Source organism: Populus alba, chromosome 10 (assembly GCF_005239225.2).
Source record: "Populus alba chromosome 10, ASM523922v2, whole genome shotgun sequence".
In the NCBI taxonomy this organism is placed as follows: Eukaryota; Viridiplantae; Streptophyta; class Magnoliopsida; order Malpighiales; family Salicaceae; genus Populus; species Populus alba.
In genome coordinates, this window is record NC_133293.1 from 12,921,010 (window position 1) to 13,063,097 (window position 142,088).

General features: G+C 33.5%; 13 protein-coding genes and 3 pseudogenes across 26 annotated transcripts; 8 read left to right on the forward strand and 8 right to left on the reverse strand.

Moving 5' to 3' along the window:
* The first annotated feature begins 8,676 nt into the window (after positions 1–8,676).
* Positions 8,677–10,745, forward strand: LOC118057882 (cytochrome P450 714C2). Its single transcript, XM_073411922.1, has 5 exons — positions 8,677–8,806; positions 9,100–9,320; positions 9,392–9,642; positions 9,741–10,095; positions 10,173–10,745. Exons 1-5 carry the CDS (start codon positions 8,677–8,679, stop codon positions 10,596–10,598), a joined length of 1,383 nt encoding a protein of 460 aa, XP_073268023.1. The 3' UTR covers positions 10,599–10,745.
* Positions 10,746–19,263: 8,518 nt separating this feature from the next.
* Positions 19,264–25,419, reverse strand: LOC118057883 (vacuolar-sorting protein BRO1). The gene is made up of 8 exons (XM_035070611.2): positions 24,505–25,419; positions 23,152–24,102; positions 22,727–22,816; positions 21,853–21,921; positions 21,493–21,633; positions 20,873–20,921; positions 20,309–20,412; positions 19,264–20,048 (listed from the first exon to the last, which is right to left on the reverse strand). The coding sequence occupies exons 1-8, from the start codon at positions 25,141–25,143 to the stop codon at positions 19,512–19,514; spliced, it is 2,580 nt and encodes an 859-aa protein (XP_034926502.1). The 5' UTR covers positions 25,144–25,419; the 3' UTR covers positions 19,264–19,511.
* Positions 25,420–26,959: 1,540 nt separating this feature from the next.
* LOC118057884 (fruit protein pKIWI502) lies at positions 26,960–30,314 on the reverse strand. The gene is made up of 5 exons (XM_035070612.2): positions 29,642–30,314; positions 29,052–29,151; positions 28,858–28,953; positions 28,692–28,772; positions 26,960–27,347 (listed from the first exon to the last, which is right to left on the reverse strand). Exons 1-5 carry the CDS (start codon positions 30,211–30,213, stop codon positions 27,285–27,287), a joined length of 912 nt encoding a protein of 303 aa, XP_034926503.1. The 5' UTR covers positions 30,214–30,314; the 3' UTR covers positions 26,960–27,284.
* Positions 30,315–31,792: 1,478 nt separating this feature from the next.
* LOC118057885 (ATP synthase subunit beta, mitochondrial) lies at positions 31,793–35,398 on the reverse strand. The gene is made up of 9 exons (XM_035070613.2): positions 34,806–35,398; positions 34,051–34,126; positions 33,872–33,960; positions 33,583–33,700; positions 33,390–33,493; positions 33,139–33,297; positions 32,812–33,036; positions 32,412–32,723; positions 31,793–32,209 (listed from the first exon to the last, which is right to left on the reverse strand). The coding sequence occupies exons 1-9, from the start codon at positions 35,283–35,285 to the stop codon at positions 32,093–32,095; spliced, it is 1,680 nt and encodes a 559-aa protein (XP_034926504.1). The 5' UTR covers positions 35,286–35,398; the 3' UTR covers positions 31,793–32,092.
* Positions 35,399–37,430: 2,032 nt separating this feature from the next.
* Positions 37,431–40,827, reverse strand: LOC118057887 (protein DETOXIFICATION 16). The gene is made up of 8 exons (XM_073411923.1): positions 40,445–40,827; positions 39,115–39,659; positions 38,932–39,018; positions 38,780–38,836; positions 38,379–38,617; positions 38,097–38,215; positions 37,872–37,981; positions 37,431–37,548 (listed from the first exon to the last, which is right to left on the reverse strand). The coding sequence occupies exons 1-8, from the start codon at positions 40,745–40,747 to the stop codon at positions 37,431–37,433; spliced, it is 1,578 nt and encodes a 525-aa protein (XP_073268024.1). The 5' UTR covers positions 40,748–40,827.
* Positions 40,828–44,255: 3,428 nt separating this feature from the next.
* LOC118057888 (protein DETOXIFICATION 12) lies at positions 44,256–53,449 on the forward strand. Of its 4 annotated transcripts, XR_004689048.2 has the most exons (10): positions 44,256–44,814; positions 48,829–49,135; positions 50,669–51,213; positions 51,301–51,387; positions 51,523–51,579; positions 51,671–51,909; positions 51,995–52,200; positions 52,444–52,575; positions 53,056–53,138; positions 53,228–53,449. XR_004689048.2 is itself a non-coding variant. In XM_035070616.2 (7 exons), the coding sequence occupies exons 1-7, from the start codon at positions 48,875–48,877 to the stop codon at positions 52,495–52,497; spliced, it is 1,449 nt and encodes a 482-aa protein (XP_034926507.1). In that variant the 5' UTR covers positions 48,502–48,874; the 3' UTR covers positions 52,498–52,701. The 4 variants fall into 4 exon arrangements, 1 of the variants encoding a protein (XP_034926507.1); XR_004689047.2 differs by lacking the exon at positions 44,256–44,814 and having other exon boundaries at positions 48,502–49,135; XR_004689049.2 differs by lacking the exons at positions 44,256–44,814; positions 53,056–53,138 and having other exon boundaries at positions 48,501–49,135.
* Positions 53,450–55,240: 1,791 nt separating this feature from the next.
* LOC118057914 (protein DETOXIFICATION 12) lies at positions 55,241–58,069 on the forward strand. 4 transcript variants are annotated; one of them, XM_073411633.1, is made up of 7 exons: positions 55,241–55,639; positions 55,840–56,379; positions 56,490–56,576; positions 56,674–56,730; positions 57,024–57,213; positions 57,342–57,509; positions 57,669–58,069. In XM_073411633.1, the coding sequence occupies exons 2-6, from the start codon at positions 55,841–55,843 to the stop codon at positions 57,348–57,350; spliced, it is 882 nt and encodes a 293-aa protein (XP_073267734.1). In that variant the 5' UTR covers positions 55,241–55,639; position 55,840; the 3' UTR covers positions 57,351–57,509; positions 57,669–58,069. The 4 variants fall into 4 exon arrangements, with proteins under 4 accessions (XP_073267734.1, XP_073267736.1, XP_073267733.1 ...); XM_073411635.1 differs by having other exon boundaries at positions 57,024–57,183; XM_073411632.1 differs by having other exon boundaries at positions 57,024–57,509; positions 57,669–58,068.
* Positions 58,070–58,148: 79 nt separating this feature from the next.
* LOC118057915 (uncharacterized) lies at positions 58,149–60,622 on the forward strand (annotated as a pseudogene).
* Positions 60,623–62,279: 1,657 nt separating this feature from the next.
* On the reverse strand, positions 62,280–66,062 carry LOC118057889 (sec-independent protein translocase protein TATC, chloroplastic). The gene is made up of 4 exons (XM_035070618.2): positions 65,678–66,062; positions 64,973–65,274; positions 63,220–63,510; positions 62,280–62,752 (listed from the first exon to the last, which is right to left on the reverse strand). Exons 1-4 carry the CDS (start codon positions 65,949–65,951, stop codon positions 62,543–62,545), a joined length of 1,077 nt encoding a protein of 358 aa, XP_034926509.1. The 5' UTR covers positions 65,952–66,062; the 3' UTR covers positions 62,280–62,542.
* A 695-nt stretch (positions 66,063–66,757) lies between these two features.
* Positions 66,758–71,143, forward strand: LOC118057916 (origin of replication complex subunit 4-like; annotated as a pseudogene).
* Positions 71,144–71,909: 766 nt separating this feature from the next.
* Positions 71,910–81,600, reverse strand: LOC118057890 (CDP-diacylglycerol--serine O-phosphatidyltransferase 1). 2 transcript variants are annotated; one of them, XM_035070620.2, is made up of 14 exons: positions 81,209–81,599; positions 78,938–79,131; positions 77,819–77,884; positions 77,647–77,706; positions 77,179–77,269; positions 76,181–76,235; positions 75,929–76,008; positions 75,728–75,844; positions 75,519–75,603; positions 74,190–74,281; positions 73,271–73,524; positions 73,067–73,155; positions 72,815–72,946; positions 71,910–72,375 (listed from the first exon to the last, which is right to left on the reverse strand). In XM_035070620.2, exons 2-13 carry the CDS (start codon positions 79,096–79,098, stop codon positions 72,828–72,830), a joined length of 1,269 nt encoding a protein of 422 aa, XP_034926511.1. In that variant the 5' UTR covers positions 79,099–79,131; positions 81,209–81,599; the 3' UTR covers positions 71,910–72,375; positions 72,815–72,827. The 2 variants fall into 2 exon arrangements, with proteins under 2 accessions (XP_034926511.1, XP_034926512.1); XM_035070621.2 differs by lacking the exon at positions 71,910–72,375 and adding an exon at positions 72,479–72,627 and having other exon boundaries at positions 81,209–81,600.
* A 16,391-nt stretch (positions 81,601–97,991) lies between these two features.
* Positions 97,992–109,921, reverse strand: LOC118057891 (DExH-box ATP-dependent RNA helicase DExH5, mitochondrial). 2 transcript variants are annotated; one of them, XM_035070623.1, is made up of 19 exons: positions 109,336–109,921; positions 109,088–109,242; positions 108,921–109,008; positions 108,315–108,554; positions 106,720–106,815; positions 105,963–106,151; positions 105,687–105,846; positions 105,481–105,611; positions 104,400–104,567; positions 104,038–104,310; positions 103,585–103,659; positions 101,825–102,028; positions 101,597–101,666; positions 101,327–101,475; positions 100,035–100,340; positions 99,772–99,831; positions 99,515–99,667; positions 99,295–99,405; positions 97,992–99,138 (listed from the first exon to the last, which is right to left on the reverse strand). In XM_035070623.1, the coding sequence occupies exons 1-19, from the start codon at positions 109,756–109,758 to the stop codon at positions 98,677–98,679; spliced, it is 3,513 nt and encodes a 1,170-aa protein (XP_034926514.1). In that variant the 5' UTR covers positions 109,759–109,921; the 3' UTR covers positions 97,992–98,676. The 2 variants fall into 2 exon arrangements, with proteins under 2 accessions (XP_034926514.1, XP_034926513.1); XM_035070622.2 differs by having other exon boundaries at positions 103,585–103,779.
* A 393-nt stretch (positions 109,922–110,314) lies between these two features.
* Positions 110,315–113,050, reverse strand: LOC118057892 (fructose-bisphosphate aldolase 3, chloroplastic). The gene is made up of 6 exons (XM_035070624.2): positions 112,710–113,050; positions 111,981–112,250; positions 111,762–111,871; positions 111,547–111,637; positions 110,934–111,203; positions 110,315–110,851 (listed from the first exon to the last, which is right to left on the reverse strand). The coding sequence occupies exons 1-6, from the start codon at positions 112,863–112,865 to the stop codon at positions 110,573–110,575; spliced, it is 1,176 nt and encodes a 391-aa protein (XP_034926515.1). The 5' UTR covers positions 112,866–113,050; the 3' UTR covers positions 110,315–110,572.
* A 5,663-nt stretch (positions 113,051–118,713) lies between these two features.
* Positions 118,714–124,312, forward strand: LOC118057912 (2-oxoglutarate and iron-dependent oxygenase domain-containing protein ICU11). 6 transcript variants are annotated; one of them, XM_035070653.2, is made up of 4 exons: positions 118,714–120,381; positions 121,487–121,606; positions 121,943–122,061; positions 122,894–124,312. In XM_035070653.2, the coding sequence occupies exons 1-4, from the start codon at positions 120,362–120,364 to the stop codon at positions 123,019–123,021; spliced, it is 387 nt and encodes a 128-aa protein (XP_034926544.1). In that variant the 5' UTR covers positions 118,714–120,361; the 3' UTR covers positions 123,022–124,312. The 6 variants fall into 6 exon arrangements, 2 of the variants coding, with proteins under 2 accessions (XP_034926544.1, XP_034926545.1); XM_035070654.2 differs by having other exon boundaries at positions 122,138–124,306; XR_012170928.1 differs by having other exon boundaries at positions 118,714–121,606; positions 121,969–122,061; positions 122,138–124,311.
* An 8,061-nt stretch (positions 124,313–132,373) lies between these two features.
* On the forward strand, positions 132,374–133,407 carry LOC118057893 (E3 ubiquitin-protein ligase RHA2A). Its single transcript, XM_035070625.2, has one exon. The coding sequence runs from the start codon at positions 132,561–132,563 to the stop codon at positions 133,068–133,070; it is 510 nt and encodes a 169-aa protein (XP_034926516.1). The 5' UTR covers positions 132,374–132,560; the 3' UTR covers positions 133,071–133,407.
* A 6,502-nt stretch (positions 133,408–139,909) lies between these two features.
* The window catches only part of LOC118057918 (alpha-galactosidase 2-like), a 3,052-nt pseudogene continuing 873 nt past the window's right edge, over positions 139,910–142,088 (forward strand).

Below are 142,088 nucleotides of genomic sequence, written 5' to 3' on the forward strand. Positions count from 1 at the left end.
CATAATATATTCATCACTTTAATGTCGTTGGTCTTTATACCTATCAAAATATAAACATACAAAGTATATAAGAAACATTAGTTAAAGCGAAGCATTATTTATGTTCGATAAACTTTGAAATAAAACAAAAAATAATAAAGAATGATTCTCACTAATCAACGCGGGTTCTTTGTAAACTGAAGCGCATTGGAGTTGCTCAACCATAACTTTAACATTACACATTAGAGTTGGTTCATTAGGCTGCAAGTTATCAATATGTATATATTTTTTAAATCAAATTCTTTTGATTTTTTTCATGGTTCAACCTAAAATTCTAAAAACTTATATCATGAGAAAAAATTCATAATTTTGGGGGGCTCTGCTAAAAACAAAACATTAAAAAAAATCCAAGTATAATCAAATATAACCAATAAAATATATCTAATTAATTAGAAAAAAAAAAAAGCACTATAACAAGAATTCAAAAACAATAGGTAAAAACTAGCAGATTTGAGAAAAAAATAAGGCAAAAATGATAAAATTATATATAAAAAAACCCTCATTAATTATTAACAAACATCTCAAAAACAAAACAAAAATAGATTTTAAATTTAAGTTACCTTATTTTGTTTTGATGAAAAATAAATTTAATTGGATGGCTCTGCTTCAATCTTTTCGTTAAAAAAATAAAATTTTACTTTGTGATTTATATTTTATATTTTAATTTTTGACCGGTTGCAAGATTTATTGTGCAAAGTAATGATTTTAATTTACAGGATTATAATTTGTCTGGGCTGCGTAAAATAATTCAAAGAAAATTAAATTGAAAAATCACACTTAATTATTGTAAGAAAACTCACCCTTTTTAGAATAAAAAACCTCCTCCAAGCACTTAATTACCCCAATAATAACCTATATATATATATATAATATCATATATATATATAATATATCCTTTTAGGGGTCCCGGGCCCCTGCTTGCCCCCTTTCTTTCCGCCCCTGACAGTATTAGTGGTGATTTAAAGGTTTTTCTTTAAAAATATATTAAAAATATAATATATTTTTTTTATTTTAAAAATTATTTTTTGACATCAGCATATTAAAGCGATTTAAAAATTAAATTTTTTTATTTTTTATACATAATTTTTTAATTTATTTTTAAGGAAAACACCAATTTAAACTGCGCTTCAGCATATTTATATGTTTGATTTTCTAGTTGTTTGTTTTCTTTGAAGTGCTTTATTGCATGATTTTCCAAGTATAAAATTAAATATTTTAATGTATTGATAGCTAAGAGATTCAATTAACCTCTTCTATTTTCGAAGTGATTGGTGTGTCCTTGATTCATGTTACCCTTTTCTTTTTTGTTTTTCTTCCTCTGTCATTAAGGCTCTAACATATAATATCATGGGATATTTGACACAGCTTTCTCCTTTTTTTTTTTTTTTTTTTTTTTTCCTTTTCCTGTATATGAAATATCAAAACTATCCATTTCTTGTAGAAGGCAAGAAAAAGCAAATTACAGGCAAACAAAAATGATGAGGTCTAAAGTGAAAAAAAAAAAAATCCCTAAATTCGTCATAGGCTAAAATGTTCAATCATGGAGCAAAAAATTTCAGAAAACACATTAGGCTAGTGATTATCCGAATCTAAAAATAACAAATTTAATAACTTACCAAAATCATATATACATGAGCTAATAAATGATTAAGTTTAGTGCTCAACTAAATTCAAGAATAGAATCTAGCATATTACAGTGAACTCAGTGTTTAACTTAGTACAAAAAATAATATTTTTCATTGTTTTGAAAGTGTGGGTTACAGTTATTTTTTCAAAGTATTTTTTTACTTGAAATGTATTACAATAATATTTTTTTTTTATTTTTTAAAAATTATTTTAAAATTAGCGTATTAAAATAATCTAAAAATACTAAAAAAATATATTAATTTAAAGTAAAGAAAAAAAATAAAATAAATTTAAATTTTTTAAAAAATATTAAAAATGTAAAAAATAAATGGATATAATTTTTTCTTTTATAAAAAAGAGGAGGCTATAAGCAAAACATGATGATGCATAAAAAAAAAACATTATTTTATTTCCCCCACACACCAAGAAAAAAAAAAATCCTTCTTCTCTCCTCGCCTTGAATGATTGTTAAATCTGTACTTTTTGACCATCAAGTAAACATCATAGTCATCTGATTAAAAGCTCGGTTCGGAAAAAGAAATCTGATGAAGAAAAAGGAGCTTTGCCCCACCATCAAGAATACCGGGCCACCACGGATCGTTTCGAATCTTGTCGGCAAGAGCGGAGCAGGAATTTTTCCTGCTGGGGCTGTCAAGCAAATATATATAAATTATTTTTCAAGATTAATTATTAATTTATATATATAAATTTTTAAAGTTAATAATAAATTTTAATTCAAATTTAAAGTATATAAAATTAAAAAATAAAATAAAAATAAATTACACAATCAAAGTTGCACCTTGTCATATTTTATGGAAGAAAATTAATAGATAATCAAATTTGAATCAATATTTCAGCAAGCTCTCATTCAATATAAATTATCATAAAATATGCTAAAAACTCATATTTTATTTTATTGTGAAACATAGTTTAAAACATGTTTTATTGTTGAAAAATGCTCGTTTTTATGATTGCAATGAAAATAAACAAAGTCAAAAATAAGACAAATCAACTTGTCAATCAAATAATAGTGCCGTGATTTATTTATTTTAACTAATCATCGATATAATTCAAAAATGGTAGACATATTCTAAAAGTTCTTCTGATAAATCATATCAATCTAATAATACTCTATCCGATATCTCAAATTATACATCTCATGTTTATTGAAATCTTCATAATTAAATTCCATAGCAAGCTTGCAAATAGCATCAACTTTAAATGATTTAAAGTTGTTCTTAGATTCTAAAGCAGAACTAAGTACAACGAGAGTACAATTAGTTTCACTATCCCATCACAGAATCTAGAAATTAATTATTCCAACTAAAAATTTATTATTGAGTTAAATATATCATAATGATAATTGTTGGTAAATTGTCACTAGTTTTTGTTATTGACATAATGACCTGTAGTTTTTTTATACGAAGCATTTATATGTGACATGTCAATTTCATATTGTGTGCAAACAGATTGCACACATGCAAGGAGAAAATCAAATCCAACATCTTTTAAATTCAAAACAATGCTTTATTAGTTGCTAAAAATAAGATATAATTAAATCAATTTTCAAGTTCACAAGTAGGAGTTCTCCATCTTTCCAAGAAGACAATTTTTTTTTTTATCTAATAAAAGATAGACTATTCATATCTAAACTTAATGAAAAATATTCAACTTTCTTGATTAGGATTTCACTAGTATCTTATTTAGGTTATTTGCTAATAATAATTTTATCTTCCCAATTAATATTTATCTCTCCTATTTTGTAAGAAAATTTATTGTAAAAGCTCATAAATTTACGGTATAAAATAATTAAATTTTAATAAATGTATCAACAAGATTTTGTTAAGGGATGTCACGAAGAAACTAGTCAGTGTTTTAAATTTTAACCGAACCAAGATTAAATATTTAATAACATCTTGCTTTTAATACCATAATATATATCGACTAAAATCTTTTAGTCTATATAGGTGAAATCCAAAATAAATTTATATTTTTTAAAATATTAAAGAGAAAGGAAAAAATATAATTTAATTATTTTTTTATGAAGATATTTTTATCAATTTGTTGGATAAAGTATAAATTATTTATATAAAAACTTAATAAAAAAAATTCAATATTTCAATTAGGTTTTTACTAAATTATGCGTTTTGGTTGTTTGCTAAGAATCATTTTACAATCCTAAAATAATATTAGATGGGAATCTTAATGCTAAATCGGGGTTTTTTTTTTTAATGAGAATACATTTAGGAAAATTTAATTTAGACCCGTTAGAGCACTATTTTTTTTTTTTTTCAGAACTCATTAATTGCTGCATTTGTGTGTAAATTAGAGTTTTGGACACTTAAAGTTAGGATTTATTTTTTTACCTGGGCTACAACCCACCTCAGCCTTCTACACCACTCCTCCGCCTATGCTTGTCGGGTCGTTTTCTTTTCTTCTTTTTATGAAGTAGACGTAGAGTGGGAACTTGCAAGGCTAATAATTCAAACGCGCGGTGGTTATGGATTCTTCTTGTTGCTATGTGACCCGATTGGCATGCTTGCTGATTCTCACTACTGAGTTTCTGGTTTCTTGCCGTTAGCTTTTCAATTCCAAAAGTGAAAAACCCTATCAGACTGTTATTATACATGTCTGAGTGAAAAAGAGGCTTTTAGGTGTGGGTTTTGAAACTGTGTCACCTGATTGGGCTGATTTTAGTTGAATGCATAGGTTAGGTGGGGTTGCAGTGTTGGGTGTTGTTAGCTGTTGTCTCCAAGGTGTTTCTTTTCCCTGCACGATTAATCCACGAAGCTTCCTTCCTTTGAATTTTGTTTTTTCCATATGTTGCATTCAATTTTTCTTTTTTTCCAATACACGAGAATGAGATTGAATTCATTTTATTTTTGTTTAAGGAACACAATGTGTGTAGATGTTGAAGAACTTCTGATATTCCTTCACAACAACTGGTAAGTGATTTCTTTGATTTTCTGGACATTTTACTCTTTTTGAGTGTCCTGGGTCCATTTTGCATAAATAGGCCATCTGTTAATCTTTTTGCACTCTCGTTGTGCGTGTCCGGGAACAGATACCCATGCTGAACCCCGCAGATGGAAATGAGTAAAATTTCTTTGCGACTGAAGAGAATGAGAAAACATTCCATCTTTTGTCTGTATATAATTGGAAAAGCTCATTACGAACTTCAATCTTTAAACAATACAATTCAGGTTATTGTTAATCAAATATTGTTAAGGATGTTTATGATGGATCCCCCCCCCTCCTGATGGCACTATATTTAGGCGTTGACAAGTGGGTTTTTGGTTTCGGAGGATCAAGGAATGGTTGCTCCAGGTGATCCCTTGTAGTTCTAATTACCTATTAATTATAATCAACCTAAAACAAAAGTGTGTAAGCACACAGGTTGTCTTCCTAGCCTATCATTTGTTTGGTATTGTTCTTTGAACAGACCTACGCTCTGAGGTTATTTTTATGCAAAGATAGCTTCATGGTTATAAAGAAATTTCTTTCATACCCTTATTGATGGCTTACATGCACTATTCAAGATTGAAAAAATGGTCGATTTTCTTGTCAAAATCTCAGCCTTTATGTTTAACATTAACTTATGTCCTGCCAGATTGTTTAGACAGACATTGCTGCTGAATTTACCATTGTCGATACACGCTGTTAATGTCTATTTATGTTGTCTTGCGTACTAGAAAATAGTTTTTTGCCAAGCTTTGGATTATCCATTGTGTAGACTCATCATCAATCTCTACTATCGATTCTATCTACACTGCTGATTTCGATACTGTCCTGCAAATTATCACTGCCCACTATGTTGTTTCAGTATTGTTTTTGTCAGTATACCCCCGACGAATTTAACGCCATTACAATACCCATGACACTAAATTGAAAAGGGGATTAAATATATACAATGATATATGATCATAAATGTTCTAACCACTGTCATTAATCAAATAATCGCATGAATATGTTTAATTCCTTCACTAATCAAATAATCATACGCATTTGTTTAATTGCCCCTCTATTATCCTCTGAGACACCATGACAACTTTTATTCAGAGGCATTACTGATAACTTTACATCGTTTTTTCGTTATTATTCACTCTTAACTAGATGCATGACTTCCTCTGTTTTACTCCACGTGACCTTTGATTTAGACATTCAACTACATTAAAATATTGCTTTGAATCTCTGCTTCGCCGACAAAATTCAACCTTTGATTTAGACATACAACTACATTAAAATATTGCTTTGAATCTCTGCTTCACCGACAAAATTCAAGTCGACGACACTATTAAAGCTTTTGTCACAACTTTTGTTTTTTTTAGCTGCAACATCTCTTTTTGCTTGGCAGATCCTATCACGTTCATATGCTAACATCTATTTTTGTACAAGTTTATAAATATTTTTGCATATATGTTTTTCTTTCAATTCATTTTCTTTTGCATCAGCTTATAAATATTATTTACAATCTACACTACTTGCAAATAACATCAAACATACTTTCATAATACACTTAAATAGTTAACATAATACACTAATAAAACACCGTATTTGTATTAATATACAATAATATTTAATATTGGTTGGGAAGCACGGACACCAAAAACTAATACAGACACACGTATGCATGTCAATCTTTGTTATCGTCTAACAATTTAAATACTTTTACTGAGAAAGTGCAACAAATACAACAATTTATCTTTTATTAGGAGAATTGATATTTTTTTTAATTTAATTTTTACTCATTTTAATAAAAAACCTATCTTTTTTTATTTGTAACATTTTGTTTTGAATACAAATAATAAAGACTATTATAAACATTAATAACAATTTCAATCATTTGAATTAAGGAAAGAAAAACGCATATCTTCAATGACAACTTCATTTCCTTGTTCATTTATTATTATTTTGTTTTGAAAAAATTATGTTTTTTTTTATGATAATTATTGCTCTTTAAAAAGAAACTTATCATGATTTAAAAACCAAGTTCAATAATAATAAAAAAATTCATAACTCGATCATTGACTAAAATCCCTTTAAAAATATTTAATTTTGGTATTTTGAGCTGACAGTTTTGAGAGTTTTTATACGTGCGGATAAAAAATAAAATCTAATTTAAAATCAAAATTTTGGAGGTCAAGAAGGATTTTTTTATTTTTATTTTTTCTTAAACATTGAATATATATCAACAAAAATAAAAAATAACTTGGAACTATCCCAAGTTTTTTTGGGGCCCTAAAAATTATATAATTTATCTACCTAACCTTAGTATGATTCTTAAAATATTTACATGGCTGAAATGCATAACACCTAACCAAGCTTAAAAAATGTTAATTTTAGATTCACGTATACAAAGATTTTTGATAACTATACTGACCTTCTTAGGGATTTCAAAATTATGTTTTTGAGATAATTTCAATTTAAATCTGTATTTTCTAGAAAATAAAAATTATTTTCCAACTTCAAAATATTTGAAGATTATTTGTGAAAGTAACATTTATAAAAGAAATTTAGTTAAAAACATAAAAATATAAATGTCACAGAAACACATTCAGATCATTTTTCCCATTTTCTTTTCACTGTTAAAGGAAACAAGGTTGATTTCATAAGGGAAAATTAAGGAAAGGTAACACAACCACCGCCCAACAATACCGTCGAAAATTAGAGTTTAGAAAGAAGATACAAATTAACCAATCTCTGCTTCAAGGCCCCTCATATATAGCATCTTCACTAGCGTCCAGAGACATTATTGGCCTTGCTAAAATTGGAAGTGCAGATCCTATCTGATAAGAGTAAAATGGAAATGAGATCATGACCAAGTCTTTCAACACAAGAAAAATCAAGAAAGACGACAAGCAATGAATGATTTTAGATGCAAATGGCTCAATGATTTGATCTCCCATCACATCAAGTGCATGAATGCAACTATTTGCATACATAACAACAGGCACAATATTGATGCCCATGAAACCCTAGGATATATCTGAAAAACGACGAAAAATAACGGGAGCTAAGTTGACATGCATGGCCGGTTGGCTGGATGGCATTGTGGGTCAGCTTAATAAATTTGCAGGGAGCTACATTATCTCTTATATATAACATAGTATTTGTACGAATGACTGATATAAATTGTGCTGGGCAAAGTCTAAATTTGCTTAGGGTTCCCCATACAGTGTGAACCAATCAGCTACCCAGAAAAGAAAAACAAGTGCAGTTCTGACTTGTGAAAATAATGTGCAGTTTTGTAAATTTTAGGGCGATCTCCAGAGGAATATTTAATACTGTTTTTTTCAATTAACGTCAGAATATATATATATATATATATATATATATAGACATTCACGAATACATCATCTGTTTCAGGGTATGGATTTGTATTTTAATTTTGAAATCAACAATAAAATAAATGTACGTAATATATATATTATATATCAGAATATAGATTTGATATGTGTGTGTTGTAATTTTGAAACCAATTACAAAATTAATAAACTTAATATGCTTTTTTTTTTTCTTTGCAATCAGAAAACAAATTTAATTACGTGTGTGTGTGAAAAATTTATAAACAGATGCATGCATGTGAAATCTATAATCTACTCTCCAAATCTTATCAAACTTCAATTATTCTTTGTAGTAGCTAGATTTTTTAAGTATTCATCATAATATTTTCTATCATTTATCAATGTCATGTCCTTATATTGGTAGATCGATGGACTAAAATCATCAGATTTGACAATTAATTTTGTAATTAGTTTCAAAATTACAACACACACATATCAAATCTATATTCTGATATATAATATATTACGTACATTTATTTTATTGTTGATTTCAAAATTAAAATACTAATCCATACCCTGAAACAGATGATGTATTCGTGAATGTCTATATATATTCTGAGGTTAATAGAAAAAAAAACATTATTAAATATTCCTCTGGAAATCGCCCTAGAATTTACAAAACTTGCATCCAAGCTCCTTTGGTTTATACGATCTGTAAGAGTTAGCAATGGAAGGGTTCCCCATCTCCTACAATTTCACTTGTCTTGTTTTGCTTCTGACATGGAGCTTGATCGTTTATCTCTACTACTCTTTCTGGTGGAGGCCCGAGCTAAGGCTTAGAAAGCAAGGAATCAGAGGTCCCCCCGCCTAATTTTCTACTGGGAAACATTCCAGAAATTAAGCAAGCTATAGTTCAGAATAGAAGTGAAAGTACTCCAAGCATAGAAAGCGACGGTTTTTTCAGGTTTCCCAAGTTTCAGGCAGTGGTGCAGGAAATATGGTATTTTCTTGCATAATTATACAATTCTTTTGCTGTGTCACATTTCTTTTCATCTGGTGTGCATGGGTGCTCCTTTTATCATAAAATTATTTAGGGATATTAATTATTTCAACGTTATGGTGTGGTTAATTACTTTTCAAAAAATGACAGGTAACACGTACATGTTTAAACTTGGGACGTTGCACTTCTTGTATGCCACCAATCCGTCTATGGTGAAGGAAATAAAACTCTTTAGATCGTTGAACCTGGGGAAACCTACTTATCTACAGAAGGACAGGGGAGTTCTGTTAGGCAAAGGCATTATTACAACAAATGGACCGGCTTGGTCTCACCAGAGAAAGATTTTAAGCCCCCAGCTCTATGTGGACAAGGTCGGCTTAAATTGAATTTACAGCAGCTTAATTAATTCTCAGTTTATGATGTGGGACCTTGTGTTATGCAGGATACTTTGAACATAATTGTTGAATCTGGTAGCGCTGTGATTAAATCATGGGAAAGAATATTAATGGAATCCAAGGATGGATTAGATGCAGATATCATGGTGGATAGCCACATGAGAAGCTTCACCTCCTGCATAATCTCAAAGCTTGTGTTCGGGCATGATCATTGTAGAGGAATGAACGTAAGTGCAAGGTGTCACACTCTTTTTAAGGCAATGGGAACACCAACGACAATTGGGATTCCATTCTTGAGGCAAGTCCTCTCCCCTCCTCGATCTCCTTGTATATACATATATGTAATGAAGCAATGGTGGGTTGTCAATTGCACTCATTTTTTTGTCCTTGAATCAGATATCTTCCTACTAAAGCAAATAGAAATGCTTGGACATTGGCAAAGGAGATCCATTCGATGATTTTGGACATAGCCAAGGACCGCTGTGGATCTAGCACAACCAAGGACATATTGCAAGTGATCTTGGAAGGTTCCGAAAATGGTGGGCCTCGTCCATCAAGTGCTCATGAGTTCATAGTTGATAACAGCAAGAACATGTTGCTCGCTGCCTCTGAGGGGACTGCTATTGCTGCAATGTGGGGTTTAATGCTATTAGCTTCAAATCCTGAATGGCAAGCTCGTGCCCGGTCCGAAGTTAAGCAAGTCTGTGGTGGTCATCTCCCGAATTTCAATATGCTTCGCAAGATGAAAGTGGTAGGTAGCTGATTGGTCCATTAAAAAGCACAGATAACTAGTCATTTTAACTTCAATATACCCTTAATTAACTGCAGTTAAAGATGGTGATATTAGAGGTGCTCAGGCTTTACCCGTCAGTGGCGTTGGTATCAAGGCGAGCCCTGCAAGATGTGAAGCTTGGTGATATGCAGGTTCCAAAAGGTGTACACATTTGGATATGGGCACCAGCATTGCACCGCGACCCTGACCTTTGGGGGCCTGACGCAGACAAGTTCAATCCTGAAAGGTTCATTGACGGAGTTTCAGGTGCATGCAAGTCTTCACATGCCTATATACCTTTCGGAGTTGGGGCTCGGATGTGTCCCGGCAATAAATTAGGGATGATGCAATTGAAAGTCTTGCTTGCTATGATCTTATCCAGTTTCAATCTTAGCATCTCCCCAAACTATCGTCACTCCCCTACCTTCGGTTTGCTTTTGGAGCCCGAGCACGGTGTTAATCTTGTCATTCAGAAGATATGAGTCCTGAGGGTGGACAGCTCAAGGATGCTTAGAATAAAATAGTAAATTAAAATGAATAAACTGGTGGCCTGAACTTGTAAAGCTTTGCCAACTAAGGCAAACAGACAAATTAATAGCTAGAGATGTGTTCTGGTAAACACAATTAATCACCTACTACCACCTACCATCCACCTAATATCAACTACTATCACGTGCTGCCACCTACTATTACCTACTATTAAACATCACCACCTACTACCTCTCAATTTATGTATAAATAAGATGTTAAGTTTGTGTTATAATGTGTGGGAAAGAAAAGAGAGAAAGAGAGGGTGTGTATTAAGAGTTTGTATTCTGTAAGCTTTTGTTTTTGTAATAAAACCGTGTGTTTTATCCCCTCTAAGTGTTCCAAAGCCACCACCAGTGGTTTCTCCCACCAACAATTGGTATCAGAGCCCCGTTCGTCAGAAAACAGAAGTGTTTTGGGATATACTTGAATTTTCAAAGTTTTCGAAAACAAGTTTTAATCATTCCACATTGTAGATCTCATCAATACGAACTCACTGGTGCAAGAATCAGCTTCATCGGAGACGGAGGTATCCCACACGCGCCTCCTGAATATTCTGCATTGTTCTCCCACGCGCATCCCACGCGCCCAAAGGTAGACGATGAGTGTCGTCCACTCGCGCCATATATTGAGCTGAGTCGAGCCTTGTAAGTTGCGTCCTAGCCGAGCCACAGACCGAGCCTTCCTTCGCGCCGCGCCGAGCCGAAAGAATATTCCCGTTTAAACCTCAGCGAACCGCCCGCCGTGCAAAATCGGTTTTTGGACCGGTTCACCTTATTTTTGACCCATTTTCAACATAGTCAGACCGGTTCCCTACTATTTTGAGCATTTTGGATCGATCTACAGTGTCCGTTTTGTCAAATTCAGCTCCCAGAAGGTGATATAGTCATTCAAAGAGCAAAATGACTACAGAAAGTACACAAACACTCATTCCGAAGCTGACCAAAGACAACTATGATAGTTGGTGCATCAGATTGAAGGCATTCCTTGGTTCACAAGAGTGTATAGATATTGTGCAATATGGTTATGACGAACCAGAGTCCAAGGAAGCAGAAGATGCTCTACAAGAGGCACATAAGCAAGCCCTAAAAGTCAACAAAAAAAGACAACAAAGCAAAGACCATCATCTATCAAGGTCTTGATGAAGACACATTTGAGATCATTGCTTCCGCAGAAACATCAAAAGAAATATGGGAGGCTCTCCAACAAGAATACAAAGGTGCTGACAGAATCAAGAAGATTCGTCTTCAATCTTTGCGAGGTGAATTTGAATTATTGCAGATGAAGTCCTCAGAATCTATTTCTGACTATCACACAAGAATTATGGTGATAGTCAATCAGATGAGAAGAAATGGAGAAGCCATCACAGATTCTTGAATTACTGAGAAAATTTTGAGATCCCTAGATCCAAAATTTGATTTTGTTGTTGTCGCTATTGAAGAGTCCAAAGAAGTGGACAAATTGACAGTGGATAAGGCAATTGAGATAAGTTCTTTGCAAGCTCATGAGCAAAAGATTGTGAAAAGAAATGGAGATAAGGCAATTGAGCATGCCTTACAATCAAAGTTGTCTCTCAAGGAGGGCAGGAAGACTTCAACAAGTGGATATACCACTCAAGGAAGGAGTCAACAAAGACGAGGAGGATTTCAGCAATTTCAAGGAAGAGGATCTTGGAATACAAGCTTTAGAGGAAGAGGTGGTAGAAACACCACTAGAGGAGGTCGAGGACAACAAGAATTCACTCCTAGAGGAAGAGGAGGCGGTTACAATAACCGTGACAAGAGAAATATCCAGTGTTATAGTTGCAATCAATTTGGCCACTATAGCACTGAATGTAGAAGGAAAGCTCTATCAGACGTAAACAAGCCAACTATGCAGAGGAGGGTGCCATTGTCAGAGGACCAGCTGCATTATTAGTCCAACAAGGACCAGGTGAGAAACAGGAGAATATATGGTATTTAGATTCTGGAGCTAGCAATCACATGAGTGGTCAACAAGATCTATTTGAAGATCTAGATGAAACTGTAAAAGGTTAAGTCACTTTTGGAGACACCTCCAAAGTTCCAGTGAAAGGAAGAGGCAACATCTCAATCCGTTTAAAGAATGGAGATCATAGCTACATTGCAGATGTTTATTATGTTCCAGCTATTAAGCATAACTTGCTGAGTATAGGCCAACTTCTGGAGAAAGGTTACACTCTTCTTATGAAGAACTGTAATCTAATAATTGAAGATTACAGTGGAAGATTAATTGTCCATGTGAAGATGTCCAAGAATAGGATGTTTCCTATAAACATCCAATATGCTGCCGCAAAGTGTTTGAGTGCCATCACCAACAATGAAGAGTGGCTCTGGCACCTAAGACTTGGACATCTGAATTTCACAAGTCTGAAGATGCTAGCAAGCAAGAAGATGGTCAAATGTATGCCTCACATTGATCATCCAGATGAAGTCTGCGAGAGTTGTGTCCTCAGCAAACATCACAGATCTAGTTTTGCCAAAGAAGTCAACTGGAAAGCAAAGAGACCACTGGAGTTAGTGCACACAGATGTGTGTGGCCCGATAAAGCCTATGTCAACTGGATAAAATAGGTACTTTCTTACTTTTATTGATGATTTTAGCAGAAAGACGTGGATATACTTTTAGCATAAAGCAATCGATACTAACCTTATCAAGTTGTGAAGCTGAGTATGTTGCTGCCAACTCAGCTGTATGCCATTTAATATGGTTAAGGAATATGCTGAAGTTTTTGGGATTTCCTCAAGAAAGTCCTACAAAGATTTATACTGATAATCGATCAGCGATTGCATTAGCCAAGAATCCAGTGTATCGTGAAAGAAGTAAACACATCGATACACGTCATCATTTTATTCGAGAGCATGTGAAGAACAAAGAAGTTGAACCGATATCCTGCAAAACAAATGATTAAGTTGCAGATATCTTTATAAAGCCATTGAAGGAAGAAATATTCATCAGATTGAAGTTCATGCTTGGTATGACATCCCTCGATTGAGTTTAAAGGGGGGATTTGTTGTGGTAAACACAATCAAGCACCTACTACTACCTACATCCACCTAATATCAACTACCACCACCTGCTGCCACCTACTATTAACCACCACCAGGGACGGAGTTAGGATTATTTGTTAGGGGGGGCCAAAATTAATATAACAAGATATAATATTTGTTTTAATTTATTGTACATGAGTTGTAAAACAAAGGTAAAATATTTGGAGCAATATCAAATTAAGTCAAAGCCATAATGTTAATTTCATCTTCATAATATATCTATCACTTTAATGTTGTTGATCTTTATACCTATCAAATATAAACATACAAAATATATAAGAAACACTAGCTAAAGCGAAACATTATTTATGTTTGATAAACTTTAAAATAAAGCAAAAAATAATAAAGAATGATTTTTACATATTTATTTTAACTGTGCTCGTCGTTCTTTCATATAATAGAAATTATCGATTATCATATCAATTGTGAATCTTTCAGCAATTTTTTTTTCTATATAGACAATCAAATAATTTGTAAGAAAATCATCCTCCATTTGATGGATTGCGAAGTCTTGTTTTAATAATCCTTATCACTGAAAAAGTTCGTTCAATATGCTATGAGTTATCAATATATTTTTTAAAAAAAAAAAATCAATTCTTCTTATTTTGTTCATGGTTCAACCTAAAATCAAAACATTTATCATAAGAAAAAATTAATAATTTTTGGTGGCTCTGCTATATATATATATATATAATTCAAGCACAATCAAAATAAACCAATAAAATATATCTAATTAATTAGAAAAAAATAACTATAACAAGAAATTTTAAAAAAATAATTGGTAGAACTAGCAGATCTGAGAGAAAAAAGGAGCAAAAATAATAGAATTATATAAAAAAATATCATCAAAATTATTAACAAACATTTCAAAACAAAAACAAAATTAGATTTTTAAATTTAAGTTACCTTGTTTTGTTTTGATGAAAAACAAATTAATTGGTGGTTGTACATTGATCTTTTTATAGAAAAAATTTGCTCATGATTTATTTTTTTATTTATGTTTTTGATCAGCTGTAAGATTTATATTACGGTAAATTGGTGTGTCTGATTTTTATTTTAAAAAATAATACTTTTATATTTTTTCCCTTCCCACGTAGTAAAGAATAAATTCAAAAGAAATCAAAAATAAAATCACATTTAATTTAAATTTAAAGCTCACCTCACATTTAATTACTAATACCCAGTAATTAAAAAACAAATTGTGTTGCAGGGGGGGCCCGGGCCCCTGCTAGCCCCCCCTTGCTTCCGCCCCTAACCACCACTACCTGCTACCTCTCAATTTATGTATAAATAAGATGTTAAGTTTGTGTTATAATGTGTGGGAAAGAAAAGAGAGAAAGAGAGGGTGTGTATTAAGAGTTTGTATTTTGTAAGCTTTTGTTTTTGTAATAAAACCATGTATTTTATCCTCTCTAAGTGTTTCAAAGCCACCACAAGTAGTTTCTTCCACTAACGAGATGAAAAGCCGCTTCTTCAATGTCTATCGTCCTCCAACGTACAAGATGATAATATTATAATAATAAGATAAAAATGAAAACTCGAGTAACCTAAATACAAGACAACAAAACTAGTGAAACCAAACGCCAATGCACTGGAGATCATGCACTGCAAACATCTTTTTTCTTGAAAGCAATTTGAACAATTCTGCGAATCTCTAATGCAGTAACGGTAAAAACCCCTGAAAAAACAGGAAACTTGAACTAAACTGGCAGATTTTGCCTCCTTGTGTAATTAGGATCCCCCCTCTCTTTCTGATTTTGGTAGCCTGCCGTTTTCTTATCATAGGATGTGCAGGTGTCTGATCATCAATCCACTGGCTCCGCAGGATATATATTAAACACTCTTACGTGATGGATATCGGTGTCATGCTCTCTTAAATTAATACGCTTATAGCCGCTGACCGCATAATCCCGTTCAAGAACCCACATATAGTAGCCGGAACACCAGCCTTTCCCGGCCCGTGATGGGAGGCTCTAAACACCAATGAAAACTTCCGAGGAAGTGAGCTAGCGTCTGAAATTGCACAGTGTTCAATATTATCAGGTATAGAACAAGCAGAAACAATAGAAAGGGATAGTCCCTTAACTCATCCAGTGGGTGTTCTTGAGTACACAAGAAAGCAGAAACAATAAAAATATATTCAATATTTATTAAAAATTAATATTAATTTTACACCAGAAAAAAAAAATCAAGATTACAACAATTTTTCATAAAAAAATCAAAACCATATTTTATAACAATCACCTTAATATTTTTGTATTTGAAATAATCTAATTATATATTTTTTTTTCATTCAAATTAAAAACTACCATGAAAAATTATATTGTTAGCTCAGAAATATTTATAATAAAAAACTAAATTTATGACACTAACTGAATATAAAAATATAAGAAACAATAATCTTTTATATTTTTTTTAAAAAATATTGTCTGTCTTTTCTTTATTTAGAAAAAGTGAGAAACTTGTAAAGAAAAATTAATTATGAAAAACTTTTATATAATATATTTTTTCAAATTGAGTATATTTTCTAGTTTTTTGGATAAAAAAATATGGCATATGAACAAAAAGTTCTAGTTTTTTCTTTTTTTCAGACTATAATTTTTTTTATAAAAATTAAAGTATTATTATGTTTCTAAAAAAAATTAAAATATTTAGAATTCATATGTCTAACATGTAGAACTTGGGTTCTTACATAGATGATACATTGGGGCGCCCCTGTGTGCCGTACAAAATAGGAATTCCAAAAGAAATGGGAAAGAAAACAAAAATCCTAATAATACAAAGCTATTGGGTTACAACTAGTTATTATTATATTATAATTAAAAACAAAAAAACTAAAATGCCAGCTCATTATCTTACAGTTTATTGTGAGTTTAGAGTTGTGATTTTTTTTTTATATATATTTCATCTTTTTTTATATTATGTTATTTGTTTTTATTCAGTGATAATATATATTCTTTGTGTTTTTTTAAATATAAAAGTTTTCATAAGATTTTAGAGTTTAATTATGGATCGATTTAATAAGATATGGTTTTAGTTTGTAGCATTAAGATACAATTAAAACACTAAGAACTAAACTGAGAAAAAAAAATTTACCATGATGGTGTATCTCAAATTTACATGATAAAGTTACATTTAGTCCTTATGTTTTTGGGTTTTTTTTTGTACAAAATGCCATTTTATTTATGTTTAAGCCGCCCGAGAGATAAAAGAAAAGGTGTTAAAAAAATAAAAAAAAAAAAACAGAAAGAAATTCATTTTTTGTCCATATCACGACAAAAAGAAAAGGATATTCTTTATGTTAATGAGTTTTATTTTATGATAGGAGTTTCATTAAATTTTTTTTCCTTTATTTTGCTAGGGAGAAAAAAGAGTAAATTGAGGCTGAGCAAGTAAAGTCTTTCAATTTTATTTGTATTTTTGGATCAGTTTAGGTCCCGTTTGTTTGCTAAAAAATAGTTTTTTTTTTTTAAAATGATTTTTTTGGAAAATAAATTCATGAAAAATGAATTATTTTTTGATATTTGGTAGTATCATAGAAATTAATTATGTTGGAAAATATTTTTCAGTGTTTGATTATGTCATGAAAAATAATCTGGAAAATAAATTGTTAATATTTTTTTAAAAGTTTATTAAAATAATGATGAACAAATCTTACAAATTAAAAAGTTGAATGAGAATAAAATTGAAAAAAAAATCCAATTTCATAAATCATCTCAAATAAAATAAAATAACAATCAAAATAATAGAGATCAAATCTAACAGATAAAAAAGTTGAAAGATGATGAAATTAAAAAAAAATACAATTTCATAAATTATTTCAAATAAAATAAATAACAATCAAAATAATGAGGATCAAATATGATAAATAAAAAAAATTCAATTAAAAAAATAATAATAGAAAAGCAAATAACAATCATAAAAAATAAAAATAAGAACCAAAGTTGATATAAAAATCAAATTAAATCAAATTCTAAGGGATGAAATTGAAAAAAAAAAAATTCAAAACAAAATATATATCAATCAAAAGTTTGAAGATCAAATTTGATATAATCAGAAAATAACATGATATTTTTAATTTTTCACAATTTTTAAAAAGTGTTTTTCGTCCAAAATAAAAAGAAAATATTTTCTTGAAAACCAATTTAAATTTTCTTTTAATTGAAAAAGTGTTTTCTATTAACCAACTTTTCTAATAATAAATAAACACAAAAAATTTTGAGAAATAGTTTCTAGAAAACTACTTTTCATAAAATAAACGAGGTCTTAGAGGTGTTTTTGGATTGAGAAATTAATTTACTAAGATTATAAGTGTTTTCTAGATACTTTTAAGTTAAAATTTGTTAAAAAATATTTTTTTATTAAAAAAAACCTCAATTTAATTTTTTAATTATCTATTTGATTGTCAAGATTTGAAAAAGCAGACTATGCATTATTCCTTTTTAAAAAAATAATAATAATAAGGGCCAAATGACGTTCGCCCCTTGAACCAAGTAAAAAATTAGAAAGACTTAAATAAGTTTTTAAAAAACATATGAAGCCCTTATATGTTGGCCATCTCAAGGCGTGCTGACAATTTTTTACCTTAACTTTTAAAATTTTAATTTAAATTAATTAAAATAGATTGGTTAAAAATATGTTTGGGATGCACAGCCTAACATGTATTTAGTTTTAATTGAAATTAATTAAAAAAAATTTAGTAAAAAAATAGGAAGACTTAAAATAAGTTTCAAAAAACATAAGAAGCCCTTATGTGTTGGCCGTCCCAAAGGCATGCTGACAATTTTTCACCTTAACTTTTTAAATTTTAATTTAAATTAATTAAAATAGATTGGTTAAAAATATGTTTGGGATACACGGCCTAACATATATTTAGTTTTAATTGAAATTAATTAAAATGTTTTTTGAATTTTATTTAATAAAATATTTTTCAATTTTTACTTGATTTTTGAAAAGAGTATAATCTTTGTTTCTATTTTATTTTTCAAGATATTATTTTAATTTATCAATAATTTTTTTTAATTATATTACTAATATGATCGGCTTTGCATGATAATTTTTATAGCGTGACTTTATTCAATTAATTTGTTTATTTTTAAGTCATATATTTTTTTAGAGCATAGATATATTCTTTCATTTATTTAAATTGATAAATTCAATAAATACAAACGGATATATATTTCATTTTATTTTATGGAACATCTTGTTCTTGCTTATATACTTTTTAATTTACACTTTGAATTTTTTTATATAAAAAAAAACACATTAGAACAACTTGCATATTCAGTATTTTTTTAAAAAAAAAAAAATTATAACCAGCGAATAGCAGTTAAATGGTTGGTAACTAACTAAACAATAGAGGAAAGGCCAGTAAGCACCTTTCTTACATGTGATGGAATGTTTTAGCAATTGATTGTATTGAATATATCCAAAACCCCTAGTAATTTTCAATCTAAACTCTTGGTCGTGGAATATTGATCGAATGGCTTAGAAGCACGTTCACACCAACCAAACCCAAACAATACATCAAGTTCCAAGGTGCATAAAAGCAATGAAGTAATAAAATTACAAATATATTAATGGAAATTTATCTTTATACTGCATCACCTCTCTATGTTTGAATTAACAAGATATACACATGCATAACATGTACAGAGATTATTCAAAGGCAATGGTTATTCATGACAATTACACTTTGCAACCAAATGCTCTAGCTAAATCCAATCTATCCCACCCAGGATGTGATCAAGCAACAAAAATAACACACGATAGATGATCAAATTATTAAATCAAAAGAAAACTATTGTCTATAATAGCCTTGGTGAGGAGGAGGGTATGGACCTGGAATAGTGTAAGTAGGCCGAGCAAGAGATCCAGGTTGTTGTCCATGGGCATTGTAGTATGGGCCCCGCCACCCTGGATAGGCAGGTTGACCATACTCCTGGTTTGTTGGTGGTTGCTGAACTTGCCGAGGTGGGTAAGGGCCACCAGGAGCAGGGGGCATATGATAAGGAGGTGGCTGCTGTGGTGTTGTATAAGGGGGAGGAGGGTGAGCATAACCAGGTATTGTAGACTGCCCAGGAGGCTGAAAGTACTGTGTCTGGGGCTGAGGATGCGAATGCGGAACATTTTGAGGATCTGATGGAGGATGCGAACTGGATCTTTGAGTTTGATGGGGTTGGTTTATTGCAGGATAGCTGTATGAGCCTGTATTCTTATGGTCTTGAAAACTTAGTCCAGCCATTTGTCTTTGTACATCTTCAATCATTTCTTGACACTGGATATTTCTGGTCATCACAAAATCACTGCACTGCTGTTTGATATTGGTGATGGCATCCTGTTTCACAAATATATTTCTTATATCAACCCTTCGGAAAGTAACCCAGCTAGACTAGTTTAAAACCCATAAAAAAATAATTCATAGTGCCTGAGACAAAGGAAAGGCATGGACATGGGATGTAAATTTTAAAAGCATACAGGAAGAAAACAAAATAATTGCAGTAGGCACTTTAAAGAAGTGAGCGTGTTCTACTTGATCACAAGTTCAGGAGTTCACATCCTGAACAGCACAGATATATGCAACAGAGAAGTTTTTACCTGAAGACTAACATAAAACTTCAATCCCTCGTTGATGTTCTCCTTTATTTCTCGATACTTGGCTATGGCAGCCTGTATTTGCTTATAACACTTCTGACGAGATGCTGAAACAAATTGTGAGGGAGATTTGTGTCAAAGGAGCATGCGTTTCATTTACCCTATGAATGTGAAGGTCAAGCGCAGCACTGAAACAAGAATATGATCTCTCATTTTGAGATAAACTAGCCACCTTCAAGAAAAACATATCATCAGAAAGCCTAGGGATGGAAACTAATCAAGTATTATAAAGAAATTAAATTCTTCATGTCATTTTCATAGAAGTCTAGAATACACACACAGACACACACGCATTTTTTTATTTATTTGTAACAATGGTTTGATAGAATGATCGTGTTCCAATTTCTAGAGAAAGCAAAAGAAGCAACATAGTGGAATTATAAACTCTGCAGTATTTAAACAAAAAGGACATCAACATGTAGATCAAATACATGCATAATTAACATTTCCATTCAAGAAACCCATTCAGACAGTATTGAAACAACAATTATACAAGAAAAAACCTACCTTTGTAATCTTGAAGGTTAAAGACAGCAGAAAACTCTTCATTCCGAGCCTGCAAACAAGGACAGCCTATAATTTTAGGAAAAGAAATTGACTTCATAACAAGCTAACAATTCAGAAACGAGCTTAGTAAATGATTGCTGAATTGCTTTCTACGACCATTGAAATCTAAGGTGCAAAAAGAATAACTCATCAACTAAGCTTCAATAATAACAAAATGAATTTATCTATCCATGCTGATTTAAACGGAGTCCTACCAATGTAATTGTAGAGACTCCTCTCTATTGTCAATTTTTGGGCTGCAAAAGGGACACAGCCATTGCCAGCTAATTTAGCCACCTCATTTTTTCAAATTAACAACAAAATATGTTGCCCCTCAAATTGCAATCTGTATTGGCCACTATTGGCAAACCTTTCAACAACTCCAGTTACAAGCTTACACAACAAAGCTTGGGCAAGACCAGTCTCGACAAAGCATACATATTCTTCTAGTTATTGTAATTTTTTTAAGCAGGTAGGCTATTATCATCTTAAGAACATGAAGAAAGATGAAAGCAGATATCCTGGTTCTCAACGAGGGATAGCAAATCAATTCCGAAGAGCATTGAGTAAAAGAAATATACCTGAATTTGCAGCAGCAACTGTTCTTGTCCCTCAATATTTTGTGCAATGTCTTCACAGATGGGATCATATTTTGCTATCTCTTTCCTGAAAAGATCTTCGTAGGACCCAGCAGATGTCATCAACTTTGGTAGTACATCATCCTGAAACCATACATCATACATGTAATACAGCCTAATAAAGCAAGTCACGAAAAGAAGAGGAAAAGAAAACACACAAAAAAAGAAGTATGGAGTGCAAGAAAGTGAGGTCCATGCATCCTCATGCTTCAAAACTTATGCTGGTTTCTCAAATTCTTACAAAAAGTAAAAGGTTAGCATGTGTATAGAAGTTGTCAAGGACCAGAAAATATTTAATCTCACCTTCCATTTCATCTCTTTGAGCATGTCCTCGAGACCAGCTCGCTGAGCACCAAGCGTCTCCAATTGCCTCTGCATAGATGAGAAGACAAATACGCTCAGAGTTTTTTAGATGAAAGTAATACCTGTTGAAACTACAAAAATGAAATTCATCAAGGACCTAATAAAAATATTCTTTAGCTTGCTTTACCAATAATTCATGGTCTAAAACTCTTTCTTGCAATATTTTGCTTGTGTGCCAAAGTTTTGACCATCATCCATCTATGGTTTAAATCACATTTAACATTTCTTTTAAATACAACGGCTAGGATTTCACATGCCAAAATACTAAGAAATTTTTGCTCCACTTGCCAATGACAATAATTAGGTTATTCCCATCCAACTGCCTTTCCTTATATAGGAATTACATTGTCAGCAATGACCTCAAAAATTGGTCAGGGTCTTTTAACACTAATACTAGCAGTAATATATCCAAAAGGGCAAGGGGATGTAAAGCTAACTATATGGAGTTATAAATGTAAATTATCCATGCCAGCTATAAACTAGCCATGCCTAAAGCATTCCATTCTGTCAAAGCTTGATACTGTTGATGACAACACAAAATAACATGTCCTTACAAAACTAACTGTCGAGAGCATCCCAAGAAAAATGAAATATATATCAGATTACTAGGACCCACTCCATGAAATATCAAGGGAAACCTTCCATGACATATGTTATGGATAAGGAGAATAAATGAAAAATAGTTAGGGCAAGAAGAAGCAGCAACAGAAACACATTCAGTTCATTTTTCCTTTTTCTTTTCACTGTAAAAGGAAAGGTAACACAACCACCCAACAATACAGTTGAAAATAGAGTTTAGAAAGAAGATACATACCAAGCTCTGCTTCAAGGCCCCTACTATAGCATCTTCATTAGCGTCCAAAGACATTATTGGCCTAGCTAAACTTGGAAGTGCAGATTCTATCTGATAAGAGTAAAATGGAAACAAGATTGCTACAAAATTATTATTCCACAGAATAGAGTATTTCTATATCTTCCAAGATCATAACCAAGTTTTCAACACAAGAAAAATCAAGAAAGATGACAAGCAGTGATGATTTTAGATGCATATGGCTCTAATATTCAAATGATTGATCTCCCATCACATCAAGTGCGTGAATGCAACTATTTGCATAAATAACAACAGGCACAATATCGATGCCCAAGAAACCCTAGGATATATAGCAAGGGCAAAACAGATAACATGTTGAATTTTCTATGATACACAGACAAATAACAGATGCAGTTCAAAAGACATACCGGTTGGCAATCAAGAATTGACATGAGTGCAGAATGATCCCTCACTGAGTGCTCAATTCTGGCATCGCTATCTACGGCTTGCTTTAAGTTGGCTGCAAACCTATTCAATCTATCCTGCAAGTTCTTTGTCAAAGTGCTGGATTGAGGCCTAGTCCACTGTGTCCCAAATTGGCTTCTAAACTGGGAATCCTCTGTTGCTTCCTTTTGCAAAAGCTCCTCAGTCTGGACCAGCAATTCTTGGTTAACCCTCCTCAAATCCATAAGTTGCTGTAACTCAGCTTCAAGGCCAGCTGGGCCCTGACTAATCTGCACTGCTTCTACATCTTCTTTAAGATCCGTTGGAAGTGAAAGATTTCCTTCCAAAGAAAGAATAGAATCTGGCAGGTCCATTTCTTTGAGCCTCACTCGAGTTAGCTCACTCCCTTGTTGCAATTTTTCAGCCTGTGTCCGGATAATATTGTCAACCATTTCAGTGTACCTTGAAAGAGCTTTTGCGCTGCTGTCTGGAACAATACTAGCAAACATCTTCTCCTTGCTGGCATCAAGTAGCTCATTCATTGGCATGGTCTTTACCATGGAAAATGCTGGAAGAGGGGGTAAGAAACTTGGGGAAGGAACCCTCATGAGGTAAACTCTATCATTTTCCTTGACAGCCCTGTCCAGGTTGCGGTTGATATTGGCTTCTAGCTTGCTAATTGCATCCAGAAGCTGTGCTGCAGCCCCCTTTGAACTTTTCTTTGCCTCTGCCAATGTACTAGCCCCACTCTTCAACCGTGCAATTTCCTCTGCAATATCTTCTTTCTCATGAAGCTCCAAACTATACCAATAACAAGCTTCTGCGTAGAACAGAGCTGCTTTTAGTTGAACATGAGCAGTCCAACCCTTGTCAAAATGATCTTTTAGAGGTGCAACATTCAGTGCTGCTAAAGCTTCCTCATAGTACAACCCAACCTATATCAAACCAATTATCAAAACAAATTCAAACAATCACCAAAAAAGACCTGGAATAACTTAAACACAAATCCACACCGTTTGTAAGGACAATACAAACAACCTAACAAAATCCCATAAATGTTCATTTCCCAACTCAATGGCATCCACATTTCCAAATCATAACAAAGTACAACAACCCAAACCATGAAAAACATACACATTCATCATCAATTCACAAGAAATCACCTAAATTTACGAACTTTCCAGTGATCACAACTCACAAGACATCATGAGCTTCTTCTTAGAGTTTTTTTCGTATAAATTGACCACCAAAACACAAACAAAAAAAATCTTAGCATAGAAACTTACTTGCAGTAATCACACATTTATTCGATCTAACCTATAAAAAAACAGACTGACCTGCCGAGAAATCTTGGCAGAAACACCCGGGGTGCTCCCTTTAGAAATAGTATTCTCGAAGACACACTCTTGCGCTTGTGCGAGCATCAATCTCTCTAACATCCCAACACACTCAACCGACACATCAACCGTAGTACTGGTACCCACAGAGGCTTTCGCGGCAGCATTATCTCTCAAATAAGCAAACGCACCGGCGGCAGCAATAAAGGCATGAATCGCCTGTCTCCTCCCCTCCACCGTGGCCCGATCAAACGACAATCCAATCTGACTATAAACGGCACCCAAATTAAAAAGGGTAGCAGCCTTCTCTAAATGAATATTCTGCTGTGACGCTTTCTGTTTTTGCTTAAACGCATCGTTCCAGACAAAAGTGACCGAATTGATGTGGTCATTGTCGGGGGAGATTGGGAATCGGGTTTCGATCAAGCAGAGGGCTTTGAAGTATTTTTGGAGGAGGTCGCGGCGGGAAGTAGGTGACGGGTCTGGTTGGCGCTCGAGATCGGAACGGTATTGTTTGACGGTTTGGAGATCATCTTCGAGGTTTTGGGCTTCGCGTTCGGAGTAGAACATGGAGATGTAGTTGCGGAGAGGACGGTAGAGGTCGAGGGAGGTCGTTTTTTTCTCGTAAATTGCTAGCATGATGTTTGTGGGGGTTGATGTGGAGGAGGATTGGGTGGAATTGGAAAACTGGGGATTTTGTTTAGTACAGTGGAGAAAGAGTGTTCAAGACAGAGGCGAGGAGTCTAATCCATTGAGTCTGCTGATCTTTTCTTTTTGTTTCTTCTTAGTCAAGCAAACTAAATTATAGCTAGACTGGTGGTTGGGACCGCTTTGTAAAATCTTCAGCCTTCTTCTTCGTAAATAAAATAAAGCAGAAAGCGTAGATGAACTCAACAGTTGTGCTTCATAACTGGTCTGAGCATGTGCCTGTTATGTCCAGGTAAAATATATTGTTAAAGTTTTATAGCGTGGTAATCCTCTTCAAGCATGTTTCCATTAAAATTATATTAGGATATATAGGATTATTATAGTTACGGTTTTTTTTATTATTATTATTGATTTTGGTATTAAACTTTCTATTTTGGTTTTTACTGGTTTGTCTCCCGTGCTTTTACTTACTGCTGTTTGTACCAAACAAATTTGTAATGTTAAAAAAAAAAAAAAATAGATTTTATAAAAAAAATTTATATTGTTATTAAATTGGATATAACATTCAAATTTAAAAACATTTATAATTAATTTAAATTAAATAATATAAAAAATTAACTTGAAGTGATCTTTTGATTAAACAAATTTATAAAAAAATATTTAGATTATTCATGATTAATTTATCAAACTCGTGATTTAAGTTATAAATTCTATTATATTGAGTTATTTTTTATTATTATATAATAAAAAAATATAAAATTTATTAAATTATAAATATTTTTATTATTATTTAGATAAAAAAATTAATTTAAATAAATATAATCAAGTAAATATATTATGTTATGAGACATATCAAATATATTGATCTATATTTATATTTATTTTTAATTTTGTTTTTAGTTGTTATTAATAATTATTTATTTATTTATTTATATAAATAGCTATTAATTTATTCAATTAAATACTTTTATAAGTCTTTATTTATATTTCAAAAAAACATTAGGTAAAAAAGTGTCGGAAAAAAAATCATATCCACTTTTTTAAAAAATAATAAAATATGACTCCCAGGATAGCGTAGTCAAAAAGCTAGTATATCGTTACGCCACCTCAGTCGAAATGTCAAAGCCTAAAAAAAGTAAAAACAACCCCTAAACTAGCTGCCACAGGTGAGGGAGGAGGAGAGAAGAGGCATGTTGGCAACTGCCAAACAGAAAGCTCTTCTTTTTCTCTGTGATCTGTTCTTTCTTTTCAACCTATCTTCGAGGTTATCTTCACTAGGTTTCTTTTCTTCTTCAATTCAGCGATTTACTCTCTCTTTTTTCCCTTTTACATTGATCGGTTGTGTAATTTAGGGTTCAGGGCTTAAGTTATGATCTTCTCTTATCGTCAATCTTTTGTCTTTGCTAGCTGTTAGATTATAATGACTTTTATTATAATTAAATCCATGATATCATTGATTTCGTTTTTGAATTATGACTTTTAATTTTAGATTATAATGTGAAAGTTATTTTTATAAATATGACAAAAATAAGTTAAAATGACCAAGTTTAAAACATGTTCGATAAAAAACAACTTTTTAAAAAATATATAATATAGATTATAATCCATAAATTAAAGGTTACGAATCTCAATTCGTGACTCAATTTTATAATTTTTTATTATTTAAATCGAAAGCTGTTTATAACTCAACATACTTGTAACTTTTATTTGAGTCGAAAGTTAAAAAAATCAAAAGTTAAAAAAAAAACAAAAACAAAAACAAACATGCAAAACAGAAAGAGAGAGTTTCTGCAGGCTCCTGTCTGGATTATATTCGGAAATTATATCATCCATCCTAGGCGTTTGAAAAGCTTAACAGGCGTCGCTTACACTGATTCACATCAACATGTCCTCTTAGATCACACGGAATTCTGTGATAAATTAAGGGTTTAAACTCAGTTATGGATCCTATAACTTATCTGCTTGCAGTTCTGATCTGTCAATTTCAACATACAACGAAGATCCCCAAATATCCAAAAATTGGTTTTATTTGCTGAGCGGCACATTTCATCTTCAGCAGCGGGAATAAAGAATCACTATCAACTAACTGTTGCTCCACAAACAATACAACAGGATAAACCTCGTTCTAATTCTCAGAAGTTCTTTAGTATTTTCTCACTCGAGACTCCATCTGCCACAAGAATTGACGTTATTTCCTGCAAAGTGCAATCAACATTAATGTTACTCGTATAAATGTAGACAACAATGACAGTAAGAGTGGGATTACTATTCATTCACCAGATTAACAAACCACTAGATAACATCAAATCATGGAAATCAACAGCATTATCTATGTCATTCGAATCACTGTGGCATGGATATGTCCGCAACAGAACAGTTTGCTTGGAATAACAGTAGTAAGATCTTCCTGTTCACCCCCAACAATTACAAGTTTTGCAAGAGTAGTATTCCGGTGGCAATTATCCAAGGCATCATCAACCAATAGTAATTTGTGCAAATTGATATGCCCCGTGTCTTACTATTGTAACAGAGTAACTTTCAAAAAGTAAATTATGCAGCTCCCTGATGTACCTGCTATCCTACTAGGCCAAGCTGGGCCTGCAAATAATCACTCATTCTTCAACAGCTATTGCTAAATTTATCAACAATGTTTTTGCTGCCTTCAAAAACATGTGTTATATTAGTAACCTTGCTCTTTCAGTTCATAACTACAGACGCTTTCTGGCCATTCCACTCAATCAATATCCTCACCATGAACAACTGTTTTACTCTACAACACAGCCAAGCCAGTAGCTAAAACGTTGCAAAATGTTGTCCAAATGATTGCTGTTTTATGCAACTGCTCTCTAGCAGAAGGGACACACTGCTCTAAGTAAATGTCAGCTTGTTAAGGGGAAGACCCCAAAGCCTTTGCATGAGGAATGGAGAACTACTACTTAACAAACTTTAAAGTGTTTCTTGCGAGGTGGTTCTCAGTTTGGAGAGAGAGTCTCCCCGATAAGAAATCAGGCTCCTAAAAATAACAACCATCATATTTGCTTATTAAGATCTACACTTTAGTTTTCTTTTCCTCGTAGACTCAACAATTTATTATGCATGTAATTGGTTAGCTAGGGGCATCAATTGTTTCAAGTGTCAAGTGCGAACGCTTCAGAAGAAAGAATAAGGGGTTGGAGAAAGAGGGTGAGATGCAGGATTACATGGTTAATACCATGAGATATCCTATCAAGAAATAAACGCAAAAGTTTCAGCATGTTCTGGCATATATTGAAGATTTTTTCCATAAATTCATATCATCTGAATTAATTTTTCAAGATTTGAGCAACTGAGAAAAAATCCAGGCCAATGCAATTGTAAAGGATGCACTTAATAATCAAGACAACTTTCCTAATTTATTATTTGTAAACTATGCCAAATGTCAGATCGCGAGTAAAAGGCAATGAATGAGCAACTTATTTTTAGGAATTACAACTGCAGGAAGAATATGTGCTCAGAAAGATTATGTGAAAACATGACCGTTGACAAATAAATGAACAAACCTCAGTCATCTGTTTCTGCCCACAGAGAACAGCACCAGTGCCTGTAGGGCTATAAATTTGCTTGGCCTTGGCAAAAGCAGCCTAAAAAAAACAATGATATGAAGAGATGTTAATTTAAGGGTTTTCACACATCAAAAACCTTAGATAGCATGTATGTACGCTCCACCTGTACATAGCCAGTTTCACCAGTCCACCTGCCATCTGGTTGTGATAGCACTGGCACAATTTTAACACCAGAATTGTCCCAATCTTTAAACCTATCCTATAAGAGGAAGAAGCACCAGGTTCAAAACCACCCAGACAAGAAATGGTAATTCCATGGTAGTACATAACATAAAAAGTAATAAGATGCAAGCAAACCTGGTAAGCCATTCTCTTAATGTTTCTAGCCCCATAATACAGCCTCACATCAGATCTTTTATCGGCACTAAACCCAGACTCTATAAGAGATCGAATTGGACTGCAGGAGAAAACGGATAGAAAATAGTACGAATCAGGAAACAAGTGCACAATTTAAATGCATATATAAAGTACACAGAAATCAATGGCAATAACCAGGATCATTTTCTACAGCGAGGTTGCTAAATACCAAACAAGAAACATCTAATGGTGGCTAAATGGCATGCTCTCTTGTTCAGGTTTACTATAAGCAAGGTTCCAGTAACTTTTTTTTTTTTTTTTTATGGTAAATCATATCAAAATGCAATATGTTATATTCATTAGCGTGCAAGTGGTAGGTTCTAATTGCATCATCTGGTCTCAGAAATCATCGAAGGGAACGCAAAAATGTTCAAGAAGCTGAATAAGACTAGTGCCCATGCTGCATTTTCTCAACGGATTGATATTAAACATAAGAGTTTCTGATAAATTCTAGCAGAAATGAGTGAATAGTATACCAAACTAGCAAGATTCAGAGGTTCATTTCTTATCAAGTGACCATTAAATCGCACCTGATGCCAGATCCAGTGGCGAAAATCAGAACCGTAGGATACTTCTCTGCAGGCTCAATTTGATCAATCTCGAAACCTCTCCCCGTAGCTTGGCTCAATTCCACCACGTCTCCTTTTTTAAGTCCGCACAACAGCTCCGCCGTCGATCCCGCTACGCTCTTCACCAGAAATTCAAACGCACCTTTTTCCGCTGCGTAAGACGGCGGCGAGGCGATGGCCAGGAACGAAGGTTTCTCCACGTCGGGGACGCGCAGCTGTAAGTATTGCCCAGCACGTGTGTGAGAAGCTGCGAGGTCCGGATAGTCAGAGACGTCGATGCTCACGTGGAAGAGTGACTCGGCCGCTGGTTCGATCTCGGAAAGAGGCGCTTGTGTCCAGATCGTTGTGTCTTGCCGTACTGCAGCGGCAACTGTGGCTAGACGCCGCCTGTGGTGGTGCCTGAGGTGTGTGGTTAGGTGGTTGGGAGCTAGGCGGCGTAGGATAGACATGGAAATGAGGGGAGGACTATGGTGCGCATGGAGGAGAGGCGGTGATAAAGAGAGAAGAGTAGAGGGAGAGAGTTTAACTGACATGGTTTGATTTTTTAGTTGACGGAGGTATATGAGAGAACCGGTGTGTTGGATCTCTAGAGGTTGGCGGCTCTAAAGGTGGGCAGAGGTGGCGTATGATAATATGCGCAGTGGATGAATTATTTTGAGTGATATGCCACGTGGCATGTCCTCGAGTGATCCTGTAAATAGGTAGGATAAGTAGCGGGCCCATGAACTTGTTATCAATTTTTACTGCAGTATAGTTTCTGAAAGGGAAAGTATCAATTTAGTCCCTAAAGGACTACCCTATTATCAATTGAGTTCAGAACCTTTTAACTTTATCGAGTTTGTCTATTATCAATTAAGTCCAAAGCCTTTTAACTTTATCAATATTGCTTAAATAGAATCAATAATAGGCAATGCCATCCCTCCATCCATCCAAAGTCCCTGATAGTGTGGCTCGAACTTCATTCAGTCACGTGTCAAAAGCTCCAAGCTCTTTTATTGTCCCATGACTCCCATCTTTGTTCTCATCTTACCAAGCTTACAAAGCCATATGATCAAAATTCCCATCGCGTTATAGGAAAGGAAGGAAAGAAGAGTTAACCGGAGTGGCAGGTACTCTCAGATCAGGTTTACTCCAATTCATTCAATTTCCGCTTGGATTTATCTGACTTGTTTATTTTATTTCTTGTTTCGAGAAACTAATTCCTTTGTTAGGATAAAATAAAGTTTTTTGAAAATATTTGTTTTACAGCTTCTTCTTTTATTAAAATCAATTTTTTTTCAAATCAATAGCTCATATTCAAACGCACAATAACTCTCCTTTCATTCTACACGTGTTGCAAATTCTTACACGCTAAAAGACTTTCCACTCATGAATGGAACCGAAACCTGTACTTTCTAAGACGACCTTTGCTCCAAGCTACCAGGAACTTTCGTTAGTTTTACTCTGAAACTGAAAAAGATTTTTAGCAGTGAAAAAGACGTGAAAAACACAATTTAACAAATAGCATGATGACCATCAGACCAGCCGCCAACGAACTTGTGCCTGCTGTCAATATGGGCAAATCTTTTGCATACACTTCGCGGCTCCAGTCCACGAACCACGCTATGAACATTACGAGCGTGTTTGGTAGTGTGGTAGCGATTGCTTTTCAAATAGCTTTTCGTGCCGAAAAGCATGCCAATGATGTTTTTTTATTTTTTAAAAATCATTTTTGACATCAGCACATCAAAACGATCCAAAAAGTACAAAACCGAACTCAATTTTAGCAAAAAAAAAAAAAAAAAAAAATTCAAAATTTAACGAAACGCAATGCCAAACACTCTCTACGTGGCACACCATTACAAGAGCCCATGCTCGCATAGTCTTCTCCAATAAATAAGGCAAATTAAAATTCTGATTAAGACCAAAAACTGTTCCGTACAACCATATTTATTTTTATGTTAAATAAAACGCTTTCAAAAATTTTTATTTTTTAAAATTAGTTTTTTATATATAATTTTTTATTGAAATAAATTTTTAAAAAATATATATTATTTTAATATATTTCCCAATAAAAAACTCAAACGAGAGCACTACCACCGTCATACCTAAAACAAAACTCAGTCAGAAATATGTTTTTCAAGGGTTAACTGATATTTGATGTCCTGAAGATAAAAGCGGAAAATATACAGGTTCACCCCCTCTGATTCCCCCTTATTTAAGCAAACATGAAAAAAGGAGGTTTGGCTGGACAGGTCTCAGTTCTATTCCTCTTCCACACTCTACAATAGCATTAAAACAGAAATTGCAAATCGTAACAGATTTGATCTCAAAAAATGAACACCCTGCTGCTGGCATCAACAGCACCACCTTGATTATTGATTTTCGCAAAAATCAGTTTATGAGAATAAAAGGAGAAAAAAGATGGCCTGTTTAAGAAGCAGCAGATTCCTTGGAAATCTTCTCAGCCTTGGCAATAACCTCCTCAATACCACCAACCATGTAAAATGACTGCTCTGGAAGGTCATCGTATTTCCCATCCAACACTCCCTGACAAAAAAAAAAAACACAGAATTGCCACCAAATTAAATTTATGATTATTAAAGCTGCATCATCCATCCAGACAGCGATTGTCAAACTAGATAGCAAATGCAATATAAATATCTAGCAGGCAGAGCCAAGTTGTGAGTTCATGTATCCACATGTCAAAGGATATAGTGAGGGAGAAAGGACCAACGAGAAGGAAAAGCACCTGGAAGCTTTGTACACCCTCCTTCAACTCGACATACTTTCCAGGAGCACCAGTGAAAACTTCTGCAACATGGAAGGGCTGGCTCAAGAACCTCTGAATTTTACGTGCACGGGCAACCGTCAGCTTGTCATCTTCACTGAGCTCATCCATTCCCAAAATGGCAATGATATCTTGCAAATTCTTATAGTTTTGAAGAACCTTCTGCACACCACGAGCAGTGTTGTAGTGTTCCTCACCCAAAATATGAGGTGAAAGCATTCGAGATGTAGAATCAAGGGGATCCACAGCAGGATAGATACCAAGCTCAGAAATCTGTCCAGTAAAGAGTGACAATATAACAATTATCATTGTAACACAATTGCTTTGATTACTAGCCCACTTCAAATAATTATAATCACACCTGTCTTGACAGCACAGTTGTGGCATCCAAGTGAGCAAAAGTTGTGGCAGGGGCAGGATCCGTCAAATCATCAGCAGGCACATAAATAGCTTGAACAGAAGTAATGGAACCTTTCTTGGTTGTTGTAATTCGTTCTTGAAGACCTCCAAGATCTGTAGCCAAGGTTGGCTGATAACCAACAGCAGATGGGATACGTCCAAGCAAGGCAGACACCTCTGAGTTAGCCTGCAGAACAAAGAAGAGCAAAATAAAGGAGTTTGTAACTCGGTAACAGGGAGTGACAAGTTAAGGTGTTTTATCCAGAAATCCATTGGCATCCAATTCTACCTGGGTAAAGCGGAAAATGTTGTCAATGAATAGAAGCACATCTTGCCCTTCAGCGTCACGGAAGTGCTCAGCCACAGTAAGTCCAGTGAGACCAACACGAGCACGAGCACCAGGAGGCTCATTCATTTGACCATACACAAGAGCACATTTGCTCTCAGCCTGGTATAACAGAAGACAAAGTAAAACAGTTTCAGTAAATATTAACTTTAAAAATAAAATATCCAAACACATGAATGTTCAATAGCACTAACCTGCTGATCTCCTAGCTTAATGACACCACTTTCAATCATTTCTCTGTACAAGTCATTTCCCTCACGGGTACGTTCACCAACACCAGCAAAGACAGAGAAACCACCTGATCCCAGAAAACAAGAAATATTCAGCAAAATGTGAAAAGAACAAACGTAAACACAAAATTTTGTATACTGTAGGAACTAAACAAACCATGAGCTTTTGCAACATTGTTGATAAGTTCCATAATAAGCACAGTTTTTCCCACGCCAGCACCACCAAACAGTCCAATCTTCCCTCCTCTTTGGTATGGTGCAAGGAGATCAACAACCTATAATGAGGAATAAGAGAACATAAATTCCAAATGCTCGGATCAAGTTTTAACAGCATCAAAGTAAATGAAGCATGGTGACAAAATCCATCCTGTTTTTAACATGGACAAAAAAATTACAGCCTTGGCATCAACTACAATTCTATAGAAGACTATACATGTGTCAGATACCTTGATACCAGTTACAAGGACCTGTTGCTCAGTTGCTTGCTCAACAAAAGATGGAGCCTCCCTATGAATAGGCAAGTAGTGCTCCGTCTCTGCAAGGATTAAAACATAGTTGTTAAAAAATCTCACATCATAATAGTATTCTATACTGATCAAATGATTAGGGTTTGTTTATCTCTTACTGAGGTCACCCTTCTCATCAATGGCTTCTCCAATGACATTGATGATGCGACCAAGAGTGGCCCTACCCACAGGCACCTATTAAGGACATGCCAAATGAAGAAATCAGCTTCAAAGATACCCAACTTTTGACAGAGACAAGGCACAAGGAAGAGTATGAAAATCAGAAAAGGTCATATCAAAACCAAAAGGTATAGTGCCAACAAAACCAGAGCAGTCAACGACAGAAAAAAAATATAAAGGACACAACAATGCATAAGGATAGATACATAAGATGTAATCCTTCCAATGTCAGCAACCACATCTCAAATAAAACCTTGATCCACAGCCCAAAAAACAATTAAACAGTTATATAAAATCCAGAAACACGCAAATCCACAGTTGATTCTACTAAAGTAAATCTCTCTGTTTTTTTTTTTGGTTTCCAGTAAAAAAATCATTAAAAAAAATACTTTCAGTTTTTCACATAGTCCTGAGCTAAAAATTGAACCACATTAAACAAAAAAATATCACGGATCTCAATTGCCAGAGTTTTCTTCTTTCCCAGACCCCGAACTTTCAATTGATTTGCTTCCGAAATTCTAGCAACCAGACACTCAGATATACTATCAAAACAAATGCCTATCATCAAACAAGTCATCACATACTCCAAAAAGAAAATCAGAAGAATAACAAAAGGTCCCAAAATTTCTCATCAGATACCATCAAATTTAAAATCAAACATAATATAAAAAAAAAAATTCAGAAATTTGCTTACAGTAATTGGAGATCCAGTGTTAAGAACAGGCTGGCCTCTGACCAAACCTTCAGTACCGTCCATAGCAATAGTCCTAACAACACTCTCTCCCAAATGCTGGGCCACTTCAAGAACCAACCGGATTGAGTGACCCTGAACCTCCAAAGCGGTCAAAATCGGAGGCAAACCCTCATCAAATTTCACATCCACGACGGCTCCAATAACCTGACACACATGCCCGATCGAACCCTTCCCGGTAAACTCGTCGATGACCTTTCCCTTCTTACCCTCCGATTGGACAGGAGGCGGTTGTGATGGAGGCGATGCGGCGGCTGCAGAGGTCGCGTACTCAGCCGCGCGGTTTAGGAGGTAACCGTACGGAGACGCGCGGCGCGTGGAAGATGCAGAGACCTTAGGATTGGTACTTGATAAAGTAGATTTGGAGATAGATCGGCGAGAAGACGATCGGAGAAGAGATGATAAAAGTCTGCGTGAAGCCATTTGGTTAGGGCTTCAGAGAAAGACAGATGAAATGTTAGGGTATGTGAGAGAGTGTGAGCTCATAAACTCTCAAGTCCCAAATAATAGTAGACGTGATTCACCGCTTTACTGCCACTTACTTACCCTGACTCATCCTTATATGGGAATATTCGATTTTGCTCTCTCTCTTTTTTGGTGAAATTATGATGCTGCTAAGGGTGACACGTAGAATTATACGACTGTGTTTTCATTGTTAGTTGTTACGGGGTGAAACGATGGCGTATGGCACATAGACGTCATCCTTGGCCAAAGGAGTCGGTGATACGAATTTGTTGATAATTTCAAGGAACACACGGGGCGAGGAGAGGAGGTAAAGGAAATTCGATGAAGGCTCCAGACGGCGTCGTGTTTGGCTAGATAAAGTTTTTCTTTTTCTGCTTCATTGCATGTTTTTTTTGGGTATAATTAAAGGTATCCTAAGCGCTCGCCCAGACTAATTTTTTTTTGCATCGAGTGGCAAGTGCTCCCCAAGCAGCTGGTTGTAGACAAAGAGAGGGGTCGAACCCCAGACTTCGTAAGCGACGAGAGTGCTTCATTGCATGTTTGAGACTGAGGTTGTATTTAAAATATATATATATATATATATATATATATAATTTAAATTATTTTTAATATTAACACTTCAAAATAATTAAAAAAATAAAAATAAAATTATTTTGATACTTTTTCAAGTAAAAACATTTAAAAAATTAACTTTTTATCACAATTTTAAACATACACATAATCATAATATATAAGTTTTTGGTTAATTAATTTCATTAAAAAAATTCTTGAAATCTTGATTATAAAAAATTATAATTTATAATTTTTTAAAACTTTATTTTTATTACATTATAACCGTAAAAGGTACCATTACTTAGCCTTTACACCAAATCCAAAAGCACAGGCCATAACTACTCATGTTATATAAAACGTGTCAATAATGATATTCACATTCTGATATTGAATACAAATGCAATTAAACTCGACGAGGTTGATAAAAATAATAATTGAACAGTTCGATGTGTATGTTTCAGCCAATTGCCAAAGTACTCTTCGGTTTTTTAAATCATGCCTAAAGTATTTTTTTGATTTCTTGATAATTATCTCTCTAATTGGTTAATTTTTGCTGTGCGAAATTACAAGATAAGGCCTTATTAATTTTTGTTTCATTGAAATTAAAAAAAAAAATAGTAGCTAAATCGTCAATGAATTAATTAATTAGCCCTGAGTTGCAACCATAGTGCTATGTCGTTCTTTGTTGTAAATAATTCAGGGCGGGCACGCAAGCTGGTGGGATGGCAAAGAATGCTCAAACAGCGTCAATTGCTACCAAGTTATTAAAAAAAACCAATTATTTATTCAAGTAAGCTTTCAAAAAATTACTCCTCTTTTTTTTTAATCTCCTCTTAATTAATTTTAGATATTCAGCCACGAATCTATGTTGTCTAGAGTCGTCGTTTTATAATTTCAGATATTCTAGAACTCTATATATATAAAAATTATGGGATGTTGGAGAATATACTAATAATTATTTTTTAAAATATTATTTAGAAATGCATTAAAATAATATTTTTTATTTAAAAAAAATTAATTTTATATCATAATCCAAAATCATAAAAAAAAAAAAAAAAATCAATTTTTTTCAAACAAACAGGTAATTAGATTGACTGTTATAATAAGCAAGTACATCCTCTTTCTGCTATGCAATGTTCTCTACTTTACTATGGGATTAAATGTCCTGAAAATATTCTACAATCACTTATCTACAGAGAGACAAGCTCACCTGATGCTACAATTTGTTTTGGTTTACAAGGTCCTATGTGATTGATTTACTATTCTCTCTCGTCATTTCTATTCTTATATCTCAATTCTTGAAAGACAAACTTTTCAACAATATTTCTCTTAAAGATTCGAAAATACGTGCATCGTTATGTCAACTATACTAGACAGCAGAGTTTGCTTGGAGAACTGGTAATGCTGCTCGTTCCAGGAAAGAACTTCGCATTGTAGCGGAAGAGTACCTCCTTGACTGCGAGCAGGTAGAGCCTCAATTATGAAATCGTCACGCCCCGCAAAAATTTGTGAACAGGCATTCGACATCAGGCAACAGTTTGCTTTGAAATCTCAGTGATATTCAAATCCATGGACAACAACCTGTTTCATCTCTTGTTTCGGCACCCCATCTCTATGTTCCATGCGAGTCAATGCCAGTTTCTTCGACTCGACTGATGGCTTTAGCTGCCTGAAAAATTAAATTAAAAGCTTTATTTAACTGGTTTTTCTTATCAGAAAAGCAACTTGTAAATGATCTTGTTGAAAAAAAGAGAATACAGCCATAGAAATATGGGATCAAGGGTGCTCATCCAACTTCTAACAACTGAAGATTTTTTGAAAAGTGTCTGCCCAGATGCAGCAACATCTCGAGAAAGCCAAGGATTTATAGTTCATATGAGCTGCAAATCAAGAAGCGCTAATCTAGGCTAGAAAAAATAAACCAGGGCATAATACTCACCTTCATTTTCTATATACTACTAGTTCGTTTACAGTCACTTCTATGTAGTCAACCCGGGTAGGATAAAAGAGTTACCTCTCAGATCCCAATCTGTACATGCATTTACAGAAACAAGCGCCACAACTTGCACAACGAGGCCACATATGATCCCCATCCAAAGCCCCTGATAATACATAACAATAGAAAAGTACGAACAAAAATGAAATTTGAGTGAGAAAACATGCTTATTTCACTTTCCGAGAGGGAGAGAGAGCAAAAGATCAGAGATGGGGATCTACCATGCCTCCAATATGGACGATGAAAGCAAGGAGAACAGCTGAAGGAATTGCCACAACATAGTAAGCTCCAAGGTTGATAAATGCACACAGATTTTGCCACCCACATCCTCTTGCAGCTCCTAAACAAATTAATGAACTTGCTAATAATGACCACAAATTCGAAAAAGTATACATGCTTGACAATGAAATAGTCTTGAAGCTTGCATATAGATTGTGTGCAACAAAGAAAAAGAAAAATGAATGATAAGTTCATTTAAGGCGCTTGTCATAAGAAATGCGGACCTGAAAGCACGCATTGGAATCCATCCAAGAAGTCAGATAGTGCTAGCAGTGGCATCATATTAGCAACATATGTTATCACTTCTTCTTCATTGCTGTAGAGATTTCCCCATACATGGCGTACCAAAATTGTAGTAATTCCAACCGCTGCACCCTCTGACAGGGCGATGATGATCATAACACAGATAGCCAAACGTGCACCTTGTGGGCGCCCAGCCCCCAGTTCATTTGATACTCTTGTGCTAGAATTGCGAGAGGTCAAGGACCATCAAACCAATATCGTCAAAATTCAATATGGATTTTGATCTTTTTCAGAAGCGAGGAGGGCCTCAATCTCATTGATAGCAAGGGAATTAACTTGATAGAAAGCTATAACATTACAAAAATATAAGATGGAAACTGACCTTATGGTTCCACCAAGGCCAACAGAGATCATATAGACCATCCAACATGTGTTAAGGCTGTGGTAATTGAACAACAAAAAACAAAGATGTGATTATTAAATGTTTATGCAGCTGATTATAAAATGAACTCGAGAATTTGACAAAAGAAGTACCTTATTGATAGCACAGATGCCTCTAGTTTGGGATTTGGGAGAAGACCAGATAGCAGAACCACCATCTCAAATGACCAATACTCCAAGCTATACAAAAACATTTATACAAGCAAGAAATGAATAAAAAAAAAAACCTTAGAGTTGACAAAACCTTTTAATTCAAGTACTCAAACGTGAACTTGCCATATCATGATCGCTGAAGGAACTGCAAGCTTTACAAAGCTGAAAATATCATGCAAAGCTTCTTTTGAAAACCCGGTCCAAGTTTTCGCGCAAGTAGGCGAGTACTTTACATATATTGCTAGCAGAAACACATTAATCCAATTCGAAATAGTAATCGCCAAGGCAGCACCTTTACTTCCAAGTCCAGATTTAAAAACAAGACCCCAGCACACAAGAATGTGCAGCAAAGATGTGGCCCCGGAGCTTAGCATCATAGGGAAAACATTATTTTGGGTTTGTAACAATCTGTTAAGGCATTGAAGCAGGCCGTAAGCGAATAGGCTTGGAATCATCCATCGGTTAAATGTCCCTGCTCCTCCTGAAATCTCAGCGTCTTGGCCTAAAGATAAGAGAAGGGTGGCAGTGTAAAACCAAATGATTGCTAGAGGGATGCTTACTGCTAGGAGTGTTAGCATTGCTCTCTGTGTGTGAATACCAAGCATGTGGTATTGTTTGGCACCATAGGCTTGCCCGCACAGCGTCTCCAATGCACTTCCCATTCCTAGCTACAAAAATTAAAAGATTTCAAAAAGAACATCACAACTATCAGTTTTAAGGTTGGCTTGAATATATAATTTTATTTTTTTAATTAGTGTAGGTATTCCAATGAGTTTGGATTTTTCTTGACTAGTTCCATAAATTCTAAAGTTAACAATCATATAAGTTTTTGTGGTTCTAAAATTTATAAATTTAATTAATAATTTTTAGAAAACAAACTTATAACCTCATCAATTAAATTATATTTTTTTAATAAACCAATCTTGTCAAAACAGCGTGGAGTCCCTCTTTGGACTACTTTCTTACATTGGAGCCAATGAGTATGTGCTCTGTAGCTCAACTCGGACCCAAACTCAACCTCTCCTTAAAAATAAAATAAAAAACACCCTTTTGGGTAAAGTAGTCTCGTCAACACATCAACAATGAAATATACTACTTTTCTTCTACTACTCTCTCTACCAGCCTTCGAACTCATAACAGACAGCTTGTGCATTAGCACACAAGCCAGCGAGCCCCGGGGGAGACCGGTAAAGTGAAGCTTACTTGAAAGCATGAGTTTCTCTCTTTCCCTAGAGGACTAAATATTATGGAATTAAGGCCCAGCAATTTCTAAGGTGGAATTCAGGACCTTTCTAGGAGCCCACAAAGTGGCTCAGGCCCATTTCCTAGAGGAGACTCATCATTATTATATTAGTGATAGGTGCAAACAGAACACTGTTCCAAGTTCCAACACGATCTAGACGCCACTGAACCAGCACCACAGAAAATAAATTAACTAGGAAAATTCACCTACCAATACACTGAAACCAGTAACTGAAGCGAAGGAACATGCCATGGAAGCACTAGCAAGAGCGAGCTCGCCAAGATGACCAACAAACATGATCGATATTACTTGTAAGCAATACTGCAGCAAACTCACTGCTATAAGAGGCCCTGCAAGCCATAGTTGCTTCTTTGCTTCGCCAATAAAATCCTCTCTGCAAAAACAACCTTGTTGAGATACCTCCCCATCAACTCCATGGCTTCTTTCTTGGTTCAGTATCAGATGTGATTCAAGACTTGATTTTTCCGCTCCAGTTTCCATCTTCCTTGGCATTTGTGAGTCAACGGAGAGTGCAGGAGAAACACCTAACACATTGATTATTGAATATATAATATAATACAATAGCAAGGCAAATACATCAGCACCTGTGGCAAAGAATAATAAAAAAAGCTGTTAATTTAAGGCTGCCAAAACTGGCACGTATTGAAGGACACGATTAGCATGAGTGGTACCCACCAAAAAACTTATTCGGCACAACAAAATTATTAAACTTACAAACGGAGCCTAAGAGAAAATTAAGAATGAATCTTCAAAGGTAACGATTGAAATTTCTTGTTTCACAGGAGGTGTAGCTTAACGCTTCTTGAGTTCAATTTATGTTACTTTTGATCCAAGAAAAAAAAAAAGAATTTAATTTTTCGTCAGAACCTGCTCTGTGGGTCGACTTGACATATCGAGGGAAAAAAGAACTCCAAATAAAAAACAAGCACTGTCCGTTAATACTCGTAAGAAACCGTTTTGTTACATCTGTACTTCCGTGTGTTAATTTTTTCTTCCACCCAGGTTATGTTGTTGAGCTTTCTCTTGGCTTTAATGTTTCTCCGGCTGCTTGCTGCCACCTACCTCCACTGGTTTTTCGCTTTGTTCGAGACCCAAGTGGTTTGCTCGGTTAGATTTTTTTCATATATTCTGCTTTAATTCTTACAGCTCCTGCGACGTCGAAAACTAAGAACCTTGCCTTAACTGTTAAATCCGGTTCGGTAAATTCATCTGAAAAATTCGAGATTTAAAGTTTGATTCATGTTAGGTGGTTAGCTGAACCAATCAAAACTTTGATGTGACGGAACTTGTTTAACTCAACTAAGTTTCAGTAATCCAGCTAGTGCCAGGTTAATTGAAAGCAAAGCAAAGCAAAAGCAAAAACAAAAAAATGCCATGAAGTTCTTCTGTGAGTAGTTATCAAAACTGCTTTCTTCTACTGTCTAGGTCTCATTGGTTGGCTTGGTGTTTTTGATCCAATGGAGCATACTTGGAATGTTCTTGCTGTGCTCCCTCTGAATGCCCAGATAATTTTTTTGCAAAAAAATGGTGGAAGGGAAAGTTTATGTCAGAGCATAACAGAGACATTCAAGTTATTTATACATGTTGTAGTGAAAACCCCATCATATTTAAGCTAGATCAGCCAAAGATGGTCTGGCGATAGATGAAAACCCCTTGATGCTATGACACTTTTTGCCATCTCATTCGAGAACTGACCTCCATGGAATGACGAGAAACAACGTTATTTCGTGATTGTTATTTTTTAGATTTATTTTAGATATATTCGTATCAAATTTATTCAAAAATTAAAAAAAAATAAAATTAAAAAGAATTTAATTAAAAATATGATTAGATTGTAATGTCAAATCTACTGAACACCTTCTTTTTTCTTGTTGAAATCTTTCGGGACAAAAAATTGAATCGGAAACCTAATACAATCTTTAATTTTTTAAATCTTTTTCTTGATGATAATTTGTTTTCTAGAGAGAGAGAAAGCTAATTTGAGGATTTGAAAAAACCTTAATACAATCAAAGATTTGTTTAAATGATATACCATGAGTGTTTGTCTAATAGTATAATATTATTATATATGGGGTAGGCTAAATTAGATGTTCTTCTTCTTCTTCTCCTTTTCTATATAATAATTAAAAATATATATATCTTAAGCGGTAGTCATGTTTCATGCTGTCTTCTTGAGTTAAAATTAGTGGGTGACAACTTGGTAAGTTATATTCAAGACTCCCCCACTTTATATTAAGCAAAATTTGGATAACGACTAGATAAGTATAGACAACTTTAGATAAGTGTTTTAGTTTTTGTTTTTCTCTGGATCTTGTGCCCCCTTCTGTTAAAACAACAACAAAAACAACGTGCTAAGTGATATATCATTCTCAATTATTCTTATATATACGATTTCATAGATTTTTTTTTCTGATTTTATAAATCCATCTAAAATTACCAACATGAACAAGTTTATTCTATTCTATTTTGTATTGCTGTGTCCATATATAATTTTTAGTGAATGACTAGATGTGAGCTCGTTCTACGCCACAGGACTGTATTTTTTTTTTTTTTTATAATTGATAATGTTTAGGTATCTCAAAAATATATATTTTTTTTAAATCTATGACTGGAGCTATAGCCGTGACTATGTCAAATATGTTAGTTTTATTTTAATAAGATAATAAAACAAAAATAGAGAACAATAATAAACATATTATTTAAAAAAAAAAATCACAATAACTTAAAAAAAAAACTTTAAAAGGATGAAAAAAAAAAAAAATGATTGGAGACAATCCAAATTAACATGATAGACACGTAAACTTGGTAATAAGAGACGAGCCAAATTTAGATAACTTGCTAAACTTATAGTTCATGCCACGAGATTAGAATAACTTGATATAAAATAAATCAAATAAAATCACAAAGTCTACATAATGAGAAACAAATTGAAAAAAAAAAATATTATAAATTTAGATTGAATGATAAAATTAAAAATCAATAAAAAATTATATAAAAAATTTTAAAAAAATAATTAAAGTGGATAAAACAACATATAATAATTAAAATTGAAATATGAAATAAAAAACGAACACGCGTTAGTTAGTGAAGGAGAAGGCATTGAGATGATTCGACCACTATACTTCGCTTGAATACCGCAACAACAACCAAAGCGCCGACATGTGCAGCACATACACATCAATCACTTTTTTCAATAATATTTATTATAAAGTAAATAGTAATATGCCCCCGAGCCCACTTAATTGGGAAAAAAAAAAAAAAAAAAAACAAGGTGAAACGTCTAAAATCTCACTATCAAAGTTAAAGTTTTTTTTTAAGTGCAAGGGAATCCCAATATTTTCAATATTTTTTTGTTCAGAAAAATTAAGTATTTTTACTGCACATAAAATAAAATAAAAATCTCATCACCCGAGCATCCCGGCCAACTTTTTAAACTTTACTGATTGTAGAAAAGGTGGAACAACTTCTAATTCAATATGACAATTATTTAAAGGGCTTGTTTGGGAGTGTTTTTTTAAAAATATTTTAAATTTTTTTTTATTTTTTTTACTTTAAATTAATATGTTGTTGATGTTTTTAAATCATTTTAATATGTTGATCTCAAAAATAATTTTTTAAAAAATAAAAAAAAATTATTTACATGCTTTTCACTTTAAAAAAATAATAATTTACATTTTCAAACACTTTAAAAAAAAAGGACAATAAAATACACTAATTGTCATGAAGACCTCAACTATACGGGCAAGCACTAGGATGATCATTCGTTGGCTGTACCGTTTATGATTTGTCTATACTCTAAAGTTTTGTTTTCATGTCTTGCCATTTCCTGATTTGGTGACGAAAAAGGGTAGCAGAAAATTAAATCTCAAGAGCGTTTTTTCTATCGATTTAGTATATTCTAAATGCTTATCATAAAATTATAAACTTTTTTTTTTATATAAAAAGGCAAACTTTGTTGATCATTAGGTCTATTTTACACGTCACTTGCACCAAGAGAAAAAAAAAAAAAAAAAACCTCCCCTTCACCTGGACAAGATATTGCAATATTATTCGTCTGTTCCTAGCTTTCAGGCCTTCCTCACATTCTCTCAAGATTCAGATGTATGACCCTTTCTATTAATGTCCCTCACGAGTCACGGGTCCTCTCCCTCCTTTTCCTCACCTTTCCCCTGCCTCTTCACCCCTCTCTGTTTATCCTCTTCCCTCTTTCCTTTCCTACATGTAGACTCCCCTTCCACGAGAACACAAAACATTCTCCATGTTTCTGGATTCTTGATCTGAATGAAGATCCAGACTTCTGTTATATCGACCATCAGAACCATAAACAACACTTGTTATGTTCTTCTTCACTTGCTTCTGCTGTCTTCTCATCCCAGAGTTTTTCTCTACTTTTCTTGTACGCGGGTTTCATGCTTCTGTGAGATAGTTATTGGCCACGAGATTCTTCGATCTCCTCTAATGTCTTCCCAAGTTTGCTAATGTGTGGGGGCAACTCTTTTAGCATACGCGACCCGGTGTTCATGCTCTGCATCCACGAGTGAGAAAGGATAAAAGTCCCGGTAAGAGTAATGCTGGCTCTTTAATTTGCTTTAGTTTCTTACCCATTCTGCTTGTTTTCATTTGGAAGTATTTTGCTCCTCGTCTTTATAATTACAATATCAAGGTTTTCTTTTGATGCAATCGATATTCACAAGAAATTTATATCACCATGAATTAGGATAAAATAAAATTTATTTATAATTAAATTTGAATTGATATTTGAACAATCTCTCAATCGGAATAAAATAATAATCTTATATTAATTAAAAAGCAAAGTAATTAATTTTTTTATCTTTTTACATTTCCCCTTCCCTTGATTCTTCCTTATATTAGTGTTTTTATAAATTGGACTTTGTAAGTTTACAATGTTATTCTTTTTCTCTAGAAATATTCTTGATTCTTTTTTAATGTTTTTCCTTTACTTTTTTCTCTTTCTCTCACCTTTACTTTTTTTTTTATTTTTCTATTTTACTTCTGCCCAGTCTGCAGCATATAAAAGAAAAAAAAAAAACAGATTTTTATTTTTATTTTTAATGGCAAATAATTATTTTATCCTTAATGAGTCCTTTTGTTTCTATTTGACGGTCCTTATATTTTTTGTTAACACTACCAAGCTCCATTCATTTTAAAATTTTAATCATATTTTATTCAATATATTTTAAGGTCCCCTATAAAATTTCAACTCAATTTGATGATCAGATTGAAAATTACATCCTATAACATAAAATTGATCAAATTGTGATTTTTTATCAAAATTTTGAATTTCTTTAAAAATTCTGAAATTTAAGCAAAGCTAAAGCATCATATTGTAAAATTTCTGAATTTTCTAATAACCCAATTTTAAAATTATAAATTTGTTTTTTTTTACATAAAATTAGTTAATTTATGATTTTTCGCTCAAAAAATTTACAGATATCTTCAGTAACCTCATGTTCAATATAAAATCATGATAAAATATACTAAGAGCTCCCCTTTCATTTTAATCCATCAATACATGGCATGGTCATTTACTGCACATAAGCCTTCAACAGTAAATTAATCGTTGCACCTAAACCTTCATCAATATTTTAATATATTGATAGATTAAAATCTTGACCATGATAATGTTTATGGGCTCCATCTTTGTACGAGAGGGAGAATGCAATTTTTGATGCGCGGAAAAATTACTCCTTAAAATTTCTCACCTGCACGAATTTCACTTTGACGAGTTTATGTTAGAGCTGGTGAGGTATAAATTTAAGTAACTGTCGAGAAATCTTAGTACAATCAAAGCTTAAGAAATATTCTACCTTTCTTTAGTGTTGTGACATTGAAAAAAATATACGATCAATATCAACCAATCATTAAAAGAAAAGGAATTTAAATATTGATGAAGCTTTGAGGATTTTTTTTCATGTTTTAAAGTTTGGGGAAAAATATATGAAACTTTGAGAAAAGGAATTAAAAGTTTTTCTTAAAAAAATTTCATACAGAATTTGTGTCTTTATATAAAATTTGATAAAAAGAAGAAGAAGAAGAAGAATACGATGAAGGAAAAAAAAGTCATAAACATAAAAAACATATATTTCCTTGCTATATCATCAATTTTATAAAATAAATCAACAATGAACAAAAAACTAAAGATACAAAATATTATTATTTTTTAAAGTGTTTTTTATTTAAAAATACATTAAAATAATATATATTTTTTTATTTTTTAAAAATCATATCTGATATCAGCATATCAAAATAATTTGAAAAACACCAAAAAAATATTAAATTAAAGTTAAAAAATAAAATTTTTATTTTTTTTTAAAAAATACTTTTAAAATATAAAATCAAACATTTAAATGCCAACAAACACGTATTAATATAAAATCTCTCACTTTGGTTTCAACTAACCTCTCCTTCCACGACATTATAAAAAAGAACATTAAAAACATTACATTCCGACAACAACCGGAGACCGACTACATACAATAACATGAAAGCAAGGAAAAAGAACTTGATTCTAGTTTCATTAGAATATTTACCTTTAATTCTAAAAATTGTTATAAAAACAAAAACAATAAAAACTAGATAAATAAACCACTGATGCAAGCACGGTGTATGACTATTCTCTGAAGCAAGAGAGGTGGGATAGGACATAAATATTTGAAAATGAAGAAAGGTTAAAATATCATTGTGTAATTTAAGGTGCGTTCATTGATGGACAAAAAAACAAAAGCATCTTTAAAACTGCTACACACTCCTAAAAACATCACAAATGTAATCTGTTATTACGTTGTTGTTAACAGCCCTGGAAGAATAGAAACCAGCTGCGGTCCTAGATTTTTCTGTTTTTTTGTTTTTATATTTTAAAAATATTTTTTGAAAGTTTTAAAAAAATTAATTTAATATATTTTTTTTATATTTTTAGATCATTTTAATATAATAATATTAAAAATATATTTTTTAATATCTTTTTAAATAAAAAATATTTTAAAAAAATAGTTATTATATTTTTACTGTTAAAAAAAACAAAAAGAAAGCACGGAAAGCGTGGGTCAAAATTACTATAAGGGATTTTTTTTTATTAATGTGAGTGTCTGGGTCAGCTTGCACGCATCTCAACTAATCTCACGGGCCCTGAAATTAACAATTATATAAAACTTCTAGTGACTATCATATAAACAACTTATGGTTTGAGCCTGAAATCACATAGAAAATAAAACTTTTAATTCTAAATTTTTACTATTAAACCATCACCAAGATGGTATATACGAGGGTTTCTTTAATATAAAGAAAAGTTGAAAGAGAAGGATGACCAATCTTTTCCTCGAAAAAACATCCAATTAATTTCCTGACTCGCTTTTAAAAACTATGAAATATCCACGTGCTTCCACGTATCATATCTGCTCCTCATACCAAAGTCCCAGGACCCAGGCCTTAAATTTCCAAGTTGCCTCAGGGACCTCGCTTTTTCGGTTTTTCCACAAGGTGGGTCAAGTGTTCCAGGGTATGGTATTGATATTGAATTTGTTTTTCTTTTTTTCTTTTTACATATTATTTTTAAATATTATAATGAGTTTATATTAAAAATATAATTTTAATATTAAAAAAACATTTATTTAAAAAACAATCACCGACATGGCCTTCCTCGACACAATCATACAATCACAGGAAAAAAAAGTTTAGACAGGGACATATAACCTTCTCTTTGGTCTCGTACGCTTAGGATTTAAAGGAAATATTCGAGCCACCATACCTTGAATCTTTCTTGCGGCAAAATCTCAAGTTGACATTCCCAGAACGAGGAGAGAAAATAATAGAGCCATGCAGGAGAAGAAATACAAACAAATTTAGACTGTCACATTTATTCATTTTTAATAACTATAAACTCAATTTAAATGATGCATTTAGATGGAAATGCCATGTCAAGATAAAATAAAAAATATATATTTTCGGTCACGGAAGCTGCATCTAATCTAATCTGTTACAGCCACCATATTTCATTAGGAGGCATGGCTCATGGTTTTGTTTCCTTCTTTCTTTAACCTCTTATCAGTCCCAGTCCATACACTAATTTTAAATTGAATTCCCACTCTATTTTTTTCTATCAATTTGGCCTCCCGTGTATCTTAAATCTTCAACTGGGTCCTCCGTCAAAATCCATTATATTATTAATTTATTATTATTATTATTATTATTATTATTTCATAAAAACGGAGAGCAGAAAGCTCTACAGAGAAACACCGTGCTCTACACCCAAAGGATGGGTTACCCACGTATGCCTTCAAGCATGATCTTAATGTTTTCCGTCTAAAGTGATAATTAATGTCATTTTTTAAGGGGAAAAATAAAATAAAAACGAATCCCTAAAACCCGAAAAAAACCCCGAAGACAACCCATTTGAATAACGAAGCCCGGTGGAGCCTAATAGCATGATAAAAATATCCTCAATAAGCTGCCAAACCTAGACGTCTCTCTCTCTCTCTCTCTCTCTCTCTCTCTCTATTCTCTCCTGCTCTTGCCCTTTTCATATTCCAACAATCCGATACTTGTGAACCAAGCAGAACTCGGTTGCATTGCCAGACAAGCCATAGAGACAGAGACAAGAACATGGAAGACAGTTTGCTACCGAGAGAGGCTGACGAGAAAGGGCAAGGTATTATTGGTCCATCTCCAACCACAACATGGGGTATATTCATTCAAGAAGTGAAAAGACTTGGTTACATAGCGGGACCTATGGTGGCTGTGATTCTAACACAGTACTCCTTGCAAGTAATATCCATGATGATGGTTGGTCACCTTGGTGAGCTTGCCCTCTCTAGTGCCGCCATGGCTCTATCTCTTTCTGGTGTCACCGGTTTCAGTCTCATGGTATTTAATCCTTCTCTTTTCTTTAATTATTATTAATGATATACGCTGCTTGTGCTTGAGTTTGATTGCAGCCAGTCTCTGTCTGTTTCTTATCTAATCGCAGTATTTTTATTTACAATACATGCCCATTTCACTAGTCTTAATTTTAAAAACAGTATGCTGCCTGCCTGCTTCCCTCTGTATTTTTGTACACGTCCTCTTCTTTTCTTTGTTCAGCGCACTAAAATTTGTCTCATCCGGCGACTTTTATCTGACAATATTTTAGTTAAATGATTGAGCAATGGTTACACCTTACAATCAAGAACTAGGTACGAAATAGCTTGTGTGACGAAATGGTTATCACTAGCGAGTTAATTGGTTAGTCAGAATGTGTTATAACTAAAGAAATTGAGACAATGAGAGAAGAATGCTGTAGGAAGTAATTTAGTTAGTCCCCATAACGTCAAAAAAGAAAAAGAAAAAGAAAAAGAAAGATTAATTAGTTCTCCCATTTTTTTTTCAAAAGAAGAGGAAAATCCAACCATGTTGATAAGTACGAACTTTCGCAATGGGGGTAATATATAGTTAACTGTAACAAATCACATCTCAGCTGACAATGCGCTATTATTTGTCATTTTCATGTTCTACATCTGACAAAATAGGAACTTATCACCCTAATGATCTTTGCAGTAGGGTTCTAAATTTTCTTTTGCTTATTGAATTGTTGCTGGTTTTCTTTTTAATTCATGGCTATGATGATTACAAACGGTTGCTTTCAATGACTATGACGCCCCCCACCCCCTCTGGAATCATGTTAGGAAGCAATATTAGAAAAACGTCGGAGTCGACATCGCAAGTGATCAAGTCAGAATCAAGTTGCGGTTTTCTTTTTGTTACTCTATCTTATGGGTTATGACGATAAAAGCAAGAGTTCTAGCAGACCAGCTTACTAGTCAAATGCCTTGATGAAAACATATATTTAATATAGCATTTGATTTCAATAATAATAAAAAAATTTGTCCTTTAGCTGGAAGTTTGTCTTTGCAACTTTACGATCATGATCAAGCAGGCCCCAGAATAAATAAAATTAGGAGAGAGAGAATCAGAAAGAGAACAACCAAATTTGGTTTTGCCTTCATTAATTTCATCTAGAGTGGGCCTATATATATGGCTTGCACGGTAACGAATTTTGTTGCATCAATTTAAGGTGGAACAACGACCCAGCAGCTTGGAATAGTGGAAGCTAAGTGGCCTTACCACCTTAACATTACCTAATTATTAATATTCCCGCTAATTATGTTCTAAATTATGGTGAACAGTACTGTGTCATACAGGAAGTATATATGAAAGTAAAGAGTGATGTTTGCTAATTACTGTTAAGAATCAACAAGGTAGCTACCATTGTTTTAAATCCGTAGAAACATGCGTGAAAGATGAAAACAAAAGGGATGGATAATTTGCGGGGAAAAAAAGAAGAAGTCTTTGTTGTTTTGTTAAAGCTGAATCGTGCTTCTAATTGACCATAACATGTAATTTGTACATGATACTACACAGATGGGGATGGCAAGTGCATTGGAAACTCTATGCGGGCAGGCTTATGGAGCTAAGCAGTATAAAAAACTTGGAACTCAAACTTATACAGCAATTTTCTGTCTAAACCTAGTCTGTATCCCTCTATCTGTCATATGGATCTACATGGGAAAGATACTCCATTTCACTGGTCAAGATCCTGCAATTTCGCATGAAGCCGGAAAGTTTACAGTGTGGCTTGTTCCTGCGCTCTTTGCTTATGCAACTCTTCAGCCACTTATTAGGTATTTTCAGACACAAAGTTTTATCATGCCCATGCTCATTAGCTCTTGTGCCACTCTTTGTTTCCATATACCTCTCTGCTGGGCCTTAGTATACAAGTCTGGGCTAAAAAATGTGGGATCTGCGGTAGCAATGGGTATTTCATATTGGTTGAACGTAATCTTTCTTGGATTATACATAAAGTACTCTTCCGCCTGTGCAAAAACTCGTGTTCCAGTTTATAAGGAGTTATTCTACGGGGTCGGAGAGTTTTTCCGCTTCGCCATCCCATCTGCAGTAATGATCTGGTAATTTACTTGTAGACTAGGTTGTTTGTTGTTTTAATTTTAAGACATTACAGTCTTCGATGCATGAGATTATATTGATGCTTGCAGCCTGGAGTGGTGGTCATTTGAGCTGCTTATCTTGCTCTCAGGATTCTTACCAAATCCACAGCTTGAAACTTCAGTCCTATCCGTGTGGTATGGTCTCCTTCTCTATAATCTTCTTGACCCCAATCTGGTTTGGATCACTTGCAGAAAATCTGAAACATAATTGGAAAATTTATTTCTCAAATGGACTGAATTTATGTTGATTTATTGTCTACTTTTCTGCAGTCTCATGACTATTTCAACACTTTATGGAATACCATTTGGACTTGGTGCCGCAGCAAGGTCTTCCTACTGAGAGCTTTATATGTACAAGATATATTATTTTTACAATACTGATGTATCATGCTGATATCTCATATTTCCCTTTGTACAGCACCAGAGTCTCAAATGAACTAGGAGCTGGGAACCCACGAGCAGCGCGTTTAGCTGTCTATGCTGCGATGTTTCTTGCAGTTTCAGAGACAATTATAGTAACTTCAGCCCTTTTTGCCAGCAGGCGTGTTTTTGGCTATCTTTTCAGCAATGAAAAGGAAGTAATTAATTATGTCACAACGATGGCCCCTCTGGTTTGTCTGTCGGTTATAATGGACAGCTTACAAGGAGTACTTTCAGGTTAGACCTCTCTATCAACAAAGTATTTCTGTGCCATGGATAAGTTTTTGCACTGTTTTATAGATTCGAATGTCCCTTACTTCAGGGGTTGCAAGAGGGTGTGGATGGCAGCATATAGGGGCTTATATAAATCTCGGAGCCTTCTATCTTTGTGGGATTCCAGTTGCTGCCTTGTTGGCTTTCTGGTTAAATTTAGGAGGCATGGGCCTTTGGATTGGAATTCAAATCGGTGCCTTCACTCAAACAATTTTACTCTCTACTGTCACGGGCTGCACAAATTGGGAAAAACAGGTGTGTTATTCAATCTTGTACACTTGCATGGATTAGTCTTGCTTTGAATCTCCCCATTGTTGTTGATTAATCACAGACAAAAAACTGCTCGTGTGAAATGGCATTGTTTTTGACACGGTGCATAAATCTATGTTCTTATTTATTTATATTCTTTCTTATGACGATTGCATCTACTCTGTCTTCTGCTTCTTTATATCATGCTCTGCTGGTAATACATTTGTTCTTGGCGATTTTGTATTGCAGGCAAGAATGGCAAGGGAGAGGATTTTTGAAGGTCATGACCATGGATTAATGTGATTCGAGAGATATGACCAGTGATCTAGTTTTGCTATGTATTAGAGATTGTAAAAGGGAAAGTCTGATTAAGCTGATGAGGTTAGCAGTCGTTTTTCCATAATTTTTTTTATTCCAAAGCTTTTTTTTCTTTTTGTGTATCATGCAGACCATTTATCATGTATTTCAGGATGAGTGAGACAATCTAAGACAAAATGTTTTTTTTTTTTAATAAAAAAATAATTATAATTTCAGGGAAAAAAAAATTCTTCTTCCGGTTCCTTTTCCTTACTAGTTACCTAAAATGCAATGAATATTTCATGCTTTTCCATGCATTTAGTAACAGAAAGTTTACATGGAGAAATGGAGAGGATGTACCTTTTAACATTGAACTCCCTTTCTCACTCAAAACTCTCCAATACGTATTGTGTTTGAATGTTTTTGTAATATTTTGGACTTCCTTGAGGAACAAAATAAGTAAAGATGTTTTAAAAATAAGAAAGTGTAGCCACTATAGCTAGTTTAGTTGCTGAAGTCATTTATTTATTTATTTATTGTCGTGACCTGAAATTAAATTTTCAGTTCACACATACAATGAAATAGAGAAGGGAAAAAAGAAAAAAGGAGAGAGATCAGGATTGTTTTCCACCGTAACTAATGGCTCAGTAAGCATCCTAATACAAATATGTTTATTTATTTTTTGGTTAATTAAGCCATCCGTAAAACATCTTATGGACATGTGCTTTGTTTACAGATCCTGTGTCAAAATCCTATCGACGTTCCGAGGAGGAGAAACTCTGAGGTTACTCATTTGTTCTTTGGGTAGAGTGTGTGTGTACGTATACATATATCGTATTTTAATCCTCTACGTTTTCACCGTAAAATACTTTGTACATCGAGCAAATCAGCTTTAAGACTCGAGGCAAATCTTCAAGGTAGTATTTTGTGCAATTGCGTGGGACGAGATTGCTCTTAATCTTTGCCTAATTTCGTTTTAAGTTTTAAGTTGGAAATGATTTGGTGCTACTCGCTTTGCATTTTAATGATGGTTATCAAACCCAATTTAAAAGTTAATTCAGTCAAGACCGAGTCTCGGATTATATAAATTAACTCGGGTCAGGAGAAATTAAACAAGAATGAAAATCCATTACAAATCATTCTAGTATCCCCTCATGTTTAGATATAAAAAAGATAAATAATACAAATCCCTTCCACTAATCCATTTTGCTTAAAAGCTTAATAAAAAAAAAAGATAGAAAAGGATGATTTATACAAATACACAGCAGCACAACATGATTTATACAAATACAGATTACTACAACATGATGCATATAAATACATTTGTTTTTGGAAAATGTTCATACATCAACTTTGGAAAATGTTCGACAGAAAAAACTCTTTAGAAAGCATCTGCAATTGCATTACGAGTGTTAAACTACCAAAGATGGAGACGGGGAGGAGATACTTGCACCCCCCAGCCTTATAATCACACGCACATCAAACAGACGAACAACGAATCATGTTTTGAAAAACAACAGCAAACTTTCAATTTCAACACGGCGGCTGCAACCTTGTTTTGGTGGGAATTAGTCAGAGATGGATGGGAGAGACAGGGGAGATCCAGGTAAGAAGTTAAAGATATACGTGGAAGTTTTTACGTTTCTTCACTTGTTTCGAGAGTCAGTGAGGAGTGAGAAGAGATTTTTCGTGGGTTACCAAGGTTAATGCGAGCAAAGTAAAGCGAAGAGGGAGAATTTTGTTAGAGAAAATGGGGTAGACGGATGCAGAGAGGAAGAAGATATGTTGCTGAGGTGAGGTTTTGATTAATTCCAGTGAAAGTCGAGGAATTTGGCTTGGGAAGTTGTGGCTTGGGTTCAGGAAGAGGAGAAAAGCAGCCAGAGGATCTCGTAAGGGGCATAGTTGTCGATTTATATAAAAAGATAAATCTGCGGGGGTGTGTGGTTATAATTTTGGGGAGTGCGAATGTCGCTATGCTTTTGGGATAGGGGTAAGGGAGTGGTAAAGAATATTTTTTTTATTTAGAAATATAATAAAATAATATTTTTTAATTTATTTTTGATATTATTATATTAAAATAATTTAAGAATATATAAAATAATTTAATTTAAAGCAAAAAGATAAAAATAATAATGGTCAACCCTTCTCAATAAACATCATTTTGACTAGGATAATAATTTAATTGAATATGATAAATATCGATTTGACATTGTCTAAATAAATAAGTATTTTTTATATATTTATTTTAATTGATGGATAATAGATTTAATATAAATATTTTCAAGCTCAACTCAAAAACTACTTAACTTAACTCAAAATATATATATTTATATTATATAGATGTATTTATAAAATATTTAATTTTTTTTAATGCAATACATTATATATATAATATTTATAATTTTATCAATTAACATATATATATATATATATATTCTTCAAATATATATATATATATATATTAACTATTTTTATTAAATATTAAATATTAAATAATAATCAGATAATAAATGCCTGAAATTTAATAAATAATTTTTAATTTTTTTACCCTTATATAATAAATAGAATATAAATATTATAAAATCCGACACTTGTCCCATTGACAGCCGACACTTTGGTCAATATTCTCAATACCAGAGGGGATTTGTTTTTTTTCACTGCATAGCCAATTACTTTGCATGACAGTATTTTTGTTTTTTACTCCAAGCGTAATAAAATAAAATAAAAAACATGTGCTGTTTTCAGATAAACAAAGAACATCTAGGAAACTCCAAGAGATGCTCTGATAATTTGGCCAATCTGCGCATTAATTTCCTTGGCTTGCTATTCATATCTCTCAACATCTATACAGAAACAGTGGAGATCGAGGAGCCCACGAAAGACACAGCGATGAGCATGGAAGAGAGTTTACTGCTACCGAAAAAGAGATCAGAATTAGAAGGAAGGGAAAGATTAGTCCTAACACGGGATGTGTTCACTCAAGAAGCGAAGAAGCTTGCTTATATAGCTACCCATGGTGGTTACCATTACTTCCCTCTACTAGTTACTGGTTATATCAAATATGATGGTGGGTCATTTGGGAGAGCTAGCTCTTTCAAGCGCTGCAATATCCGTCTCCTTCTGTAATGTTACCGGCATGAGTCTTCTTGTAAGTTGCTTTTCCTGTTTACCTTTTCTTTACTTCTTTTTTCTTTTCCTCTTTCTAAAACTGCCAGTAACATTACAGTGGCCAATTAGAGCAGAAAAAACAGGGGATCGAAGAAAATTTTAAAATTTACAATACGCATAATTGGATAGAATTGGAGTAATTAGAGCTTGACAGCGACCACTTATGCAATTTTTTAACAGAATGGATTGGCAAGTGCAAACTTTATGTGGGCAAGCTTATGGAGCTCAACAATATCAAAAAGTGGGACGTCAAACTTATGGTGCTATGTTCTCCCTAGTTTTAGTTGCTTCCCTTGTGTCTCTTGTTTGGATCAACATGGAAAATGTGCTCATATTAATTGGCCAAGATCCCATAATTGCACATGAAGCTGGAAGATTTACATTATGGACTGTTCCTACCCTTTTTGCTTATGCAATATTTCAGCCACTTTCTCGATACCTTCAAATTCAAAGTTTAACCATTCCAATGCTTCTGAACTCTGTTGTCACTCTTCTTTTACATATACCCCTATGCTGGTTCTTAGTATTCAAGTCTGGACTAGAAAATGTTGGAGGAGCATTAGCTATCAGCATTTCAAAGTGGTTAAATGTTATTTTTCTTTTATTGTACGTGAAATATTCTTCTGCCTGTGCAAAAACCCGTGTCCCAGTTTCTATGGAGATGTTCCATGGAATTGGAGAATTCTTCCGTTTTGTTATCCCATCTGCCGTAATGATTTGGTAAATTATCCCTGTTCTTTCCTCTTTTCCTTTGATAGCATACAGAGTTTCATACATTCTATCAGAAGGCATGTAACCTTTTATGAGTTTTTACTTGTTGATAATTATAGCCTGCAAAGGTGGGCATATGAGATTGTAGCCTTGCTATCAGTGCTTTTATCAAATCCACAACTCGAGACTTCAGTCCTATCTGTGTGGTATGCTCTCCGACTCTGCTTGCATTTTGGAGATTTCACTTTAATGTCTAAATGACAATATTACCTGATGTAATTCACTGTCCAATGTTGTAAACAGTCTCACTACAACCTCAACATTCTACTCAATACCGTATGGAATAGGTGCTGCAGTAAGGTTTGCTCCAGTATACATGCATAAATTCTATAAATGCAAATGCTTGCTTTTGTCTCTCTCTGCCTTTTTTGCTCTTTTTGGGCGGTTTCAATTGAACTGAACAGAGAGCTAGCCCTCCCACTGCTTCAATTCCTTCTTTTCCACATATGGTGCGGGATTTGTTTCCTCTTTTCTTAACACGAAGGCAAAACTTTACCAGCCAAATTGGATGGCACCCATGTGCATACTTTATCTCTGCACAATCAATGATACGATCGATTTTTCTTAGATCTTTTTTTGGATATCTTTTGTAGCACTAGAGTCTCAAATGAATTAGGAGCTGGGCGCCCACAAGCTGCTCGCATAGCCGTCTACACTGTTATGATTCTAGCAATCATTGAAGTACTTATAGCAAGCGGAACCCTCTTTGGCACCCGAGACATTTTTGGTTACAGTTTTAGCAACCAGAAGGAAGTTGTGGGCTATGGGGTGTTTGCTTACGCGGTAGCTTTAGTTTTTAAAATAAATTGTATAAACATCATGTTTGGTAATATTAAAAAGTAATTTACTGTTCGTGTTGGATCTTATGTTGAAATCGCGCAAAGCAATTGAGAGCTGCTTCTCTATGGTAGGTGAATTAATTCACGTGAACAGTGCCATGATTCTAACTACATGGCACTGTTAACGTGAACAGTGTGCAGTTGAAAGCAAGGGGCCTTTGGATAGGCATACAAGTTGGTGCCATTTTGCAAACAGTTCTTCTCTCCCTCATAACAAGCTGTACGAATTGGGAAAAACAGGTTTGTTATCCAGACTTAATCCCTTGAAGCTTCATCGGTTAGCGTGTGTATATATATATATCAAACCCTGTTACCTTTCTAGTGATTTTGCAATAAGTTGATCATATTGTGCCTTTTCTATGGAGAAGTTCTAATCTGTGGGTTTTCATATTGTTGCAGGCAAGTGACGCAAGGGAAAGAATATTTGAGGAAAGATATTCAGTAGAAAACGTATTAGAGTACTGAATCGACAGGGGCGACAAACAAGTTAATTTGGAAAGTTGCAGTCTTAAGAGGGATCGACGATAATGAGCAATGTTTTGGTGTCATGGTACTTGAGCTAATGAATCTTGGTGGCGGGAAACAGTTGCATGATCTTTGTGGTCTTGTGGCAGTCTCTGCTTCTGGTCTTGTGGCATACTATCCTCTCTTTTAACTATGATGGAATTTTGACATGGTCTTCGCCTGTAAATAATTAGCTAAAGTTATTATTTCCCATGTTCTCTCGATCTCTAACATCACATTTTATATTTTATAAAAATTATATTTAAGATAAAAGGCAAATCCCTAACAAGTTTTGCATCCCTTGTACATGTGCATCCGAAACTCTCTTAACAGGAAAAGAGTTCAGCTCTCCCAAACCAGAAATACAGTAGCGCTCTCAATTGTTATGAATACTCCTTCTGCCATCAAAATCGCCTATATCAGATCTCAAAATCATTAAAAAAATTGCAGCAGCACCTGCATGCCTGAATCAAACTGCAGATAAGATATACTTGTCCACCTCTACGGTAGCAGCAATGTTTGCGGTCTGAACAACTCGTGTTTCCAATACATCGATCCTATGAAATACATGAAACTATTTCATTTTTCATGGATCCAATGCAGAAGCTTTCCGAACAGCCTAATTTACTTGAATTTCGTTAAAAATAAGATTGTAGATGATATGTGGATTATTGTAACAAAATTCAACAAGAGTCTCGTAAGCAATTACTCGCGCTGTTCGATGTTTTCTTTCAAAGGGGAAACCAAACGACACCGTTCAGGAGTGCTCCAATTATAAATCAAACGGCTAGACAAAAAAACTGGAGGTTAAACCCCAAAACCACAAGATTGATCGAGGGAGATGGGAAAAGCGGAGAGAGAGCGTCTGAATCAAAGTCTGAGTGGGCACCTCAACACCATCCATGAGACCCTCCAGGTTTTCTTCCTCTATTTTAAATGAATGCCTCTCCTAATTATACATAATAATTTTGATGCTTTTTTTTTTTTTTTGGTTTCTGTATGAATAATAGCTGTTGGATCAGACACCAGCTTCATCACTTGATAAACTGACCTGGGATGTTGGTGTTAAAATGGGCGATCAAGTCTCCAAGCAAGCTACTATTGGCACCATTCTTTGCTTTTTCTCTGCTCCTTGTGATTTTTTTTTCTTTAATCTCACATCTTCATTTCATAGTACTATCCTTCATTTTCCCATTGAAAGTATTTCTCAGTCAATGTCTTGTCAGATTTTACAAGTGTTTCTTTGTTTGGTGCTTTTATATGTTCAGGGACATTATAAGGATTTCAATTTGGTTTGTTCTATTTCATCATAAAAGGACCAAGTGGAAAATAGAAATGGGTGACACGAGTAACTAGAGTAAATTTTCATTTTTTTTTAATTGATTAATAATTCTTTTGCTCGAGGAGGTGAAAATTGGCTGTTTCGAGAGTATGCAGCAGCTAAGGTGTCTGGCTGTAAGCTCTCGCTCTCTCTCTCACAAACAAATGCACACAAAAATGCATCCACTAAACAAACACATCATGCAAAGGAGTGCATGTGTAATCCAATTAGTGGTGTTCTTTTCTAGAGATGAGTGCATCTCTTTTATCTCATCATTATCCCTTGCAACATACATCTTGCTAAATTCATCGAGGCCCAAGGTTTCTAATGTAGTTTAAGTTGGGGAAACCACATAGTGTTGATTGTACACAATTAAAACGAGTGTAGAGATATATTGTGATTAAGGAATAGCCAATTGTTTGAAAAATAAATCCTCGTGGCCCAAATTTTCACTATGTGGCAGAACAACTATCTATGGCCATTTAGGACCCAAAATTTTTCTATAATACTGGAATTGAAGAAGCAAGTAAAACAGAAACAAAAACAGGATTTTGAGAGGGCAATTGCATAATTGTTCTAGAAGCATTTTTGAATCTGGAGTTAGCTTTTGATATATATGTTTAATCTTTTCTAGTGAGATAGTTGATCACTAGCTGTCCCATATGGTCTCAGGAAGTAAAACCTGACATTGAAATATGCAAGTTCCCTCCATGAATGCTTGTTTCCAGGTGTAGACTAGTTTTACAAGGTTATTCAGGTCATCTTATGCATCGACATGATTGTGTGGTGATTCATCATGCCTTTTAAACAGATGGATTTTGATGCTCCGTATTTCTTCCTTCCCTATAATATACTCACTAGCAGGATCTCGAAATAAAGACCTCAAACCTTTAGTCCCACAATTAGTTGGTGCAGTATGGGAAGCATGCACTGCTCTTAAGAAGACTCCTGCTTCAAATATCACAGCGATTGGGCGAGCAATGACAAAGGTTGCAGTTTCAGTGAAGGATGCTCTTCCAGAGATGGAGGAGCTCAAGCCAGTATCCTCCAATCAGACAGAAGAAGCTTCCGATGATGATGCTTCTCATGCAGAAACTTGACTCGGTGACAATGATAGTCTGAGTGATGACCTAGGCAATGACCTGTCACCTGAAGAGATGAAAGTTGCTCAATCAGCAATTGGGGTTGTGTCTGAGACAGTTGTAGTCATAAAAGAACTTACCCGCGCCATCACTGGTTTGCTTAAGCAAGAAAAGCCTGAAGACAGCAGCAATTTTGTGGACACTCTGGAGAAGTTATTGAAGCTGTGCCAAGAGATTGGAGTGCAGATTGATGAGCTTGGGGCCTGTCTTTATCCCCCGCAAGAATTTCCAGCTATGAAGGCAGCTTTGGAGAAAATTTGTAGTGCTATTGTCAGAGTGCAGACAGAGATAGAAAGTTTGACAAGCTCTTCAGAAGCTGTTTTCCAGGCATGCAATGATTTGGAAAGTTCATTGAAACAAATGGAAGCTACACTGGGTTGCTGTAGTGCTGGTGATATAGAATTCATAATGCAGAATGTCGCTCTAAGCTGTTAAGAGGGATGGGGGACTCGCTCAGAGTTTGTTTCTGAACTAGACTTGTCCAAGAACGATGTTTGTAATCTGCAAATCGAACATTATAAATATCTTAATGGACAACAAAGGCATTGAAAACCGCAGTTGTTACTAACTTTACTTTTGTTGCTCAAGCAATCGTGTATATGCATTCCAAGATGATAAAACTTGATAATTTATATTTTATCTTTTTCTATTAGACTATATAGGCAATTCTTTTCTCTATTATGTTGATATCGAATTGCTGTGTTGATGCATGTGATTGCAAGAATCATGATTTAAGTTGAAAACGGAAAGATATATATATATATATATATCTTGGATTATGGCTATCTGGCACTGGCAGCTGAAAATATAAGGTCTGTCAGATAGACAATGTTGTCATGGGTCCTGAAAAGTGAAAACCACCTCAGGATCCTCTCTTCTCACAAGCAATAACAGCGTGATTTCATGGTTCTGTTTTTAGTTACTGAAAATCTGTTCAGCGTTACCTTGCATTTTACTGTTCTTTATCATTGACGAAAACCCTCTACACGTGGTTGATTGGTAATACCTATGATTAATCTAATCTTGTTTGTTTAATGAAAAATTATTTTTCAAATTTTTTTATATTTAATTGACATTAAAAAAATTAGTTACCAATAAAAAAAAAATTAGTTTGGTTTTTAGAAAATTATTTTCCTTTTAAAAACACTCTTCAAAAGTTATAAAAAATTTTTAAATATTCATGTTATTTGTTGATTATATCAAATTTGATCCTCAAACTTTTTGATTGTTATATATTTTATTTTGAATTTTTTTTTCAATTATCCCTTAAAATTTAATTTTTATATTAACTTTGATCCTTATTTTTATGATTGTTTTTCTTTTATTATTTTTTTAATTGAAAATTTTATCTATTAAATTTGATCCTTATTCTTTTGATTGTTACTTATTTTATTTTATTTGAAATAATTCATAAAATTGTAATTATTATTATTTTAATTTAATTATTTTTTAATTTTTTTATCTATTAGATTTGATTTTTGTTATTTTAATTAGTATTTATTTTATTTGAAATAATTTATAAAATTTAATTTTTTTTTCAATTTCATTCTCACTTAGCCTTTTAATTTGTAATTTTTTTTATTATTTTAATAAACTTAAAAAAAATAAATTATTAATAAATTATTTTCCAGCTCATTTTCTATAACATAACTTGTTTGAAAAGTATTTTTCAATTTATTTTCTATGACAACACCAAACATTGAAAAATAATTCACTTTCCAAAAATTCATTTTTACAAGAAACCACTTTCCAAACAAAATTACTTTTCAACCAACAAAATTGACTGCTGAATAAAGGTCTTTCCTCCTGGTTAATGCCAGACAGTCGAAATATTTCCATGTATTTGAGAGGTCCAATCCAAGTAAATATAAGATAGTAAAACTTCAAAGAGATGTAATATTTATGCATGTTTTCATATATGCAGAAGCTTCTGCCGGGGAATGATCTCTGTTCATGGTATACCTAGGGGATGATCGGGTGAGCATTACTTCATCAACAAAAACCTTCTTCTTCATGTCATCGACAATTTGGTCATGATGCAGATTTAAGATAAAAGTGGCATATTTGACAATTATCATTGGCTACTCAATATAACGTGTTTCATACAGCATTACCATCAGTATATATCAGACAAAGCTCTTCTTCTTTGATAGTACAAGTCAAACCAGCGATGTCACAGATGCTCGCTCTCCTTCCCCATCCCTTTGACATTCATCATCCTTCGGTAATTATCAGAAACCTGCCATACTCCTGATGCACAGGCCTCTAGCAACAAACCCCATATGCTGAACAGCGTGGACAATCAATCATCGGCCTGTAAGCTTGACAACCCATGCACCGCCCAAGTAAAGACCTAGAAGCGGTCCTGCTAAAAGCACCTGAGTAAGAGGATCTGTTGATGGTGTAAGTACAGCTGCTGCAACAACTGCACCAACTACAACATATCTCCAAATCGAAAGCATTTGGTCTCCTGAAACTAGGCCAACTTGTCCAAGAAGAATTTGTATTACAGGAACCTGTTGAATAAGAAGGTTAGCTTGATCTATCACACCCTGGGTTTCCTGTGATGTTTCGGCATTTCATCCCCAAATAAAATAAAATAAAAAATAAAAAAATAATAATAATAAAAAAAAAAAATATATATATATATATATATATATATATATTAAAAAAAAAAACCCCCACTGACACCCACACATACAAAATGAGAGAGTAAAGTGAAATAAATAAATTAAAATACAAAATTAAAATGGTAACAGAATCATCTTAGCCTGTTTTACAGAGCAGGAGAACGACAAGAATGATATTTTTTGCACAGAAGAAAGACACTGAAGCTAGTTAAAAACTTCAAGGATACAATGGTTGCATATAGCACTCCCAATTAGTGGAAGCTAAAAACAATCCTTCGTGGCATGATAAATAAAGCCATGCCACATCCAAACAGAAAATAGGGAGGAAAGAGACAGCTATCAAAAATATTTACCTGGAATGACAAGCCTGTGCTGAACATAAGCACAAGCACAAACTCGAAGTATTGATCAATAGACCACAACGATTCCACAGCCCCTTCAGCATAACTAACGAAGAAATTCAAAGCTGCTGGAGTTAAAACCAAATAGGAGAAAATAATTCCAGCATAGAAAAGTACTGAGGAGCCTAAAACAATCGGTCCCAGGAACCTTCTCTCTGATTTTGTTAAACCTGGAAGAACAAAGGCTATGATCTCATAGAGAATAATCGGGCTTCCCAAAAGAAGGCCACAATATCCTGAAACCTGTAGCACAGCAAACATTTTAATGTTATTGACATCAACTTATTAATATCCAATTACAATACGAAAGGTAAGGGAATGAGGATGCTGAGGTTGAATTTTAACAAGGTAAGATGAAATTCAGAAAATCTACATGCATAAATATCTTATTCCCTAGGGATCCCATAATTTCTGCTATACATATGATAATGGGTCAGGAAAGAAGAATGCCTTATGCTGGGGATTAGGCCAAATACAAGGTATAAAGTAGAAAGAAACAATGACAGTGAGTGGTATTTGATTAAATGAGCAGGATGCAACATTCAAGATAAAATCCACTTGAGCATGGTCTTTAGATTGCCAACAGACCACATTAGACAGTGAGCCAAAGATTTACATTTGTAGCATGAGTCTTACAATCATCAAACATCACCATTCAGAGTGAATAGGTGAGGCATATTCTCTCTCTGTGTTCTGTTTTAGCGTTCTTCTGAGTTACAGAGGTGCTACTAGTGGTGGTTAGGGAAATGGAGCAAATGAACGTGGTACAGACTTCAAATGTATGTGTCATGGACAAGAGTATATCAAACATGTGAATAGAGATGAGCAAGTTTCATCTTTTTAGCTTTCGAGCTATTAACATTCTAGCTTTCTTGATCTGCAAATAAACAAAACTCACAGTGTAGCCACTTTCAAAGGTTTGGATTTGCACTAGGTTGAAGATGAATATAAAACTAGATACATCTTATGGAAGAACACCATGAAGACCACCATTATCTAGTCCCAGGTTGAGGATTATCTGGGTAATACAGTTACTTTGTCAATGGGCCAGACCACTTGACAAAGTGATCTAGGACCCACCAAAAAACTTTAGCTGCCTTTGTTTTAGAAAGAAAATCTTGAAATAATTAATTATTTCCTTTAAGTTATTTGAGACCTCCGGGGTCTTTTGCTTCCTAATCTCTTCTCTTGTTCTACATCATAAAAAGGCAACATACAAGTGTGACATAAAGCACGGTTTCGATTTCCATAGATTTAATGAGTCAGCACTGTGTGCAAATTAACAGGCAACTCAAAGTTAAGTTTCAGGACTCTTATTTTATGCAATAAGCTGGTGGGGCTATCATAAGATGTACATATACTCTTTAGTGAATCACTGATCCTGAAAATTGCAGAACAAGTTTAAATGCAGAGCTAGAATATGGAGAGTGAGAGATCATTATTATAGGGGGTTCATTAAGGTCATGATTCATCACATCAACTTCATAACTAACTAGCTAGAATAACATGCAACCAAAAAACACGTCTTTGGATGCAGGGTGAATACAGCACGAGGAGCGAAATGGGAAGCATAAGTTCATTATGTGTATCTAATTCAACATAAAAAAATTCTTATTTTTCCTTTCGTTTAGACTGTAATATCATGTAACTGCAGCTAACAAAGTGGCATGCATTAAGAAGGCAAAGGATATTCATTCGGTCTAACCTTTAAAGTAGTGAAGAAAAATTCTCCAGGAGCTAGTTGCAGAAATCGTACACCTTGCGATTTAACAGGAGCTTCAAGAACCATAACAAGTTCTTTCGAAAATGTAAAGCATCCCAAGATAGCACCTCCAACCGCCAAAACTGAAACAAATATTCTCTCTCGCAACTCTTCAAGGTGATCAAATAAGCTCATTTCTTTATCATCGGGAAGTAGCTCTTTTTGGGGATAAAGAAAATTGTAAATCGGACTTCCTTCACTATCTTGCCCAAATTTTTCTGGCAAACTATCGACCACATCTGTATCTGTATTGTTCAATACAAGATTGATATTAAACATCTTATATACAGTCAAGTAAGCATGATTGCTACAAAGACCTCGATAAGATAAACTAACAAAGAATCATTAAGAACCCATGAATCCAGAAGAAGCTTCCATCAAAATATCCGGAATCTCGAAATTACAAATTAGTTTGCAAAACTACTATCAAAAATATATTTTCTACGCTCTTATTATAAGCGAGTGACGGCGGAGAGTAAGCTACTTCACAGAAAATAGCCTTCTTGCATAGCATAGCAGCATGAACATAAATAAATCACAAGAAAATCCAATTTTCCTCAATTCCGATAATTAAGGACAAGGTAATTCCGATAATTAAGAAAGAGAAAAAGGAAATTTGCGAAATTGGGTTATTATGAATGATCTTACCAGGCCTATCCTCGAGAAGTGAGCTAGTACTGGTTGAATCTTGCTGCTGCTGCTGCTTCTCGGAGACGTCATCATCAACAGCAGCGAAACAAGCGACTCTTCTGAAACTTGTCGACCTGGTATGCGGTGCATCGAATCTCAATCTCCCTCTCCTCTTGGAATTAATGTTGAGCTGTAGTGAAGGAAATTGTTGGTGTTGGTTTCTGACGGAGTCCAAGCGTTTGTAGAAGCAACCGTGGAGTTGCAAATGGGGGATGAGACTCGCGCTCCCCATAATTTCTATGGACTATTCTTCTTCTTTTTCCCTCACGGTGTTGCAATTAGCTGTACACACAAGGCAAATAATCTGAAATGTTTACAGATTGGTTGGCTCTCGTTATCGTCCAAATTTCGGGCTGCCACTGATATTTTTCTCATTCCATTCCTTCTTGCCAGATCTTGAAAGCAGCCTACTTTGTTGACTGGCCAAGCCCACTGGATTTAAAATTGGAGCCCATGAAAATGGCTTAGTAATTCTCTCCCTCTTTTCCATTTTCTTTTTTTTAGGGAAAAACATAATCGATTCTCATAAAATAACAGATTTTTTTATTCTTATTTATTATTTATTTTGTTAAAATAACTACAATTTTTTTTATGGATTTCATTGTGCATGTTTTGGATAACTTTAGGAAAAAACTTAGTACAAGTAATTATTTTTTATTGTATGGTGGAACACACTTAAAATGACTTCAAAAACTTCACCATTTATTTAACGTACTTGAGTTGATATACTTATACTCACACAGGATAATAAATAGGTCAAAATTATTTTTTATTTAATAATTTTCAGTTCGTGTCATGATATAATTATTTGATTGATAACAAGAAAAAATTGCAGTGCTGCTCATCATGCCGCGAATTATGTCAAGGAAAGATGATGAGATTGCTCCTTAAACAGCTTCTTCAACAAAGGCTATGTAGATTTGAACTGTGGTTCTTATCCTAATGGGTTGTTGATATATACTACATTGATTAGGAATTGTTGTGATTTTGCAAGCAGATCAGTGAAAATATGTACAATATAGTATTAATATGTTTGTAATGGCTATTGATCATTCGGGAAACCGCCATGGAACACCATTTGTTATTCTAAAAATGGTAACATTTTTTTGTCGAGAATATTGACTTATGATGAAAGGATTCGGGTTTCCTGATCTTGAGATATTCTTATAGGCATCGTAGGATGATAAATCCCAGTTCATGATAGCCATGTTGCGGTGAGTTCTAATCTTCTGTATTCACACAGGCCATATGTTGTCACTTGCTGTCAGGGAGTGTGGATTAGCATATAAAACAAATATTTTTGCACTTGGCGAGTTCGATTGTTCTTTTGAGGAAACTTTTACTAGAGATCGTATACGGTAAGGATTTCTTTTTTATACAAAAGATTGCAAGTTTTCTTCGGTTTGAAATCTCCGATTGATATATTTACAGTTTCCTTGTTTTTCTTTTTTTCGGTTTTCCACTTTTCAGGGAAAACAATGGTTACTTTATAGCTTGTTGGATGCAGTGCAACCAGTAACATCGATCACAGGCTGTTCTTGTTGGTGTTAGTTGCCGATTGGTATGTTCAAATGTTATTCCTTGCATTGTTTTCTTGCCTCCTTCTTCTTTGCCAGTATATATCATTTGCAGAGAGATGCTTATCATAATTTATTTCCTGATCTTGTACATGAGAAATAGTAAATCCGTAGGAGAAGTAGAAGCTCTTCTCCCCGTAGCTATCTTTAAACATGGCACCTAAACCAATTGGCAGTAAAAAATGCAGAAAAGCGTGTAGAAAGCTAGTGTACATTCCATTCGTAGTGCATCAACTACACATGATTATGGTAGTTTTAACTTGTTAAGATGATGTAAAAATCAGGACGTATCTACAGGATGCTGATCAGCTTCTGGAAAAAAGAGTAAGATCTCGAATTTCTCATAGAAAGTTTGACTGTTTCTTCCTCCATCTAAGGAAGATGTACGGAGGTAATTTCCCATCGCCTGAGTTAGAAGAGCCATGGTGAATTACCAGTTTTCTTACATTCTGGTTATGCAGATTGTTGGAGCACAACCTATCTTTGCCAATGAACTCAAGTCTTGCCAGTGACTATGCTGCAGAATTCAATGAAAAGCTTCGAGTATACTTACCTAACTCATCCTTTAATTGGATAATAATATCATGGTCATCTCAAGTATGCATATTCATATTCAATCATTTATCTTCTGGATAATTTAACAGAGTATTTTAGCAGAGGAGAGATTCAAAGAAACCATAGGCGCTTATTTACATTCCAATTCTACCATAAATCATTTATTGAGATTTCTGCAAGTCCAGTTTCTTGCATCTGTAAACATCAAATGGTTGTGAATAAATAGTTATTTATGTTATAATACTTACCCTCTCCTAAAATTACCATTCGATGCTAGATGTGTTGCCATCTCGTATATGGAGTTGAAATCAGGGTTCTTGTCACTTGAGAATTTCAAAGCTGCGCTTTCGAAAATCCAAAGGCAGCCAAAGCAGGAATGCATAAAAGGTCTGCCAATTTGTTCTTGGGCATTTATTTCCTGCTTGGATGTACCTTGTCACCTGGATAATCAATGGATATTTGCATAAACACTAGATGTTCTTGTAACTCATCTGTTGTCTCCTATGACGTCCCTCGGTTGCTAGATTTATTCCTGCATCTCAAGTGATAGGCATCAATTCCTTCTACGAGATACTGATCCATTCTTTGGAATTTATTCAGGTTTTTTTAGGTGTATTTGTTGCGCCATAAAAAAATTGAGGAGAACTATTAAAAAGAATAATACTGCCGAAATGAATTTTTGAAAATATATATTTCCTTGAAAGCATAGGAAATAACCATGTCTTGTTGATGCTAGCGCTTATACTATCTTCTTTTTTTCCTCGTACGGGGAGCTTTATACCGTGACACTTTTTGGCAGATTGCTCCATTTTAGAACTCTCCATCCTTGTATTTATGAAGAGGTTGGAAGTAAAGAGCAAAATTCTTACAACTTTAGTTCAGTAATGAAAGGTCAACTTTCACATCTTGTATTTTTATTACACCTTATGATCATGTTTTTCATATTTGGCAGAGTACAAAAGCATGCATGAATCGTTCCCGACATCTGATTATTACGCTCAAAATGTTTGCTTATGGATCTGTATAAATATCGATGAAACCTCTGTTATGAGTGTTCAACCTAGTTCGCTTCCATCATATTTTGACTATATTTCACCCTAACTTCTGTAGGCATTTCAACACCACCTTCAAAGTGAAATAATTTGTTCCACAAACAACAGAGGTCATAGTCAATCAATTGAGTTTCGTCAAGTAAGGCTTTTAGTTTCATATGCTGAACTACAACAGGGGCTGAAATCCTACCATTCCTGTCCCCGAAGTTACAGCCAGAATAGTATCTGTTTCTGACAACTGCATTTGTTATATCGTAATTTTGCATGCGGTTTAGGCAAAGCAGGTTTTTTGTTTGAAAAAGAAACAGTCAACCATGTTATTGATTTGTGAAATCATTTCGAGCTTGCCGGGATGTCCTCGTATAAAATTCTATTCTTGCCGTTAAATCATTGATTTCTATTACTTCCCCGCCTCTTGCTATCTGTTGAAATCTGCAACAACTGACGAGGTCATTATTTTGATTATGCTGGCAGGACATTCTTCTAAAACTAATGGATCGCTGAAGCCAGAGCATCTGTACAGAAACAATGTTGATGGCTAGTTAGCTTCTTTATGTGTTTGACCAGAGAACTATGGAATTCACATCTGATGAATTCTTTCAAGGCAATTGCACTAGCTTTGCCGGATATAAGAGATTCATTGCTGGTTCTGCCGCTGATAATGTTAGCTTAGATATTTGTTATTTATCTCTGCTACTTTGTTCATTGTATTTATTCCTAATTGCCACGCAGATATAAGGAAATGTTGTCGCAGACCTATGCAGTTGCGGAACGATGCGTTTGCTTATTCTAGTATTTCATCTGTTCTCGAGCATTTTGAAAAGGAGATAAGAGTACCATTGCAGGTAGCACCTTCCCTTGAGCATATCATCAAGAAAATTCAGGGACATTTTTTACCAAAATGAGATTATAGTATCCATGCTATATACTATAGTGGAAAGCGAGAATGATAGAAGAGTAGTGGAGAATGATTTGCTTGCCCAAGTATTCTTCTTCCCTCTTGCATCTGTTTTCTACCACAGCACGTTACTTTTTCCAACTTAATTATTATTTTTCCTAGATCAATTTGATGTCTGAACAGTTCAGAAAACTCAAAACCACCTGAAATTTCCAAGCGATACTAACGTTTTCTTCTGTGGTGTGAACCGTTGGACAAGGAAAGACATCCAGAATTTCCAAATAGATTGTGTAAACCAAGGAAACTGATGGTAATAGTGATAGCAACGTATAGAGAGGTAGGTGCAAGAATCCAATATCTCACCATCATGCACAACGCCGTATTTTAGCTGCATCCACATGGCTTAAACCTAATTAACTTCCAACTGTTAATAATTGAGTTGACACTGTGGTGTCTCTCTCTCACAAAAACCTAATACTCCAAAGCACAGTGTCTGTCTTGCTATATATGCCTCCCGAATAAACCTTTCACGGACCAAGATTGATTTGGAATGCGTGGGTTGGAGCATCAGGGAAGAATGGAATGCGGCGAGACTGGCTCATACGAAGCCAAGCGACAGGCCATGTCTTTGCACGTGCAACAAGGTTGATTTCATAACTCATTATTAATTTCTCTATATCATCCTCTAACTTGATCGTACCGTACTGACAACTTCAATTTCAAACAGCACTTGGGTGATGATGAAAGAAAAGACAAGGCGCCTCTCAAAGATGCCAGAGGAGGTCAGGGCTGAAATTTCACCTTGGTTTATAGAGAAACTAGCTATCCATGAAGATGTCCCAGAGAAAATCTCGAAGTTGGACAGCAACGCAAAATATGTGAACTCGAACTTGAAGGTGAACTTCACAACCAAACTTCAAAAACAAATGCTACAACTTAAAGCACCATAGACATATACTAACAACTATCCTGGTTTCTAATTTTTAGCCCAAGAGGAGTGATTTGGTTATGAACCAACATGTCAACAATGTGAAGTACGTTAGATGGATGTTGGAGGTAAAACATTAACCACCACCATCTCTCTGATAAGCTCATACAGAAAACCTTACTGACATATTTGTTCTTTCTTAACTCATTTTTTCTACAGACTATTCCTGACCAGTTTTTGGAGTCTCATCAACTTTCCGGCATCATCTTGGAGTACAGAAGGGAGTGTGGGAGTTCAAATATAGTTCAATCACTCTGTGAACCCGCCGAGGATGGGATCCTTAATAGTGGTTTGAAACAAAACAACGACATGAGCCCGCTCAATAGGTTTTCTTTGGCCTCAGAAATCATGTAAGGCAATGGACTACTAGGATCCTAGGATAAGGTCCCTCTAAGATACACACATCTCCTTCAAACCCAAGGAGATACTCAAAACGAAGAGATCGATATCGTAAGAGGAAAGACCACATGGAAGAAAAAGCAATCTAATAATGAGTTGTCTAATATGCCATTTTCCATTTAACAAGAAGCATTTACTGAGGGATCTTGCAAGCTGATCGTTGTTGAACGTCACTCACTGGGTAAGAGAGACATCCTCGATACGACAAGACATGCTCTAAGAATGATCAAGTGAAATTGATACGTACATTAAAAAAAAAAAAAAAAAAAACAGAGCTCCCATATTTCCAATCTTTCTACATTCTGGTCCTGTTTTTAAATAGGACCTGAATGGAGAACCGAATAAAGGTGCCCTTGGTAGGAAACGAGTTCCTGGGAAGGTGGCAAGAAGACAACAAAAACCAAGGATTGTTTCGATTCGAATAACCATGTACATGGCGGTAACTTTCAGGGGAAAAAAAAAACAAGAAAAAAACCTCTAGGCTGTCGGTAAGACAAATTGAAGATTCCTTCTCTGCCTGTATAAAGCGAGAGAAATTATTATCACAAGTTAAACGAGTGATGTAATTATTATCATTACAGATTTAATAACACCCAAAGAGAAGAAAAAAATTGGTTATTCGATATTCTTCCACCCATTGTAGACCTGAAGAAGGAAAAAGGAGTCTTGCATCAAGGAAAATGTGTAGGAACTATCTTATGGTTTAATAAATTTAAGAGTGTATTCGAAGAAGACTGAGATTATACGTCATGGGCGTATTGATTGCCAAATACAAAATCCTGCATGATTGAGAGAGATACACTTTTTATGTTTCTATATACACACACACAGTGACATGGGCACGGATCGAGAAAGAAGAACCTAGTGTTGTCAAAGAGCACGAATTGCTTTTCTAAATGATTTCCAATTTCACCTTTGATTGAATCAATGACTCCAGTCCACAAACGTTTTCCCGAAAATCGGCTAGAATTGTCGTGAGCGAACTAAGAGATTGCCTTCTGTCGAGCACCAATTGTTTGCACAATTGCTTCATAAGCTTTACAAAGGTTGATCAACAGGAAAGAAAACCTTGAACTCTTTAAGAACTGCCTCGAATAATTGCCAGTTTGAGCCATAGGATTTACAGCAGGTGATAAAGATAACGGCTAGATACCGGATCGAATAGCTGCCAGGCTGCTTGTGGCGAACTAAACACAACAATCATATAAAACGTAAACAGCAAAACATGTGCGAATACTTCAGTTGAATCATATTTCAATGCTTATAAGCATATGCTATAGAGCCGACGCAAAATATAAATATTTTAAACATTCTGATAAAATGCCCCAATGGAATTGTCGGGCATGCATTTTCCAATGAAAAATGTGAGGCAAGCCCGGTGTTAAAAATTGCTCCTCTCTCAGACAAGTTGAGAAGGAAAATTACCATTTTGATGATTGCTGCAAATTAGCAACACATGAACCTACCATTAGAAGCATTTTCCAACTACCCATCATAAAAGAATTGAATACTCTAAAACTGTGATCCACTAACCTAAGAGAATAAGCATTTACAATTCCATGAAGCTATAGGGCATTTACAAGATGTATACCCATAAGAACATGAAGGAATAAAAGAATAGTGTACCATGCTAGCAAAATCATCGTCTCTTTCTTCCCAAACTTTTCCATGACCACATAATCAGGAATATTACAAGGCTAACTCCAACAGATGTCCAGAAGATGACCAACCATGCAGGCATTGGTTTGGGATAAAGACCTGGCGGAAATCAAAACAATAGGTCATTTCTACAGGAAATGAGAGTCATTTTGGATGCTTCACCAAAGCTGAATATTTTAGCCAAGTGGAAGCATAACAAGATACAAATAGAGAGCATACCATGTCCAAACTTGATGCAAATGAGAAGTTCCACGATGCAAATAGCAAGGGAAAGCCAACAAAAAGCGCCAACCTTTTTCACAGGCTTTCTGGTAAATTGACATAATTTCAACTAGGATAAGCATACAGGTAATTCAGCCATTGACAACTCTCCATATAACCAGAAGAACAACATTGGGAGAGAAAGAGGGAGGGAGAGAGTACCGGTCTTGGAGATATGAATTGTATTCACGTGTTGTAGGTATGGCAATTAGCCACCACAAGATCAACCTGTACACTATTACAGGGTTCCGAGGAGGAACCCATAGACAAAACTTCAGAAAGAATGTGTTGAGCTCTACAGTCAGGAAGACAATACAGAGACTAAGAACTTGGATAAATCGCCATGGACCAAGCAAGGGATGCCATTCATCTTTGTCCCACTGTGCAGGTGTAAATTGTTCCAATGTTCGTTTGACCTAATTAGCAGGCGGTCAAGTTGCATGGTTAGAAATCACGCATCAGTATTCGTTAACACTGCAACAATATTTTCATCAAATGAAAATTATTTCGACTAAGATCAAGATTTGGAAGCCAAAGAGTACAAGTGAGAAACAGTGAGGATGACTAAATTAGAGAGGGAAAAAAGGTTTGAAATTCAATAGCATGTACTAACTTCTGGTTTGTATTCATAAAAAAACATTGTACTTGCAACTAAAAAATGTCAAAAACAGACACAAAGGAACTTAGTTGTTGAGGCCATGTATTACCAGTAAATTAGAAAAGGTGACAACAACACTTCTTCATATATATTAAGGAGGATACAGTAAGGTATAAGATTCCTTTCTTCCAGAGCAAGGGTGCAAATTGTTCTCAAGATAATTTTTATTGACCTACTTTTCTACCTTCAAGGGGGTGGGAATTTTGGCCTACCATGAGATATATTTTCAGTGGTCTCTTAAAAATTCCTCGGCGCTAGTATGTACAAACATTGTGAAGTAGTTTTAATGACAAATAAATTGTTCTCAACCCAAATGATGGACCTGAAATTGCCATTGTAATTCTACTGGCTAGTAGAAGTGTCCACTTATAGCTGAAGCTGACTCAGAAAAGGGGAACAGAAAAATGAAATTTACAAACATACCTTGCTCATAATATTAGGTTGGCGACTTATACCAACCCACTCGTATGTTTTTCCATCAAAATACCCGACTGTATGCATTCCAGCCCAAATGCCTGCAAAGAAACCCAATAGAAAAGGTCACAATAAGCTACAATGAAACAATTTAAATGACACGCCAAAATTTGAAAACTACTACACAAATCTCATTCATTTATCTTATGTAGTTTTCATGAAAAGGATTAAATACTAGATATTTTAGCTTAGAATGCTCAGAGAGAAGAATCTGATATTGCAAGAAACTGAGAGGATCGCCAGGAAAGGGAGATCTTAAAGAATAAGAGGGAGGGGGAGGATTGCCAGCAGCTTCACATAATTTTCCTCATGAACTCTTCAGTGCAGGCCACTTAAAATGACCAAGATATTGCTTGCGACAGCTAAGAAAGATGCTAGTCATACTATAGTGGTGCATTAAAGCCCAGAATTAAGTCAAACTTGATCCTAGTTTTGGTTTGAAAAGCAGAATATATCATGACTTCTACATGGATATTCTGAACATATTTTACATCAGTTATATGGTCCTTTAGTTACACAAATGGAAGCAACAGCCATAGAATCATGTTTCATTGCATGGTTAACACCTAAACATATAGAGCACATATCAAGTAACTTCAATATATCCATGGACTAAATTTTTAAGAAACTTCAACCAAATCATTGAACCAGCAACCATTTTGAAGGTAAAATCAAACTATTCCTTAAAAAATGTTGATTAATTAAATAGCCTAACACAACACTTCAGTTATGAGTGGGCATGGATTTAATATGTATGATAGGGTCAAGATTTATGCTCCCCAACCTGTGCATCTATATGATCATGTGCTGCAAAAGAACATGCATGCCAGTTAAGACCGTCAACCCCAACTGACCTGTTGTCAACCCCAAATCAGTGAGACACTTAAATGGAGGTTAAGTGTTTTGCAAAAACAAATTGAAAACCTCCGAGTACACTACCACTCAATTTTATAGATATTGATGTTGTTTCTTTTGTTTCATTGCAAGGCCAATGGGCTTTGGGCTAAACAATGGAGGGTAACCTGAGACCTATAAAGTGGAAATCAAAATTTTAACCAAGTAGTACATTATTCTCTCCAATCAAATTTTTTTTTTATATCCAGCGACCATCTAGAAAATGCCTCTTTATTTCAACTTCTTCAAACACCTGAATTCTCCTATAGCCAGACTTTATATTCATAAACAATTAGCCATTCATCAAAATGACAAATTAAAATGATACAGCCTGACAAAGCAAATTAAAAATAAAAACAGAAGCCACAACTCAAGAATTCTCACCAAACCAATTGCATATCAAAATATCAAGAATGATACTGTCCCACCAGCATTCATTGAAGTTTGGTAGCATGTGGCGGAAGGTAAACTGAAAATACCAGTAATAAAGTTAGTTGAGCAGATTGAACAAATAGCTGAGGACATGTTTCAGAGACCAGGAAGAAAAAGATGGGAATAACAAAAGGGAATGTTGGTACTGGCTAGGTCCTAACCTCCATCAGCTCAAAACCAATTGACAATACCCATAGAAGTGGCTGATTACGGATTAATATAGCCTTGCCCCACCATCCAAAGATATGAGCTAGAACAAATTCATCAAAAAGAGTGTCCTAGAAAGAAATAAAAAAAATCAGAAATATTTTGCACCCAGATACTGTGTGAGAGGGGGGGGGTTCTAACAAAAGAAATCATACCAAAACATTCTTAAACTTGCTTGTAGGATTTTCAGGCACATAAATGCGACAATCAGCACCATATGATCTTTCAGGTAGTTCTGCTCAAACAAGTGTAAACAACAATTAAGATAATTAGGCAAGATGTCAATATCCCACCAAATACAAGAATGAGATGTTAGCAGCTTACAAGTGTAATGTGGCTGTAGTACAGAATGATTTATCAACTAATATAGTGAATTTTAATGGTTATGGTGAGTTACAAAGCATTACCAATTCCAAGGTCAGGATGGAGAAACTTCATAAATTGCCGCGCGTCATCACGCTTCTGCAAAGGAGAAATTTTAACCTTCAATCAGTAAACTATTCTTTAACACGCACAGATCATCCAATTAGTCTGCAAAACTATTAGCTCATGAAGTGCATAAGAAATGAAGAACATCTAATTAACAAGTACGTATGTCAAATTTTAACACACATGATTCATATGGACAGAATGAGCTCCGTTTTGATTGACATATAGAAAGCTAAAAGGGTTCATTGTATGTTATTTCTTGAAATAGGATCAAAAGACAATTGATTATGTATGTTTTTTAGATAAGATTTAAAATACAATTAATTAGGGAAGAAAACAATGAAAATACACATTGCATTTGGATGGTGAATTTATTTAAAGAGTTTCATGGCTTGCATAAATAGAAATACAAATAGTAAAAGATTTGGATGGTGAATTTATTTAAAGAGTTTCATGGCTTGCATAAATAGAAATACAAATAGTAAAAGAAAAACTTGATTGAAATTGTTCTTGCAGAAAAATTGGTAGGCTTTAGTTATATTATCTTTGGCGAATATCATGGAAATTATAGGTGTTTAATTAAAAATTTAGACAATGTGATAAAAAACATTAAACTAGTTTCCATGAAAACACTCAAGAACTTTTTTAATCCCACGTAAAAGATTTGTGAAATTTATAAATGATGGATCAATATGAAAAGTTAAGCAGTGCAAGCACAGGCCTTCAGCTAGTTTAACTATAAATTTGTTGAGAGTTTATGCACATGGAAACCATCTCTATTAGAGCAAATTGCCTTGCACAAACATGCATGCACGTGTATATAAAGACACAAAACCAAATTATGTATATGTAAATGTGCGAGGAAAGTTAGCTTTACAAAAGAAAAATCTGGAGAAGCAAGTATGTGAAGGTGCAAGCAACAGCTTAGCACAAGTGTGCACGAAAGAGAAGTTGTCTTCACAAAAAGAAAACCAACCTGAAAAAGCAGAAATGTGAGGGCAACAAGATAAACAATGGCCAATCCATGAACTAAGCGCCAAATTGCTGGATGTGGCCTTATTAGAACCCTGCAAGAAAATACAAATCTGCATATGTTAAGAGTTCACTTGAGAGCCAACCTATACAGTTGATCGCACAAGTTTGCAAAACAGCCAGATAATTTATGTCCTCTTGCACCCACCTGTTTCTGATATTTCCTCATACAAATTACCATGCCAACAACCAAGTTATATTGAAACCTAAAACTACCTGAAATGCATCATTTATAATCTGAGATTGTTGGCCACTAAAGCCCAACAAATAAGTTGAGCACTTACATGCTAGATTTTATATTCTCAAATTTCAAATGCCAAAAGAAACCATAACATATGCTTAATACTTTGATATCCAATAAAAAGTAACAACATAAAAAGAAATTTCATGGTAACTCTATCCAGCAACTTACGTTGAAGGGGCTTGTAGCAAGCAATAACCAAGAAAAACTGCAGTCATTGCCCATATACCCCTGCAAGAAATAGTACATCATGAGGCATTCAACATAATTTTGCATTTCATCAGTACAAAATCAAATTAGCTAATCCCAAACAAAAGCACTGGATTAATAAGTATGTACAAACCTTTTCACAGATGTAACAACATCACCAGATGTACAGCTCTCTGGATCTAGGGCTCCACTTGCCCATCTAGTAATCACATAAACAGACAACAAATGAAAACTTGTTGAAGAATTTTAATACTCTTTAAGCTGCTGTAGTAATGCACAACTGTGTTTTAAATAAATGCATGGTCATCTTCTGCACAGACAACAACCAGTAATCAAACAATCTTCTATATCTAAAAGAACAGACAAGCACTCAAAACACAAGCAGACCATCTTTAGGAAGGCGCAAAACAACTCCAGGTGGGTAAAACTATTAGAAGCGCACACACAGATCATCAAAATATCATTCATTTGAATTCACTGACATTAGGGGAGACAAAGAAAACTTCAAACAGAGAGAACAATATCGAAAGCTTAACCAAAAGAGAGCCTCCTCTGACAATATGAAAATAGGATGCAAAAGTTCAGGTTACATGCTTCATAAATACGGTCACCCTTATTGCTTTAATATTTGTAAAGAAAAAAATAATGTCTAGCCAGATTCCTGAAGCACTCCATCATATGGCAAAAACAAAATTTGAACATTGCAACCAAATATAAAAGAAAGCAAGATAATTTTGAGAAAAATCAAATCCACACAATCAAACTATGCAAAGTAGGAATCTGACACCAAAGACAACATTCTTTGACTAAGATTAAAATTACCAAGAGCATCACCCTCTGTTTGATACAAGAAAAGGAACTTCATTTGATCACAGCAAATTGATTTAGAGTGACATTTTCAACCTATGAAAGGAACTGTAACAGCACCAAGGGCATCTCTGAATCAACCCAGACTAACAATTGGATAAACCAATACAGTCACAGAACAATTTGCAATTTTGATGGCAAACAGATACAAATACTTTCTTACAGAGGACCAATAGAAGATCCATGATAATAGCAGATCCAACAGGCTCTATTTGGGAAACAAAAATATAAGTACAAAGAGAAAAGAATTCAGCCAGGCTAGAAACACTTAAGAGGTCAAATGTCTAGAATTGAACATCTATTATAACAAATTTTAATCTATCAAATAACAAAGAGGTTGATTGGCCAACTTTAAGATACCGATAAAAATGTAGCAGTCACTCACATTAGAAAGCAAGCACCAATAAGTAACAGCGAAATAGTTCGAGGCTTATATGCCCATGCAGTCCAGGGATCTACATCACCAACACTTGCTAATGCTAAATCACCGTTTGTATGAGCAAAATGGTCCTTTCTTCTCACTCTTGTTTGACCATTCAGCTCCATGATCGCCAGTGCTTATGAGATGCAACTTGCTCACTGAAAATCATAGATCAAGTAAGAAACAGAGAGTGCTTCCATGAGGGGGGAGCACCAAACTTGCCCTCATCACCCATAAAAAGTAAATACTGTGAACAATTGAAAATAAAAATAACAGAGTTTCAGAGCATATGGGAGTACATTAGTTTACTTGAAGTGGCAAGGAAACAAGAAACAATTACTCAGAAGATGATCAACAACTATATCAACAGTGCATGCATGTAAGAGACTCATTAAAGGGATATAGGCTAATATGACTTCTTTTTGTTGTGAGGCCAAACATTGATCAACAATTATTTATATCTCACAATTGATTTCCACTAACCAGCTATAGTTTCAAGAAGCAAACAGAAAATGTAATTTTAAAGATTCTTTTTTGTACACGTTAAAAACCATAACTGGAACCAATACAACAACTAATACAAATTCCTAAATAAGAAAACTAAAGGCATACAATAAGTTGTGTATGGTGATAAATCTGTTTTTCATTTCACGGCCCCATTCCATACTAAGCATGATGGTTTTGTTCTTCAAATGCTATGAGTGCTAGATCAGATAAAATTCAATTTCGATGGGGACTACCACACATGACCTGCATTGTTGATTCAAGGAGCATAAAGCATTACAAAACATAAGGTACAAGAATTCAGAAACATTCCAATAAATGTAATTAAGCACAATACCAACCACCTCACCATACATAAAAGCATGGTCCCATAGTAATACCCTACAAAGAATGTTGTCATTGATTACCATTCTTAAATAAGAATGCAACCCATTTCATGTAAGCTCTCATCCGAAAACCCAATATTCGACACACGCATAGGATCCACCAAGAGAAACTTACGGCATAAACAATAAGAAACTTATACCAGCATACCCTATTTCAAAACTATCTCTTATGTTATCTGACTGAAAATAAAGAAAAATTGATCAACAAGACCCTTAAAAAAGGATCCAATCTTTTAACTGTGTTCCATAACTCTTAAACCTTTCCACGTTTTTTCTTCTTCAATTTTTTTTTTTTTCCCAGAAGCCAGATTGTACAAGGATAAATTTGACTAAGTATAGAAGATACTTGTCTAAGAAACTTCAAACCCCTGTAACAATAAGGCCAGAAATGAAGTCCTTGTAATTGCGTTACAATCTAAAAAATCTGCCACGGCTTCGCTATCAGAGAATTGATAGGATGCAAAAACCAAGGCGTGAAAATTTAAAAGATTAGACCAAACCAAATCTCATATTCAAGAGGAAACATTAAGCTTGAACACGAGCTACAATATTAAAACCCAGTAATCATTGAAAAGAGGTCACAGCTTTATGGCTAAGAAAAGTGGTCAAAACTAAGACATAAAGAGAAACAAACAACCTTTTTTATTTATTGAACGGATAATAAATTTACAAAACATGCAAATCACAAATTGAAAAAACAAATTAATTAGTACAGAGAATAAGACCCCACAAGAAATGAGGCAGTTAGTTACCTCGTAGTCATGTAACTACCAAACAGTACACCCTGTATAACTACTATGCAACAGGCATAATTACTACTTAAAATACTACACCCCATCTTTATGACCAAAAATTCATGGGAAAGGGACCATTTTTAATGATGGTAAGAAAGAAAATATCATTTCATAGGCAACCCAGAAATCTCAACAGTTAAAGACGTGGAAGAATTTACAGAAACTCGATTAGAAAAAACACACATCTATTACAGCAAATTAGAACAGCAAATTCACAAGAGAATCATCAAATGATTCATACATAACTAAATCACAACTAGGGTATCCAATAATTCAGAATCGAATCATTGCATGCAATCAAGAAAGCCTTCATAAGAGAAACAAGAAACGGTTGGAGTAACAGATTCAAAATGGCGACAGAGAAAAACAACAAAAAATAAGTAAATGAATGAATGAATAAAAGGTATTGTTTATAAAAATGGTTTTTGGGTATTTTTATTTAATTGAAAATGCAAATGACAAAAACTTTTAAGAAAAACAGATATGCAGAAAGGTTGCCTGAAAAGGCAAAATGGGCTTTTCATTCTTTTTCTTTTTTGTTGTGCACTTACGTAAGAAGAGAAGAGAGATCCCAGGCCGTACGATATTGCAGGCGAATACAAATAAGACCGTGACCGTCCGATAGATAATCGAAATCAAGAAAAAATAGAGGAGGAGGTGGAGGTGGAGGTGGAGGTGGAGAGGGAGATGTAGTATTACTTCAAAAGGATAAAAAGAAAAGTTAAACGGGTCTCTCCCACTCTCTCTGTTTAGGAGCAAACAAAACCTGGATCGGTGTGAGGTATGATTAATGGCAGAGAAGAGAGAAAATGAAGTATATAATATCTGAGGAGGAGGTTTAAAAAAAAAAAACGGAAGGGCAAAAAGGTTTTGCTTTGTTTATTAATAAATAAAAGAGTGAGATGTATGATGGCAACGAAGATGATGAGAGAGAGAGTGGATTACTACGCTACTACCAGTTCAAAAGTTAGAGAGAGAAAGAGAAGAAGAAAGTACGATGGTCAAAGATAGATTTTGGAGATGTTTTATAAAGCGTTCGGAATTGTGTTCATACCTGTTTTCTTAAAAAAAAAAAATATAAAAATATATATATTTTTAAATTATTTTAATGGGTTAATATTAAAAATAAAATTAATTATTTTAATAAATTTTCAAAAACTATACAATTACAAAGACAATGCCAAACAAGGTCTTAATAGTTTAGATAGATACGGTTTCTCTCTTGCATGAAGGGTGCGGACGGGTTTGAGCCTTCTGATTTTTCCTTGACAAACTTCTAACTAGGTACTTATAGTTTTAATAAACAATATAGTCAATCCCTCTGCTCCTATTTTTTTTATTTATGTTACAAATCATGCCCTTAGGTAAGTTCTCCGTCAATGAGGTGTTGAGTTGCGAGCCATCGCCAATTTAACATTTTTTTATTTTAAGAATATATTTTCTTTTTCAATTAAATTTTCTAATCTTATTCGCTGTAAGGTTTAATTAAAATTTAAAATAAAATTCATATTTCATACACTTTACATAAGAACACGGTTCAACTAGATTACAACAGTTAAATAACTATTCTGTCCTTTTAAAAAAATCAACAGCCTTTTAATCAGGGGTGTTACGGTTTTTTTTTCACTTGATCCATTGTTCATTTTCAGATATATTTGAACAAAATAATCTTGTCGTATTTTTTTGGCACTGACTTAATTATTCTTGAGAGAAATAAAATATTAAACTTGCATGGAGGGGTTTTTAGGTCTTTTTATTTTGTAAACATGATGAAATAATTTAATTATCTTTAAAATAAAAAAATCTTGAGATGTTTTCCTACGATATTTTCATTTTTTTAGTATGATTTTTATTTTTACAATCAAATTCGCTTAGGAGATATTTGATAATTTAAATAGTACAAAAATTATTATAAAAAAGTGTCACTCGTTTACATTGCATGTATAACCATGAGCGTCCTCGTCCAATAATCAAATACTGCTTTTCACAACGATATTTGAGTCGTCTTGATTGCTCCACCATGAAGTGATGGTATGTATGTGCAATGAACCTTTGATTTGGTGTTGATTATCTTTTTTTTTTTTTTTTCTTCCTTTTAATTTTTATGCTTACTCTTTTCAAAATTTTAAAGCATCCATCAATTTGTTTTTTTTTCAAATTTGATTCATGTTTTTTTATCATTATTATTTTATATGAAATAATTTTTTTAAAAATTAATTTTTTTTCAACTTCACTCCGTTTAATTTTTTTATATGTCAGATTTAATCTGTATTTTTTTTATTGCTATTTATTTTATTTGAGATAATTTTTAAAACTAGATTTTTTTTGCGATTTCATCCTCCTTTATTTTTTCCTATCAAATTTTATCTCCATCCTTTTTATTGCTGGTTTTCTTACATGAAAAATTTTTAAATCGATATTTTTTTTTTTTACAATTCCATCATTCAATAATAAATTGATTGGAAATTGAGCTTACATATCGAGCCCAGTATAGAATTTTATGGGTTATAAATTTGAAAGACTAGCCTAAGTTTAGGATATTAATTCGAGTTTGCTTGTTTTTTTTTAAGTTATTTTATTTTAGTTTCATCCTTCATTGTTTATTTAATTGGAAATTAAGCTTTGTTATACTTTTTTATTTGCTTTCTATTGATTCTTTTTGTTGATTGTGAAATTAATCTAGGTTATCTCGACCTTTGATATTGGGTTGTTTTGTAATTAAACTTTGTAATTTATTCAATTTACTTTAAACAAGGTCACATCGGTAACATAACCAACCGGCATATTTTGTATGCTAACCTAGTGAACTTGGATTGAGTTTTTCTGATCCTTTTTGAATTCTATGTTTTTTTCTAAAAATTGAGCTTTGTTTTTTATTTTTACATTATTTGGGGTTGTTGCATTTTCATTTGATGTTTTCTTTGTTATTAAATAAGATCCTTCAACATTTAATTTTGTATTTTAATTTCATCATTCAATATTTGATTGATTGGAAACTTGTTTTTATGATTTGTTTTTTGTTTTTTTTTATATGAGGTTATTCCAATCTCATGCCCATATTCGCAGTGTTAATGATTTAATCTAATGTGACCTTCGGTTTTTTCTGTTGCTTTTTCAAAAAAAAAATTTAGTTTTTTCTTTCAACATTAAGTTATTTGATAATTTAGCTTTATGATTTCATTTAATTTTCTTTTGATGGGGTTAACCTAGTGTCAACATTTGATTTTTAAAAATATTTTTTATTTTAATTTCATCTTTGCATCATTTGATTAACTATGAATTGGTCATCAAGCTTTGTTTTTCACCTTTTTTTTTATGTAAGATTATCTTGATCTTATGCCCGTAATCGTGAGGTTAGTGTGTTAACTTGTTTTGATTTAGGTTTTTTTTTTTGTTTCTTTTTATACAAAAAATATTTTGTTTTTAATTTCATTCTTCAATATTTGATTGCTTAATATATAAATTTCATGATTTTATTCAATTTGATTTCGATAAAGTTACCCAAGAATCACAACCAAATTGCATATTTGAAATGCTAACTTAAATAAGACTAGAGTATAGTTTTTTTTTTTTATCTTTTTTATCAATTCTTTTTTAGTTTATTTACTGCCATTGTGTCTTTTTATTTCTATTATTAAATTGGAAAAACTTATTACACTCAATAAAAACTCGAGTCGTGTATTTTTATTTTTATTTTTGTTATTTTAGAAATACTTCTCTTGCTTTAGTATATTTTTTTTAACACCGTAAAAAAATTAGGTAAACTCATGTCTCAGCGCGGCCACCAATCCAACAAGTAAATAAAACTTCTCATGATTTCCACCAGTGTCCTATCAAACAATTTGTTACTTTTTTTTCCCTCTCCCTGCTGGTCTTAGGTTTGATGTTTACAGTCCTTTTTAGCTTTTAACATTCTCGTTTATATATATATATATATAATTTGCCTTGTAGCTTAAAATGAAATTTGATCCCATTAGTTTTTTCTTTGATCTTCTTCTCTTTCATAGTTACAGCCACACCTCCATTAATTAACAATGATATACAGAAGGTCACCTTAAAAGGTTGGCTGTGATAATTTTTATGATTGTATGTGAAAATACTTTGCGAACGTTTACAAGAACTAACACGCTTGTTGATGAATCAACATTCAATAAAATACTTTTAACTTGTCTAGAAACTAAATTATAACTTTGCCCACAACATAAGTACTCTTGTTTACATGCCGCCGCCGCCCCCCCCCCCCCCCCCCATATTGGACCATGTATAAGTGGTTCCAATCATGGCTTAATTACCAGCTGATAATGAAATTTAATTCCCTCGTGTTAAATGCCTCCAGCTCTTGATTTTCTAATTGAATTGTTCGGTGGAAGACACCCGTCTGTTCAAAAATGGTAGTAAAGCCGCTTCACAAATTTCTGGGATCGCTGTGGAAAAAGGATGAAGCATGGGCTTGAAAGACGTCGTGGAGTTTGCCTGTCATGGACACCTCCTTGGAATGTCTTGGAAGGCTGCAATAATTATGATATCTATTAAATTGTGATATTTTGTGCTACTTTGTGCACAGTTTGCCAGACATTTAACTATCTCAAGGACTCTGGAGTGAAGTTCATTATAGACATGAATTTTCGAGAATTTAATTTTTGAAAAAAAATCTGCTGCAAAATTAACACTTGAATTGTTAATTATATGGCTAGCAAATTTACATGAATATTTCGGAAAAATCACAAAAATTTAATTCTGTAGAATTAAAAGAAAAAAAATGAGATGACTAGATATCGTTTCCAATAATTAATAAAAAAAAATCTTGTTTTTACTTTTGAATTTTAAAAGTCTTCCGTTTGTTGATTATAGTATTCAAACTTTACCCTTTTTTAATCAATACCTAGTACCAGATTTGATTGCTAAAAAAAATTGGACGTGTTTTTCTTGTTTAGTTTTTTTTTTTTTGTTTTCCAAATCACCAATAAATTATTTATTTTAATATATAATATAAAAGAGTGACTATTTTTTATCATAAGATTCTGAAAACTTTAATTTTATATATTTCTTGTTTTTTACTTTTGAATTTTAATAAATGGAAAGCAGTATTTCAATAAAATTTGATTTAGCCAAAATAAGATAATCCATAGTTTTTTTTTTCCCATCGTGTCGTCATTTTCATAATTTCAGACCCCAATGGTTATGGAAATTATAACTTTTTAACTGGAAAACGATCAAATCCCAGTAATGATGAAAGATTATCTTCTAGGCCACCGATGGTCGTCCGAGAGCTTGAAATTGGATCCTCTAATCTTCCACACAGAGAGCTTTATAAAAAAGAATTATTATTTTAACTCATGCACATGTAAATAGAGTTTTCCAGGGATCATCTATTCAATATTCAGATTTTGAGTTTTGGATTGTGTGAGAGAGAGATATCATCTGAATTAATTTTGAATTTTTTAAAAAAAAAATTAAAACAATTTTTTTTTAATAAAAAATAAAATTAAACTAATAAGCCGAAAGTTTTAAAGCTTGATTTTTGGGGGGGGGCAGCCAAATATTGATCACTTCAATAGTGCGTTTAATTTTTTTTTATTTTTAATTTAGTTTTTGATATTATAGAACAATTAAAAAATCAATTTAAAATGTAATTTTTGTTAAGACAATATAATTTTTATAAAATACTATTTAAAAAATAATTTTTTTTCTTCAAATTAATATTTTTTTGGTGTTTTAGATCATTTTAATACGTTATATCAAAAATAATTTTTTTTTAATATATATATTATTTTAATGTATTTCCAAGTAAAAACACTTAAAAAAATAACCCAACTACCAAAATATTTTATAAATGTATATTTTAAACTGTTATACCATAATTGAATATATATTTAAATCACAACCTACCAATGTTTGACACCCACGTGTAATTCATTTTAATTAAGAGGAAAAAAAAGAATTAGCAGAGATACAGTGACGGCCCTTGATGGGACAAAAACAGGAGCGAAGACAAGCATGCATTGCAGTTACAAGGGGAGAAGAATCACAGTAGTGTCGGCGAGGAAAGAAAGTTGATAATCATCTCAATCTTTAAAAAAAACAAGAATAAAGAGAATTAGTGACTTACGCTTTAATGATATCCAACGATTGCATTAATGATGGGATTGGATTCCGTTTGACCATTCAATTGTTATCATTGTCGTCTTCACTGCCTCTGCCACTCACTCGAAAGGCATGCTTTGTTCAAACAAGCGAGAGTTAGATAAGGTCATCACCCTAGGCTCCTAGCCTCGTAAAAAAAGAGAGATAAGCTCATGGAGAACTCGCATCTCCTTTCTCCTCTCGAAATGATTAATGTTAGGTATACAAGTCAATCATGAGTCTGCCGATTGGAAAATCAATGCAATCAATTAGGATCCGCTTTTATATATATATATATATATATACACCCTGTTCTGGTAAAAATTTCAGGAAGATAACAAGACATAATGAATATCTAATAAAATAGCTTAGTTTAAAGCATGTTAAAATATCGTGATGTGAAATAAATATTAGCTGAAACACTAGTTGTAAGTTTAACAGGAGTATGTTTATGATTGTAATTGTTTTTTAAAATATTTTTTAAGTTAAAATATATTAAATTTAAAAATTATTTTTAAAATTAGTATATAAAAATAATTTAAAACACGTAAAAAAAAAATATTTTTAGCAAAGTAAAAAAAAAATATAATTTACATCGCATTTCTTAATGTGCTAATTAGTGTTAGAATTGCTTTCGAGATTCATGTTAGTGAGTTAAGCATTTTTTTCATTCAATTTTAAAAAAATATAAAATTTTGGCAAAGCTTTTTGTTTAAAAAATGCGTCTAGAAAACATGTAAAAATCAGTTATTGGAGAAATATATTTTTTTTATTTCTTTTGTAATTAGTTAAAAGAGGGATTCACTTATAAACACGGCAAAAACCATAGTGATTGGAGAAGTCTTCGTCGCTCCATCTAATTTATATGAACAGTAAGGCTCATGTTTTTTCCTTTTCTTTTTAACTTAGTCACTCTCTAAATTAACAGGATGAAAATAGCTTTGGAATTGTGCTAGACCTATAAAATTACAAGACAAATAACTGAAATGTAAGAAACAAATATAATATAATATATCTAATCTTGAATTTTTATAATTTTTATTTTAATTCTAAAATTCATTTTTTTTTATCATTTTTAGTCACTTGATGAGAGAGATACTCGTTAAAAAATAGTTATAGAGAGAGAGTAATATTTAACTGTCACGCTTTCGACAATCAAAATAGTCAAGTTTGTTATCAAAATATCTCATTTAACAGGAAAAGTTTAGCGAGGATGATTGATTTTTTATCCTTATCTTGTAAGAAAAGGTTGATCAGATCCTATGAAGATATGTGGTCCCGGTTTGATTTTTTAATTTTAATCAATTTTTGCTACTTTAAGAGTAAAAATAGATTTATTGAGGTTTCTCACGTGAAGAATTTGTTGAAAATAAGTTCTATAGTAAAGAAAAAACAAGCTCACTTTTTATACACAGATTCTAACTATTTTGGTTGCAAAAAAGAGGGCAAGTATATTACTTGTTTGTCTTCTTCATTTTTTCAAAAAATAAAAATAAAAACAAAGTCATGCATGTGGGCTTGCCCTCCAGACATGCGCATGAATGACTTATTGCAAAGGTAGGCGCTAGGCTTAACCTTTTTCTATCATTTTTTTTTCTTAGGCCCTTTTTTTTTTTTTTTGCCTTGCTTGTTTACTCAATCATTCAATTTTAAAATAGTTTTTGAATAATATTATAAATTTTTATTTGATTTTTTTGCAATTATTATGTATTTGACATGAAAATAACAATAAAAATAATAATAGATTGACAATGAAAATTCAATTATGATCATTTTTTTATAACATTTATGATTTTTTGTTTTTGTTTTCAATAACACATAAAAACATGAACATATTATTTTGATATTTTTTAAACTACCTTAACAAATGTAAAATATGTGTTTTTTAAATAAAATAGTGATTCTAGTTAAAAACTTTTTGTCCACTGAGATAAATAAATACGTTAAAACATAATTTTAAACTTGAAAAATACATCTCTGGTCCCTTATAACATGGTCTTGGCATGCAAACCAGTGGAAAGCTAAATAATAAATGACTTTATATCCTTTCTCATAAAAAATAAAAAAGTAAGAGAAATTATTTTAATATTTTTTAAAATACTTTTAAAAAAATATTAGAATATAAACCAAAGAAGTCTCCCGTTGCGAAATTCAGACTTGGAGCTTTGTTGGGATTTTTTTTTTTTTTTTTGTTGTAGTTGTGCTGGACCACTTATTTTAAGGATAGAAAAGTCAAAAGGCGTGTGTATAGGTACTGGGTAGAGTGGCGTTGGTACTTGAAGATGGAATTATAATTAATGACAGTTAAAGCTGTGTTCATGTTAGAGTACCTCAGAGCAGCCTGGCTGGATAATGGAAACTGTTCTGCTGGCAATAAAAAGAAATTTAATGTTTCAACGCAAAACTATAATTCAGTATCTGATTGATTAGACTTTCCATGATTTGTCTCTCTTTCGGTTAAGCCAGAGAGAAAACCATCTCCTGTTTTACCAGAACACCTTGCTTTGTCACCAGCCTGAGCCTCGAAAACCTTCTCTTACCTTTTCTTTTTCTGTTCTTTTTCTCACTGTGCAATTATTACATCACTTTATCACTATTTTCATACTGTAAGCTTCCTTGAAAGATCTTTTTATCGTCGAATAAAAAAAATAGCATCTTCGACGCTATAATACAGACATAGTTTTACTCCCTCCTGAAATGATGAACTTTTTACACCGTTAGAGATATCTTCGAACAGAGTTTATACATCAGTTAAATATCATATCATATTCTCTAGGTATTATAGATGAAAAATCATTGGATAAACTTAGTCTATATATCACTACTAGCAAAGTAGATCAACAAATTAACACAGGATGCATGAGCAAATTAAATACAGCTATCCTCTCCATGATAATATTATATGCATTTTATATGATCTTGTTTGCAGGTTTTTTATTTATATCCTCACCACTTAAGTTCAACGTATTCAAAAAATAATTTCTTATAAACCCATTTCGATTACATGTATAATGAATCTTGAACCCTTTTATATTACGATACCACCCTGTATCTCTGGTTTTTTTCAAAAAAAAAAAAAAAAAAGCTGCACTATCTGAAGGCAATGATGAGTTCTCCAGTTAAAAATTTAACACAGGGAAAATTGAATTCGTTAAAAAGAAAATGATAGATCTCGTTAATGGTTTCGGTGCCATTAGTTGGAATGTGTGTCAGTAAGGTCAAAATACTGTTTCCACACACACTGCTGAGACTGCATTTGGACTTGGCTGTACGAGGGGGAAAAAAAAAAAGGGACAGTGAAAGACAGGAGAAAATAATAGATTTAGTATTTTGTTTGCTGGGTAGTATTTTTTTAAGATGGTTTTTATGAAAAATGTATTTTTAAAATTTGAGTTATTTTTTAACATTTAATAATGTTGTGGAAAATAAATTATAAATTATTGTTCAATATTTAACTAGGTTATAAAAAAAATAAACTGAAAAATAACTTATTAATATTTTAATTATTTTTAAAATTTATTAAAAGAATGAGAAATATATTTAATATATAAAAAAAATTAAAAAATGATGATATTAACTAAAAAGTGTTTTTTTAATGGTAATAAAATATAAAAAATTAAAAAATAATTTATTGAAAATAATTTTACTTGAATCAAATGGGCCTTTTAAGGAATCATTTTCTTTTAAAAAATTAATAAAATAAAATGACAATAGAGCAATACTAATTACTAACGAGGATGATGGACCACTTTGCGCAAATAGGCAGTCAATCACCAAGTTATTTTTTTAAAAAAAATATACAATACAGAGAGCACAAGGAAAAAAAAACCTGTGATAGATCTATTTAAAAAACATTTGTAATCCCTTAGAACTCCCAACACATCATACATGATATTCTTATTATTTTTTTATTTATAATGTATTTGAAAGTGTGGTTGCAATTGTTTTTTAAAATGCTTTTTATTTAGAAATGTATAAAAATAATATATTTTTTTTATTTTTTAAAAAATTATTTTTGACATCAAAATTATTAGAAAATACTAAAAAAATAATTATTTGAAGCAAAGAAAAAAATAACAAAATTTTAATTTTTTTTTAAAAAACTTTTAAAACACAAAAATAAAATGGAATCAGTTGAATTTAAAAATCCAAAACAAACAAATCTCTTATTTCTGTTTCAACAAATATTGATAACAAATGCCAAAATATATATATATATATATATATATATGACACGAACAACTTGTTAGTTAATGAATCCTACCTCATCAATTATTGCTGTCATAATAAAAAAAATACTCTAATCAATTTACCCGAGACCCTAAATTAAGGATTCTAAAAGTAGCGAGCAAACTTTTGCAATGAATTAACATGACATATTTATCAAATTATTTAACGGGGGACAGAAGACATGGAAGTGCCACGTCCGTTAGAAGTGACAACAAGACTCGAGAGAGAGAGAGAGAGATGCCAAACAAAGACACACACATATAGACAAAACGGGTCAACACAATAGTCTCGGCCACAATGAATGTCACCTATAAAGATTGTATTATTGCCCCTACACATATTCCTGCATTAATTTCCCTTCTCTCTTTTCTAGTGGAACAGTACCCAGATGAAGCCGTGTTCAATGTTTTCATGTAGGGTTCCTACCTGAAAATAAATGATGATTCCAATGGAAAAAAAAGAAAAGAAAAAGGCATATTGTTGGTAGGAATATTCCAGCTGGGAGAATGAAATCTTGAGTTGTTATGCATAAAAAACTGACCTTTTATTATGGAGAGGCTCCACCTAGCTCATTTTCGGTAGGTGCGGCCCTCCTGCCTGGGAAGCTTCCCGGGTTTACATATTGGGTTGCAGCTGTAGTGTGGTAGCTGCAAAAATAAAAATAAATAAATAAATAAAATATTGCGTCAAGCAAGAAAAGCTTTAGAATGGGATCCTCATCTTCTCTCTAGCTTTTCGAATTTTTACGTGTAAAATCTGTGTAAAACTGCACTTTTAGTTATGAAACGAATTTAGATAGGTTTTCCAGCCGGAAAGGAAAAGCCTCAGCCTCGACATGATGTGAAGCGGATGCCAAGTCTCCTTTCTTTTCCTCTCTCCGTGGGAAAACTCATTTGGATTCATCAACGGATTTATTTACCACGTGTGCCCATGAAAACGAAATTTTAACCGCTAGAGACCATGCTGTTAATTCTTGCTTTCTGTTTTACAATTCACTGATTTAGATTTGACAAGGGTAAAAATATTTTCCCGTCATGTTTTCTTTGTGGAAACCGGGAACCGTTGGAAATTGAGAGTCTTGTTTAAACGGGGATGTATTTCTCCATGGAATGACAAGGCTGGACATGTTGCCGGTATCAGAAATATATATTAATAAATTCCCATCTAGCCCGTGCAAGCAATTGAATTCTAGGGCTTTTGTACTTTTCATTATATTCATAGACCTAGTACGTTTTAGATGGTCAAGGATTTGTTTGGAACCGTTGTTCGTATTTTTCAAAAAAAAAATTTAAAGTTTTTTTTTTTTTAGATTATTCTAAAAATAATTTATAAAAATAAAACATATTTGAACAACAACTATTATTATATTTTCAAACACTTCCTTAATATCATCTTACAATATATAAATATATATATATATATATATATATAGGGAATCCAAAAAGAAAATTTAAGTGGTTGGTCGGTGATTTAGTGGCTCTTGATTATACAATAATGTTTGTTATTGTGTTAATAATTATTTAAAAAAAATTATTTAAAAAATATTAAAATAATATTTTTTTTAATTTTAAAAATAATACATCAAAACAATAAAAAGCATGTAAAAATAGATTATAAACTCGGGGAGATTGAATGGTTGCTTGATATAGCAGTGCAATATATTTTTTAAAATATATTTACATATTTTTTAATATTTTTTTTAATCTTAACATCAGCATGTAAAAATATTAAAATACATTAAAAAAATCAATTTAATAGGCTCTCCCAAACAGTTACTGAGACTTTGTGTTGTTGTTCGTGGTTTTGCATCAAGCTAAACAACACTCAATCAATTTTGAGGTCTGGTTTAATTCATAAAAAGAAAAAAAACATTAAGGTCTGGTTTATGCATTAAGTTTACCTGTCAATCTCAAGTTTAAGAGGTTATAAAAAATAAAATTTTGTGAATATATGAGACATGGATGACTCATTCTGCCTCAGGCATGCTTCTCTTATTCTAAAAGGTGTTACTTTAAAATAATGACTCAATCCGTCGAAAGTCTTCAATAAATCTTCATATGTTTGACTGTCAAATGCAACCTTGAATTAAGGCAGGCCTTCAATTATTTCTTTCCAGTTAACATTTACAAAAATTAACTGAGAAGGGGAAGTAAGTGTTGCCCCCCGTTCAACTGTGATTTATTATATATTTTTTTAATATTATATTATTAGAAACTTAGCTTCTTAATTTATTTAAATTTATTTTGTATGAGATTATCATAATTTTATGATATAAGTCATGAATTTTGAAGGTTAACTCGATTAATTCAAGTTTTTTTTATCTTTTTTTTTGTAATTGAGTATTTTTTGTAATTTTATTTTTTTCTATTTGGGTTAACTTGAGTAAGCTTGGAATTTTTTTTTAATTGATATTTTTTAATATTGACTTAAATAAATTTTAATATATTTTTTTTTGTTTTATACGATATTGTCTTTTTAAAATTTTTTTAGTTGGATTATATTATTTTTTTAGATATCCAACTATTTTGAACTAATCAAGTTACGAGATTATATCGGATAAATATTTATCTAATTTAATTTGTTTTCTCTAAAAAAACGTTAGAAATGTTTGAACTTTTTTCTTAAAAAACAACTAATCCGTAATTTTCTTTTCAAACTAAAGGACCAGTTTTGCACGTGAATTGCAGGTGGTCCCACCTGACATGCGCTTCTCACTCCACGTGTCTAATTGGTGGCTATGATCTCGTACGATTTACACGTCAAAATTTGAAGTCCCAGTGAAAAACTCGATGAAAGAACCAATGCGAGCTAGACTCATACGTTATTCCTTGAAATGTTAACTTGTTTAGCATAAAGGGGTGAAAAGATGACTTCCTTTGTAAAACCCTCTACGCTTTCAACGGGTGACCTAAGAGGTCGATTTTGATATTTTGTTTTTTTGCTGATTTGGGCTAGATTTTTCTTTAAAAAGTACCGACAAATTTGTTAGAACAACCTCCGTGATATTTGCTCAAACTAGCAAATATAATCTTGCTTGTAGATTTTGTTTTTCGGTTTCTGTAAGGATTTTTGTAGTGGTAGGCTGGTGATGAGCATGCTTAATTTCATTTTCCTAGTCCGCGTGTCGGCTAAGTGCTGTTCTTGTCGAGGATAGAAGATTGATCCACAGCCGAAGGCTGTAATAAACTTCAGCATCAGGGTGGTCTGGATAATTGGACTGAAAGTCTCCTCATGCTCAATATTATCTCTGTAACTGAAACCACGTGCCACAAACCTTGCTTTATGACCATCCGCAGCAACTTTTGATCATGTAAATCCATTCAGAACAAACTATTTGACCCGTGGCAATCGGATATTTTTTTTGCAAAAAAACAAATATATAAACTTCTCAAATGTGCTTTTTTTAAAAAAAATATAATTATAAATAAAAATCCTATACAAACTATTTTTTTCAATAAATACAAAAAAACAAAGTATTAACATGTTTATTCAACTCGTCTTGCTGTAGACTAGATAATTTTTTTTTTTACCACAAAAAAATTAATGTGTAGGTGTTGTTAGTATATTTTTAACATATATATAAAAAATATAACTGTGAATCAAAAGTTGATATTTACATAAAATAAAATATAGTAAAGATAATGTATGTTAAGAAAAAAATTTTAAGATGTCAAGCTATTTTTTAACGCAACAAAATAATAGAATAATGTTACAATTACTATGATAAAATATTATTTTTATAGTCTTTGTATAATAATTCTTAAAAAAAAAGAAAGATTAAAATATCTTCAACCATCATGCAACACAATAACAAGTGAAACCCCTTTTTTTTTTTTTAAATCAATTTTATCCCTAAAATAATTAAATAATATATAATATTATCCCTCTATTCATTCAATTAACAAATAACATAATTCATCTAATTTGCATATAATCTCGACGTGCTCCGATTAATTCTTCCCAAAGAGGCTTCAGAATAAGTTGCAGTAAGCATAGATGTGCAATTTTAGCGTCAAAGAACATCAAATTCTGGATAAATCAAGTTAAACAGCTCATAGTTTAACGACAGTAACACTTTGCTACCGCAATTTTCATAGACCACAACACGCTATATGCATATTTTATAATATAATTTTAAATAATATCTTATCGTGTAATCTCGGATAACACATTCCATGTGCTGTCAGGTTCCCGTTGAAAGATAACAAAAACATTATCACAATTATTCCATTAATTACACGCTGAACAATTTCTAATACCCAACATACCCTTCAGGAATTCCAAGCACAATGAATCAATTTGGTCAATTGAAGGCTATCAACATCTCCTTCTTTCCTCTGTTTCTCAACTTTGAACTATATTTCTTCACTTCTCCATTGCCATCACTTTGTTCATGCGTGTTTACAGCCAGCACAACCAATAAATCAAAACTCAATAAACATATATAAAAAATAAAGTAAATCTGATTGAACATAAACATGTGGTTAATTAGTTGTTTCAAACTAAAAATCATTTTTTAAAAAAACTTTAAGGTTAGGGTTTCACTTGCCGAATTTCAAGTAAATTTATGCTTTTAATTTCGTGTTTCTTTGGGTTTTGATTTAGGTTTTATTTGAATTTCTATCGGGTAGAGAGAGAGAGAGATCGAGAGAGAGCTAAAGAAAGTGGATAATGTGCAATTACGAGGTTTGTTTTATAATAGGGTAATTTTTATTTATTTATAATCCAACTTAATCGAACAATAACTCTATCGCTAGAGGATTTTTTTTCTTCGTAATTCACAAAAAGTGAGGTAGCAAAGTGCTACGGTCATCAAAATATAGGATGTTTAAGATAATCTATCCCGAAATTTTTCTTCGTTATAGGCCTCTGATAGCCGAACAATGATCGGACATCATTAGGGTTTTTATAGTTTTTTTTTTTTTTTGGTACACTGACCCTCTATTCGAAACCTTCATAGTTGTGGGGCAAAGCTTACTTGCATTGTCTCGTATGTTCTTCTGTCTTCGTACGTTAGAGAGTAGCCTGTAAATTAACATTGGTGTACACGTAGACCACATGCGTGAGTATTTTGTTCAATCCTCATCCAAAATCCATAAATGTGTTGTGTAACTAGCTAGTTTAAACAATAGACCACTTGGCATTACGAAGTGATCTAAGATGGAAGTCGTGCTGCAAAATGAGACCAAAGAAATCAACCGAAGGGGACATCTAATTATATTATATAGTCCAAGGTCCGAAAAGCTTCTTACCCCTAGCAAAGTAGGGCTAAACAATTTGTAGCCAGAAGCAAAATATCACACCCCTTCAATGGACAGACCGAGCTATCCTATCACAATCGATATTTTGCATCGACAGCCAGCAAACTTCCCCACTTGCCCCAGATGTTAAGGATCTCGAAGAAACATACATGAACCCGACCCTTTCTCGGCCTAGTAAATTGTGCTTGCGATTTCAAGCTAGCAGGATGTGGGCCAAGGAGCTCCTCATTCTCGCAACCAGTGAAAATGATCCACACAAATTAAAGTCACGATACAAATGTGAAGGGACCCTAACACTCCTACTCTCAATTCCTACGGGCATTTATTAGGGCCCGACACCCCGGCAACGTTACAGCGTAACGACGAAGATGCTTCGTCACATGCTCGGGGTCACATTCATTAGGGTCAATTGGGCACTAACTTACCGAGATCTCTACAAGTAGTTGTAACGAAGTACAACTTGAGGATGATAGAATTCCAGACAGTAACACATCTTTGCTTCCACTTTCGCCCCTCTCTAGTAGCAAAACTTAATTTAGAAATAAAAATAAAAAAGGAATAAAATCATTTCTTACTCTTGTAAAGAAGAATCTTGACATGGAGGAGCAAACCTTGCCCAGCCTGTCCCGTAGTCTTACGGCCAGATTTCAAAATTATTTTACCTGATCAACCTTGGCCTGACCCCGACAGCAAAATCAATGTCGTTTCGAGGATGGTCATGTGATTTTACTATAAAACTCAAGGGATCGAGATCCCCTAACAAGTGGCGGAGAAGAATCGTTGATGAATCTGATGAGCTTGAGGTTCTTTTTCCCCCCCTTGTCGTTTAGAAAAAGTCAAGAAGGCTTTAGATTTGAGAAAGTTAATTTTATCTCTAGTGATGCTTGTGGAAAGGAAAACAGTTTTTTATATTAGCCAACAGATCTATCTGTCAACACAGCAGTCTCAAGACTCTCAACAGCTCATCTCCTAAAACAATACTCGCCATGATCACATGCAAATGCAATGAATGCTATACTAAAAAACATGTGGAGGAAATACTTACCAAAGTCACGGACATGCAAACCCAACCCCAGCACAGGCCCTCTCTAACAATGGTCTGTGCTGGCTTCACTTGGAACTTGGAAGCTTAAGTGCATAGGGGTCATGTTCTGAGCAGTAAAGGGACCTTGGTGTTTAGAATGAGACTTCGAGCAAGCTGCCAAAGCCTAGCCCATCAGATGTATTATCACTAGATTCATCACTATTCTGAGTTCTTCAAAATCAGAGTCCGTTTGCGACATATAAAGATAATGATGGATGGTTACTTGGTTAGTGTTCGCCTCTTTTTTTGATTCCCTTATCAGTAGTACCTTCATGTCGTTATAAAATTCAGACAGGGGGCCACGGATGTTATTGTCTTAACCAATCACCATCAAATTAAGATGACTGGCGAGAAAGAGGTCAATGACATTCCTCAAAATCATCTGATTACAGTAGCGTGTTTTCATTAATATCTTGCAGCCACTCGGTCCATCTGCCTCTAGATGTGATTAGCTCTCATCTAGAGACTCGAATTCTTTGTTGGCCATCTATAGCATTTATAATCACTGACAATTTTTGCTCGGTTTTCAGAGACTGGAAAAACTTGACCACAACCAACTGATATCCCAAATTGAAATTCAATCCACCTAGTTGATCCGAACCCCAAGCGTCCATCAAACCTTAAAGGCAACAGACATGCAAATGAACAATATAATACATTCATGGGCATAACAGAATAACAGGTCTTTGTACCCTGGATCCTTCCATGACAAGGAAAGTAGCTAAAAATCATGTAAGAATAATTTACACATTCGTACATACAGCCCCCATGATGTTCCGGGCATCCTAATCTTTTTTCACCTAACTATACAAAAATCCAATCAAAATGAATACTGGATTCGAAACAGGGGTTAGCTCTGATTCCCATCTCCGATGCTGTGCAACAAATCAGAAGTGGTTGGTCTCTGATATTACACTTTCAGGCATTGTCAATCATGCAGCTCCACAGGAAAAGCATGAACTGGATAAAGTGGAGAGATCCATACCAGTTCTCTTAACGGTGACTCTTCAGCTCAACTCCATGTCTAAATGCAGGTTATCTGATATTCCAAATCACCCACAAGTTATGAGCAATAGCTTGCAGCTCCTGTCGTGGACTTAAGCATCTGTCCAATTGCTATTGGCCACGACCCTTTATCAAGATAAGGTTAGGTTTGCTAAAGTGACATTGTCGTTTTTTTCCTCTTTAAGAAGGGAGAAGGAGAGTTGGACCTACATAACAACAAGACTACATTTCCTTGAGTTCAAGAATTGCTAGGAACAAAAGGTTCAGCTAGTGGCTCTCCAAAAAAGCAGTCTATAGGAAGCTTCAGAAAGCTTTTTTAGTAATGATCCTTTTTGCTCTTCTTTAGCAACATTGACATGTGATTAATGTATTCCTGGCTTGTTTGGGTCCCACCCACCAGCCACTGCAGGGCTTCAGCCGCTGCATCTTTTTCTGCACTCTTCTTGTTGTTGCAAGGCTGTCCCATAATTTGCATTCCATTGAACTCAACAGTGGCGCGAAATTGGTTGTTCTTCAATTGCTTTGTCTTGTAGGATGGTGCAGCATATCCTGCCCGGGTGAGCAATGTCTGGAGCTGACTCTTGGAATTATCACCTCCAGGTCCACTATCACTCCTTGAAATTAAGGTTGGCTGTGTAGCAAAAACAGTTGGTTTTGAGGACTTGAAAAAATGGCAACCGAACACAAATCTGCCATCACAATTATCCTCTGAAACTAACAAACGCACTGCTGAGAGAAGCTCATGGTGCATGTGTATGTCCATCCTGGGATTCAGCAGCTGTCGATATTCACCACAAACAATTGACAAAAATTAACAATATCAGACCCTTTAACAGTTGGAAACTTTTAGCAAGAGAAGTGGAGAGACAGCACACAAAACATATCAAAACTAATGTAAAAATATAAATCCAGTTCCCATCCAACGTTTGCCTACTTTGGTCTGAATCAGCTCATCGAGCTCTCTCCTCAAGCTCTGATACATTTCTGCTACAGAAGGTTGCATGTAGAATTCCAGAAATCCTCCCAACATTTTCAAGTGCCCATCCTGTAAGAGAATTATGCATGGATAAACATGGTCAGTAAAAGAAAAACCACCACACGCAGTGATGCAACTCCAGCTAGCAAGTGATTTTTAAAAGATGAGAAAAACTCACAGCATCCCCTCTAGAGATGCTCCCGCCAAATAGAAGCAGCACTGAATCAGAAACAGCAGTTGAATCCCGGAGAAAAACACTATTAACTTTTATCTTCTCGTTGAAAACCAGCCATGGATAGGGGATTTTTGATTCTCGAGCATTAACTGAGTTCTGGGGAGAGAAAATACCAAGCAACTAAAAAGAGAACAAGGGCATGGATCCCCTTACACATTTTTCAGAAGAGAAGAGATAACATTCAGGAAGAAGGAACTTACAGAGTGCAGAAGCACCTGGCCATCCTCCATGGTTTTCAGTGAAAATGACTTCTCATTGTGCTGTACATGGAATTAAGTCAGCACTCATGATTGTGAAAAGCACACAAAATTAAGGTACCATCCCTCTTTTCCCACCACATCATCTAAATAGCACATTTATAAAATAAATAGGCCATTTCAAATCAACGGAACTAGTGAGCTATACATCACAATTCAGAAGATGATGTGAAAGCATAAAAACCCATGAAAATAAAATGACTCACCACAATGGAACAAATTCCAGGATAGAGGCCACTGCAAATAACTGCTCGAACCAGATGCTCATCGTGGCTCCATGCATTGCAGGTGGTTGGGTTGCCATCGACAAGGCCAGTATCCATGAGCAAGGAGAAGAACTCCTTCCGAAGAGAATCAATAGCTTTCATAGATTGCACTGAGAGAAAATTTTTCCAGCAGTACTCATATCCAGAAAGATCTCTTTCAGCATCTTTCCAGCCCTCATAGGCTCGGACAAGTGCTAGGTGGTCACTATAATCACCAGAAAACTGAGATTTTGCAGCCTCTGCAAGCTGCATAGCACAAATAGACATTAAGGGTTTTTCTGAGTAAAATATTTTACAAATGGAAAAAAAATTACATGGAAATTTTTTTACGATATTTGGCAAGTAATGATATGATGGTAGTAGAATGATGATGAAGATGTGCTGCATTGATAGGAGTAATGGTTGTGGGATGGTGGTTGTTGAGGAGTAGTGGTTGTGGCAGTGGCAAGGTGGTGGTGGTTGAAATAATTAAAAGATATTGTACGTGTATTATTATCCATAAATTATTTTATGGAACTTCATGAGCTGAAAATATACACCGATAAACTAGCAAGGTTTAAAGGTTGATTGTAAAATATTTTATGTTGACCAATTTTCCTAAGAAATATTTTATGAGAAAATCAAGAAAACATTTTGCTGTAAAATTTTCAAGCAAAACAAACACCTCCTAAATGATCAATATTTTAAGAATAACAAGCAAGAATAATCAGCAGCGTATCAGACTTCATTACCAGTTTATCACTATGCTGCTGTCCTACAACTGGAATCCCACACCCCCAAACCTCAACGCACACAAACACCCGCAACAGTCACATGCCACAAAAAGAAAAACAGAAAGCCCTACTACCCAGAGAATATTCATATCTTCAGGCAACCACACAGCATCAAAGCTGCAGAGTTTCCAGCCATTATTAGAAGTGCAATCTAAAAGCTCCCTTGCTAGCCACTGCTATGCTAAATCTATATCAGGACAGAAAGCTAAGTCAACAGTTTGTTTCCCCCTTCATGGTGACATCTAATACTTGCATGCCAATTGGTAATACCTAAGCCTAACTACAATCTCAGCAAAAGCAACTAAAGGGAAAAGGAAGTTTGCATGATCATATTCATATGAATTATTAAGAAAAGCGTAATGCAATCATGTGCAACCCATTGAAGCTGATAGCAGAATATTCAAAGCACATAAGAATATGACTTTCATCTAACAGTATAAGATTTGGAAGGTGACTTACATCCTTCTTGTCCAATGGCATCAAGAAAGGATCTCTGACACTAAGACCTGCAACAACAGTTAGTACTGGATCCAGGCAATTCAAAATAGCACCTAAAATGAGCATTTTTCCAAGCTTAGGCTCCACTGGAAGCATAGTCAAATATCGACCTGCCAAGTGATAGTCAGATTGAATGGAACAAAATCTTACCATCAATATATGCTTTTGCATTAGCATAAGTTACACAAATCTAAAAACTGATAAAGAATATAGAGAGAGATTTAGGCTTACCTAGAACAGTCAAGTTTTCATTCTGATCCAAGGCTCCGATGATTTTTAAATATTCAATGGCATTTTGAACCTATAATACATAAATTGAAAGCAAAAGGTCAAAGAGGTAGGCATGAGAAAATCACTTGTATGAAGGGAAAAGTTGACAATAATTTCTACAGGCAAGGGCAAAAAATAAAAGGATGCCTGAGTATGTCACAAGAATATAAAAATAAGAAAGAAGGGTACCGCTAATAACTCAGGCGACTGCAAAGCCCTAGATAGAAAGTCAGATAGGCTTCCAAGTTTCAGACTTTTGATTTGTAGACAAATAGACTGCAAAGGCGTTCTCAAAATTTCTGGCAATTGGTACTCTGCAAAAGCATCATATACACACCTAGGATAGAGGTGATAACATTCTCCTGGTTGAACACGGCCAGCTCTTCCTCTTCTCTACATTATACAAAATATAAAGAGAAACTATACATGGTTAGTAAACGTGAATTTGAAAATATCAATTAAGCAGACAAATAAAAAAATTGGCATTCTGACAAGATACAGAAATAGTTGCATCTCTTCCTGCAGACCAAATATATGCCATACTGTAAACATTTAACCAGACAGTAACGTTCCTTGATGTAGCTTCTTCCTTTTATGTATTACAACTTGCAAGAATAAAATAAATTCTTTTGTTCCTTTTTCATTTTTTTCTTTTAACTGCGCAATCACTACAAGGCTATAGTTTCATATTCTTTCTACTAAATAAACTATCTTCAACCCTGTCTACTTGTCATATAAATTTTTTTATTGTTTAATTACAGGAATCCAGTGATTGCCTAGGTTTGATTGCATAGATTTGAACGAGAAGTTGGGCAGAGAATAACTTTCTACTCTAGCCAGTAGAGTGGGCTAGCCCAATCAGGTAACCAGGAGGCCAACTCCAAATGAAATGCATGCCTTAAGAGATATTGTTGGGAAAGGAATGGCAGGAATTAAAGGGCCACATAAGATCCAATAAACAATGGAAACACCCTAATACTGCACCATCTCAACCAAACTTTTAGAAAAAGGAATTTAGCGACAAGGGTTTTGCAACTTGACACAAGGCATTGTAGAAAACTCCTGAATTGTTATTACAGTGGCTAAGGCAGGGGAAATAGTGGTGGTTGCTTAACCCTGTATAGCTCTTCCTATTAAAAGAAACCCCCTTTTCAGGATTAAGGCCAACCATGCTTAACCCCCAACCAAAAAGGCTGATAAAACTAAGTTAACAGCAGATCAAGTAGTGCTACAATAATGCATAACCCTCATTAACCGCATTAATCCAGCCAACTACAGTTGGTCAGTAACATCTTCGATCTGAATTCAACACGACACTGAATTGTTGTGATCAGTGCATGCATCAGCTAGGGGTTAAATATTTTTTTATAAATGATTTGACATTCATTGAAACTATTATTGCTGACTGATTTTAGTCAAATATGTGAAAATCTTTGTTGGTGGTAACTGTTAAGCAACATGACACACAGCTACTTAAACCATGGTTCTGATGAATGCATCCCCACAAAACATACACACATGATGAGGGGGGAAATGAAACTATTCTAGTTCTAAAAAGCTAACTTAAATGGCTCTTTGTAGATAATTGGCTTGCCTTCAATGACCAATCTAATTTATCAACCACCAAAGTTCATAGGAGACCACCTACTATCTGGTCACCAAAATGAATTTCATGTACAAAAACTACAAGTGCTACTTCCCTGTTACTTGCCAAGGCAGTAATATCAGACTCTACACATGCTGGGAAGGGGAAATACCTGTCCCACTAGCCCACCATGTGTCGAACCAATACAGGAATTTATTTGACGATGAGGTTATTAAAAGAGAGAAAGAATGCTGGATAAGAAATTGTGAGGATGACTTTTTCAGATGATCAAAACACAACATATACTAAAAAACAACACCAGATGCCATCTTATATAGCTCATATCTCCAACAGAGGAACTTACTTGTTGAGCAGAAACCTTGGAAATCCAGGAAGGAAGCAGACAAGGAGTGTTATTCAATGCATCATAGGAAGACTCCTTTGCTTTCCCACAGTCAAGAACAAAAACAATATCATTGATAGTGATACTTGTCTCAGCAATATTAGTAGCCAGTACTATTTTCCGCACACCCTCTTCAGGCTCATCAAATATTAACCTCTAAATGCATTCCAAATACATCATATTAGTAATGTTTAAGAAAATTGAAAGGGAAGAATGTCCCATGCAATCTTAAATGATAGGATACCAAAAAATATCTTAGTAAAAAGCAGCTGAAATATGCAGTAAGAATTTGCTGTTCTGCTTTCCACTATTGGTTACTCATTAATTTGCAGAAAATAAGCATACGAGTGGCAAGAAACTCCACAGTCAAATCAAATTAATAATCAGAAGAGTAAATTAAAACAATAAAATTACCTGCTCTGAGCTGGCCATAGAACCATGGCAAGCGAGCAACAAGACTCGGCTTGGATCTCCTAAGAAAGGATGAGCTTGAAGCTTATCCTTCAAAGAACTTATGTCATCCCACCCCGTCATGAACACAAGAACAGCACCTGGCCTCTCATTCTCACAAATATTACATAAGAGATATTCAACAAGATTAAAACCTATGCTATCAGGATTCCAACATGACAAAGACTCCCGAGTCTGGCTACTGTACTCCTTAAAATCAGCTGTTCTAAGAGCATCCTGATTATATTTTTTCAAAATGCAAAAAGAAAAATCAAAATATATAAAAATTACAAAATGGTAGAATATAACCTTAGGAACATCTATACCTCAACACTTGAAGCAATTTGACTCTTCCTTTTTCTCGGAGCTTGTTTGCCTATCCTCCACATCTTTTCCTGACCATAACCATCAATTTGGTTGCATTGGGTTAATCTGTAACCCGTCATTTCCAGAATATTTTCCAGAAAATGAGTTCGTACTGGGTATGTAAAACCCTAAATAAGACCGTTAAAAGAAGGACCATTAGAACAAACCTTCCAACCCATGGATTGCAAAAATAATAATAATAATAATGTTAAGAGACAAATAAAAGATTTAACATGCCAAAATAGATGGAGCACATTGAATAAATAAGTTTTAACCAGTCATGGCAAGACCAATCAGTATTTAAGGAAATATTTACCACAACAACAATAAAGAAAAAAACAGAACTTCCTAACTACATTGGGTAATTTAAGATTGAATAAAAATAAGATGACTACAATAAATGTGGAGAGTTGTTCTCAAACAATAATGAAAGCAGAAAAAAAATGTACCATAGCCCATCTTTGCTAGTCAGAATAGATGTCACTCTGCATTTTCAACTTTACTCGTCACATTGCCTAAACTGGAGGATTATTTAGTATACAATCAAAAAGAGTCTCACTGCACCTTCTAACAAAAAAATAATTCTACTATCCTGTGAACTCGTATTTTTATTCTTTAAAACTAGGGAAGAATAAACAATGACCATCATTTCAATGTATTATTGAAGGCAGAAAATCAAGAATCCGCTGGTAAATTGTTTGTATCACCAGATGCTTGTCATACCAGTGCAATGACCAGGATCAGGCATCATAACTACAACACATAATCAGTGCATGATTTAAAAATACCAGCACTAAACCACAAACTTTACAAATGACCAAAAAAAGAAAAAATCTCCAAAGGAATATTATTCGTAACTAAAGGCATAATGTTTTCCTCTCTCTCCACAAGTAATTTATAATAAAAATAAAACAGCAAGTAGGAAGCAAAGAAAAGGGACAGCCCAAGCAAATTCACATACTGATGGATTCTAACTATAAATTGCCTCGACAAACAATGAAAGAAGATGGTGCAACACTGCTAACTGGACTTTTAGCTTACTGGAATGCGTAGTATTGGAGCTCCATCAAAATATGATGAGAAAAGCTCGGCATCAAGGGTTGCACTCATCAGAATCAGCTTCAGTTCTGGCCGATGAGGAAGGAGATCCTTAAGGACAATGAGCAGAAAATCTGGTGTCAAAAGTTCATTGTGAGTAATCAGATCTCATCATCCCCAAAATAAAACCTCAAACAGCTAAAAGTTACCTTCATTCATTCCACGTTCATGAATCTCATCCACAATCACATGAGTTATTCCTTTTAAACTTCTATCAACAAGCAGTCTTCTCAACAAGATGCCAGTGGTACAGAAGAGAAGGTGGGTATCTTTTCCCTTTACACCCTCAAGCCGAACCTTGTATCCGACCTTCAAACAAAAGCCAATAAAACAACAAGATTTGCTTCAATTTCTTGAAATGTGTTACTGATAGAAGGTAGTGATTCGGACAAAGTAACCCAGAATGTTTCTGAGAAGAAACTCACACATTCACCCAATTTCTCCCCTCTCTCTGAAGCAATTCTTTCAGAAACAGACATAGCAGATATTCGTCTTGGCTGTGTACATATAATATTACAAACAGCTCCACGAACAGATTCTACCTCAGATTCTAAAATGAATTGTGGAATTTGCGTGGTTTTGCCGCAGCCAGTTGCACCAGAGATTATAACAATCTGTAAAGTACAAAAAGTTAGGGTATTTTGCAAATCATGAAGCATTAATTCTTGAATAATATTGACAAGCAAAGCTAGGAATCAATCCACGCTAACATAACAATTCTTTCCATCCTCGTGTGTGTGGAAGTTCAACTTCAATATATAACAATAACATCTAAAAAAATTAAGACAAAAAACTTGAAAGTTCAGGAGACCACAGGATTTACCATCTTCAAATATAGAAAACCTATCCAAAGTAATGATTTCCTTTTGACCAGCTTATTACATCATTGCAATGAACTTCAAAGGAGGTTTAATAGCAGGAGAGATGGATTATAGACAAGGAAATTTATAGTAACATAAAGGTATTCTAGCTTGGTGCATTTAGACAAGCTTGAATAAACTTTATACAAACCAAGTGTGAGCTCTTAACCCTTATGCTGAATACATTCATTTCTTAGAAACACAGACAGATACCTTCATTTAAGAAAATTAATGACAACAGATTCCCATGCAAAGTTGGAACCAAACAACTTATAAAAAAAGAGGAAAAGAAAAAAGTACAAAAGACATATGCATTACAAACCTGATTTTGTGAAATGGCTGCCAATATGGCATCCTTCTCTTTGTAAGCAGGAAGAGTTTTACGAAATTCAAGCATCTTGCAGCCTTCTGGAGATTCCTAAAAGAAATTAAAAAAACTAACTTCATCATATTTCAGAATTCAAATCAGGAAACATACCGCAAAAAACAATTTAAACCTCTTAAGCTCTTTAATCAAAAAAAAAAAAAATCAATGTTTAACAAAACTATGAATAAACATACTAGAATCTCAGACAATCTTTGCAAGTACTCTGTGCATGTATTCTTACTTGGGCAACAAGTTACCTAGCACCATCCAGACTTATAGACAACCTCAATGAAGAGGAGAGTTAGCAAGTCTTAAGTCTGGACCAGTATCCACTTGTAAATAATGGTTTTGGCTCAGGATATTATGATAGACTGTATAAACACAAACTAGCAAGGGCCTGATGAACATTTTCCCCTTCATTAGGATTACAAACTAAATGCAAGGACAAGGAGCTCCAAATGTTGTCTGAAACTGATGATATTATTCTCCAAATCTTATTTGCACATATAATTTGAAAAATCATCTGTGGTCCACCACATTGATATACTAAAAATGGTGAGCTAAGGTCTGTTACATGACAAGGTGCAATCCAAAACTGCTAGTTACAAGAGGGACTCTCTCTACAAATTTTCAGAACATTTATGTGAAAATGGCCATTGCAAAATGAAAATGCAACACTTTAGCCCCTCAAAAGAGCTGAAGTCTGGATTTGTCCCCGTAAACAACCCAAGTTTGAGAATGCGTAAGGCACCTACAATTATCTAAGCTGAGGCATGGAGCAATGCCAAAAGAAAATAATCCAAATTTTATTTAAGGTAAAAAACGAAAAGCAATCTTTTAAAAATTAACCCTGCCACCATAATAATAAAGTGATGGTGTTATGAACAGAGGTTCAAACATGGGCCTACCAGTGTAAAGCCTAGGACATCGTATTTATTAGGGTTTTTTATTTAAAAAAAAATAATAGGGTATCTTATCAGTGAAAAGAGTAGAATATATTGGTGTCGGAGCCTAATAATTAGTTCAGGATATTAAATTTTATAAAATACATACAGCTCAATTTTTTCCCGCGAATGAAATCCCAATACACATCCCTTGTTTTTTAAAAAAAAAAAACGACAAGCTAATTCTGGTGTGCAATTTTTAGTTAAAAAGGTACATTAATTATCTGCTTGAGAAGATATTGGATCGTATGGGACTTGTATGCAAGTGTGGGAAAACAAAGTGGAAAACCAATACTATTCATTTATTTGTATGAGACGAGGAGCCACCTTCCTAGCAGTGACAGGGGTTTAAAGCCCATCTGCAAAGCTGCTTTTTAATAAATAATAATAGTATTTGTGTTTACATGCTGTCTATCCTCTCAAGTCACAAAAGAACGATTGTTCCAAAGCCAGTGGGACTGGTTTTTCTCCAGGATTTTTCTTGAGGCAATTTTTCACAAAGTAACTGGTATGGAGATTTGCCTGAGATGATAGCTAAATGGAAGAGATGCATTGATATAGAAATAGATACATGACATAGTTCCATATTATTCAGGGTAAGATAACCTGCCAAGCTTGTTGCTGATCACACAATTGCATACTTCTTCGCCACAGAATTTTCTCCATAACAGCCTTACTGGATGCCAGTGGCTCAGGTTGCTCAAAAAGCCCATCATCTGTGGAGAGACTACTGCTGGTTGATCTAGAAAATGTATCTGGAAAATTACTATTAATCCTGGACCTTTGATAGAGGTAGTCTCCAAGATAAGCATCAACTCTTTGTAGCAAACCAAGAGGTAAGTTCACCTGCCAATTCTTCAAACCTTCAATTTAAAGCTTACAAACCATGTTTAATGAAAAGCACAAAAGCTGTTTATGGAACATGCAGAAGGTTTTTCCAACAAGGGGCAAACAAATGTACAAAAGAAAACAAGAATAAATGGACATTGAAAATACATATGCGGTGTTTCGGACCTAAAATTCAATTGAAAGAGATTTAAGAGCTTAGGACGAGATGAAGCGTGCAAAAACAGGGGCCAGAAAAGAGCAAAAAAGGAAATGATACTTCAGCAATTCAGCTTTCAAAGCTAATAACGATATTGTTTTGGTTTATGAACCAAAACTACAGACAGATGAGAGCAGAACTTTGTAAATAGAAGTAGGAGAAAGTACCTCCCTCTGCGGACGCTTGTCATCCAAATCAAATCTGTAGTTTGGAAGCGGAGCCTTGCTAAAAACAACAACTTTCGCATAGGAATGGCTGCCAAGATAAATAAAAACAAAATCAGTAAAAACACCAAGTGGAAACCAGCAGTATATCAAGAAATACAAGATACCACCTGTGCAAGCCCATTTTGCTCGCAAGAGCAGCTATTTGCTCAAAATAACGCCGGTCCTTTTTCTCTCTTGAGATCAACTCTTGCTTCTCCTTGTCATGCAAAAGCATTGTTAGTTTCCGTTTCCACTCCTCAATGTCATCAGAGAGGTAAGCACCCTAACAACCAGAGTTTTGAAGAATAATTAAAAAATAAAAAATTAAGATAAATTGATTCGATGTAGAAATTGCATTGATCGATACGTTACTCACAGGTTGAACCACGGGGGTGTCCGTTTCAAGATCAGAGCCTTCCTCTGATTCTCGGTCATCGTAGGCAGAAACAAATTTCGGTGCCGGTTTCTTATTACTGTTAAAATCATTATTATCAGCGACGCCGTTTCTCTGTTGTTTATGAAGAGGAGGACGGTTTCTAGGGTTTAAAACAGCAGTGCTCTTGCTGTGATTTTCGTGAAATTTGGAGCCAATTGGAGGAGAAGGAGAAGAAGCATTAGAGGAGGAGTGACAGTAGGGAGTGGAGACGAGGGAGCGGATACGGCAGTGTGGAGGGACGTAAACGGCGCCGAATGAGGAAGGCGGCGACCGGTCCTTCATTGCTGTGGAGGAGACAGATGTCGAGGGTTTTACGGTTTGGGGAATTTGCCAGGGAGGTGAATGAAGGAGAGAAGATAGCATGCGAGGTGAAATAACGGTATCGTTTTTGGTTGAAAATATTTACAGGTTCTGATCGATGATTCTTCAGGTTGTTCTCTGGCGGTGTGCCGGCTTAACACAGTTGAGTTGAGCGAGCTTGTCTTTCTAGATCGATAAAAAAAAAAAGACAACAAAATAGAAAAAAAATAATAATAATAAGCATCCATTGTCATTTTATTGAGCACGCTGTCATTTTCATTAAAAAAAAAAAAAGAGGAAATAAGAACCCAAAGAAATGAATAGATCAATTTGAATTAACATAGTTTTTCAAAAATATATAATTTTGATTAAAAAAATTTTAAGTTCCACCCAAGGTTTTAATAATAAAAAATGAAGATTTACCCCAAATCAATAAGGTCATGAGCCAAACCATGTCAATTCCTTACTTCATTTTTTTTTTCAACCAAAACCATTTTTTCTTCGACCCAGGACCAAGTTCATTCTAAAATCACCTTAACAGGGCTGTAATTATAATTTTTTTCAAAGAAATGTATTTAAAATGTATCTTGATGCTGCTGGGCCATTTTCAAAACGTATCTTTAAAAATAAGAACATATATATATTCTTCCTTATTACACTAAACCCACCTCACTGATCGAAGTTGGCAAAAGTTTTCCTTTCGCAACGATATTATTCAAGCTCTCTGGCGTTAGCCACATAAGAAAAAAACAAAGAAGCTTATCACCTGATGCTATAACTTCTCAGCTTGCATAGCTAGCAATTAACAAGGAACAAGACAAAAGGCGAAATTACATATTATTTGGGGGCGAGGAGTACTAATTTTGATTAATGCTGCTCAATAGGTATAGCCCTTTACGAACATTCCCTTCTTAGCTTCCTCGTTTTCACCCTCGGCAGAATACCTTCCAAGCTGAGCCAAGGAGTTAGCCTTGGCACGCACCAAAAGTGACTTCTGAGCAGCTTCGACGTTATCAGGGCGTCCTTGCCATGTCTTGAGCACGGTGTTCTGCAGTGCACGTGCATAAGAGAAGGAAACATGCCATGGGTTGGGGCTTTGGTTCATTGCATTGAGGTTGAGGGTTGCTTGCACTTCAGATTGCCCTCCAGACAAAAACTGAAAAGTAGACAGAAGTGTTCAAGAAATAAATGTACATCAATTTAGATTCCTGATAAAAACAGGGTTCCAGTATTCATACCATGATACCAGGAACTGCAGGAGGTACTCTCCTTTTAAGCATCGTAAGTGTATATTTGGCTATGGTATCTGCTGATGCCTTCTCCTTGTGTTCAGCCCCTGGCGTTACCATGCTAGGCTTAAGAAGGATGCCCTCAAACACAACATTGTTTTCAGCCAAATAGTAAAAGACTTCTGCCCAGACCTTCTCAGCAACTTCAAGGGTCCTGTCAATTGGATGGTCCCCATCAAGTAGAATCTCAGGCTCAACTATGGGCACAAGACCGTTATCCTGCACATAAAATTTATCATCAACAAAGAATAGCAAAGAACCTCAAAAAACTCGAATCTCTTAGTACCAAAATGAGGAATGGGTGTAGTTTAGCTTTATCAGGACCTGACAACTTCACAACAATAAAAGTCAACCTATTTTTCAATGGGAAAATCCCAACCAACATTCCAAACTGCTAATCACCTGAACAAATTCTGAGGAGTAACATAAATCAGCACAAACCACAGACTACCCCTACCTCTCCCAGCCAAGAAAAGAGATGTAAAATAAAGAGAAAAGGAATGCATTGGAAAGTGGGTTTGGAAATATGATTGAGGAATGCACTATGAGAACAAAAGAATACCTGAGAAATGGCAGCATATCGTGCAAGTCCCCATGCAGCTTCCTTGACAGCCAGTGCAGAAGGGCCACAGGGAATGCTGACAACAGTCCTCCTGGATATTCCAATGTGATCATGCAACAATAAAACAAGGAATATAAAATGCTATTGGAATAGTAGACAAATTAAATAGATTAACAAAAGCACTACAATATTACATAGAACTTGAGCAGACTTACCACTTAGCAAAACGCGCACCTTGCTTGTAATATTCAGCAGATCGTGAAGCCAATCCATCCAAACCTTGGCACCACGACTCGTTGTTTGAACCTGGTAGGGGGACTAAACCCTGAAACAATAAAAGTTGCGAAGTAACACATACATAAGCTCATTGTGAAAGTGAAAAACCAAATATCCAATACATGATTTATATTTTGTAAATTCTATTGACAATGCACCTTGTCAACTTTGATGCCAGGTACAATGTTCTCATCACGCAGGCAATCCACGAACTTCTTTCCATCAGTTGTAGACTGGTAAAGTGTCTCCTCGAAAAGAATGGCACCAGAAATGTATTCGCCAAGACCAGGAGTCGTCAATAAAAGTTGTCTGTATGCTTGTCGGTTGGTTTCGGTGTTATCCAGGCCAATAGATGCCAACCTCTTCCCACAGGTTGCATTTGATTCGTCTATGGCAAGGATACCACGACCAGGTGATGCAATAGTTTTCTACACCATCAATCCAGAAGCCAGACTCAGTTTTGCACAATAAACTACGTAAATAAAAACAAATGATGACCCAATTCTTTGTCTCCTTCCATTCTGAATAAAATCTAGAGATACTGAAGCGATATACAGAACTGCAATTATTGAAAGGAATAAATAACAAAATCATTCAATATATACACGTACAGGTCATATATATAAAAAAAAAAATTAGAAAGCAAATCGATGTAGAGAAAAGAATATAATTAATTCGAAATTAAAAAAACACAAAAACAAATTTTATGAAATGATGCATGGATTTAACATAAGCTTAATAGATGTAACAGTAGAAGCATTCCAAGCAATCTAATCATAAACAAGTTCGAATATCTGATTTGTCAACCAGCAAATATAATAAAGCATCAGCAACGAAAACAAGTCCAAATAAAAGAAGAAGAAGAAGAAGAAGAAGATGGAACTAACAGCGGTTTGGACGAGCTCGTCAGTGTAAGAGCTGGCACGGATCGAAAAGGAGACTCGGCGAGTTGAGGATCCCTGAGATCGCTGGCCGAAAGGTGACTTTTGGCCGATCCATGAAGACGACGCTGCGTTTAGCTTTACAAGGTTTGCACAAGCCATCACTTCGAGATATAATAATTAGATCAAGATCGAGAGAGAAGTTAGGTTATCGACGTTTACGAGAAAAATGGCTTTCGCGGTCTGCCAAGGTTTTTCCCCCTTTTCTCTCTCTCACTCTGTGTTTTTGGTTCTGTGTTTGTGGTTAGGTGGGATTATAACACGAGTGCGAGAGTGAAGTATAGTTGTGTTTTGCAACTTTTACCTCGTGGAATCCGGACTGAGCTTTGGGAGAGGGAATAGGACAAGAAACAAGCGAGGATACCAAACAGTCCCTTTAGGTGGATTTGTTTTTGTCCCGTGTTTACCAGATTGTCCTCGCGTTGTTTTTTTTTGGTAAGCATTGTCCTCGCGTTGTTGACAAGTCATAAGCGATTCTTTTTTTTTACCAGCAAAAACACCCGCACAGTTCATTTTTAGCTTATGATTAAATCTAACCCTTTATCATGAAATTTGATAGAAAAGATTTTAAGCCCTTATAAACCCTAACCGGCTCAATAGGTCGATCAAGAACTAGGCCAACCAAAGCCTGGACTGGTAAAAACACAGGTTAATTCACAACATAATCTACCTATGTAGACCTTGCTCAATACTCTTTGAGTTTTAAAAAAATTAATTTAGGTGATGCTATTTTAATTTTTTTTAAAATTTGATTATATCAAGTTTATCTTATAGATTTTTAACTCAAATTTAATTTTATATCAAGTTTTAAAACTATATTAATGTTAGGAGAAGAAAAATAATAAAATTCTTGCTCATGAGTGATGAAAGTTAACAAATACATGTTGAAAACTATTGGATATATTGATTTACAATTTCTAAATATATTAAATATGGAAATATATATTATTATACTAATATTTGCTCTTGAAAAAAAATACTGTTTACCCGCAAACTAATTTTTTTTTCCCATTCCTCTCTTCTCTCTCCACATATAAACTGCCATGGGATAAATAAATAATAACTATTGTTTCTCTCCAAAATCCAGAGAAAGAAAAATTGTTTCCCTCCGGACTATGAATTTTCTTAGACATATATTATTATAGCAATATTATTCTTCAAAAATAAATAAAAATATATATACTGTATCTTTCAAAACCCTGGGGAAAAAAAATTCTCCCAAACAATCAAGTTTTCAGGGTTTGGGGAATTTTTTTATATATAATCTTGGAAGAAACAGTATTTTTTTACTTATATTTTGGAAGTAAGTGTGTGTCTGTGTGTATAGTATATTTATAATTTGTAATTTAGTGTATTTGTTTGTAGTTTTCAACACAGTTCTCTTATACATCACAAATCTCGTTGTTCATCGTCGTTCAACTCGCAAGAACAAAAAACTAAAATGAAAGTTGGAAAAAAATTACATTACATTACTATTTATATAAAAGATCTCACTAAAATAGTGTTTATACCACGTGATAGGGGTACTTGTACTTGAGAGCTTGTTGAGAATTTAGAGTCAAGACTTTATAATGCAGTGACAGTGAGTTTTTAACACTTTCAATGGCTCAGGGGTTCAGATTCTCTCCCTGAAAGTATTTGAGCTTAAAAAATATCTCACTATAAGAAAGGGTTAAAGTAGCCTCTCATCTTTGCAGCAGCGACCACTTTGGTTTGTCGTGGATAATTGGTTCGGTGTAAACTGTGTTCCCATTAATTTTGATTTTTTTATTAAAATTAAATGTGATTTGTATTTTTTGAATCGTTTTGATGTTTTAATATCAAAAATAATTTTTAAAAAATAAAAAAATATTATTAACATATATTTAAATATAAAAAATTATTTAAAAAACAATTATTACCAAACACGCTCTAACTACTCTACTAGAGTCCTTGATGGTCTAACCATCGATTATGAACTGCAAGATTTTACAGTCACTTGGGATTTAGGGCGCCAGGGTCAAGGCATGCATGGAAGATTTGGTGATACACCGCAGCTTTCACCTAACATTTGACATTCAAGTTCCTTTTGTTTTCCCTTTTTTTTTTTAATATATATTAAACATTTGGTATCCAGCGTTGAGATCCTATCAGCGCTATAACATGTTTTTATTACTTGTTGAAAAATATGGTAGCAATTTAAAATATTTTTGTTTAATAATATATTAAAAAAATATTTTTTTTATTTTTTAAAAATTATTTTTAATATTAAAACCTCAAAATATAATAAAAATTATTTTTTAAAAAAATCATTTTTTTAGAAAACATGTTTCCAAATACATCCTTAGGCTATTTCATTGGTTAGAAATTAGTTTTATTTTGAAAAGTGGTTTCTATAGAAAATAAAAACAAATATGATAGATAAAAAGGATGAAAAATAATAAAATTAAAAAAAAAATATAATATTATAAATTATTTTAAATAAAATAAATTGCAATAAAAAATAAAGACTAAATATGATAAATGAAAATTTTAAATTAAAAAAATAAAAAAAAATCAAAAAAATAAAGATCAGAGTTGATATATAAATAAGATTTTAAGGAAAGAAATTAGAAAAAAAAATTAAAAAATCAAAATAAAATATATAAAAATAAAAAATTAATAACTAGATTTGATATAATCAACAAATAAAAATATATTTTGAAAATTATTTGTATTTTTTGAAAAGTATTTTTTAAAATAAAAAAATATTTTTTCTGAAAATTAAGTCAGATTATTTATTTACTGTAAAATAAAAATTTTAAAAGTCATTTTTAAAAAACTATTTTACATGAGCTTACTTTTGCAAAATCAAATGGGCATTATTATGACATTTTATATCTTTCAGTACCCAGCTGTCATCCTCAACCAGCAATAGATTTTTTAAAAGTATATCATCTCACTTAATTTTATTTTAAAGGAAATCATTGTTTAGGGTCAACCAAGGTCAGCTGGGACTTGGCCCTTGGCTAATTGTCCAGTCCATTTAGCTCTTACATTTACGAATGCGGCGGCAATAAAAAAAGTTTTATCCTGTTTTTATAGTTTGACGCTATAAAAATCATTGTAGAGATTTTTTGTTATTTAAAATTATTTTTTTATATAATTTTAATATACTGATGTAATATATATATATATACACACACATTTTTAAATAAAAATTATTTTAAAAAATAATTATTGCCACAAAAATTTTCTTATCATGAGCTCAACCCTGTATAAAATGAGATAAAGAAGTCCCTGTGTCTCTGGGCTTTGACTTTCATAACGGGAGGTGGCAAAGTCAAGATTATCAATGGATCAGATTTTCCAACACCTTTTTTTTTCAATCTTCTTCTTTTATCTTTTTTATTTCCAAACTCTCCATGAAAAACAATTATGCTATTTTACAGCTCTTTGTGATGGACGAGTGACTTGAAAATTATCGATGGTTAAGATGAGGTTTTTTAAGTATCAAAGTCTAATATATATTTTTTTTCAATTAATTATCTTCCAATCTAACGGAGGAGTCATAAAAAACAAGATAAAATTTGCAACAGAAAGCAAAAATCCATATTCGAAGGATAGCGGCAGGAGTTTGAGATACAAGAGGTCGTCATGGAAAGACCGTCAAAAAATAAATAGTGTAAAATATTGAATAGTAATTGAACGATGTAAGCAAGCTGCTCATGCCATGTCCACCAACTAGATTTCCTTTCTAACATGGTTAGTAAAAAAAAACTCACAAACTGGCATTGGCCAAGAAAATTGAAGTAAAATAAATAAAATTCATGGTTATGAATGGTGATATTTTAAAATACCGTGTTTAAGAAAAGCAATAGAATGACTTGCTTGTTTTTTTTATGGCATGTATAATTCGACTTGTTTTTTGATGGCATATATGATTCATTCCGACAATTGTTGTGATCTTTTTTATTATTATTAGATTTATTATGTCAAAATCTTTTAAGTCATATCAAAATATCATCATCCAAACTTGGTGTACCTTCAATGTCTTATTCATTTTTATTTTATTTTCTCTCTTGTCTTTCATGTCAATGTTAAACCATTTTAATTATTTTTTAAAAATGTCCATAATAAATATAATTATTCTTGACTGTTACATTTACTAGATTATGTTATTTTTTAAAAAAAAAAACTTTTTATAACTATGTTATTTTGCGCAAAAAAAATTTACAATACTAGTTTTTTTTTTTTTAAAGTTCATATTTATTCATCTACACAAAGTCTAGTCTCGTCAAATTTCGATCAATAGTTCAAATTAAAAAAAGAAATTATAAAAAAGGATAGTTGTGCTTCATTTTTCATCTATAATAAAAAACCATGTAACATGTATAAAAAACCATGTTTTTTTTTAAAAAAAACTTTTGGTATTTGGATCAATTTATATGTAATTAATTTTTTGTATCTTTAAAACTAATAATTAGATAAGTTTTTAATAATTCTGAAATTTATAATACTCAAATTAATAACTTTTAAAAATTAAACTCAATACTTAATCGGCTAAACTATGTTCTTCTATATTAAAACTCTAGTTCTTTTAGTTTGCGTGCTGATGTACCCGAGGTTGTAAACCTCATATTCCAGTGCTTAAAATTAGGCTCGTTAGTTGAACATTATCGCTACAAAAAATATGCTCGTTAAATGCCATCACCGTTACACGACTCACGTCATCCTAGATGGCCACTTTAAAATTGACTAAAAAAGTTGGTTCTGGTACTCTTAGTTTGCATCATTCCTATTTTTCATCATTTTATTTTTATTTTTCTATTGGATTCACTTTTAATTTAAAACTTCATTTTTTTTTAATCAATGGTTTGAGTTACGAGAGAAGAAGTTATAGGATTCTAATAATAAATAAAAAAAATATTGGTTGACGATGAATCATGATTAAAAAAAAAATCGATATTAGTGTCTACGAACTTTATTTGTTTAGAAGAGCTCCACTGGGATATTATTTTACCTCTAAATCTCTTTAAAAAAGAATAAATTTGGCATCAAGAATTTTTTGGGTTTCAAGTTAATTCTTTTTTACTATTTTTTTTGGGTTGTTTGAAGGCACATGCAAGTTTATTTAGGCCTCTAAGATATTTTTAAATGTTTTTGGGCCAAAACTGCTAAAGATTTTTTTTAGGTGTAAAGCATCCATAGATAGATTTCCTAGCGATCTATGGTCGATGAAATCCAAGTATATAAAAATAACATGTCGCCTTGCCACACTAGGTGACACGTTGCATGGATTCATTATTAAAAAAAAATAATAATAAAGGTGGATGACCACCCCATGATAAAAAAAAAAAAAAAAACAACCATAGCGGATCCAAACACGTGGGTTATTGTATCTTACCTGAATCTTTTTTTTTGGACTGTTTTTTTTTTTCCCTTTATCCTTTTCTTTTTTATTGGATATTTATTGATTTTTTTTGTTTTTATTTCTTCAATTCCACCGTTTAATATTTTATTGAATTTTAATTGAATAATGTAATTTGTTTTGGTTTTATGTATTCTAGATACTTTGAGGTTTAATTATTCTTAATTTTGAGAGTATTTGTTTTTGTTATAATATAATTTTAAAAAATATTAAACTCGAATAAGTTTATACTTTGAGTCAAAGTTTTAACTGATTTTGTTTCATATTTTGTTTTGAATGCATGTATTATTCTCTTTTTAGTTATATACTATAAATTAAATTTGTGTTTAATATTATTTTTTTAATGAAAAAAATTATACCAACTGTAATGAACAGTAGATGGCTGGCTAATTTTACAACTAAACTCATACATGCGTTTGTTTTGCATTTATTTATTTTTAATATAAAAAAATATTTGTATTTTTATATTAAAAATAAAAATATAATTTTTTAATACATTTTATACTTTTTAAAAAATATCACCATACTAGACGTACGAAAGTTACCAAATACCAAGATTTTCAGGTGATGTGTTCCGCTGTCCAAAACTAGTTTCCACGCATTCCAGTTCATAAAGCCTTGAAAAGTCTAATTTCCGGGGTATTTTTAGCGACCTGCAATGTATTTTGAAAAATGTTAATGGATGATGCGACTCAAAAAATGAGGGGGAAAGGGAACGGCGCGGAATTGCCATCGATGCAGAGGCTGAAACCGTTCGAGAACAGGGAGCACAACCCGGAGAGCTACGAGGACATGCAATAGGGTTACAGTCGTCTAATCATCAGTTCTCTTGAGCTGCACTTGCCTCCTAACATGCTCAATTTTCCGCGTGATCGTGAAGTCCACCTCCTCAGTGGCTCTCTCACTCGCTACTCTCCCCAGGGTGAACGCGCTCGCGTATGCCGCGCCTCCTCCTCCACTTCTTTTATTCTATTTATGAATTGGAATTGTCGACTTAAGTAAACTCAGATTTCATTCATTCATTTGTGATTTAGGGTAATTTTCCTTTTTTTGGCTTCAGGTTCTTTCAGGGTAGTTTCTTTAGCCGAGATTCAGCAGAATTGGGCTTCTCTCTTATGATATTTCTTTTTGTTTCGTATTTTGGAGGATGACTTGCTCTTATCTTGGACGTAATTTTAGCTATCAACACAATTCTCTCTTATCGTTTCTTTTTTTTTTTTTCAATTTATATATGGTGTATCCTTATTTACCAGGCTTTATGCTAGTCTGTGGTTTTTTTCATCATCAGATTGATTTTTTTTAATCATTCCTGGCATTGTTTTTTAGTATAAAACTGTGTTCATTTGCACAGACACTATCCGAGTGCATAAGTTTCTCTCACTGCCTATGGTGTCAAGACTTTATGCAGGCACTTGCCCTCTCCTTTTAAATATGGAAAGGCTTTCATGATAGCTGACATCACATGCATTCTCTCAAAACTGAAAAACTGCTGTTAAACACTTTACAGTTTCCATGGTGATAAGTGTAGAATTGTTTGCAAAATTATATGAGCATAGAATGATTTGGATTTTCATGTTTTGCATATAGCATACAAGTATTAGTTTTCATGTGTTTTTTTGTTCACTCAGCTTATTGGCTAGTTACTTCTTGTCACAGCCTCGACATAAGGACTTGTATAAATATGAATGCTGTGCATTTCTTTGGTCCTCCATTTCTCAAAGCAATCAGTGAGAACACAGAAGAGAGTTTATACGTTTGAAATGTTTCAGCCAAAGTTCTGTGAAATGTTGATAAATGAGGTTTTATTTATTTCTCTTGTCATTTTTTGTGTAAATGACATGATTTTCTTTGTAATTTAGTTTGTGCATTACAAATTTCTGATTGCTTTGTAGAAAGTATGGAAAGATGGGTGTGTGATCACAGGTTCCATATAATTTGTCTGAACACTATGAACAATTTGGTGTTGTTCTTGATGACTCTGGACTGGAAACCATGCTTGAAAAGTTGATGGATGACTATCTATGTCCCATGTCTAGAGGTATCGTATCTCTATTCAATAAGGCTCTATGCTTATAAATTATAAGTCACAATCCATCATTTATAAATATAGCAAAAACTCATTTCAGTGCTCTTATTTCTATGTTCTTTCCTCGGGTGTGGATTAACTCTGGATTCTCACCATGGTTCTGTGGTTGAATACAGAGAGCATATGGATATTGAGCTTGGCAGGTGTTAACTTTGAACCTTCTTTTTGCTAACTCCATCTGTCACTATGAATAATAATATCTCGTCCATTATATTATATTTGGTGAATCTTTTATCATTTAGTAGTGACTGAAACTAAAGGGAGTTTCAAAGACCCGGACCTTCTCTCATCTTTGTTTTGATTCTTCAGTTCCAAAAGCATTGCATGGACTTTTTTTTTTCATTCTTAAAACTTGTTAGTTGGGTGGGATTGATGCCTTACATTAATGTTGATACTCGTTCGTGTTTGATACGGTGATGGTGTCATTTATTTCCTGGCAATGGTATCAGGCTCTGGCCTGCCAGTTAATGTTTTGCCTTTGCCTTTCTACCACTATTTTTGTTTTGAGAAAGCTTTCTATCGCTAGTTTCAAACAGTAATTTGTTGCCCCCACCTTCTCTTCTTTTTTCACCTTACATCCTTTTTTTTAGTTTTCAATGTTGATGACTCCGAAGTCACCTTGAATGCTTGCTTGGGTGAGCAATTTCATGGTGGAGATCTGTTCTTTCATAGTGTTCGGTGCACTAAATATGTGAATACAGCCAATCAGGGGTATCTTAATTTTCAGAATCAGAGTGCTGCTGTTTAAATTGAGGCTATATTTTTTATTTTGTTTATATTATGCTAGCCTAACATGTAGTGATATTTCATTCAAGATTTCAGTTTCTGTAAAAGTTTTCTTAAAATAACACTCACTATTTCTCAATTAGAGATATATCTGAACTAGCAATGGTTAGGAATAAACTGAACTAGGAAACTTAAAAGGGCAAACTTAAAGGTCAATGATGCCATTTTTCTTTTTGAAAAAAAAATGGAACTTGTGGACAGTGCTGGTCAGTTATATAAGCTAATGCTTGTGTGCACCTTTTTTTCTGGAATTGTTCATGGTGCCAAGTAGGATGAAACTTGATATGTCAAAACTAGATCCTAGCAAAGGGGAGAAAGGAAAGTTTAACTAACTGGATCCTTCTCTAATGGTTATTTTTGTTCCCCTCATAATTAGTAGGAAATTTGAGATTGTTCCTTGAAATTTTAGGTGACTGGAGCTTTATGTGATTTGGTATTTTTCATTCTACTTGTATCTAATAGGAAAATTTTGATTATAACCACATTCCGGGATGAGCAGTTCATCGTCATGGTCACCATTGGGCATGGTGCAAGAGCTAATATTTCTGGGCACCAGGTCAACTTAGTTATATGGTGCAGAAGGTATCTTTTTTTCCTATCTTCTTCACTTAGCATCCTCTCTTTTGCATGAAAGAACTCCACATCAAGTAAAACTTTTTTGCCTCAATGATAGTATAGTTTTGAAATAGTATGGAATCTCAGAAGATCTAATTCTCAGGCTTCCTCTTAACATCCATTAATGATTCCTTCCTAATACAGTTGCATTGCATTCTTGCTCGAGAGCTGTGAACTTGATCTCATTTTGCTCTTAGTGGTTTGGTTCTCAGTTAGTGTGAAAGTCGGAACTGTTTGCCAAATTGGCTGTCATATATACGTCAATAACAGTAGTGAAAAATTGACCTTATTTTTTGTTTTTAGCACTTTTCATTTCAGTTTTTCAACAGCCGAAGAAACATCTAATGATTTTTCCGCTGGTGTGGAGATTGTTGACCCGAGAAAAAAGAAAGACAACGCATGTCAGTTGCTGCTTCGAACTGGTATGTGTTTTAATGAAAAGATTGAAGAAATTGCATTGATTTCCATGCATTAATCTTTTGATATACGTTTTTGAAGGAATTGCTGAAGAGGGATGGTATATTGGCATCTTGAGTCATTAATTCCTCTCAATTTTTGCTTGTGAAGTTATATGATAGCAGAATTCTCGCCCTTAGTATAGTAGTGGCAATTCTTTCTTTCCTCTTCTTTTTTCAGTCCTTTTGCTAGGGTTTTGTTGGTGATATATGAAGGGTGCGTTTTTTATTTTTCTCTCTTTCCAGGTTGGATAAATATGTCTGATGCAATGTTGTCTTATTAGCTTTCAAAATTGAAATATGTAGTAATCTCTGGTGCGTTGCAATCATACAAGAAGAAAAATATTATAGTTGAAACTCAATGCTCTACCTAGTCATTCCTTTCCTTGCAAGAACTTTATCAGATAATTCAATTAGGCTTTTAAGCAGAGCTACAATCAATGACCATGGCCTAGCTGTCAATGTACAAATATCTAGAAACTTAAAGACTTTGGCATATGGTGCTAATCCCCATCTAATTCTTCATTCTGTACCACGGTCCAAGCTGTGCTTCAAATAGGTACAGACACTCTCACTTGATACAGATGAACTTTCACCTGGCCTTTTTTGTTATTGTCATTGTGCTTCTTTGCTGCTGACTGCAAAAACACAGTTAGATCTGCTCTCACTCTCTCAGGTATACGCAGAAGGTGTGACAATCTTTAGAGTCTGTTTAGCCCATTTCATAAAGTTTTTTGCAGTCTTATGGTGTCTTTTTATGTTTTGATTCAAAATGGGAGGGGCCGTTTTCCTATTGCAGGTTGCTTGCTTCTTTTCATCCCAGTATTTTTCCATGGCCTCGAGGGAAGAATTAATAATTCGAACTTTGGCACGTCTTGTAGTAGTTGGTCCATGAAGGGAACGGTAGGTGTGGTGGCTTGGCCATGAAAAAATATTGATTATTGCGAGGGTTTGTTTTTGTGTTATAACTTGCTTTTTAAATTATTTTTTGTCTGAAAATAATGTTTTTTAAGGTGATTTTGATATGTTGATATCAAAAATAAAAAAAAAATTTTGATTTATTTTTAATTAAAAAATACCTTGATTTAAATACCAACACACATGAAGACTTGAACGGTATTTTTGTGATACCAACAAGTTGTTCATTGGTGTACACACATGAAGATTATACTTGTCCAAAGCTTTAATTTTATTTGATTTCTCACATATAAAAAAAAGTGCAATTAATTGTATGCCATGTCATCTTTTTTTTCAAGTTACTTTATCTTTATTTATCTTTATTTATATCATTTCTTTTCAAACAGTAAAATCAACTACTCCTTCCGTTTCAAAAATATTGTCCTTTTTTCTATTTGGGGATGTTTATCGAAAAGTCAAATTATTAATTACTTAATCTTACAAATACACCTCTTAATTGCAACTTTAATTATTTCAATCCAATTTTTCTCTCTTATTTACATTCAAAGAAGGATATTAATTAGTGTGAAGTAACTCGAAACAGATTATATGACATGTAATTAATTATACATTCACAATTTGTGTAAAAGTCAAGGACGAAATGAGCAAACAAGAATTTGCTTTTTTTTTTTATTGACATTAATGTTTGGACTATTTTGTTTGTGTGTTTGTATGTATTTCAAGTAATTTTACGAGTTTTTAAATTAATGATTATTCAGGTATATAGTGTTTGAGATGGGAAGAGGGGGTAATTGTTTTCTCCTTTCGGAGCTCCAGGCACAGTTGAATGATACGACAGGCCTCCCTCCCCCGTCTCCTGTTTTTATGTTGACAGGACTATCTCTTTGTCTTCCTAAACATCTCACGGTGAATCCAAATGATTTTTACAGATACAAAGCTTCAAGCTCATGGCTAACCCTTTTTAATTTAGGTTGTAATAAAAGAATAATCTGGCCGAATCAAAGTTTAATGTCATTATCGTTGGCGCTGTCATCATCACGATCGATCGAATTCTATCTGGACTCTTCAACGAACTTATGGACAACAAGTTTGTTGTGTATTATTGGCTTCTTCAAACGCAATATGATAAGAGAAGATGTTGACAAATGCCTTGAAAAAATGAAATATTTAAGTCCGTTGGAGTGAGAGATTGGACCACTTAATTTCTTTTAACATTCTTGATCTTTCTGCGTTGGGACTGAGCTTTCCATTTCGAGCCTCCCTCTAATTTTTTACTCTTTCCTGCCCATCCTTCGAGAGACTTCGCTGCTGTCAATTGTCAAAGCTTGTTCACCGTGGTCAAGGGGGAAAAAAATAAAATTAAGACGGTGGTTGTTGCACCTAAGAAATATTCAATAAATTTGGCAAAAACCTGGCTTCAGTTGCGTGCGGACAGGTCAGGTAGTAATATTTTTTTAACATGGTCAGGTAGTAATATTTTTTAAAAAATTATTCTTATTATTTTTAAAAACAACAAATTAAAAAACATTAAGAAAGACAAGAGCGTTGCTTTCGTCACGGTCACGCTTGAGCCTACCTGCCATGCCCAGTGCCGAATGTGGTGAGACCTAATTGGCAGGTGGTCAAGTCAATGGGCTGCAGTAGAACCGACCTTTCCTAAGAATCCTAACCTTTTTCTCTCTCAAGCATCAAGAAAGAATGACTACTCGTATGATAAAGACATTTTTCGCCCTCAAGAATGACTTGCTAATAAAGGACAAGCCCATTACATTAATTAAGACAGGTTCAAGTCTTGGAATACTAACAGCAGCAAAATGAGATATCAGTTTAATCATTAAATTTTAAGTTAGATCATGATACCATGATCCATGGATTTGGGAGCATGGACAGATTAAGCCATGTGCATAATTTAGGTCCTAACGGCCATATGAAAAATTAGCAAGGTAAGCTTTTTATAATTTGCTTCTTGTTGTTTCCTTGAAGATCTTTGTGCATGTATATAGTCAATTGACGGTGTGGACGGTTGATACGCGGATCTTTCTGGACGGTGGAGATTTCATCATGAGTCCAGGACCCCAATCCAAGGCCTCTCTCTCTCTCTCTCTCTCTCTCTCTCTTTTATTTTTATTTTTTTAATAATGTGCAATTAACTAGTTAGCATGGCCTTTCCATTGTTGTTTAATGCTTCTCAAACTTGTATGTAAGACACGGAGATCGTGGAAAATCTCTCTCGATCAGAGTCGGTCCCTGTCTTGATCTCCCCACCGCCCAACCCGACCTTTACTAATTTATTTATTTATTTGATAATTTACTTGTTACTTTATTAACCGACTGTATGTTGGTCATTATGGTGACAGAAATCTCAATTACCAAACGATTAGGGCAACCCTGATTTCTATCCACTTATAATAGCATAAACTGGTTTGTAAGCACACCTGCAGATGATTCCAATTTTTTTAAATATAAAAAAAATATACAGGTCTTGTCAATTTTTTTTGATATTATTATTAAAATAAAAAATTGGAACCATAGTCAAGTTATTATTTCAATGCAGTATTTTTAATTAGAATTATTATTTCTATTTTAAAAAAATATATTTTATGATTATTAAGACAAGTTAATCAACAATCTCAAAATAAAATGTCTATAGTTAAAAATTATAAATGTGATAAAATCTTGTTCAAAATTAATTTTAGAATTTTAATATTAAAAAACTCATTTCAATTGAATTTTCATGCAAAATTTATTATTAGTGTTATTATTTTTATATCAAATACATAATAATTAAAAAAAATATAAAAACATATAATAATATTTAAAAACCGTATAAAAAAAAAGTGAATTGAAAAAAATATTTTGGAGTATCAAGAAGAAAACAAAAAAAAAGGAAAAAAAAAAAAAGACAACAAATTACCAGTCTAATGCCAACAAGCTCGTGCGCGCTAGCCTAGGGCCTAGCCAGCAGGCCCAGCACACCTGGCCCTTCTTTAATTTTTTGAAAAAATGAAAAGCAAAGAACGTATAATTCTAGCCAAGTGAGCTAAAACGATGAATTGTTATAAAACAAATAAAAAAAATATCTTCAGAAGTTTTATTGTTTTGACTGTTCATTTATGAGTAATAAAGTAACATTAAAAAATCCAAGTTCTTTTTAGAGTTTTTAAAATATTATATAAATGTTTTTTCTAAATTTTTATTTTTCTATTTGATATTAAAGACAAATACAAAAATTAAAGAGTCTCGTTTAAAATTATAATAGTAGTTGTAGTTCAAAATATGTTTTACTTGAAAATGTATTAAAATAATATTTTTATTATTTTTTAGATAAGTACATTAAAATAATCTAAATATTTTAAAAATAATATTTTTTAATAAAAAAATAAAATTTAAAAGAAACTTAGTTCCCAAACAGAGCCTTAGTATCGTGAATAGACCATCAATGCTCAACAGGGCGAGAAGTAACCGGGTGCTACATGGTTACGTGAATTAGAGGCTTTTCACATTAATTCCAATCTATATATAATTTAATGTGGATTTTTCATTATTTTTCTCGAGGACTAACTGGAATGGTGTAATCATCAACAGGGAGTGCTCAAATCACCAGCTTTTATTTGTCAAAAATTCAAATCACATAATAGTTTAATTATAAAATAAAAGTTAATTTCTTCAGTGTTGTTGTTGTTTTTATATGCATGTGGAATGTATAATGTAGTTTTTTAAATATCTTTTTATTATGTGTTTGGTTTAGAGGTATAATAATTTTTTTAAAAGTATAATCTTTTTAAAGCACAAATCACAACCCATAAAGATAAAAAAAAATACATATTTTTTATATAAATCCCACAAAAAAAAAAAAAACCATGTCTCCAAACCAACACACCGCCTATATTATTTACCACGCATCTAGAGTTATCTTGCATTCGTTAAGTAACATTATTACTTTTTATTAGAGTATGTTTTTTGTTTAAAATAATAATTTTTTAGAATAAATTTATTTTTAACATTGATACATTAAAATAAAAGATAATAAATAAAAAAAAATTATTTTTTAAAATTATTTTTGAAATATAAAAACAAATGAGTGATAACATACAATAAGGATATAGTGTTCTATTTAAAGGAATAATGTATTGTTTTTTTTTGGTAAAAACGAACAAGTGGTTTAACAAAAAGCAAATTTGTGCAAGTGGATATATCAGATCTTTCTTAAAATATCAAGATGGTCTATATCTCTAATTTGTGTGAGTGGATAGATCATATCTCTTAAATTTGTATTTTACAATAAATGGAAATTTGGCGTCCGGATTTTTTTATTTATTTTTAATCTGGAAGGAAAGCGGGGAGCTGCATTTGGATTTTGACAGGCTGTTTGTAGCAGCTGCATGTAAATTTGGATCAAATACAATGCATATTGATGGTAAGAGATTGTAAAAATGGAATGGAGAATTGTCAATTAATTCGTTCAAGTTCACAAATTTTGCACGTTTTCTTTTCACGTTTTGAGGCATATTATAACTCGGTCAACACGCAGTAATCTTCTCTAGTTCCTCTGTTTAGTGGTATAGTGTTTCTTTATTTTTTATATCAAATACATTAGACTTCTTCTTCGACTTCATCACATCCTATTCCTTTTCTTTTATTTTTTAATTTTTTTTTGAATTTAAGAATTGCTCTAATAGAAAATAAATAGAGACATACACAAGATTAAAAGGCTATAAATCATTTCACATAAGTTTTTTTTATATCGAAATATGATTGAAAATAGATATCAACACAGTTAAATCTAGTTAGATCTAAACGAGAGTCAGCTAAATTAATTTTTTTTTTATTCAAACAACATTTTTTTATTTATATAAAAAGACTCAAAACAATTTTATTTTAGAATTCTCTCTACAAACTCGATGTTAAAACATGCATATAACTATTATTAATAATTAACTTCATCCATAAAATTAATTCACTTGATGCCAAAGGCAGATAATTTTACGAGTTAAGGTGACTGTATATTATACAAGCTAAGAACCAGTCTCACAACGTTTCTTAAAGGTGGGGATAAAAGAAATTAAAGGAAAAATCGCTAGCATTTGGACAAGTAAGGAGAATTTCATCATACACACACACATACACACACCTTCTCTTGCAAGAATAGTACTTGTTAACTATGTAGGTGGTGTCCTAGTGGTAAGAGCTTGGAACCAAGATGTTTGCTCCTTCTGTGGTCTTAGGTTCGAGCCCTCGGTTGCTCATATGATGATCATTGGAGGCTTACATGGTCGTTAACTTCAGGGCCCGTGGGATTAATCGAGGTGCATGCAAATTGACCCGGACACCCACGTTAAACTAAAAAAAAAAGAAAAAAGAATAGTACTTGTTAATCGTCCGCATCTCTTTTATATATCTAGATCTCATCTTCTGCTTTTTCCCCTCTCTTTTTCCAAAAAATGAATTCCGAGTGCACACTGTACCCGTTATTTCATGAACAAAACTGTAACACAGTGACTCAAACTCTCAAATTTGTTCGTAAAAAGAAAAAGAAAAAGAAAAAGAAAAAGAAAGAAAGTAATTGGATTTTTCGTTATTTATTTATTTGAGTGAGTATTAATTGGTGGGTTTTTATGAAAAATATTGCATCTTTGATGTCAAGTATTTTATTAATTTTCTATTTGATAGGAATTTAACAATTCCAATAAGCAAAATTAAAAGTTTGATGTTGAAATAAAAAAACAATAAGAAATTAAACACTAAATATGCAGTTTTCTCAATCTAGAACATGCCGCCGAGCCAACTGTGTCAGCTGGCAAGTGCACATCAATTTGACCCATGGCTATCTCCCTAATTCACGTGCTTCCTCCCTTCTTTTTCCTTTTCCTTAACCGGCTAACCTACGCCCGCGAAGGGATGCCCTGAGAATATGCCCTAAGGAAGGACTGTACAGAAGCAAAGCTCCATAGCTGTGGTCCCTCTAGTAACAGTCTCAACTCTCATGGTGAAAAAAAAAGCTAATAACTATCAGTTCCCCCCCTCGGCGAGCACATGGGCGTGGTCCTTCAATAATTTGGTATGATCTGTTTTTGTTGATCGTTGATTGGTAAATAACGAGGTTTTTGGCAGTGCTATAAAACACTGTTCGTTTTATTTTTTTTTTAAAATTAAAATTTTAATATTTTTTTATTTCAATACAATGAAAAAATATTTTAAAGTATAACTGAACCACACCTCCAAAATAAACATGTATATACCGTATTCAACTCTCTTCCTATACATTCCTCTCGTATCAATATTCACTCCGAAAAAATAATGTTTATTTTATTTTTGTTTGTAAAATTTTGAGAAAATAGGTGGTTAATTAGTTGGTAGTGTATTTGTGCGTATAAAGTATCTATAGAACCTCCAAGTTCCTACGTGGTTAGTGGCCAACATTTTAAACATAATTAAATATTGTTGCCTCTGGTAAGATTACCGGTGTTTTTTAGTCGTTTTAGTATATAGTTTATTATTATTATTGGTGGGGAGTTAATTTTTGGCGCAATCAATTTATTAATTTTAACTCTTATAATCTAAGCTTTGATGGCAAGAATTGAAAGGGATATTTGTACAACAACATGGAACCAAATATCAAGAGCTTGGAGCTCTGTATTTATGGCAAGCTTGAGGTCACAGTCTGTTGAAAATATAATTATGATTATATTTTTAAAATTATTTTTGATATCGATAGCATTAAAATAATTTAAAAATATTAAAAAATTATCAAGTTAAAACAATTATATATTTTTTAAAATATTTTTAAAATAAAAAACAAAAATAAGTGATGAAGTCAAAAACGATGCACGCATCTTCAATCCTGGGGGACCACTGTTTGTTTGAACTATAGATGACATGCGTTCGTACGTATAACAATCTAATGGGTTTCGTGGCAAGATCTGATCACCTCCCTTTATATATCAGCAGCAACAGTACTGTCTGTATCATCAAACGCATGCAAGCTCCACGTGTTATTTGTCTGGAGGAGGCCACAAGGACACACCTCCTCTTGCTCTCATGATTCCATGCCATTACCTTCCAGAGGAAGAATTTTGACCTTTTTATTCCTTCTTCTTGGCTGAGCTGTGACTATTACTATTACATTACGTCTTGCCAAGCACTCTTCCATTTTTTCAATCTTATTTTGAAATAATTTGTCAATTCAGAAAAAAACACTTTTTATATATATGTGTGTGTGGTGTTGCAGTCCAACCTGCCATTACAATATTTAGAAAGTGTTTATAATAGTTGTTTTTTAAAAATAAATTTTTTTAAAATATAAAAAATATTTTATTTTTATTTTAAAAAATTTATTTTTAATATTAGTATATCAAAATGATTAAAAAATATTTTAAAAAATTAATTTAAAATAAAAAATAAATTTTAATGAAAAATATATTGAAACTAATTTCTAAACACGCTTTGCTATGTTTTGTACATTTGGGATATATAACATATAGATTTCCTGACGTGTAAATACTTCTACAAAAGTATAAACTATTTTCTGATTAAATACATTATAAGATGTTTTTCTATATTTCTGTATTGAGTTCTAGCTGTTTTTGTGCATTCTAATTGATCGAAATAATGTATACGAATCCCCGTTTTTTATTAATTAGAATAAATAGCTGATCTCACTATTCTATATATATAAAAAATGGAACAAAAGGATCTTCTTTTATTCCTCAACTGAAAAGAGATGTTTTGGATTGAATCGATGATGTGTATATATATATATATAATAGCAAAGAAAATTCAGACACGTTTGTTTGGCCAATTAGTACACTAATTAATTGCACTTAAAACTCACATACTTTTTCAATCCAAAATCTTAAAATATTTATTGAATAAAAAGCAAACAGCATGGATCTATTTAAATATTTTACGCTAAAAAACAAAAGTAGTAGTGTGCTGAATTATTAGAGAGCCAAGAAATATTTAATTTTATGCTAAAGTTCTTTGCCTTTTATCAGAAGTAAAATATTACTTCTCTTTTGTCTCTCAAATAAGCACTTGAGCAAAATCTTATTAAAATAAAAAAAATATTAAATTAAGCAAATAAAAATTAATAAAAATTAAACTCATTGAAAAACACTTTTAAAACTAAAAACAAACACGTCATGTACAAATATCTAATCTTATTAGGAGAACGTTTGGAAATGCAGTGCAAACCGTGTTCCCATCAATTTTGATTTTTTTTTTACTTAAATTGAGTGCGGTTTGTACATTTTGGATCGTTTTGATGTGCTGATATAAAAAATAATTTTAAAAAAATAAAAAAATATTATTGACATGCATTTCAACATGAAAAGTTATTTAAAAAGCAACCACTATCATATTGCCAAACAAACTCTCAGATCACGCAGACCCTTATAGTGTATTTCCACTTCCAGAATTAAACAAAAATACATAAAATATTAATTGATCCCTCTTCTGCACGCAAGGGAAGGTGTCCAGAGACAGCACATATATAAATTGACCATTCATTTTTTGAAAATGTATGATTATGATGATTCCATATCATCCTCCTCCTACTAACACAATTCCAGGACGTGACAGCTTAACATCCACATTAATTAGAAAACAATACTTGAATAGAGATGGATCGAGTGAGTGCATGAGAAATCAATCAATTGCTGTTCACTTATGATCATGATCAATTTTAGAGATAATAAGCTCTAATCCCTCTTCTTTCCGTGTGCTGAACTCTTCCGTGCACGTAATGTATATACAGCATAGTCAATTTACTTTTGATTAGTAAATTTTTATATGGATTTCAAGTTTGTTTATTTTTGTGTTTTAAAAATACTTAAAAAAAAAATTTCAAGTTTTTTTTTAATATTTTTCTTTTTAAATAATTCAGATATTAAAAATAATTTTAAAAAAAATTACTCCGGACTCCAAAAGACGTACTGACACCGTGTGTCCTTTGAGGGGCATTCAATAAAATTGGACGATACAGCCAGCCACCAGTTGGCCCTTCAAATATATTGTGCAAAGAATTAACTTTTCTCCACTGGTTGCATTTCAGCAAATAATCATTAATAAATTAATAGATTACTATAAAAATAAAAAGTAATTAAGATTCTATCAAGCTTGCATCGAAATCAATCGATCTGATTTTCTCATCGTAAAAATATTTCATAAGAAAATAATTAATCTCGAAATGACTGACCAATCTTTACTTGTCACCCCATTTGAAGAAGAAAACATGAAAATGTGTTTGTAGGAGTAGCAGTGGTGGTGATGATGATGGTAAACATAAAAGTAAACATGTTTTCCATAGAGAAGAGGACCCACCACACATGGCCTTTGAGGAGACCCAAAATCCCCTTCCCATTCTCTAGGCCCTCAAACTTCGACATCCATAACATCACCAACCCTCTCAACCTAATTCCACCCCCCTGTCTCTCTCTCTCTCTGGCTATTTATCAAACGCCTCTCTAGTCTCTGTATAGCATAATCATCCTCTCTTTCTTTTTATCACATAACATAAAACACTGTAAATTTTAAACTCATCCAAGAAGATGGGTTTGCAAAACCAGCTGAACGACGTGTCTTCTGAATCGATCCCGTTGCTCCTCATAGCACTCATAGCCAACTGTGTTGCCTGCCTTCGCTCTTTCCTTTTCAGCGTCTTCCACTCCGTAGGCCTTCACCGATTAGACCAGGCCCACGTTATGGATGATGGGCTGTTGGGTTCGATTGGCTCTGGCTTTGCCGGCCTCATCGTGCTCGCCGAGCAGCGTAAACTCAACCGGGTTTTTTCTTACAAGTATTGTTGCGGTGGTGACAGTAATATAAATGATAAGGGAGGATCGGATTGTGTGGTGTGCTTGTGCACGCTTAGACACGGGGACCAGGTGAGGAGGCTTGATTGCTGCCACGTTTTTCACAAGGAGTGCTTTGATGGGTGGCTTGATCATCTCAATTTTAATTGCCCCCTCTGTCGGTGGCCGCTTGTGTCCGATGAGCGCGTGGAAGAAACGCGGAGGCGCGTGGGAGCGGATGTAGTGGACTGGCTCTCCTTGAGATGATGCATGTGCATGATGGTGGTGATGATCGTTCGATGATGATAGTTGGTGAATGATCTTGTTTTTTTAACTAGACCTATTTTTACCCTTTCTATTTTGAGAAGGTTTGTGGCGGTTTTGACTGGCTGTGAACTTTCTTTTTCAACCCTTTTTCACCCCTTTCTTGGAATTTCTTAGCTACTACATATTTTTCAAGAGCTCTTTTCTGGAGGCCTTAGGGTTATTTCCTTCTCTTTTTTGCCGCTGTACATTTTCAGGTTTTCTTCTGCTATAAGAGGGCATCCCTGTGTAAAAAACTACCATTTGGTTGCTTAATTGGACGGACCTTCTTATTATTTTATTCATTTTGTAGATTATTAATGGGATGGAGTGGTGGTTATATATTGTTTATATTAATATAATAGATTCAAGACGGAGACGCCAAGGCCAAGAGAACTCTTCAGCTTTAACTCAGCTCCTCGTGTTGTTGAGCTGCAGGGTCTTGTAGCCTGAGATAAAAGGTCATTTTGCTAGAATGGTTTTGCGCGAATATGGACACTGATGATAAGAGAGCTGGTCTATCTATAATACCAGATAAATCTACACAGCAGTAAAGGACAACCTAGAATCTATCTAGGTTAAGGTCAAGGGTTTTAAGGCAACCTGGCTAGAACCCATGTGCTTTTTGCACTTGACACACATGCACGTTTGCTACCACCGTAAAGAGATACAAATAGATTTCAAATTTGATGTCCATTTTATTTTCTTGTTTTGAATTCTTTTATCTAAATGGAAAAAAGGGAGACAGCAATAAATGAGCGTTTGATGTTGTGATTTGCATTGCCTCGGTGGAGGATAAATTAATAATACATTTTCGAAAAAGCTCGGTGAGAGCCACTTAGAAAATATCTGGTAATGTAACGCTGGCTGAATGTACAATTAGCTGTTGTAAAAAAAGAAAAAAAAAACTGTCATGGTTGGTTTTTAGGCCACTTTTTTGGTTTCCGTGGCTGGGTATGGTTTCTCAAAATAATTGAGATTTTCTTCTTTTGTTTATAATTGTCTTTTTTGGATTTTTTTTTTTGATGTTTGATGTAAAAAATAAATTTTAAAAGATAAAAAAATATATTATTTTAATATATTTTTAAGTAAAAATCACTTTAATAATAACATCTATCATAATAATAAACCCTAACTTAATTTTTTTTTTTCTAAAATTCCATTGTGTCTAAAATTTAGAAATTTAGGAGTTGAAATTAGACGAATCTTAACTACGTTACCAAATGGCTAAAAATTCCAAAGATTTTGAGACTTTAAACACGGAGTTAATAAAATTTTCAGAAAAAGTAGCTTGCCATTCGAAAAACATATGGATTTCTTTCTATCTTTTCTTCTCTCTCTTTATTTTATCAAAAATATGATGTTATTAATCCTCAAAACAGTACGGACACACCATAAAATTCCTAGGACACTCGTGAAAAATACAAATATGAAAGGTGAGCCTATTTATGTAAAAAAAAAAAAAACACTTGGATAGGATATATTAAATAAAATAGATTGATTCTTCACATATCCTTCTCCGAGCTCTCCTTTGTCAAAGCTTCTCCTTGTATCTCACAAATCCAGGGATATTTAGTTTGCCATGATATTAGAAAGGCACAAAATGCACATATTATTCAATATATATATGTATGTATGTATGTATATGTTAGTTGAAGAGTCCATATATATTATTTAATATCACGCACCCTACATCGAAAGAAAAATTAAAGCTAGTCATTAATGCAAACATATTTAAACTTACTATTTCAAAAACTGAGTGTCCAGCATTAATTTGTCCATATATGTTTAATTGTATAAAACATGACCTTAGAAAACTATTGTGTCCCTAGAAAACATATTTAATCTCGCTTTTTAACGTATTTTTACCTTCAAAACTAATATAAATAAATCACTTGACATGTACATGACCATTTTATACGTGTAAAATATCTCTTATTAAGAGATAAGGAGCAGGAGAATAAGATTTGAGATTTTAATTAGAGCATTTAATACTCGATTTTGATAGGTTGCGTGTATAAATTATTTCACAAGCTAGCGGCGGGTTTTGAAAGAAACCGACATAATTTTTTAAAAATGTACTTTGGACCTATAAATTCTGAATTAGTCGTGAACAAGTCCAGTGACGTGCTTTCATCAATTTTGACCATGAAAACGTGATTAAAAAAAGAGACCGAAACGGAGTAACTCTTCAATGATAGACTGGATACAATGAAACATATAAAGATAAATTAAACACAATCCCTGAAATACGTGAAGCTATTTTCTTGTCAATTAATTATCTAAGCTTATCATGTGCTCCTCATTTTTATCCATGTTTCAACTGGAAAAAAGAAGAGGAAGAAGAAGAAGAAGAAGAAGGAACAATCACACATGGTGAGATGTGAATATTATAAATTAATTTCTTCGAGGATCATAGAATATCAGCTGATAGTTAGAAAGGCCCAAAATAAAATAAAAAATAAAAAATAAAAAATGGGAAGCGGTCAATATTTCATGGCCTGGCTTCCATCGTTAATTTTGTCTTAAAACATCTTCATCGTAATAATGTTACTTAGAGGTGTCTTTCGAAGGAAAATTACCTCGTTATGCATGAATCTATGAATTTAGGTGCACATGATTCACTTAAAATTCAATGGAAAAGAGATATATAATTATTTAAAAAAAAGGTGCCTTTCTATTTGTTAATAGAAAGCACTCGACAACATGATTGTAGTAGTTGCTTGCACGGCAGTTTCAACAGTCAAATATAGGTGCACGAAAGATGATGCCTTTCGGTATTGAGATTTAGGAATATTAATATTAATTGGAATTACATATAATTACAGTCATGGGTTTTAATTGGAACTTTAACCCGGGCTGTTTGGATGGATGGATGGATGAAAGGATCAAACAACTCATCAAATGATTAAATCGATTAGTATGCTAATTAAAGAGATGACGTGTTACTTGCTAATTAAGGATGAGACACTCACCTTTTCAACATTTAATATTTATTCAAATGATTTATAAAAGGAATAAGTTTTTTAAGTGCTTGCCATAAAAGTATAGAACAAACAACACAGTCAAAATTAGACTTGCTTTTCTAGGTTTGACCTTCCAGAAAGACAAAAGAAACATCCCAGCCACCAAGTTAAGGAAGGGATTTCTTCGAATGTTGCGTGTCCTAAAAATAGTTAATCATTAGTCCATTGATACGTGTTTCACCGTTGTTTTTTTTTTTTTTTAAATAAAAAAAATATTAAGATTTTTGTGAGAAATTTTGAAAGATGAAGCCAATCAAAATCAATTAATCATAAAAAAACTAAAACAAAACATACTAAAATCCAATTTGAAATATATCGAAAAACTCATACTATAATGTATTAAAGCGGCTCTATCAATTTAAGTTAACTTGTAATATTTTTTTATATCTTTCTAAGAAGTGGATGACCTGATGACTATATTTTTTTATTGAAAAAAAAAAATATACAATCAAATGACATGTCATTTACTAATGTAGATGTTGTGTTGCTTGTTTGTTCAAGTTTTGTCTGTTAATATGATAGCTGAAAAATCAAGACAAATTAATTTTTTGCTCTAAAAATTTTATTTTTTCAACTCATTTTAAAATTAAAACATTTTTATAGAAATTCCATAAACTAATTTATCAACCTAAAAAACTAAATAAACAGTCCAAAAATAAAAAATCAAACCAGTTAAAAATTTTCTTCCTCAACATTGATATGTTTTTCATGCAATATTGAGCTTGTAAACAACCGTTATTAAATTTCTCTCATTTAATAAAATCCGTAAACACCAAATTTAAATATCTTGGTGATAAGAATTGATATCAATAATAATTTTCTCTATTTATACTGGAATTCAATGACTCTCTTCTCTCACAAACTAGAAACTAATAATAATAATAATAATAATAAAATTTTGAATGGAAATTGAATTGTTAATTATTAAATGGACCAATTATTTATTAACTGAAAAGGAAAGAGACCAAACTAAACTTCTCAAATAAAATTTGAAGTTGTCAACTATTTTTTATTTTTATTTTTATTTTATTTTGGTTCTTTATATTTTAAATTTCACATTTTCTTAACAAAAAAAAGCAATTGGATATCAATTTATACAAAAAAAAAAATTGAGAAAAAATTAGTTTGATGAACCAAATAAAAATTTATAAGAGATAACTAATCAACCATGAGATATGAAACTATACACAGTAAATCATAAACAGTCAAATCAATACATCTCTTGATTTGTTTCGTAATTAATTTCACTTTGAATTCTTCAGCATCATCTTCGGCTTAGTTTCTAAAAATCATATTTTGCTTCCTTAAATCAAATCGAGTAGCGTATTAATCAAATCATCCCAGGTTGTTTTACGTTATCATTATCTGAAAAAAAATTTTGACATTAAATTTTTTTTGCTGGAAGCGTATCACGATCGCCTATCTAGTTCTATATCTATTGCAAAAGGAATTCTTAGTTTTGAAACAAATAAAAATGTGAATTTCCTGGTGAACTAGTCTTCATTTGCTTTGGTCCTTGCAATTCCAAGACTCGAACATATCTACCAATCACGAATATATTATTAACCGATTTACTATGTAATTCCGATAATGACAAGTCGTTCAATTTTGGAGATTGGGATGGTTCCTGTCAACTGGTTGTCTGCAAGGTCCAGCCAGGTGCTCGGAGATTTTACCTAGCGAAGGAGGGATTCCACCAAGTAAGTTGTTTTGTTTTGAGATCCTCGTAGAGAGGGGTGGTTTTGAATGAAGCGAAGATATAGTATCTCTGTTGATTCATGTATTCATAATTGTTGCAAGTTTAACAACTCTTACTGGATGGATAGCTCAGCAAGATTGCCTAGCTCATCTGGAATACTATCACTGAAACCACAACCAGAAAGTATTCTGAAAAGTTGCAGGAAAGACACATAAAATGCAATTGCTTTGATTTTTTCAAGGAAGAAGGATATAAGCCGTCTGGCCATGTAGAAAATTGGATATCTCATCTCACAGGATGTGCAAGTTTTGCAGTTCTCATAACCGTGGAGTGAGAGATCCTGTAAGGTCTGGGTTAAATTACAGGTCCCTGAAACAAAATAACCTTAAAAGCTTAAATATCAAGATTTTAAGATAGATTTTTGCAGGCACAGGACCAGTTGTGAAAATATGTATATTTCGATTATTCTTAGGAACTTGCTAAGGCAGAACTACATTTTAAATCGCTTATAAAAAACTTGTTCCTGTGAGGTAGAAATGGGAAAGTTACAAGGATCTCAATTCGGCCAGTTCTCCAATGTGGTTACTTAGATTCCCTTTAAGGCTTATGGTTGATAACCCTGAATGTATAAAATTCTTACCGGTGATCAGAATGGTCTTGCTGTAGATCAATTGTTAGAGATGATGGATAATAATAAGCTACTGATCACGAGGAGGGATTCAGTACTGACAATGCAGTGATCCTTGAATTGTCGCAGCAACTACTACCCAGGGATCTTCGCAGGGATCATCAGACTGGTACCATCTTGGTGGTGTATTTTCCGGCTGACTCTTTAGGGGTTGGAGTGCTGCCGCTGCAACACCACACAAAACCGTTGTTAAAATCATAAACTAGTGGCTGTTGGTGCGATAATATGCAGTAGAAAATGAGATAGCCCTAATACAGAACATCACTCCTGGCTAGCTGCATCTTCTGAAAACTACCAGAAAAATATCGATGGCAATCATTTTTAATAACAATATCAAAGAAATTAAATGAAGTTCAAAGAAGAAGAAGATGGAGGAAGGAAAGCTGTTCAATTACCACCACCAGGGTCTGTGACACAGAAAATGAGATAAATTCATGCAGAAAGAACAATATCATTATTGAATAAGCTGCCAAATTGGTGCCAAGCTGCTTCCACTACGTACAAAAACAACTCTAGTAGTTTTCTAAAATTGGAACCAGCCTGGCCTCATCTCAATCCAAGGAACAATGAATGGAAGTACTTGTTCCCACAAACATACTAACTAGAATATGAACAATAAAGATATTGTCATCATCGATCATCGATCATCTCTTCTCCATGTCTCTTTTAATCATTATCAGTGTAAAACAAATTTAACATGGTCATAGGTTTTGCAGTTTCCTCCGCCATTCCAACGACTTTGATAATTATCCAGCTGTAGCATCGTTTGAACAGCTCAGTGGCAACGGGGTTTTTCTTTTACTGGGTATTTTCTTTGAATGACCATTTTTCTTATAGTTTTCCATTAATGGTGTCCATTCTAACAGTCATGCACTGATTTTATGGAAACGCAAATGCTTCAAACCATAGACTTAGTTCACTAGCATCAAAGACCCCTTAAAAACCATAAACATTAGGTTTTTTAGTGCAAACGATGTCTAAACATAACCCTTCCTTTCAATTCATTTCCCTACTGTACTTCCACATCGTTCTTGTAGAAAGAAACCATGACGAAATGGCATAAATGGTTACGGCCGTCAGTCTCAATTACTCTGTTTTCTCTGCTAATCTTTCTATCCATAAGTGGAGTGTTGAAGTCATCAACTACTCTCTTCGACTAAAAACCAATCCAGCCAGCTGTGGTGAATCTGACTTTGTAGACTTTCTTGCCAGAACAACAGGACTATATCAGACCAAAGGCAAAAAATAAAAAGAAAAGATAATATTAGGCTAAGTTTGCTATGATAGAATCCTGTTTTTTAATGTTAATAGCCACAGTTAAATTACCTTGATTTAGATGCTAGCATATCTTATGTGTTTGGTTTGATATGACGCATAAAGAATTCCTGTGATGAGGATCTTTACAATGTTTGCCTTGGCTGATTTCTTAATAGAGTTGAAAACAATCTTCCAGAAGACAAAGCCAACAATCATGGTTCCAAAGGAGTTAAAATAAAATGTTTTTTTTAACCTTGAAAGTATTTAAAAAACCAGATATGAGCTTTTAAAAGATTTTGGGTTTAGGGTTAATTTTGGATTTTGTGCCGTTTTTTATATTTTTGAAGGCCATAGATTAATTTAATAAGGTAAAAAATAAGTTGAAAATGGATTTGTTTGTAAAAAGATTTGGACCCCATTTTCCCATTCATCATAGTGGCTAGATTCTAGGCAATGTGTCTTTTTTTTCTAAATAATCAAGACAGATGACATAATTATTAACTTTTTAAAAAATACTAAAGGCTTGTGTGCTTGGATTTGACCAGCAAGCCCACGCGCAAGCTGTTGCTTCATCGGTCAAGCTTAGAAACGGTTGATCTAATTTTTTTTTAAAATTAATTTTTTTAATTAATACCTTAATTTTTGTTTATGTTTCAATTAACACCCCTGTGATTGTTTTGCTTATTTAGTCTTTTTAGATTGTGATTATTTTTTAATGATATTGGATGTGTTTATTTTTAAAGAAATTGGTGTGATTCCCTATGGTTTTTTCAAAATTTTATATAGATTAATTTTTTTAAAAAAATATTAATTTTTTTATAATATTTTTAATATATACAGCCTTGCATATTATTTTATTTTATTTTATTGTATTCAATAAATTTTATTGTATTTCAATGTCTATTATAAATTTATTTTGATTAATAAATTCATTAAATACAACCAGTAATTTACTTGCAATATTAAAAATCTTCATTTTTAATGAATAATTTGGTTATTGATGTGTCCCCAGCAAAGGGCTAAAGATCGGAATTTATGGCGATGCTGGGTACTTGTGATATCTTTTTCCTTCTTTCACATTTTCTGAAGTTTGGTCAAGAAATCACGGCTGTGCACTGTGCAGCAATGCCATACTTTGTGTTGACCTGATACTTCTGCTAAAACAAGCAGATCAAATATTGATCGGTCCAATCGGCTACAATGGAAAATATTATTTGACCTACTGAATCAGTTCATCTAGTTTACTGCTTGATGTAAAACCAGTGTTTCTCTAAAGACCTATATATACAGATCTGCCCCAAGTCACTAGGATATCTTAACTTTCTTCCATTAGGAAAGATAGGAGCTGCCCCAAGTTTGAAGCTGTATCCTCACATTTAAGACTTCGAATCATGAGAGGATGACAGAACACAGCGATAAATGCTGTGGAATTAATGATTAGAAAAGTGGTTAGCCTATGATGTTTATAGCGCGCTAAATAAATGTTTATTTTTGCAGGACCCTGACTTGTGCCAAGACAATGCCAGGATCACTTGGTTACGAGGAACAGGATGCGAAAACCCTTGCTTCATGGGTAATTTTGTTTTTCCTTCAGTCGTTTTCTTCTTCACGATACAAAACCTTTTCCTTGAGGAAACTTAAAAGACTTTGGCTTCTGCCTAGTGCGTGTCCGTTAAACCTCATAAATATATCGCCATGACTGTATGTTTTTGTGTGGCTATTTTCTCAAGGGAATTGATTATCTGAAATATGATAATTGTCATAATAATGGGGTGAGCCCGCAAGAAAGGTACGTGGTACAAGTTCTGAAATCTGATGGAAAAAATGATCTTTCAAAATTAAAATAAGTGGTCTCTACCTATTCACTTCTTGATGACAGGTATTCAAAGATGAGCAAGGCACTATTAAGCACAGGCCGACCTATCGGTGTTCATTTCCCTGACCCTGAGAAATCTCCATACTTGCACTTTTAACAACGGAACCATAATACATTGGTATGCAGGGGTCAGGACAATCCAGCAACCTGGGCAGCTGGTAGTGGAAATAGCTGGAGGACTACTGGAGACATCAAAGATACGTGGGATAGGCAAGGAGAGTATCTTATCTATGAGATCCAAAGTGGAAATGAGCATTCACAATATCCCAGCGAGGGAGATAGATTTGGTGAATTTTAGGTAGAAATTATAAAATGGCCACTCTTCAAACATTTGGTTTTCTTATTTGTGACTGAGTTTTAGACCCAGACATGCTTGAGGTGGGCAGTGGGGGCATGTCAACCGAAGAATACCGCTCTCACTTTAGTATTTGGGCTT

Coding starts and splice junctions, on each gene's coding strand:
- LOC118057882 (XM_073411922.1), top strand. CDS start 8,677: ATGGAAGGGTTCCCCATCTCCTACAATTTCACTTGTCTTGTTTTGCTT. Junction 9,321..9,391: donor CCCAGCTCTATGTGGACAAG/GTCGGCTTAAAT, acceptor TGTGTTATGCAG/GATACTTTGAACATAATTGT. Junction 9,643..9,740: donor ATTGGGATTCCATTCTTGAG/GCAAGTCCTCTC, acceptor TCCTTGAATCAG/ATATCTTCCTACTAAAGCAA.
- LOC118057883 (XM_035070611.2), bottom strand. CDS start 25,143: ATGCTAGCAATTTACGAGAAAAAAACGACCTCCCTCGACCTCTACCGT. Junction 21,922..22,726: donor GGGCCTTGAAGCAGAGCTTG/GTATGTATCTTC, acceptor TCATCTATGCAG/AGGCAATTGGAGACGCTTGG. Junction 20,049..20,308: donor AGTTTTATGTTAGTCTTCAG/GTAAAAACTTCT, acceptor TTTGTGAAACAG/GATGCCATCACCAATATCAA.
- LOC118057884 (XM_035070612.2), bottom strand. CDS start 30,213: ATGTCAGTTAAACTCTCTCCCTCTACTCTTCTCTCTTTATCACCGCCT. Junction 28,954..29,051: donor TTAAGAGAATGGCTTACCAG/GTTTGCTTGCAT, acceptor TTCCTCTTATAG/GATAGGTTTAAAGATTGGGA. Junction 28,773..28,857: donor GTGAAACTGGCTATGTACAG/GTGGAGCGTACA, acceptor TGTTTTTTTTAG/GCTGCTTTTGCCAAGGCCAA.
- LOC118057885 (XM_035070613.2), bottom strand. CDS start 35,285: ATGGCTTCACGCAGACTTTTATCATCTCTTCTCCGATCGTCTTCTCGC. Junction 33,298..33,389: donor TTAAGCTAGGAGATCAGCAG/GTTAGTGCTATT, acceptor CTGTTATACCAG/GCTGAGAGCAAATGTGCTCT. Junction 32,210..32,411: donor AGGGTGTACAAAGCTTCCAG/GTGCTTTTCCTT, acceptor TTTTTTTGTCAG/GGAGTGTTGGATGGGAAATA.
- LOC118057887 (XM_073411923.1), bottom strand. CDS start 40,747: ATGCCAAGGAAGATGGAAACTGGAGCGGAAAAATCAAGTCTTGAATCA. Junction 39,019..39,114: donor CCTTCAGCGATCATGATATG/GCAAGTTCACGT, acceptor GTTTTTGTATAG/CTTGGAGTATTGGTCATTTG. Junction 38,216..38,378: donor ATTCCAATGCGTGCTTTCAG/GTCCGCATTTCT, acceptor TAATTTGTTTAG/GAGCTGCAAGAGGATGTGGG.
- LOC118057888 (XM_035070616.2), top strand. CDS start 48,875: ATGGAAGACAGTTTGCTACCGAGAGAGGCTGACGAGAAAGGGCAAGGT. Junction 51,214..51,300: donor CCATCTGCAGTAATGATCTG/GTAATTTACTTG, acceptor TGATGCTTGCAG/CCTGGAGTGGTGGTCATTTG. Junction 52,201..52,443: donor GCACAAATTGGGAAAAACAG/GTGTGTTATTCA, acceptor TTTGTATTGCAG/GCAAGAATGGCAAGGGAGAG.
- LOC118057914 (XM_073411632.1), top strand. CDS start 55,841: ATGGATTGGCAAGTGCAAACTTTATGTGGGCAAGCTTATGGAGCTCAA. Junction 56,380..56,489: donor CCATCTGCCGTAATGATTTG/GTAAATTATCCC, acceptor TGATAATTATAG/CCTGCAAAGGTGGGCATATG. Junction 56,731..57,023: donor GGAATAGGTGCTGCAGTAAG/GTTTGCTCCAGT, acceptor TATCTTTTGTAG/CACTAGAGTCTCAAATGAAT.
- LOC118057889 (XM_035070618.2), bottom strand. CDS start 65,951: ATGGGGAGCGCGAGTCTCATCCCCCATTTGCAACTCCACGGTTGCTTC. Junction 63,511..64,972: donor TTTTCTTCACTACTTTAAAG/GTTAGACCGAAT, acceptor GCTGTGCTACAG/GTTTCAGGATATTGTGGCCT. Junction 62,753..63,219: donor GCACAGGCTTGTCATTCCAG/GTAAATATTTTT, acceptor CTTATTCAACAG/GTTCCTGTAATACAAATTCT.
- LOC118057890 (XM_035070620.2), bottom strand. CDS start 79,098: ATGGAGCTGAATGGTCAAACAAGAGTGAGAAGAAAGGACCATTTTGCT. Junction 73,156..73,270: donor AATTCATATCTCCAAGACCG/GTACTCTCTCCC, acceptor TCAATTTACCAG/AAAGCCTGTGAAAAAGGTTG. Junction 72,947..73,066: donor TTGCATCAAGTTTGGACATG/GTATGCTCTCTA, acceptor GATTTCCGCCAG/GTCTTTATCCCAAACCAATG.
- LOC118057891 (XM_035070622.2), bottom strand. CDS start 109,758: ATGCTATCTTCTCTCCTTCATTCACCTCCCTGGCAAATTCCCCAAACC. Junction 101,667..101,824: donor AGTCGCCTGAGTTATTAGCG/GTACCCTTCTTT, acceptor TATGTATTATAG/GTTCAAAATGCCATTGAATA. Junction 100,341..101,326: donor TGCCATTGGACAAGAAGGAT/GTAAGTCACCTT, acceptor TGTGCTATGCAG/CTTGCAGAGGCTGCAAAATC.
- LOC118057892 (XM_035070624.2), bottom strand. CDS start 112,865: ATGGCTTGTGCAAACCTTGTAAAGCTAAACGCAGCGTCGTCTTCATGG. Junction 111,204..111,546: donor GATATGCTGCCATTTCTCAG/GTATTCTTTTGT, acceptor TTTTATGTGCAG/GATAACGGTCTTGTGCCCAT. Junction 110,852..110,933: donor CTGCAGTTCCTGGTATCATG/GTATGAATACTG, acceptor TCTACTTTTCAG/TTTTTGTCTGGAGGGCAATC.
- LOC118057912 (XM_035070653.2), top strand. CDS start 120,362: ATGGATATTGAGCTTGGCAG. Junction 121,607..121,942: donor TTAGTTATATGGTGCAGAAG/GTATCTTTTTTT, acceptor TTTTGTTTTTAG/CACTTTTCATTTCAGTTTTT. Junction 122,062..122,893: donor TCAGTTGCTGCTTCGAACTG/GTATGTGTTTTA, acceptor TTCCTATTGCAG/GTTGCTTGCTTCTTTTCATC.
- LOC118057893 (XM_035070625.2), top strand. CDS start 132,561: ATGGGTTTGCAAAACCAGCTGAACGACGTGTCTTCTGAATCGATCCCG.